The sequence below is a fragment of the Salvelinus fontinalis genome, chromosome 9, assembly GCF_029448725.1.
Source record: "Salvelinus fontinalis isolate EN_2023a chromosome 9, ASM2944872v1, whole genome shotgun sequence".
Classification (NCBI taxonomy): Eukaryota; Metazoa; Chordata; class Actinopteri; order Salmoniformes; family Salmonidae; genus Salvelinus; species Salvelinus fontinalis.
The window spans coordinates 53,503,642-53,624,137 of NC_074673.1; the positions used below are offsets into that span (position 1 = coordinate 53,503,642).

At 42.8% G+C, this 120,496-nt stretch overlaps 3 protein-coding genes across 5 annotated transcripts; 2 read left to right on the forward strand and 1 right to left on the reverse strand.

The window, feature by feature from the left end:
- Positions 1-15,906: 15,906 nt before the first annotated feature.
- slc25a44a (solute carrier family 25 member 44a) lies at positions 15,907-34,564 on the forward strand. The gene is made up of 4 exons (XM_055934900.1): positions 15,907-16,113; positions 29,949-30,642; positions 30,806-30,933; positions 32,261-34,564. The coding sequence occupies exons 2-4, from the start codon at positions 30,006-30,008 to the stop codon at positions 32,450-32,452; spliced, it is 957 nt and encodes a 318-aa protein (XP_055790875.1). The 5' UTR covers positions 15,907-16,113; positions 29,949-30,005; the 3' UTR covers positions 32,453-34,564.
- A 1,096-nt stretch (positions 34,565-35,660) lies between these two features.
- On the reverse strand, positions 35,661-61,323 carry skic8 (SKI8 subunit of superkiller complex). 3 transcript variants are annotated; one of them, XM_055934898.1, is made up of 11 exons: positions 61,207-61,291; positions 60,970-61,016; positions 47,279-47,306; positions 47,025-47,130; positions 46,764-46,936; positions 45,619-45,767; positions 41,308-41,401; positions 40,688-40,781; positions 37,521-37,613; positions 37,090-37,168; positions 35,661-36,162 (listed from the first exon to the last, which is right to left on the reverse strand). In XM_055934898.1, the coding sequence occupies exons 2-11, from the start codon at positions 60,979-60,981 to the stop codon at positions 36,073-36,075; spliced, it is 918 nt and encodes a 305-aa protein (XP_055790873.1). In that variant the 5' UTR covers positions 60,982-61,016; positions 61,207-61,291; the 3' UTR covers positions 35,661-36,072. The 3 variants fall into 3 exon arrangements, with proteins under 3 accessions (XP_055790873.1, XP_055790874.1, XP_055790872.1); XM_055934899.1 differs by having other exon boundaries at positions 61,193-61,247; XM_055934897.1 differs by lacking the exon at positions 60,970-61,016 and having other exon boundaries at positions 61,207-61,323.
- A 9,282-nt stretch (positions 61,324-70,605) lies between these two features.
- On the forward strand, positions 70,606-98,651 carry crabp1a (cellular retinoic acid binding protein 1a). The gene is made up of 4 exons (XM_055934901.1): positions 70,606-70,877; positions 75,780-75,958; positions 95,523-95,636; positions 98,284-98,651. Exons 1-4 carry the CDS (start codon positions 70,808-70,810, stop codon positions 98,332-98,334), a joined length of 414 nt encoding a protein of 137 aa, XP_055790876.1. The 5' UTR covers positions 70,606-70,807; the 3' UTR covers positions 98,335-98,651.
- Positions 98,652-120,496: the final 21,845 nt, after the last annotated feature.

Sequence of the window (120,496 nt, forward strand, 5' to 3'; positions counted from 1 at the left end):
CCAGGGCCGACAGACAAGTTCCTTACTTTTTCCGCCTTCCACTTGCCTCTTCCATTTTTGCGGTAATGCTGCAATTAGTTGGTTGTAATTTTGGGTAGAGCAGACATTTCCATATGCAGGATACTGCAGGATCTAGGACTGCTCGATGTATGGCGTGACATCCACAAGACAGATAAGGAATATACTTTTTACTCATCCAGCCACACTGAATACTCCAGGTTAGACTACTTTTTTATGTACAGTGCAGATAGACACAGGCTTAAGGATTGTAGAATCGGGCAGAGCGACTTATCAGATCATAATGGAGTTTACCTAACTCTACACCTTGATAGCAAACCAAGAAATACTATATGGAGACTTAATACAAGCATGCTGAATGATCCAGCATTCAAGGAATCAATAAATACAGAATTGAACATCTATCTGGAGAATAATGATAACGGGGAAGTATCTCCTGCTACATTGTGGGATGCAGCTAAGGCGGTTATTAGAGGAAAGATCATAGCCACATCATCTCTCAAGAAAAAGATTAAAGCCCAGAAACTGCTGAAATTACAGGAAACCCTAAGAAACTTAGAACAATCTCATAGTCAATACAAAGACCCTCTTATATTACGAGAGATTCAAAAGGTAAAACAGGAAATTGACCAGATTTATAGAGAAGAAGTAGAGAAAAAGCTTAGGTTCCTGAAACAACGATATTATGAAGCAGGCTCAAAGGCAACCAAATTACTAGCATGGAGACTCAGGAAACAACAAGCACAGAATACCATTTTCAAAATAAAAGACCCCAAAGCAAAGAAGATCACATGCAAATTAGATGAAATACAGAATGCATTTGAATCATATTACACAAATCTGTACAAGCAACCAGAGAAGGCAGATGCACAGACAATAGAGCACTTTTTGAACTCACTTGATCTTCCCTCAATTGGGACAGAGCAAAATGATAGACTAACTTTAGAAATATCCACCGAAGAAATTAATAAAGCAAAATCTCAACTAAAAGTAAACAACATTTACATTTTACATTTAAGTCATTTAGCAGACGCTCTTATCCAGAGCGACTTACAAATTGGTGCATTCACCTAATGACATCCAGTGGAACAGCCACTTTACAATAGTGCATCTACATCTTTTAAGGGGGGGGGGGGGGGCAGAAGGATTGCTTTATCCTATCCTAGGTATTCCTTGAAGAGGTGGGGTTTCAGGTGTCTCCGGAAGGTGGTGATTGACTCCGCTGTCCTGGCGTCGTGAGGGAGTTTGTTCCACCATTGGGGTGCCAGAGCAGCGAACAGTTTTGATTGGGCTGAGCGGGAACTGTACTTCCTCAGTGGTAGGGAGGCGAGCAGGCCAGAGGTGGATGAACGCAGTGCCCTTGTTTGGGTGTAGGGCCTGATCAGAGCCTGAAGGTACTGAGGTGCCGTTCCCCTCACAGCTCCGTAGGCAAGCACCATGGTCTTGTAGCGGATGCGAGCTTCAACTGGAAGCCAGTGGAGAGAGCGGAGGAGCGGGGTGACGTGAGAGAACTTGGGAAGGTTGAACACCAGACGGGCTGCGGCGTTCTGGATGAGTTGTAGGGGTTTGATGGCACAGGCAGGGAGCCCAGCCAACAGCGAGTTGCAGTAATCCAGACGGGAGATGACAAGTGCCTGGATTAGGACCTGCGCCGCTTCCTGTGTGAGGCAGGGTCGTACTCTGCGGATGTTGTAGAGCATGAACCTACAGGAACGGGCCACCGCCTTGATGTTAGTTGAGAACGACAGGGTGTTGTCCAGGATCACGCCAAGGTTCTTAGCGCTCTGGGAGGAGGACACAATGGAGTTGTCAACCGTGATGGCGAGATCATGGAACGGGCAGTCCTTCCCCGGGAGGAAGAGCAGCTCCGTCTTGCCGAGGTTCAGCTTGAGGTGGTGATCCGTCATCCACACTGATATGTCTGCCAGACATGCAGAGATGCGATTCGCCACCTGGTCATCAGAAGGGGGAAAGGAGAAGATTAGTTGTGTGTCGTCTGCATAGCAATGATAGGAGAGACCATGTGAGGTTATGACAGAGCCAAGTGACTTGGTGTATAGCGAGAATAGGAGAGGGCCTAGAACAGAGCCCTGGGGGACACCAGTGGTGAGAGCGCGTGGTGAGGAGACAGATTCTCGCCACGCCACCTGGTAGGAGCGACCTGTCAGGTAGGACGCAATCCAAGCGTGGGCCGCGCCGGAGATGCCCAACTCGGAGAGGGTGGAGAGGAGGATCTGATGGTTCACAGTATCGAAGGCAGCCGATAGGTCTAGAAGGATGAGAGCAGAGGAAAGAGAGTTAGCTTTAGCAGTGCGGAGCGCCTCCGTGATACAGAGAAGAGCAGTCTCAGTTGAGTGACTAGTCTTGAAACCTGACTGATTTGGATCAAGAAGGTCATTCTGAGAGAGATAGCAGGAGAGCTGGCCAAGGACGGCACGTTCAAGAGTTTTGGAGAGAAAAGAAAGAAGGGATACTGGTCTGTAGTTGTTGACATCGGAGGGATCGAGTGTAGGTTTTTTCAGAAGGGGTGCAACTCTCGCTCTCTTGAAGACGGAAGGGACGTAGCCAGCGGTCAGGGATGAGTTGATGAGCGAGGTGAGGTAAGGGAGAAGGTCTCCGGAAATGGTCTGGAGAAGAGAGGAGGGGATAGGGTCAAGCGGGCAGGTTGTTGGGCGGCCGGCCGTCACAAGACGCGAGATTTCATCTGGAGAGAGGGGAGAGAAAGAGGTCAAAGCACAGGGTAGGGCAGTGTGAGCAGAACCAGCGGTGTCGTTTGACTTAGCAAACGAGGATCGGATGTCGTCGACCTTCTTTTCAAAATGGTTGACGAAGTCGTCTGCAGAGAGGGAGGAGGGGGGGGGGAGGGGGAGGAGGATTCAGGAGGGAGGAGAAGGTGGCAAAGAGCTTCCTAGGGTTAGAGGCAGATGCTTGGAATTTAGAGTGGTAGAAAGTGGCTTTAGCAGCAGAGACAGAAGAGGAAAATGTAGAGAGGAGGGAGTGAAAGGATGCCAGGTCCGCAGGGAGGCGAGTTTTCCTCCATTTCCGCTCGGCTGCCCGGAGCCCTGTTCTGTGAGCTCGCAATGAGTCGTCGAGCCACGGAGCGGGAGGGGAGGACCGAGCCGGCCTGGAGGATAGGGGACATAGAGAGTCAAAGGATGCAGAAAGGGAGGAGAGGAGGGTTGAGGAGGCAGAATCAGGAGATAGGTTGGAGAAGGTTTGGGCAGAGGGAAGAGATGATAGGATGGAAGAGGAGAGAGTAGCGGGGGAGAGAGAGCGAAGGTTGGGACGGCGCGATACCATCCGAGTAGGGGCAGTGTGGGAAGTGTTGGACGAGAGCGAGAGGGAAAAGGATACAAGGTAGTGGTCGGAGACTTGGAGGGGAGTTGCAATGAGGTTAGTGGAAGAACAGCATCTAGTAAAGATGAGGTCAAGCGTATTGCCTGCCTTGTGAGTAGGGGGGGAAGGTGAGAGGGTGAGGTCAAAAGAGGAGAGGAGTGGAAAGAAGGAGGCAGAGAGGAATGAGTCAAAGGTAGACATGGGGAGGTTAAAGTCACCCAGAACTGTGAGAGGTGAGCCGTCCTCAGGAAAGGAGCTTATCAAGGCATCAAGCTCATTGATGAACTCTCCAAGGGAACCTGGAGGGCGATAAATGATAAGGATGTTAAGCTTGAAAGGGCTGGTAACTGTGACAGCATGGAATTCAAAGGAGGCGATAGACAGATGGGTAAGGGGAGAAAGAGAGAATGACCACTTGGGAGAGATGAGGATCCCGGTGCCACCACCCCGCTGACCAGAAGCTCTCGGGGTGTGCGAGAACACGTGGGCAGACGAAGAGAGAGCAGTAGGAGTAGCAGTGTTATCTGTGGTGAGCCATGTTTCCGTCAGTGCCAAGAAGTCGAGGGACTGGAGGGAGGCATAGGCTGAGATGAGCTCTGCCTTGTTGGCCGCGGATCGGCAGTTCCAGAGGCTACCGGAGACCTGGAACTCCACGTGGGTCGTGCGGGCTGGGACCACCAGGTTAGGGTGGGCGCGGCCACGCGGTGTGAGGCGTTTGTATGGTCTGTGCAGAGAGGAGAGAACAGGGATAGACAGACACATATTTGGCAGGCTACAGAAGAGGCTACGCTAAAGCAAAGGAGATTAGAATGACAAGTGGGCTACACGTCTCGAATGTTCAGAAAGTTAAGCTTACGTAGCAAAAAATCAATAAAATTACAAATCTTATTGACTAAAATGATATAGTACTGCTGGCTGGTGAAGTAGCCTGGCTAGCAGTAGCTGCGTTGTTGAAAGTGAAGCTGGCTAGGTGACCTCGACAGTTTCTCTAAATTTCTCTAAACTACACAATTATCATGGATACAAGGACAGCAAAGACAACTAGCTAACACTACGCTAATCAAGTCGTTCCGTTGTAATGTAAGTTTCTACAGTGCTGCTATTCGGTAGAAGTTGGCTAGCTAGCAGTGTTAGCTAGCAGTGTTGGCTAGGTAGGAGGACAGCAGCGCGGCAGGCGAAACTAGCTGGCTAGCTAACCGATAATTACTCAAAGTTACACAATTATCTTAGATACAAAGCTAGCAAAGAAAACTATGTAGCTAGCTAACACTACACAAAACAAGTCGTTCCGTTGTATTGTAATCGTTTCTACAATGCTCTTCGGTGGCAAGCTGGCTAGCTAGCAGTGATGGCTACGTTGCGTTAATTTCGAACGAAAATAGCTCGCTAGCGAACCTCAATAACGACGCAATTATGTTTGATAAAAGACGGCTATGTAGCTAGCTAAGATCAAACAAATCAAACCGTTGTACTGTAATGAAAATGAAAATCAGACCGTTGTACTATAATGAAATGTAATGAAAAGTTATACTACTATTCGGTAGACGGTGGACGTTTGCTAGCTGCTGGGCAGATAGCAGTGGACAACGAGACGACGAAATACGATAATTACGCAGTTATCTTTGATACACAGACGGCTATGTAGCTAGTTAAGAAGAAATTGCTAAGGTTGGACAAATTAAATCGTTGTACTATAATGAAATGTAATGAAAAGTTATAAAAGTTATACTACCTGCAGAGCGAATGCAAATGCGACCGCTCGCCCCAAACCGGATGTCGGCCAAACAGGCCAAACAAGTCTCCAGGCCCTGATGGCTTCCCTTCAGAATGGTTCAAGACCTTCAGAGAACAACTAACACCTCTACTTAAGGCCTGTTTTAACTGGACTCTGCGGGAGGGGGGTCTCCCACCGTCATGGAGCGAGGCCTGTAATCCCAAAAGAGGGTAAAGATAAGAAGGAATGCAGTTCATATCTAGGTCTATATATTCATATTCATATATGGTCTATATGAACTGCATTCCTTCTTATCTTTACCCTCTTTTGGGATTACATTAGCACAGGCAATAAAACATGATGTCAATAAGACAGGATGATTCTTAACACAGATTATAAACTACATGCATCAATAATAGCCAAAAGAATGGAGAACATAATCCCAGAATTGATTGACGGAGATAAAACTGGTTTCATACAAAATAGGCAGACACAGGACAATATAAGGAGAACACTACATGTCATGGACCACATTACTCAGAATAAGACAAGTGCAATAGTAATCAGTCTAGATGCAGAAAAAGCATTTGATTCAGTGGGATGGGATTACCTATTCCAAGTTATGGAAAGATTTGGTTTCAACAAAGAAGTGATACAGTGCATCAAAACACTGTATTCATGTCCGACCGCTAGAATAAAGATAAATGGACATTTGACACGAACGATAAAATTAAAGCGAGGGGCAAGACAAGGCTGTAATCTTTCACCCACGCTCTTCTCCTTGTACCTCGAACCATTAGCACAGGCAATAAGACAGGACCCAACCTTAGAGGGAATAACAATAAGAGGCAGTGAACATAAGATATGCATGTATGCTGATGACGTTCTGTTATTCCTTAAAGACCCATGCTCAAGTGTACCTAGATTGATGGATGTTTTACCCTGAATATGTTCCAAATGTTTGTATGTGCTTAACGTACACAAGACCCAAGCCCTAGTATATAATTATACCCCACAGGAAGAGCTGAAGAGCAGGTATAACTTCCACTGAACCTCTTCATCCATTAAATATCTTGGAGTATATCAACCAAAAGATACAGCCAAACTTTATTGCACGAATTACGATCACATCAACAAGAAAATATATGATGACCTAGACAGGTGGAATTCACTTCCCTTAGATCTTAGTAGTAGAATTGAAACAATCAAAATGAACATCCTGCCAAGGTTACTGTATTTGTTCCAATCGCTGCCCATAGAAATCCCGCCTAAACAGTTTAGGGAATGGGATAAACGGATATCAAGGTTTATCTGGAACAGTAAGAGACCAAGAATTTGATATACAACATTACAATTACCAAAAAACTGTGGGGGTATGGCCTTCCCAACCTAAAAAGATTATTATGTGTCAGCCCAATTGAGACCTCTGGTGTGTTGGTGCAATTCAGAATACGAATCCAAATGGAAAGACATGGAGACTACTTTGACAGAGATACCCATACAGTCAGTTTTGGGAAATAAGGACATGGTAATAGAAATATACAATAGACAAAATCAGTGGATTAATTTCTCTCTGAAGACATGGTTTAGGGTAGTTGAGTAAAATCATTTAGACAGAGAGGTCAAACTGCTGAGTTGGCCCGCATACGACCCCAGCTTCATCCCTGCAACTCAGGACAGCAGATTTCAACAATGGACACAGAAAGGCATCACATCATTCAGTACAATTATAAGGAATGGGGACCTAGATAACTTCCAGGACCTAAGTAAAAATCATGGCTTGGATAAACAAGATTTTTACAGATACCTACAAGTTCAAAACTATTTATTAAGGGAGATAAAAGTGACTGACCCTCGAGCACCTCCAAAATTAATCCAAGTATTCACTAGCGCATACAACTTGGGGAGTAACAAAAAAACTATTTCAAATCTCTACTTGGGTATTCAATCCTCAAAGAAACATTCTACAAACTATATTAAAAAGAAATGGGAAGAGGAACATAACATTGAAATAACTGATGAAACATGGTTGAACATATTAGAGACTCAACAAAGCTCCACCAACTCAAGGTCATGGAGAGAATTCTGTTGGAAGAATGTTATACGTTTCTTCATAACACCTAAACTGAAATCAAAACAGACTGGCGCACTACACCCTTGTTGGAGAGAATGCGGTCTATTGAGGGCGGACCGCTCTCATATCTTTTGGACTTGCCCCCCAATCGAAACTTACTGGGGAGAAATAATATCTAACATTGGAAAAATAATGGGATTTGACATAGAACAAACATTAATTTCTTTGTACTTGGGTGAAATACCTGATAACTTACACAATAGAGAAAAGTACCTCTTGAAGGTCCTACTGGCAGCCAGTAAAAAGATATCACTAGGAAATGGCTACAAAAAGACTCTCCCACAGTGACACAATGGATAGACACCACATGGAGGGTATGACCTTTGCTTTAAGAACTCAACTAATATGATGATATGATGAAGGTATCATCACTGTAACTGCAAGATCTTTTTTGTTGTTCTTTTATTTGACTTTATTTGTACTTTCTTTGTGTTCCTATAATTAAAGCAAAGTATTATTTTATTTAAGTATGACAATTGGGTTCTATTTCCACCACTGTTTATCATGTTATTATACATTTTTTAAATTTAACTTTTATTTAACTAGGCAAGTCAGTTCAGAACAAATACTTATTTACAATGATGGCCTACCAAAAGGTAAAAGGCCTCCTGCGGGAACGGGGGCTGGAATAAAAAATAAATACTAAATAAATCTAGGACAAAACACACATCACGACAAGAGAGACAACACAACTCTACATCAAGAGAGACATAAGACAACAACACAGCATGGTAGCAACACAACATAACAACAACATGGTAGCAACACAACATGGTAATAGCACAAAACATGGTACAAACATTATTGGGCACAGACAACAGCAGAAAGGGCAAGAAGGTAGAGACAATAATGTATCACACAAAGCAGCCACAACTGTCAGTAAGAGTGTCCATGATTGAGTCTTTGAATGAAGAGATTGAGATAAAACTGTCCAGTTTGAGTGTTTGTTGCAGCTCGTTCCAGTCGCTAGCTGCAGCGAACTGAAAAGATGAGCGACCCAGAGATGTGTGTGCTTTGGGGATCTTTAACAGAATGTGTCAGGCAGAATGGGTGTTGTATGTTAAGGATGAGGGCTGCAGTAGGTATCTCAGATAGGGGGAAGTGAGGCCTAAGAGGATTTTTATAAATAAGCATCAACCAATTGGTCTTGCGACAGGTATACAGAGATGACCAGTCTACAGAGGAGTATAGAGTGCAGTGATGTGTCCTATAAGGAGCATTGGTTGCAAAGCTGATGGTCGAATGGTAAAGAACATCTAGTCACTCGAGAGCACCCTAACCTGCCGATCTATAAATTATGTCTCCGTAATCTATCATGGGTAGGATGGTCATCTGAATCAGGGTTAGTTTGGCAGCTGAGGTGAAAGAGTAGCGATTACGACAGAGGAGACCAAGTCTAGATTTAACTTTAGCCTGCAGCTTTGATATGTGCTGAGAGAAGGACAGTGTACCATCTAACCATACGCCCAAGTACTTGTATGAGGTGACTACCTCAAGCTCTAAACCCTCAGAGGTAGAAATCACACTTGTGGGGAGAGGGGCATTCTTCTTACCAAACCACATGAACTTTGTTTTGGAGGTGTTCAGAACAAGGTTATGGGTAGAGAAAGCTTGTTGGACACTAAGAAAGCTTTGTGGTAGAGCATTTAACACAAAATCTGGGGCGGGGCCAGCTGAGTATAAGACTGTATAATCTGAATCTGTAAATTGAGAAGAGCGTGGGGCCTAGGCTCGAGCCTTGGGGCACTCCAATGGTGACAGGCAGTGGCTGAGACAGCGGATTTTCTGACTTTATACATTGCACTCTTTGAGAGAGGCCAAACCAGAACAAAGACCCCCCCAGAGACACCAATACTCCTTAGCCAGCACACAGAATGGAATGGTCTACCGTATCAAAAGCTTTGGCCAAGTCAATAAAAATAGCAGTACAACATTGCTTAGAATCAAGGGCAGAGGTGACATCAGTTAGGACCTTTAAGGTTGCAGTGACACATCCATAACCTGAGCGGAAACCAGATTGCATACCCGATAGAATACTATAGACATCAAGACAGCCAGTCAGTTGATTATTGACAAGTTTTTCCAACACTTTTGATAAACAGGGCAAAATAGAAATAGGCCTATAACAGTTAGGATCAGCTTGATCTCCCCTTTAAATAAAGTATGAACCGTGGCTGCCGTCCACGCAATGGGAACCTCCCCAGAAAGGAGAGACAGGTTAAAAAGGTCGGAGATAGGCTTGGCGATGATAGGGGCAGCAACCTTAAAGAAGAAAGGGTCTAAACCATCTGACCCAGATGGTTTTTTGGGGTCAAGTTTAAGGAGCTCCTTTAGCACCTTGGACTCAGTGACTGCCCGCAGGGAGAAACTTTGTAGCAGGGCAGGGGAAAAAGAGGGAGAAGCATCGGGGATAGTCGCATTAGAAAGGGTGGGAGATGAGGAAATGACAAATCAGGAAAGGTTGTTTCACTGAGCAGCCATTACGAACACAGGCTGTAAAACAGTGGTCACTAAGATCATTACAGAAAACACCAGACTGATACCTATCAAGATCATTTGTGAGGATAACATCGAGGAGAGTAGCCTTTTCTGGGTGTTTGGAGTCATATATTTTGGGATTGGTAATAATCTGAGAAAGATTTAGGGAGTCCCATTGCTTTAGGACTTGGTTAGGTGGTTTAAGCATGTCCCAGTTTAGGTCACCAAGCAGGACAAATTCAGACTTAGTGTAAGGGGCCAGGAGAGAGCTTAGGGCAGGTAGGGTACAGACTGGTGCTGATGGGGGACGAAAGCACCCAGCAACAGTCAACAAAGAGCTATTTGAAAGTTTAATGCTTTAAACCAGAAAATCACATTTTTGGGGGACAGACTTGGTGGAGACAACCGAGCACTGAAGGTGATCCTTGGTAATGATTGCCACTCCCCCACCTTTGGAAGATCTGTCTTGCTGAAAAAAGTTATAACCAGAAAGGTTAACAACAGTATTCAAAACACTTCCTTAACCACGTCTCAGTAATGACCAACACATCTGGATTGGAGCTGTGAACCAACACTTTCATTTGATCCATTTTAGGTAATGTGTTAATGTGCAGAAAACAGTGATGCAGATATCAGAGCACAAGTCAGAATTATGGCTAGCAACAGTAGATTGGCTAGTATGGCATGGCTGTTAATAAATATTAAATATTAGACAGCCATGCCATTCAGGCATTTAGGATATACCCCACAAACACAAACAATCAGCCTGCCTACAGATTAGAATATGTGGACAACTACAAATACCTAGGTGTCTGGTTAGACTGTAAACTCTCCTTCCAGACTCACATTAAGCATCTCCAATCCAAAATGAAATCTAGAATCGGCTTCCTATTTCGCAACGAAGCATCCTTCACTCGTGCTGCCAAACATACCCTCGTAAAACTGACTATCCTACCGATCCTTGACTTCGGCGATGTCATTTACAAAATAACCTCCAACACTCTACTCAGCAAATTGGATGCAGTCTATCACAGTGCCATCCGTTTTGTCACCAAACCCCATATACTACCCACCACTGCGACCTGTATGCTCTCGTTGGCTGGCCCTCGCTTCATATTCGTCGTCAAACCCACTGGCTCCAGGTCATCTATAAGTCTTTGCTAGGTAAAGCCCCGCCTTATCTCAGCTCAGCTCACTGGTCACCATAGCAGCACCCACCCGTAGCACGCGCTCCAGCAGGTATATTTCACTGGTCACCCCCAAAGCCAATTCCTCCTTTGGCCGCCTTTCCTTCCAGTTCTCTGCTGCCATTGACTGGAACGAACTGCAAAAATCACTGAAGCTGGAGACTCATATCTCCCTCACTAACTTTAAGCATCAGCTGTCAGAGCAGCTTACAGATCATTGCACCTGTACATAGCCCATCTGTAAATAGCCCATCCAACTACCTCATCCCCATATTGATATTATTTTTCTTCTCCTTTCCACCCCAGTATCTCTACTTGCACATTCATCTTCTGCACATCTATCACACCAGGGTTTTTATTGCTAAATTGTAATTATTTTGTCACTATGACCTATTTATTGCCTTGCCTCCCGAATCTTACTACATTTGCATACACTGTATATAGATTTTTTCTGTTGTGTTATTGACTGTACGTTTGTTTATCCCATGTGTAACTCTGTGTTGTTGTTTTTGTCGCACTGCTTTGCTTTATCTTGGCCAGGTCGCAGTTGTAAATGAGAACTTGTTCTCAACTGGCCTACCTGGTTAAATAAAGGTGAAATAAAAAAATAAAAAATGCAAATTTGTGAAAATGCTCAAAAAACGTTTTCAAAGATAGCTTTCAAATTATTTATTGTTAAATGTATCCATAGAGTTAGAGGACTCTTGCCATCGAGGACTTCCATAATTTTAAAGTAGTCAACTGGGTTGGACCGATGCCCCCCAATATTTGGGTTGGAACTGGTTTTAAAGAAGGCTCACGTGATTCCATCCGGGCCATCAGGAGGGATCAGCCAAGGGATTATGCTCGTGAGCAAACACTAGGTGATAGTATGCACCCTTTCAGTTTGTTTGCCAAATTATGGAAGTAGAAGAAAATTGACCAATTCAGAGAGATTGCCTCAATGCCGGTGCCCGTGGTGCCTCATAGACGCCATATGGGACATATATAAAGATGATATCACTATTTATCTCTGTGAGTGTATCACATCCATTCAATGTATACATCATTTGGTGTATGGTTGGAGAACACTAAAAAGTGAGTGTGCAGCATGTCACATGACAATTTGTGACGTACAGACAATGCTTATAACGACTTTTTTATAAATATATATAAACATTTGCATCACAGTCATTGAGAATAACATTATGCATACTTGACAACGCCCACATCTAAAAATCACTATAAAAATGATAACACTATGTTATTTTAAATATGCGTTGTGTGACCTTTCACCTTTTGTCAATTTTCATGCAGGCAGCATTAGCTCATTGCAGCATAAGCGTCATGTCAGCAACATTAGCATCACAGCAGCAACATTAACACTTCCGATTTTCTGCTTTTCCCTTCCAAATAAAGGTCTGCGGTAAAACGCTATGTGTATGATATGAATACATTTAGTGACAATGGGTTTTCCAGTTGGCCATTGCAAAGTTTTGTCAACTTCTTCCCAAAATTGTAAATCCCATTTTTCATTATGCTGCGTAAGGGAATGTGTTGCCATTCAAATTACATGATAATCCAAACATTTATTTTATTTTTACCCCAATTTTTTGGTGTCTTAACTTTCTTATCCTCCCCAACATCCCTACCACCCCCATACAATTTATGTTTCAGATTTGGTGAGATAGCATCGAGAAATAGTTGGAGCATAAATACATAAATGTAAAGAACATAATACCTACAGGTAAAAAAATATATAATGACATATTTTTTTTTAAAGAAAGCATTATTTTGATTGTATGCATTTTGTTAATTTACTGGTGCTATTGTTCAAGGATACAATTTTGAAATGTAAAGTTTAACAAAAGTCTTACTGTATTTTTGTTGTATTGCACAAACAAATTGCACTGTACAGGAAAAACGATTGATTGTGTGTCAAATCAGGTGAGTTTTAACTAAAAGCTTGGGCATAGCAAGTGTTGGAGTTTTACTGTGGTCAAACAGCTTAATATGGAGCTATTGGACACTATACTGTTCAAATATAGCACTGCACTGGCAAAACGATCGATTGTGTCCAGTCTACTCACCAGAGTCTAGTTATTTTACGAGGCAATAATAGGTCACACAATCACAAAAACCTGAACCCACATCGCTAATACTTTCAGTCCAAAAACCCAAGGCCAAGATGGAAACGTTTTGATTAATTGCGACCAGGATGGGTTGAAGAAAAGCGCTGTTAACCTCTGTGATAACCGTCGATAGGCTACAGGCATAATTGGGGTGATATTATAGCAGCATGATCTTACTAGGATACTGCCTCAAAATACATTTTATTTGTCTATCCAAAACGCTTGACCTGATTCATGTTTTGGCACGTTCAGGCTGGCCTTGGGCTGATTTACATGTGTAAAGTCTACAGCCTGCTCATCATCATTAGGATAATATAGGTCATTTTACAGGCATGCCGGTCAGTTAACACCCCATCTATGAACACCTCATGTACTGATCACTTACAGTTGAAGTCAGAAGTTTACATACATCTTAGCTGAATACATTTAAACTCAGTTTTTCACAATTCCTGACATTTAATCCAAGTAAAAATTCCCTGTTTTAGGTCAGTTAGGATCACCACTTTATTTTAAGAATGTGAAATGTCAGAATAATAGTAGAGAGAATTACTTATTTCAGCTTTTATTTCTTTCATCACATTCCTAGTGGGTCAGAAGTTTACATACACTCAATTAGTATTTGGTAGCATTGCCTTTAAATTGTTTAACTTGGGTCAAACGTTTCGGGTAGCCTTCCACAAGCTTCCCACAATAAGTTGGGTGAATTTTGGCCCATTCCTCCTGACAGAGCTGGTGTAACTGAATCAGGTTTGTAAGCCTCCTTGCTCGCACACGCTTTTTCAGTTCTGCCCACAAATATTTTATGGGATTGAGGTCAGGGTTTTGTGATGGCCACTCCAATACTTTGACTTTGTTGTCCTTAAGCCATTTTGCCACAACTTTGGAAGTATGCTTGGGGTCATTGTCCATTTGGAAGAACCATTTGTGACCAAGCTTTAACTTCCTTACTGATGTCTTGAGATGTTGCTTCAATATATCCACATAATTATCCTGCCTCATGATGCTATGTATTTTGTGAAGTGCACCAGTCCCTCCTGCAGCAAAGCAACCCAACAACATGATGCTGCCACCCCCGTGCTTCACGGCTGGGATGGTGTTCTTCGGCTTGCAAGCATCTCCCTTTTTCCTCCAAACATAACGATGGTCATTATGGCCAAACAGTTCTATTTTTGTTTCATCAGACCAGAGGACATTTCTCCAAAAAGTATGATCTTTGTCCCCGTGTGCAGTTACAAACTGGAGTCTGGCTTTTTTATGGTGGTTTGCTTCTTCGTTGTTGAGCGGCCTTTCAGGTTATATCGATATAGAACTCATTTTACTGTGGATATAGATACTTTTGTACCCGTTTCCTCCAGCATCTTCACAGGGTCCTTTGCTGTTGTTCTGGGATTGATATGCACTTTTTGCACTAAAGTGCATTCATCTCTAGGAGACAGAACGCGTCTCCTTCCTGAGCGGTATGACGGCTGCGTGGTCCCATGGTGTTTATACTTGCGTACTATTGTTTGTACAGATGAACGTGGTACCTTCAGGCGTTTGGAAATTGCTCCCAAGGATGAACCAGACTTGTGGAGGTCTACAATGTTTTTTTCTGAGGTCTTGGCTGATTTTCTTTTGATTTTCTCATGATTTCAAGCAAAGAGGCACTGAGTTTGAAGGTAGGCCTTGAAATAAATCCACAGGTACACCTCCAATTGACTCAAATGATGTCAATTAGCCTATCATAAGCTTCTAAAACCATGACATAATTTTCTGGAATTTTCCAAGCTGTTTAAAGGCACAGTCAATTTAGTGTATGTAATCTTCTGACCCATTGGAATTGTGATACAGTGAATTATAAGTGAAATAATCTTTCTGGAAACAATTGTTGGAAAAATTACTTGTGTCATGCACAAAGTAGATGTCCAAACCGACTTGCCAAACCTATAGTTTGTTAACAAGAAATTTGTGGAGTGGTTGAAAAACAAATTTCTTCATTGTAAGTGTATGTAAACTTCCGACTGCAACTGTATCTATTGATTAGATATAGTCCTGAATTAGTCATTCAGCAGAGAGTTAAAGTGACAGTACAAAAGTGAAGTAGTGCGATTTAGACTCAACTTGAGTTCACCGATCTCACAGCCTCAGAGTAGGTGCTGTTACCAAGCCTTGCTGTTCTGGACTTGTTGGACCTCATCCGTTTACTTGACGGAAGAGGCATAAAGAGGCGATTGGCTGTTTTGTATTCTATGGACACACTATCAATCGTTTTGCTTGTTCAGTAATTGATCACCTGTAGGCCTACAGTGCAGTGAATGGAGTACAAAGTGTTGCTCGGCATTTAGACCTCTGTCCCCCATGAAATAACACCACATTTAGATTCTAAAAACCCAAGTGAATAATCCCAACCCCACTTTTACTTCGGCACCTAGAAGAATATGTATTTCATATAAAGTGTACTGTGTTTGTGGCATATATTTGACCTTGGAACATGTTTTAAAACTCACATTTAATGCAAATGTCACTTAAATATGAACAAATATGAATCACTGTTAATATTTTACAGGTTAATGACACTTCTACTGTTACGTCCCTTACAAAAAAAGATTGCAGTTCTGAAAAAGTGCAGTAAATACAGGCGACTGTGGTATGTTGGATGCAGTAATTGCAGAAAAACTATGGCACTGTAACTGCAGTTGTACTGCAAAATTACTAGAATACAAAATAATGTTATTTTGGATGCAGTATTTGCAGCATACTGCAGTTTTACTGCAAAATTACTAGAGTACATTTTTTATTTTGTACGCTGTATTTGCAGCATACTGCAGTTGTAATGCACTCCAATTACACTGTAATGCAGTAATACTGCAATCTTTTTTCATAAGAGAGGGAGGGGACTTTTATTTAGAAAAATGTCGTGACCCGGAAGCACTTTTTTTAGTGTTGCTGACGAGACGCTCGCTCAGGCATCGGTGACCGTACATTTACGAATGGACGGCATGAATTTGATATCAAACCATATTCTAACTAGTCCGAATCCTTTCAACGAATGCTTAATTTTACAAGGCTATTAGAACGTTATACTTATAGTTCAGTTTAGCCGTCTGTAGCTTAGACATGGCGTCTTGAGCTATGTGAAAATGGCTCTATAACACGGTAAGTCACGTTTCCTTGTTTTGTAAGGTCGATGCACCATGTTTAATCCTACGATGACACATAGCTAAGCTTTTTATCAACAGTTCATGCGATAGGTTTAACCAGCGCGCTCATGGTAAATTGTATTATTCAATTGCGTGTGCGCTGTCTGCAGAAAATATTGTCACAATAGCTAGGTTTCCATACAATTGGGGATCGATTTTCATGCGAAAGTAATAAATCCGCAAAAGAAAATATGCGAATGTTCCCACCAGTGGTGATTCCACCAAACTGACTTGTTGCGGATACAAATCAGTGCGTGATGACGTAGTGCGCACATTTACCTTTTCGCTCAAGTTTTAATGTACCGAGAAAACAAAAAACTAAATTAAAATGTTTCCATCGCATTTTCAACTCTAACAAATTCCCACAATGTCGAATTAACAAATTCGGTCTGCATTTATAAAATTACACCTAAACTTGCCGTTTCCACAGCTGTCTTGATTTAAAAAAATAAGTTATGACATTACTCGCATTAAAAACTGGATGGAAACATGGTTATTGAAGCCATTATTTGTATCTAAAACTAACCCATTCCTAGACTCTAACTGCTTAAGTGCCTATTGACGATAGTATCTTATGGTCGAGGGAGTATTGTTAAGGTTTTGACACTCGTTCTGAATGTTAAAATGCATCGCATGTGGTACAGTTTTGGAAATATAAGTAATGTATCTTTCATATCAACGGGGGGGGGGGGGGGGGGGGGGAAGTGAAATTACTACCACCTATATAGGGTTATTGTTCCCACACGGTCATATCTCTATGTTACATTGCATGTTTACAGAAGACCTAAGTGACCGCGTGTACTAATTAGCTATCTAGTATGCTCCGAACACCTGTGTGTAAGCATAACTGGCAGATCTGGCAGGGCTTGCAAACTATCACGGATTGCAAAGGGAAATCCAGCCACGAGCTGCCCATTGACGCAGGCCTACCAGACTAGCTAAAAGCCTTCTATGTGTGCTTCGAGGCAAGCAACATTGAACAATGCATGAGAGCACCAGCTGTTCTGGACGACTTTGTGATCATGCTCTCCGTAGCCGATGTAAGACCTTTAAACAGGTTAACATTCACAGGGCATGCGCTGACCAGCTGCCAAGTGTCTTCACTGACATTTTCAACCTCTCCCTGAACCAATCTGTAATGCCTACATGTTTCAAGCAGACCACCATAGTCCCTGTGCCCAAGAAGGCCAAGGTAACCTGTCTATATGACTATTGCCCCGTGGTACTCACATCTGTAGCCATGAGATGCTTTGAAAGGCTTGTCATGGCTCACATCAACACCATCATCCCAGACACGCTGGGCCCACAATTCACATACCGCCCCAACAGATCCACAGATAACGCCATCTCTATTGCACTTCACACTGCCCTTTCCTACCTGGACAAGAGAAACACCCATGTGATAATGCTGTTCATTGACTACAACTCAGCCTTCAACACCATAGTGCCCGCTATGCTAAGGACACTGGGACCGGACACCTCCCGCTGCAACTGCATCTTGGACTTCCTGACAGTCCACCCCCAGGTGGTGAGGGTAGGCAACAACACATCCGCCAAGCTGATTTTCAACACAGGAGCCCCACAGGGGTGCGTGCTTAGTCGAATCCTGTACTCCCTGTTCACCCACTACTGTGTGGCTGCGCACAACTCCAATACCAAGTTTACCAACGACACGACTGGTAGGCATGATCACCAACATCGATGAGATAGCGAATAGGGAGGAGGTCAGAGACCTGGCAGTGTGTTGCCAGAACAACAACCTCTCCCTCAATGTCAGCAAGACAAAGGAGCTGATTGTGGACTACAGGAAATGGAGGGCCGAGCTCACCCCATCCACATCAACAGGGCTGTAGTGGAGCAGGTCGAGAGATTGTAATTCCTCTGTGTCCACATCCCTAAGGATCTATCATGGTCCACACATACCAACACAGTTATGACGAGTGCACGGCAATGCCACTTCCCCCTCAGGAGGCTGAAAAGATTTGGCATAGGCCCTCAGATCCTCAGAATTCTGAAGCTGCACTATTGAGAGCATCTTGACTGGCTGCATCACCACTTGGTATGGCAACTGCTTGTCATCAACCACCAAAGGCTCTATAGAGGGTAGTGCGTACTGCCCAGTACATCACTAGGGCCCGAGATCCCTGTCATCATCCAGGACCTCTATGCCAACCGGTGTCAGAGGGCACTAAAAAGGCACAAAAAATTGTCAGCCTCCCAAGTCATAGACTGTTTTCCATGCTAGCGCACGGCTGCTACAGATCTACCTCAATTACATCGACTCGGTTCTGGTACTCCGTGTATATAGCCCAGTTATCGTTACTCATTGTGTGTTTATTATTATGTGTTCTATTCAAACGCAAACAATTCACACAATGAAGTTATGAAACAATGAATGTGCACAAATTGGCGAGATAGAGCGCATTCTGGAGAGAGAAGTGCATCTGGGCTCATGCGACGTCTGCATTGGCAATGCAGCATTTACGGTGATACGACCTCCGCAGAAGTCATGCTTCCTGCGCTTCGTGGAACACCACAGAGCTGTTGTCAAGGAAGTCAGTTTGTGTTTTCTACCGTCAACCAATCATGTCAATGCGGAGCTATACAGAGCCCTCCGCATTGTTACAACATTTGGGAGGCGATGCGGTATGGAGCTTGATTTGGTCTCTGCATGCCTCCTGGAGGCTTAGCAGTTGTGTCACACCCTCCATATGGAGCCTCTGACCACATTTTTGGATTAAGCATGAATTGCCTTTTAATCTAGGCGTCCGCAATGGGTTAGTTCACTGAGATGGGCGCAAATATATATGTTAGTGCTCAAATTAAAACAATCTCGGTTGACCAACAGCCTAACGACCAAACAATCTACCAGTCGACTAATTGGGGTCAGCCCTAATAAGTAGTCACTAATCTGTTAGTTACACGTTAATTTTACAAACTAAAATCAAATATTTATCAAGACACATTTCATGCAGTATGCAGGGTTCCCACGGGTCCTTGAAATCCTTGAAAGTTTGTGAATTTGAGAAAAAGGTTTTGAAAATGGACATGGGTCATTGAAAGTGCTTGAATTTATATATTTTGTGCAAGAATATAAATTGAAGTTCTTTTAGTTTATTTTTTAATTTAACGTCAGTAATAGGTTGCGTTCCGCTGTCTGTGCGTCCTTGTTTCACGCGCCACCTGCCTCGAGAGTGCAGCAGCAAGCAAGCAAGCGAGAAAGCTAACGTTAAGCGAACCTTCAGCTATGCCTGGAAAATGTAAATTCCAGGACTCGTGCCTCACTATAGACATTGACAAAGACTGGCTTGTTAAAAATCCGCGGGACATCCATATGGCCCATTACAGAGCCTGCAGCAAGTCAATAAAAGTTCACGCCATGGGCTAAGCAGCTGTGACGAGCCATGCTGCTGGAGCATCACACAGGACCGCACTCTGCAAGTTAAAAGCAGGTAGGTCCTACCCCTGGTAACATGTAGAAAGGAATACAACAATATACTTAGTTAGTTACTAACGTTAATTAGTTAGCTAGATTATTCTGTCTCTTCATGGTTAGGTAAATTAACTTTAACGTTACAGAATTATTCGGTAAAATTAACGTTTGCTATGTTGTTAGCTAACGTTATCTTGATGTCTGTCAGTTCTCCCACAGAATCACACCTATCAATATAGTGCTAGCAAGCAAACGTTAGCTAAGTTGTTAACGTTACGTTAGCCAACTTGCGGCAAGCAGAGCTGGACAGTGAACATTTAAAATAAATGACAGTTTGCTAACGTTAACTGAAAGTTTACATTTAGTCCAAGGACGTTCGCTAGAGTTGTTAGTGACAACGTTTCATGACTAATGCTAGCTAACGCCAGCTAGCTAGTCATTCATCAGACTTGGATACAAATTTTCTTACAGCTCCCACTCTATTGAACTATGTGGAAAAGTCATCTATATCCCACCTAGACAGTCTTCTACAACTATTACCACATTCACCACCACCTCAAGACAGTCCGTCATAACTGGCGTTCCCAAAGAGGACACATTGCGCGCTAAGACATTGTGGTGTCTGAATATGATGGAGTCTCTACTCTTTCCACTCTAGTGAACGCACGGGTGAGTGGCATGGTTTATAAACTGTCACCTGTAACATTAAATTATTTTCAAGAACATGTTATGTTTGTTTTCATATTCTCTGTGACACACACGTTAACACACAGGCTAGAAACAGAAATAAGTGTTTGAAATCAATATATTTTTTTACTCTTAGGTGTGCCGTTCTCAGCGACGTTCCCAGACTGCAATAGCCAAGACCTTCGCATGCAGGCCAACAAAGTCCAGCTATGTGTGCACACATGGCTTGGCTCCTCATTTCAAGCACTTGTCTAAAAAACTGCTGGGGAGGGAGGACTATGTACTTCACTTTGATGAGAGCCTTAACAGAAAAAAAACTGTCAATGCAGTGTGACTTTCACGTCTGTTTTGTCAAAGGTTGCGTCAATCAAATCTGGTATCAGGATAAAATGTGATTCAAAGTCACCGAATATACTTTAAGTATTTTTATTTAACATAAGCTCAGAATGGTAAATGCAATTTTCGTATATACGGGTTCACTGTATCACCACGCAGGGTAAAGCAGAGAACTGACTGAAATAGTACAGACATCTTCTTTTATACTGTGACAGAGGTAGTTCCAACTTTAGAGTTGGCCTGTCACAGTAGCGTGGTTTAAACTTGCTAGCCTATCGGTGGTGCCCAGACACAGCACTCAGGATTCAAATGTCTGGAATGGTGTTTGTGAAGATTGAGCTGATTTGTTGGTTTCTACACATTCCTCAGTTCCTGTCTTCTTGTTATTCAGCATTTTTCCATCTTGTCTCAACCTTGTGGTTTGCACAGTCGACACACTAGATTAACAACAGCTTTTCTGCAGTCACGCTATGTTTTGTGATTATCAAGTCCTTTTTCTATAAGGCATATATTTATGTTAAAAGAGAACAAAACCATCCTTCACAGTTTATGGGATGAGGAAAGTTGTGACGAGATTTTAAGATTCTACATTTATGGGACATGCGACTGTGTTGGACCTTAAAGCGGTATATGAGAAGAGCACCGAAGATCTACCAAAGAAAAACATGGTTCAGATCTCCATGGATGGACCAAATGTAAATTGGTCATTTTACTCAAAGGTTGAGAAGCCCTCACTCTTATTGCTAAGTCCTATAGCCTGAGAAAGGGTGCTGAAGATAAGAGCACAAATAGCTGAAATAGAAACACTACTCAATGAAAAAGTGAATGACCTGAAAAGCAAATGAAGGGGCATAGCAGCAAAAAGCAACTGTTTTAACAGTTTAAGAAAGGGCAAAACACTACTTAATGAGCAAGGGTTAAAAAATAAAATAAAAAGCAAATTAACCAAAAAGGCCAACAACCCCAGAACACAATGTTTGGGGAAATGTTTTATTTACTTTAATCCAATTCATTTATCTAATCTTTTGTTGCAAAATATTTTATTTATGGTCATGTGTTTTTGTTTATCTAGTAATTTGGTCATGGTCATGTTGATGAAAAAAAGTTAGTGTTTTTGCTCTGCGACATGTTTTGTGTTGTGAAGCTGGTGCTAATGAAATAAACGAGGAGTTACTTAGCTCTTCAACTTGTAAAGAAGTCTTTGTCTTTATCGCTCAACTTACACAATATATTGTTTTGCTGTGTTAGAGAAGGCAAGAGACCACGTAGTCTGCCATCACTGTTCACACATTCAAGCCTCTCTCTTTTTAATTGTTGTCTGTGAGCTTCTGTAAAGCCTGCTAGTTCTCATTATAAAAATTAGCATTGTTGTAACAGTAATTAACCTTGATCCATGTCTCAAACTATGCCATGCTGGGTCCTTGAATTTGAGGGAATTGTGCCTGGAAAGTCCTTGAATTTGATGTTTAAGGTGTGGGAACCCTGAGTCTGTTTATAAACTAGATTTGCATAGGTATTTCTCAAATGCAACTGAGTTATATTACTATAATTGAATGAGAGGTTCAACAGACCATGTTTGTCACAACTATGATGGATCCTTTGTCATTTCAGCAAGCCATGACACGATGGGTGACCACGATGGGTCTTTTACAAATAGCAAAGGTCTCAGTATCTTGATGCAGATCTTTAGATGTTGTTCACATGAAATTGTCATATCAAACTTTATCCGCAAGGTTATAATCCATTTTGTTGATCTTGAGCAGTAATTTCTGGTGTGCGCATATTGAAATATAATTTCCGGCGTGCATGCGTGTATTTTCTTTTTCCTCTTGCTACTGCGCGCTTGTAAGTTGGTGTTGTTCAGAAGCGCACTAGCCAATCCACAACAATGTGTCCACTGTAAACACAGAGCTGCTAGCTAGCTGCCAGTCGCTATTCTACCACGCTAGCAAATCTTTTTTTATTTCAAACTACTACGCTACCACCCTGTCTGACTACGCAGAGGAAAGTTGTGAATTTCAGGTGACCCTTACACAGACAAGGATCTTCAACAGATGGAGAATGACTGAGAAAAGAGAAGAGATGGAGGAGGCAGAGGCTCAGGCAGATATTCAACCAGCAGCTGAGGCCCGACTCGGGACATCTGGGAGCTGGTGGGCAATGCCAAGCGATGTCCACTGAAGACAAGTTTCTTCACTGAACGGAGTGGGACCTGCTTATGCCAGCCTTGGAAAAATCTAGAGTTGCCCGCAAGCCCACCGTACTCTGTGTAACCAGTGACAATGACATTTCCAGCACTCATAAACCCAGCAGTTGTAGAAATGTTTTCCCATGTGCCAAAAATACTGTAAGAGAAGACCCTGGCTGGAGGGACCTAATGGCCAGCTGTCAATAAAGTACCAGCAGTTTTTATGTGATAGACTTCCTACCATTACAGTATTCATGGGCTGTGTCAAATATGTCACCAGTCACTCATATGTTCATCGGTTGACCTACCTAATGTTATTCTACTTTTGCACAGTGAGCTGACATGTTTTATTTCACAGATGGAAATGCATAGGAGAAGCTGGCCGCAGAATAAATGGCAGTCGTTTTATGGGCGCCTAACCAATTGTGCTATAATGTGGGTTTTTTCCGCGTTATTTGTAACTTATTTTGTACATAATTTTTCTGCAACCGTATCTTATGGCAAAAGAAATAGCTTCTGGATATCAGGACAGCGATCACTCCCCTCAGATTAGACATTTTTTTCTTCAACAAGCAGAACGCACAGGATGTACTTCAGACACCCGACAAGGCCAACATCCCCGTCATTGGCAAGAGAAAGAGATGCAGATATAGAGGACACAGGGCGGGGTGCCTTGGATCAGCCACAGAGAGTGGGAAATCTGCCTTTACCATCAATATTACTTGCCAATGTACAATCATTGGACAATAAATTAGACCAGGTACGATCACAAATATCCTACCAACGGGACATAAAAAAATGTAATATCACCGAATCGTGGCTGAATGACAACATGGATAATATTCAGCTGGCGGGATATGTGCTGCACCGGCTAGACAGAACAGCACAGCTGTTAGCTAATTTCTATCAGCATGTTAAATGTGAAACCAGAGGGGGGAAAAACTCTAATCACCTTCACACCACACACCGAGAGACATACAAAGCTCTCCCTCGCCCTCCATTTGGCAAATCTGACCATAATTCCATCCTCCTGATTCCTGCTTACAAGCAAAAACTAAAGCAGGAAGCACCAGTGACTCGGTCAATAAAGAAGTCAGATCAGATGACGCAGATGCTAAGCTACAGGACTGTTTTGCTAGCATAGACTGGAATATGTTCTGGGATTCCTCTGATATCATTGAGGAGTACACCACATCAGTCACTGGCTTCATCAATAAGTGCATCGACGACGTCGTCACCACAGTGACTGTACGTACATACCCCAACCAGAAACCATGGATTACAGGCAACATCCGCACTGAGCTAAAGGCTAGAGCTGCCGCTTTCAAGGAGTGGGACTCTAACCTGGACGCTTATAAGAAATCCTGCTACGCATTCAGACAAACAATCTAACAGGCAGAGCGCCAATACAGGACTAAGATTGAAATGTACTACACCGGCTCCGACGCCCGTCGGATGTGGCAGGGCCTGCAAGCTATTACAGACTACAAAGAGAAGCACAGCTGCGAGCTGTCCAGTGACACGAGCCTACCAGACGAGCTAAATCACATCTCTGCTCGCTTCAAGGCAAGTAACACTGACGCATGCATGAGAGCATCGGCTGTTCTGGACGACTGAGGTGGAACGGGTTGTGCATGGGTTTGTCTGCTGTTGACTGGATAGCAGCGATCTCAGTTCTGTGATATCTACAGACTCCGGAGATGCAGTTGTTCCATCGGTTCCAGGTTGGCTTTTGCTTGGAGATAGGTGAGGAGTTGATTGTGGAAATCTCTGCAGCCATGGCCAATCCACTCATTTCTGTGCTGCCACCGGCATCAGCCTGCATAACATATATAAATAGAAAAGTTAAAACACAACTGGATCCACCCTAGCCAGGGTCCCACACTATCTATTCTACACATTAGCCTACCTGATAAAACTACAATGGCGTCACTATACAATGACATTGTATCTATTGCCAGCTCATGTTCAATTTAGGGTTTTCACATGAAATTCTGGTTCCCGGGAACATTGGTGGCATTGGTGAGATTTATACAAAATATGCTTTGCATTCACAAGACCTGTACAGTTTTGAGTGACACAAATATTTATTTTCACAAAGTCTGCTGCCTCAGTTTGTATGATGGCAATTTGCATATACTCCAGAATGTTATGAAGAGTGATCAGATGAATTGCAATTAATTGCAAAGTCCCTCTTTGCCATGCAAATTAACTGAATCCCCCAAAAACATTTCCAATGCGTTTCAGCCCTGCCACAAAAGGACTAGCTGACATGTCAGTGATTCTCTCGTTAACACAGGTGTGAGTGTTGATGAGGACAAGGCTGGAGATCACTCTGTCATGCTGATTGAGTTCAGATAACAGACTGGAAGCTTAAAAAGGAGGGTGGTGCTTGGAATCATTGTTCTTCCTCTGTCAACCATGGTTACCTACAAGGAAACATGTGCCGTCATCATTGCTTTGCACAAAAAGGGCTTTGCACAGGCAAGGATATTGCTGCCAGTAAGATTGCACCTAAATCAACCATTTATCGGATCATCAAGAACTTCAAGGAGAGCGGTTGAATTGTTGTTGTTGTGAAGAAGGCTTCAGGGTGCCCAAGAAAGTCCAGCAAGCACCAGTCTCCTAAAGTTGATTCAGCTGCGGGATCGGGGAACCAGAGCTTGCTCAGGAATGGCAGCAGGCAGGTGTGAGTGCATCTGCACGCACAGTGAAGCAAATACTTTTGGAGGATGGCCTGGTGTTGAGAAGGGCAGCAAAGAAGCCACTTCTCTCAAGAAAAAACATCAGGGACAGACTGATATTCTGAAAAAGGTACTGCTGAGGACTGGGGTAAAGTCATTTTCTCTGATGAATCCCCTTTCCGATTGTTTGGGGCATCTGGAAAAAAGCTTGTCCGGAGAAGACAAGTTGAGCGCTACCATCAGGCCTGTGTTATGCCAACAGTAAAGCATCCTGAGACCATTCATGTGTGGGGTTGGTTCTCAGCCAAGGGAGTGGGCTCACTCCCAATTTTGCCTAAGAACACAGCCAACACGAGAGCAACTTCTCCCAACCATCCAGGAACAGTTTGGTGATGAACAATGCCTTTTCCAGCATGATGGAGCACCTTGCCATAAGGCAAAAGTGATAACTAAGTGGCTCGGGGAACTAAACATCAATATTTTGGGTCCATGGCCAGGAAACTCCCCAGACCTTAATCCCATTGAGAACTTGTGGTCAATCCTCAAGAGGCAGGTGGACAAACAAAACCCCACAAATTCTGACAAACTACGAGCATGAATTATGCAAGAATGGGCTGCCATCAGTCAGGATGTGGCCCAGAAGTTAATTGACAGCATGCCAGGGCAGATTGCAGAGGTCTTGAAAAAGAAGGGTCAACACTGCAAATATTGACTCTTTGCATCAACTTCATGTAATTGTCAATAAAAGCCTTTGACACTTATGAAATGCTTGTAATTATACTTCAGTATTCCATAGTAACATCTGACAAAAATATCTAAAGACAGAAGCAGCAAACTTTGTGGAAATTAATATTTGTGTCATTCTCAAAACTTTTGCCCACGACTGTACATAACCGCTTCACGATGTGATTTGCGAGACGCACATTCTACATGATGTGAGCAAGCTTGGTAGGCTACAACAGACAAAAAGTTCAACGCAACCGCCTGGGTACAATATTGCGTTTCACTCATGCTTTATAGACCTAACTAGACCTAGCGTATCAGGGTACCCAAACATAAGATACAGGATCAGATACAGTGGGGCAAAAAAGTATTTAGTCAGCCACCAATTGTGCAAGTTCTCCTACTTAAAAAGATGAGAGAGGCCTGTAATTTTCATCATAGGTACACTTCAACTATGACAGACAAAATTAGATTTTTTTCTCTCAGAAAATCACATTGTAGGATTTTTTATGAATTTATTTGCAAATTATGGTGGAAAATAAGTATTTGGTCACCTACAAACAAGCAAGATTTCTGGCTCTCACAGACCTGTAACTTCTTCTTTAAGAGGCTCCTCTGTCCTCCACTCGTTACCTGTATTAATGGCACCTGTTTGAACTTGTTATCAGTATAAAAGACACCTGTCCACAACCTCAAACAGTCACACTCCAAACTCCACTATGGCCAAGACCAAAGAGCTGTCAAAAGACACCAGAAACAAAATTGTAGACCTGCACCAGGCTGGGAAGACTGAATCTGCAATATTATTAGGAAATGCAATTATTAGGAAATGGAAGACATACAAGACCACTGATAATTATCCCTCGATCTGGGGCTCCACGCAAGATCTCACCCCGTGGGGTCAAAATGATCACAAGAACGGTGAGCAAAAATCTTAGAACCACACGGGGGGACCTAGTGAATGACCTGCAGAGAGCTGGGACCAAAGTAACAAAGCCTACCATCAGTAACACACTACGCCGCCAGGGACTCAAATCCTGCAGTGCCAGACGTGTCCCCCTGCTTAGCCAGTACATGCCCAGGCCCGTCTGAAGTTTGCTAGAGAGCATTTGGATGATCCAGAAGAAGATTGGGAGAATGTCATATGGTTAGATGAAACCAAAATATAACTTTTTGGTAAAAACTCATCTCGTCGTGTTTGGAGGACAAAGAATGCTGAGTTGCATCCAAAGAACACCATACCTACTGTGAAGCATGGGGGTGGAAACATCATGCTTTGGGGCTGTTTTTCTGCAAAGGGACCAGGACGACTGATCCGTGTAAAGGAAAGAATAAATGGGGCCATGTATCGTGAGATTTTGAGTGAAAATCTCCTTCCATCAGCAAGGGCATTGAAGATGAAATGTGGCTGGGTCTTTCAGCATGACAATGATCCCAAACACACCGCCCGGGCAATGAAGGAGTGGCTTCGTAAGAAGCATTTCAAGGTCCTGGAGTGGCCTAGCCAGTCTCCAGATCTCAACCCCATAGAAAATCTTTGGAGGGAGTTGAAAGTCTGTGTTGCCCAGCAACAGCCCCAAAACATCACTGCTCTAGAGGAGATCTGCATGGAGGAATGGGCCAAAATACCAGCAACAGTGTGTGAAAACCTTGTGAAGACTTACAGAAAACGTTTGACCTCTGTCATTGCCAAAACAAAGGGTATATAACAAAGTATTGAGATAACCTTTTGTTATTGACCAAATACTTATTTTCCACCATAATTTGCAAATAAATTCATTAAAAATCCTACAATGTGATTTTCTGGATTTTTTTCTTCTCATTTTGTCTGTCATAGTTGAAGTGTACCTATGATGACAATTACAGGCCTCTCTCATCTTTTTAAGTGGGAGAACTTGCACAATTGGTGGCTGACTAAATACTTTTTTGCCCCACTGTATGTGAATGAGCTCTAAGCCATTTTACGTTGGCAAACTACATGTTTTGCAGAATGATAACAATAGCGAAGCTCAAAACAACCTGAAAGTAGCTAGTTGTTTACACTATACCGAAACACACACTTGCGAAGCTGGCTAGGTAGCAAGCAAACTTTTATCTAACATAAGCAAAATAACAACAGACTTTAGTGTTCCCCCTTTCATCGGTGATGCTACTTTATTAGCTAGCTAGCATTATAGCATATCATCTCTCAGAAAGTATCGCTTGTGTTCAACAAAATGGATTATAACGTTGAGGATAAAGTTGGGTATGGCACAATTTCATGTGTACTACATCTAAAGATCTGGTTCACGATACTGAGAGCTTTGCCATTTGTAAAAGGACGTATTTGGGTGTTGGAGCCTTTGTTCATGTTTTTTTGGATGGCCTTGAACTCCAGAATGAGGCTCAGAAAGCCTGAGTAAGTTTATCAAAAACAAGTGAAATTGCAAAAACAGCTGTCTGGAACCTTCTATAACATGCCATTTACATTAACAAATAAAGATTAGAGTCCTAAATAGGGAAATTCTCATCTTAATGGAGCAGATGGGGCTTGTTTTTGGAGTACAACATGTGTCCTTTTGCCCAAGAAAATGACCTTGCTCCACAGCATCAGCAATTCCAATCCAGTACTCAGAGTAGCAAACTAGAATTCAAGAACTCTGCCAGAAACCCACAGCTTCCATCACTTTGTACGACTCTCCAAAAGCCTCATGGATGCAAAGAGTCTTCAAATACACAGATTATGCTATTAAGTTTGACTTTGACCATGGGAAACCCATTGATGAGCATACAAGGGTGAATATGCGTGTATCTGATATTCTAGTTTTGCTGCTATGAGGATGATGATAACTGGATTGGAATTGCCGATTCTGTGGATGGTGAAATTCATGCATCCAAGTTATCAAGCAAGATAATTCTCTTGGCCAAACGGAGAGGACATATGCCTGTTTTTGGTGCATAACATCTGCACCATTAAGGAACAAACCACTGCAACTGGTTGCCAATATCAATTTGGATGTAGCGACCTCACTGCAATTGATGCACTGAACAAAGAAAGAATGAAATGAGGAATGAGTAGTCCTCAAGGCAATTCTTTGGTTTTATATGCTTTTTATTTTATGTATGTTCTAACTTAAACACTCAATTTACGTTTATAAATCATCATTTGAAGGTTCAGTCTTAAATTAACATTGAGGGTGTGGGGGACATTCAACAGCACCATCTTGTGATCAGAACCTGGTAATATGCTGTTGTATGATGGTACATAAACTCAACAATTTCAATGACTAATTTCTCTGAACAGGGGAAGATGGCCATCACCAAATTCACTGATAATACATTACATGGTATAAAGAAAGAAACAATGTTCCTAGTCGCAGCTTCATAGTACTCGTCAGACAGAACTGATGCTGTATACTTGCCGTTGGGGTGGGCTTGGTTTGGGGGGGGTCTGTGGTTGGCTTTTGACAATTTATTTGGGTTCCTCAAGTAATCATTGATAATATGAGGTCTGGTTCAAATCCGATGTTGGTTCGATTCTATCAATTGAAATGGCCAATTTTGGTGCAATCAATTAGCTTAATTTCTCAGAGTGTCTTTAAATAAACAAATAATGTTGCAGGAATGCTTATTAAATCTGTTTCTAACAAACTATTTTAAAACAATCTGAGATGGTGCGTGATAATTTTCTTTTTGTGCTTTTTGAGGCAGAACGACCCATGTTGTCTACCTGCCTCAATGTCCTTCTCTTGGTCCATCAGGTGTTGTGGAGGGCGCGTGGTCCATTCAACAAGGAGCTGTGGACACCAGCAGGCAGGATGGAGGAGAAGAAACGCAACATCCGGATCATTGAATGGGAGGACCTGGACAAGAAAAAGTTCTACTCCCTGGGTGTGTTCATGACCATGACCACCAGGGCCACAGTCTACCCGTTCACCCTCATCCGCACCCGGCTGCAGGTGCAGAAGGGCAAGTCCCTCTACAAAGGCACCTTTGACGCCTTCTACAAGATCCTGAAGGCGGAGGGCCCGCGAGGCCTCTACCGAGGCTTTATGGTTAACACCTTCACCTTGATCTCAGGCCAGGCCTACATCACCACCTACGAACTGGTAAGGAAGTACGTGTCCCAATATTCCAGCAATAACACAGTGAAGTCTCTGTGGGCAGGGGGAGCGGCGTCCCTGGTGGCCCAGACCATCACTGTGCCCATAGATATGGTCTCTCAGCAGCTCATGATGCAAGGCCAGGTGGGACACCTGAGCCGCTTCAAGGTCAAACCCAAAATAATGATGGCGACATCCAAGAGCAAAGTGACTTTCGGACAAACCAGGGACATTGTGGTGCAGATATGCGCCGCAGACGGTTTCCGGGGATTTTACCGGGGATACGTGGCATCCCTCCTCACCTACATCCCCAATAGCGCGGTGTGGTGGCCTTTTTATCATTTTTATGCAGGTAGGCGACTCTTACCTGCCATAGCAGGCAGATACTAAGCAAGCAGTACTAGATTTTAGCTAGGTTTTCTATGATATTACATGACATGGGCAATTCTAAAGCTGCTTGAAATGCAACTGAAATGTTTTTGCGCCTTACATTTTCACTATGTTTATGTTTACAGAAAACCTTTCCAAACTAGCCCCCAGTGATTGTCCTCACCTGCTTCTGCAGGCTATCGCTGGGCCAATGGCAGCAGCCACAGCCTCCACCATCACCAATCCCATGGATGTTGTGCGGGCCAGAGTGCAGGTAAAACCACAAGTATATTGCTTTGTCTGTAAACAATCCTTGTTATGGTTTAACTGAATGAAGAGTGACACATTCATAGTCAGTGTTATTGTCTTAGTTAATCCTTTTTGTAATCACTGGTGACATGGTTTGCAAACCATTTCAAGTTTACCATACCAGATCCACTTATTGGATATACAGTGCATTTGGAAAGTATTCAGACCCTTTCTCCACATTTTGTCACTTTACAGCCTTATTCTAAAATATATATATTTTTTATACAATCTACACACAATATCCCATAATGACAAAGCGAAAACAGGTTTATAGAATATTTGGCACATTTATAAAAAATAAAAAACAGATGCCTTATTTACTGAAGTATTCAGACCCTTTGCTATGATAGTTGAAATTGGTGCATCCTGTTTGCATTGATCATCCTTGAGATGTTTCTATAACTTGATTGGACAAATTCAATTGATTGGAAAGGCACACACCTGTCTAGAGATCCTTGATGAAAACCTGCTCCAGAGCGCTCAGAACCTCAGACTGGGGCGAAGGTTCACCTTCCAACAGGACAATGACCCGAAGCACACAGCCAAGACAACGCAGGAGTGCCTTCCGGACAAGTCTCTGTATGTCCTTGAGTGGCCCGGACTTGAACCTGATCGAACATCTCTGGAGAGACCTGAAAATAGCTGTGCAGCGACGCTCCCCATCCAACCTGACAGAGCTTGAAAGGATCTGCAGAGAGGAATGGGAGAAACTCCCCAAATATGTGCCAAGCTTGTAGCGTCATACCCAAGAAGACTCGAGGCTGTAATCACTGCCAAAGGTGTTTCAACTGAGTAAATGGTCTGAATACTTATGTAAATGTGACATTTTCAATTTTTAATACATTTGCAAACATTTCCAAAAGCCAGTTTCTGCTTTGTCATAATGGGGTATTGTGTGTAGATTTGTTTTTTTTATCAATGTAATACATTTTACAATAAGGCTGTAATGTAACAAAATGTGGAAAAAGTCAAGAGGTGTGAATACTTTCTGAATGCACTGTATTTTGGGGGTATATACTGTTCAAAGCACTTATGAGTTCAATTCATTATATTTTACAAAGCAGGTTCAAGGGGTTTTCAGGGGATATTTCAACATTCATAAGAATGATTTGCCTAGCTTAAATACATAGCCAGAAAAATTCCCATGTTCACCAAGAAACAACTGAGTACGCGTTTGTCAAGACTCTAAAGGGACTCCTCATTTGTCTTTCTACCTCGATCCATCTATTTCTCTATGAATTCTAAAGGTATTTTTTGGCGTGATATGAACCTTTCTCACTGTGGCTCCTAAGGTGGAGGGCAGGTCATCGGTCATTGCAACCTTCAAGCAGCTGCTGGCAGAGGAAGGACCTTGGGGGATGACTAAAGGGTTGTCTGCCCGCATCATCTCCTCCACCCCCACGGCCGTGGTCATCGTGGTGGGCTACGAGACCCTCAAGAGACTGAGCCTGCGGCCTGAGCTGGTCAACTCTAGACACTGGTAAATACCAGAGGGACAACCAGGGACAGACCCGGGCTAGACTGGGCCAGGTAGCCAGGGACACTGTCAAACAAAGACAAAACATGGCTACCTGGTCCCCCATATTGCCGATTCGGGTTGCCTTTGAAAAACTGTTGCCTTTTTTATGTTTTAATGTGAGGTTGGTGGATTTTATCATGATGTTTGGGCAGAGGAATTATGATTCATACCTTTTTGTTTTCAGGGAGTACAACTGTAGATATTGGAACTTGTCAATTAGAGGTATGGAGAAAAATGTGTGTTGCAAATGAAAGTGTAATAAGGAGAGTCATTTAATTTACTAATTATAAGGCTTGGTAAATTTGACACTGGGTTAAACTGGTTTTCAAAAAAGACTCACAAATCCTTTGTTGCACTTAAAGAATGGTGTTTGTTAACTTTAAATGGTACATGTTTGTCAGCTTTGTATTGTTCATGTATTCACCCAATGGTTGCGTTTCACTGGCAAAGGTAATGTAGACAACCCTGCTGAGAGCCTGTCGACAGGGCAGGTTATTACATTCAAGTTCTCTTCCTAGGGTGAGAAAGGACCAGGGCTATGTTGAATAAGAGCAGAACTGCTCTATAGTACCCTTTTTCACAGAATATGATTTGTGTAAAGCAAGTTATTCAAAATAGGCTTGGGAAACACTATGGCATGGTAAAATTACTGGTGCCTCAACACATCTCAATTTAAAAACAGAGCTACCTACTCCTGCCCTCAATGCTTGTGGACTGTTGGGAATAGTACACTATATGGGAATAGTACACTATATACAAAAGTATGTGGACACCCTTTCAAATGAGTGGATTTGGCTAGTTCAGCTCCACCAGTTGCATACAATTGAGCACACCGCCATGCAATCTCCATAGACAAACATTGGCAGTAGAATTGCCTTACTGAGGAGTGCCATGTTGAAAGTCATTGAGCTGTCATAAGATGCCCCCTCAAATGTCTACCCTGCTTAACTGTAAGTGCTGTTATTGGGAGGTGGAAACATCTAGGAGCAACAGCTCAGCCGCAAAGTGGTAAGCCATACAAACTCACAGAATGGGACCGCTGAAGTGCGTAGGGTGTAAAAATAATCTGTCCTCGGCTGCAACACACTACCAAGTTCCAAACTGCCTCTGGAAGCGACAAAATAACTCAGTCTGGAGCTTCATGAAATGGACACCCTAAGATCACCATGCGCAATGCCAAGCGTCAGCTGGAGTGATGTAAACGCTTGCCGCCATTGGACTCTGGAGCAGTGGAAACACTTCACCATCTGGCAGTCCGACGGATGAGTCTGGGTTTGGCGGATGCCAGGAGAATGCTACTTGCCTGAATGCATAGTGCCAACTGTAAAGTTTGGTGGAGTCCCCGCAGCAATGTTCCAACATCTAGTGCAAAGCCTTCGCAGAGTGGAGTCCGTTACAGCAGGAAAGGGGGGTACAAACTCCATATGAATGCCCATGATTTTGGAATGAGATGTTCGACAAGCAGGTGTCCACATACTTTTGATCATGGTGAGGCAGCCATTTTAGGAGTCCATTGTCCTGAAACATGCCACAATAAAATGCTCTATGAAGTGTTTCTTGGCTAAAATTAGATTTAGCAATTTAATTAATGGGTTCTAAATGTACTACATACATTTCATGGAGTATATGCTATAGTGAATATGGTTGTGTTATGAATATTTCAACTTTTTTTCTGTAAGTTGTAGACTGAACTGTTGCACTTCATTGATTTTAGTTCATGAAATTAACATTGTTTGTAAGCATTCACGCATTATGAATTTGCCCATCTGCTCATACCTTCCTCAAATATGAGTGGCGATATTTGGCACCATGCTCAGTTGTGAAGTATACCCATGTTAACTGGATAGGGTGTTCTGATTTCTTCAATGAGATAGCAACAATTTCAGGTCACAACTGTGTTTTGGATAAAGTAAATAGATTTAAGTTATTTTAACTTGATGGAAAATGTCAAATACTGTCACAGCACACCCAGCCTTTAAGTTTCTCCTAATGCTTAGCAAAAAATCATAACTCATGAATTTGAATTGCAAGGTCATTGACAGTTTGTACAATAAATTGGACTTCACACTTTCAGGAACAGGCCTACTTGTGTAACAACCCTACAGTGTGCCTGAAGCTGATTTGATCCTCAATGTTAAACCAATTGCCATTAACCCCTAGATTTGTCATCGCTGCCACTCCTAAAAATGTTACATTCTTAAACATTTGTGATGGTAACGTTTGTGTAAAATTAAATGACTAAAATCAGATAGTATGTAGAAAAGATAATGGACATATTGTAAAATAAGATCTTTGAGAACTAAATCAAAATAAAGAGTGTAAGGGAGAATCAAATTACAAACGTCATGGTATGGAGCCCCCATTGACTCAAACATAAAATCAATCAGGTAACATAACACTGCATAAGCTATGACAATGTGTAAAATTGCAGGAAATTAACTTACGTTTTGTCTGCACCCTAAACTTTCAGCCTGCGACCGTGCCAAATTGCCACCTAACACCAATTTTTTTCTTCTAGTAAAAACCTTGTAGTGCCAACGTATATTAGCGTTTCATACTTTGGGGGTTTTCAATGAGGTAAATGCAGATGGGAAGTCCCATGCTTCAGCCTAATAAGTTAAAGCCCACTCTGCTGCATCAGTTGGGGATAAATTGAATCGTCATTCTACAAAAATATAATCTCATGGGGCTGCATGCCCACGGACCCTCCCCAGGTAAAGGAAAAAAAATCCCGGGGGAAACTTTTCTGTGCCACCTTAACATGGGCAGTTGGGCAAAACTCCCCTTAATGTGAACTCATTTTCCTTCTCTACGATGGGCATGGCAAAGTGCAAATGTGTCCATTACGTTGCACAGTTTTCTTAAAACACTATGGAATAGGAATTCATTCTATATGCAGTACTGATTTTTGGGCACAGGATGGAGCACTGGTTTGCAAGACCTTCTTGAGCATGTAATGTAATAGGATAACTAACTGTAGCCTTGGTGCCAGCCTGAGATGGAAGTTCATGCGGATTGAAATGTGTGCTTCCTCACATTTCACAGAAATCCGGTGTACAGTAATTGTTTGTGGAAACATCTGCTGTATTTAGATTTACTGCAAATGTTGAAAAGTTAAATGAATAAATAATGCACCGGCAGGAAAGAATATTAACTCAAATTAGTTGGGAAAATAAAAATACAAAAAATCCTTTATTTTGAGTACAACAAAAGGAGGGCAAGGTACAGTGAAGTGCAAAATAATCAACGACATTGAACCTCCCACAATCATTTTTGATTGCAGTTTAGCTCTGGCTCAGTGGAGCAACCATGGGCAGTTCTGACTGAGCTAGGCCATAGGTGCATCTCAATAGTCTAAATGGACTTCCTCTCCTCACCTTCCATCTCCATGAGAAGGAGCAGGGCTTGTGAATGTGAATTTTCAAATCAGTGCAGATGAGAGGAAGGAGAGCAAGTCAGAATATTGAGCTGCACCATAAGTAGGATGAGCCAGGCAAGATAAGCTGTGGTACTCTTACTAGAGCGCCAGTATTCAGGCTGCCTGGTCTGCAGCTGGGAGAGGTGGTAGGAATGAGAGCTGATACATCACATGGGACAATCATAGATATGGATGGCCCGGTCATCTCCAACAGATACGATCTTAGAACCTGTGCCGTTGTATTTCACACTCCACACCTAGGGGGAAAAAAAGCAGACGGCAAGACTTGAACAACATGCAAGGCAGCAGTTAAGTGTAAAAACAGTGGCAGAATTGGAAAAACACACCATGTCCCTTAAAATACTCTAGGCATTTCAAAACCAGTTCAGAATGCAGGTGTACTACCGCACCATCAAATGTATTTAGACAAGTTTTCAGATCTTACTATTCTGTAAAAAAAAAAAGAAAAAAAAAAGCATCCTTTGAAATGATAATATGATGGGACAACCAAGGGATGTTCTTTCATCAATAATCCATTCGACCTCTGAAAAGCAAGAAGAGCTCCTCTGTCTATTGTGACCAGTCGGAACGAGAGATACTGCTACAAAAGAGAGATGATTTTAATCAGCTGCTTTTGTCCATATCATTCCCTTGACTTCCTAGCAGCTTTCATTCAGACAGAGGCTAAAAATGGAAAGCAGACCAGACACTCAACTGCCTCTGATCTCTCCTCAGAGCAATGTCTGTAAATGTGTAGCTTTCTTCCAGAGATGATTAAGCCTCCCTACAGGCGTCTGCAGTGGAGATCTAACGACAGCTCGGATTATTCAGTCTGCCAACGCTGAGACATAACAGAAAGACAGGAGGGGGCATAGTAGGACAACAGCCACATCAATTCCCATATTATTTTGAGTGGCCAGCCACAATAACACCAAAGGGGGCAAGAGATGAGTGTACTGTATTGTATATGGCTGTTAGACCCAATAATATTATTAATCCCTTCCCTCATTTTCTTTCTTTTGTGATCAGACTGTAGGTGAAAATAATATGGCGGATTAAGGCTTTGAGTCCTGTTCACCTAATCCATAATACGATCGAGCATGCACTTTATGGATTGTAAAACGAGAAGTGCTTTCTAAACAAAATGTTCCATTAGCCGTTGGGAGTTGACTGAATGTTCTCACCTGGTCCTGATGGTCGAAGAATGTGTTGACACACACCCTGGAGCTGGCGTCCCAAACCTTTACACTCTTGTCTGAGGAACTGAGAGGAGCAAAGACAAAAGTAATTTTGTCATCCCAAAGATTCATAACACTTCTTGGCGTCACACCTGTCATTTGTAGTCTGTAGACTCTAGCCCTTAAAATCTGAATGTGCGTGAAAAAAAAAATGGAAAAAAAACTTGTTGGAACATTTTGGAAATAGGACCTCTTCCTTCTCCCATCACTGATTTTACATAACTGGAATGGTGAAAGAAATGCGAGTGACAATCGTTTTATGGTCTTTGAATTAGACTTTGGCACCTGCCATTATTAAATCACATCAAATATGATCTAGGAACTTACTATTAAAAACCAAAACAGTTACTGACTTAAGACAAGCACACACACTTTACCTGGACACAAAATGCGTGTCGTCAGGGGAGAAAGCTACGTTGAGGACCCAGGACGCGTGGCCACTCAGAGTGCCTGCCAACTTGGCATGCTGCCTGTAAAACAACATTTTCCAAGTGTTAATAAAATACATACACTACATGACCAAAAGTATGTGGACATGTGCTCGTCGAACATCTCATTCCAAATCATATGGAGTTGGTCCCCCCTTTGCTGCTATAACAGCCTCCACCCTTCTGGGAAGAATTTACTCTAAATCAGTGGTATTCATTGCGCGGCCCGAATGAGCCCTTAATTTGCGGCTCACGGTAATTTTCCTATTTCCCATTCATAATACATAAATGATACAATTTCAATTCAATTTGTTTAATGCAGGCCTGAATCACTTAATTTAATGAATATATATATTGTACTCTGGACAGCAGATAGATGGCAGTATAGCGCAGCTGTTGAACAGAAAGGCTGAAATAGAACGCAACTGCTCAACTACAGCCACACACATCAGTTTGCTACTAGCTAATTTTGCAGTCTGGTTGACATGGATCGATTTATTGTCAAAAAGAAACTCTATTGACAATAAAATGAGGGAAGAGCCAGAGAACAACATGACAGCTATGAACAAACAACCACCAGGGAGAACCTGGAAAATCAAGAAGATGCCAGCGGGGAAATGTAGCTAGCCCACGTGGCTCCGGTGGCTAAGAGAAGGATATGGTCGAGTCAAGAAAACAAAGTTCCAAGAGAAATGGACAGACAAGTAATTTTTTTGTAACGCACGATGGGACCAGCTCTAGGAAGTGTCTTGGTAGTTGTAAACTTCTTCCATTTAAGAATGATGGACACCACTGTGTTCTTGGGGACCGTCAATGCTGCAGAAATGTTTTGGTACCCTTCCCCAGATCTGTGCTTCGTTCGAAACAATCCTGTCTTGTTTTTGCGCTTCGTTTTTGCTCTGAAATGCACTATCAACTGTGGGACCTTATATAGACAGGTGTGTGCCTTTCCATCAATTGAATTTACCACAGGTGGACTCCAATCAAGTTGTAGAAACATCAAGGGTGATCAATGGAAACTGAATACTTATGTAAATAAGGTATGTTTCTTTATTTGAAATAAATTTGCAAACATGTCTAAAAACCCGTTTTCGCTTCTTCATTATGAGGTATTGTGTGTGGATTGATGAGGGAAAAAATTTATTTGACCTATTTTAGAATAAGGCTGTAACATAAAATGTGGAAAAAGTGAAGGGGTCTGAATACTTTCCGATGCACTGTATAGTGTATACACTGGCACCACCTGTAGCTTTTGGGTGAATTTTGGTGATTATCTGGGTCTAGGGTTAAAAGGGTATATTACAAAACTTTTGAATTTTACCATTAAACTACCGGAATTTGTGACTTTCAACGTTGTGGGAATTTTATCAGGTGACATCTAGTGGCCTTGTTGGGCCCTTCAGATTTCCACCGGTGTCTAATTATCTCATAAAATATGGGCCTCCTGGGTGGCGTAGTGGTCTAGGGCTAGCTGTGCCACCAGAGACTCTGGGTTCGCGCCCAGGCTCTGTCGCAGCCGGCCGCGACCGGGAGGGCCATGGGGCAACGCACAATTGGCCTAGCGTCGTCCGGGTTAGGCCGGTAGGGATATCCGTCTCATCGCGCACTAGCGACTCCTGTGGCGGGCCGGGCGCAGTGCACGCTAACCAGGTCGCCAGGTGCACAGTGTTTCCTCCGACACATTGGTGCGGCTGGCTTCCGTGTTGGATGCGCGCCGTGTTAACTTCTTATGGCTGCAGGGGCAGTATTGAGTAGCTTGGATGAAAGGTGCCCAAAGTAAACGGCCTGCTCCTCAGTCCCAGTTACTAATATATTAATATTATTATTAGTATTGGATAGAAACCACTCTGACGTTTCTAAAACCGTTTGAATTATGTCTGTGAGTATAACAGAACTCATATGGCAGGCAAAAACCTGAGAAAAAATCCAAACAGGAAGTGAAAATTCTGAGGCTGGTCGAGTTTCAACCAAGATCCCATTGAAATCACAGCGAGATATGAATGAGTATTCACTTCCTACGGCTTTGTTTTAAATTTGGCGCCCTGCATTTTCACTGGCTGTTGTCATATCATCCGTTACCGGGATTGCAGCCATAAGAAGTTAAGAAGCAGTGCGGCTTGGTTGAGTTGTGTTTCGGAGGACGCATTGGCTTTTGACCTTCGTCTCTCCCGAGGCCGTACGGGAGTTGTAGCGATGAGACAAGATAGTAACTACTAACAATTGGATACCACGAAATTGGGGAGATAAGGGGGTAAAATTCAACCAAAAAAAAAGTAAATATTTTAAAATAGAATAACAAAGTTATAAATTATCATCAATTTAGCGTATACCATTGGTGTTTAATGAGGGTTTCCACATATTTATAAATTTATTTTACTATGTTTTTGTTGTCAGTGTTTTTGCTCCAAACTGGTGGCAGTTGTGGAAAAAGTTGGAATAGTAAATTGAAAATAATGCCATTGTTGATTATATGCTTTTTTCATTAATTAGGCTATTTTATCTTGAACCATTTCATTAAATTAGGCTATTTTATCTTGAACCATATGGTCTAGCCACTAGAAACTTATAGACAATATAACAAAATAAAGATACTAACTTTTTTATGTATAAATGTACTTGTAAGTCGCTCTGGATAAGAGCGTCTGCTAAATGACTTAAATGTAAATGTAAATGAACAAAAGGTTACCAAAGATTGCCATATTACCGGTAGCTTTGCAACCATATGTGTCAGTTAATACTTTTTTTCAAATAATTACATGTTTTCCAAAAAAGGAGCGTGATAGCAACAGCAACACCCACTGTTGAGGTCTGAAAAGATCTGACAGACTTTGGGGTGATTTTAGGGTGAGCCATCACTGGAAGTCAGCGTGGACCTGTGCGACATAATGTAATTTGACATTTCAATTGGATCTCAAAGAGAACCACCAAGATTTTGAAAGTTGTTTCAAATATATCCCCAATATTCAATTCATGGATACATTGCCTTGAACACAAAGCAATACAGCCATGCATTTTTTACTTGTTTGGAACAGTCTGTAGGATTCTTATTCTACACCACAATAGCCTAAAATGAGAGCAGGCGAGTCAGATGGCCATTAACTCCCCAGTGAACTTACACGTCATAAATCTTGATGTAGCCATCATCTGAGGCTGTGACTAAGAGCTGTGAGTCTGGAGAGAACGTCAGCGATCTGATAGGCATGGCGTGACCTACAGAGAGGGGGAGACAGCATGCTCGATTAAAACACACACAGCTTGTCTTCAGTGCTGACAATTCGTGAGAGCTATACCCCTTCAATATGAAGACGCATGACATTGTCCATTGTTGATTGAGTCACATAGCAGCCAGTGAAATGTTTTACTAACCAGGTTTCCATCCAACCTTTTTATGAGAGTAAAGTACTTAACAAATGTTGACGATCTTTTTGTGCCGGTAAAATTAATTTATGCGAGAAATGACCAAAACACCTTTATGTGCAAATATTGATATAATAACCATAGGCGTAAACTTGTAATCACGCAATGGTATATTATCCCACTACGACCCAGGAAAGCATTAAGTTTAATAGGCTACAGATTAAATAAATTGTAATGAACTTCACTGGGTGTTGAAAGTGCACAGTGATGTGCTTGATGCTGCTTTCCAATAAATAACAAGGGTCTTATTCTGGTGACATGACGACTGGTGCTTGGCTGTGGGAGAAAGTGGTTGAGGGACAGAGGCCAGAGAATGTACCTTCCAGCGTATGGAGTAGTTTCCCAGTGGCAATGTCAAAGATGTTAATGATTCCATCTATAGCTCCACTGGCCAAGTACTTTCCATCTGGACTCTGGAAAAAAGATAGGAAAAAATACAATTCAAGTATTTCTGATAGTTATAAAGCTTGTTTTGAGCAGTTGTATTTGAACGTTTAACTAGATGTTATTGATGTAATCATGGGGGAAATGTGGGATAAAAACTATGCACCACTGCGAGCTGAAGAAGTGAATTCATTAAAAATCGGGAACATTTGATAGTTGCAGCACTGACAATTCTTTAAAGGCTGTGGCTCCGACTTTTCTCAACCTTTCTTCCCGAGCACTAAAGGTCCCGAAGCTTCTGCGCATGTTTCTTTACCTCTACTATACACACATTTGTTGTGTCCTTTCCTTCACATTTCGCACTGTCAATCGTGACTGATAGTTTTACCGGTGAAATAACTATGAAGCATCTCTATACCAACCATTTGATCTCAGTCTCAATATGGATTTAGATCAAGTTATAGTGTCGTTTCGAAGTAGTTGAATGATGTAAAGTGAGCAAAATTCAGAGCAGATGGTGTTAAACTGTAGCTAGCCTACCGGTGTATTCTCATCGACAGGGCTGTAGTAGAGCAGGTAGAGAGAGTCAAGTTCCTTGATGTCCACATGACCCAAACACACGGCCCGGTATGGCAACTCCTCGGCATCCGACCGCAAGGTGCTTCAGATGGTAGTGCGTACGGCCCAGCACATCACCGGGGCCAAGCTTCCTGCAATCCAACACCTCTATACCAGGCAGTGTCAGAGGCCCTAAAAATTGTCAGACTCCAGTCACCCTAGTCAGACTGTTCTCTCTGCTACCGCACGGCAAGCAGTATCAGGCACCAAGTCTAGGTCCAAAAGGCTCCTTAACAGTTTCTAACACCAAGCCATAAGACTGCTGAACAGCTAATCAAATGGCTACATTAACTATTTGCATTGACCCCCCCCCTTTTATGCTGCTAGTCACCTTACCTCTACCTACATGTACATATTACCTCAATTACCGCGAAAAATGTGGGATCTCTTTTACTGTAACATACTACGCTATTATATTCAGTTCTGTTATGTAGAATATTATGATCTTGCAGACATTGATTCAGCTTTGATCTAACTTTATTAAACAAGCACCATTTGCCAGAGTAGCCTGTTCCCTACTACTTAAAGTAGAGCATAAACACGCGCAGAACATGATCCGCACATGTGCATAAGCTTCGGGCCCTTCAGGGCTCTGAAAAAAAGGTCAGAGAAAAGTAAGATCAGCAGCAACTCAGTTCTTTAAAATGTTAGGTTACTTGTGTAACCCTGGTTTTATGGGATAAGCAAGGTGGGTCACAAGCTTGAAGTATCCAATTACAGTGTCAGAGACACAGGTAAAGTGGCGAATGAAGTGAGTCCCTCTCCTTCATAAAGGGAGCCACTCGCCCGCCAACTGGTTATTCTCGAGCGTGCCTCTTCCTTGCGCTCTTGCAAGCAGAGAAAAGCAGTGACAGCTCACTTGTATTCTCATAGAACCGGGGTTACTCAAGTAACCCAAACATTAGGAACACCTGCTCTTTCCATGACAGACTGACTTGTTAGTGAGAGAGACACCTTTCCACAGAGGGGCCATATTAGTGTGTAGCAAACTGTTCGGACGCTACAGAGAGAAGTTGGCAGATCTGCTGTAATGTCCCAAGATGATTTTTTTTGGGGGGGGGGGGTCATAGAGCAAAACGGAGAACACCATCGTGTTCGTGAGAGTCATCTTTCCATAGAGGGGTCATAATAGTTTGGACGCTACAGACGTTTTCACGATTAAACCGATTTTCGTGACGTCTCATTCTCTGACAAACACCACTCTAGCTCTGCCACCTTTCACTGTTGATGCGTCGGAACCGTGGGAAGCGGTTGATAATTATTTTATGTTCTGGGCATTTTTTTCCAGTCCCACAAATTGCCCCCAGCAAAAAAACACCTATGCCAAGCCCTCATTCTGTCACTCAGAAACTTACTGCAGTGTCTGCCTGCCAGCTGTAAATCTTTGCCAGTGGGTGTGCGTAGGCTACCTGCCCCTCCCTTCTGAAGCATAGCTTACTATAGCCTACTGACAATGTGAATGTTAAGTGTAATTCAGAAGAGATGTTTAAAGAAGAATGGATTGACTTTTTCAATACTAGTTAAGGATACTAAAGTCATCACGTTTCACATTGGATTTATTAACTTCAAAAAAAGGTAAGATGTGTTTTTAATTCTAGAGCTGCTCTGCAAACAAACTTGTTAGATAGCTAGCTAACATTTTCACTGGTTCAACGTTAAACCAACTGGGAAGTTCAAAGACATTCAAAGTTCCATAGAAGCTGCTCCTCTGTGGGTATAATTCAGTGGGCCTAACTCAGATAATACATGTCATAAGAAGATACCCAGAGCTTCAAGGCACGCTTCCTCCATCCTCTCTCTAAAAATGGCCATTGATTATCGCACCCGACACTGACTGTCAAAGCTGACGTGCATACCTATATAATGTAGGTGCATGACGTAATGACACCACGTAAAATTTTGCGCTACACTTGCAACACAGCATTCCTAACCCACAATGCCTGCTGTGTGGATCAGTCAACAAGCAGTCAGCAAGTCCAGCAGTGATTTGAAAGAGTAAGAACATTTCAGCGAGACAACTCAAAGGCGAAATCCATTAACGCCAAGATAATGGGATTCATTGCCCTTTACAATCAACTGTTCTCTGTCGTGGGTGATGTTGGCATTCGCCGACTGGTCGAGCACCGGTACACACTACCAAGTGCGCTATTTTTCAGATGTTGCCCTACCAGAGTTACACAGTAATAGCGTCACTGCTATTAGCTTCACGACTGACATTTGGACCAGCGATATCAGCCCCATGAGCATGCTGAGTCTGACAGCACAGTGGGTCGTTGAGGATTGCATGCTCATGATTGTGCTGGTTGTCATACCGCTTCTGCCATTTCAATGGCATTTGAGAACATGTTTGAAACATGAACACACTCCTAGCTCTATTCAAACAACTGACTGGAGAAATAAGCTCATCAACTGCGCCTGCAGCAGACGTGATACCCTCGGTCATGGCATTGAAACGCCTGCTCGACAAAACTACCAACACAGGCTGTGAACAAGCGATTCGGTGGTATTCACTCTTTACTGTGTCGCCACCATGCTATGTACAAGGACCGCTACTTCGATGCAGACAAAAACAAGGTTTATGTGGAATGTTACATACACAGCTGGACAAGATGGAAACGGACACACTGACAGTGGGCACCGAGGAAGAGAGGCCTCGGACAGAGCTGAAACTTCACTGCTTGACATGTATGATGAAATCCTGGTTGATAACGAAACGACAAGTAGGTGAAATAAATGGCTTTTGATTATGTTTTACTGGTAATGGCAACATAAGTAAATGCCAACAAAATAACTTTTTGGTCAGTATGGTGTGTGTGTGTGTGTGTGTGTGTACTATTTAACTGTATGAGAATGCTTAAAAGGCCTCTAAAATTTTTAATATGTCGGTATCGTTTTTTTGGCAAGGAAAATATTGAATATCGGTATTGGCCAAAAATGTCATATTGGTGCATCACTACAAACGACAGGAGCTAATGTCCTACATACATCAGCATTACCCTCACGGTTTGCCTGAGAACGGTTCAGTAGGAAGACAGGAATCTAGTCGTTCTGAGGAGAGCTTTTAGTGAACACAGTCATTTCCTCAAAGTTGCGAGAATGACCAGTTGGCGGGAGAGTGGCTCTCTTTATGTAAGAGAGGGGCTCACCTCATTTGCCACACGCCCTGTCCAACAGATGCTGTGTGATTGGATACTTCAAGCTTGTGACCCGCCCTAAGGCGTATCCCCATAAGTGACACACCGAAACAAGTATTAGAAATATAACTGCGTTCCCAGAGATGTTCTATACTCAAGTCAACATCACTAATAACGACCAGCCTGTGTTGGGTGTAGTGCATTTACAGAGATGCACATTAAGTCATTTTCACAAATTGCTCTCCCAGAGTGCAAATGGAGAGCCCTTATGCTAATTGTATGTGTGTATGGTGTTAATATTTTAAAAAGGCCCAGTGCTGTCAAAATAGATGTTCCTGTTTTATGTTGTTAAACTAGCGAACACTGTAAAAGTGTGAAGAATGTGTGTGTGTGTGGGGGTCCGAAAACATGTATTTTGAATGAACACTTGTTCCACTGTAATAATCAGTAAAATGTCCCACAATAAACATCATTCAATCTTGATTGTATCTTACGTAGGCTATACTCAGTATGAATTTCCCTCTGGTGTCCAAAGAGTACTCCTTCTTGCCGCTTTCAACCCCAAAGATGTTGACCTTTCCAAGATGGCTTCCTGTGGCAATATATTTGGAGTCTGGGGAGAAGGCTACTGTCCATGCATCAACTGGAATGAGACAAAATACCCTTCATTACATTACTGAATACAGAAAACCACAGACAGAAAACATAAGGGTGACATTGAAGCCCACAGAAGTAAAAGCCAGGACACTTCTGCGCTACTTTGTTTCTCAGCTGTTCTATTGGAACGATGAGGTTAACAGAATAAAGGTGTAACCCTGGGTAAAAATACTTTAAGGTACTTTTTGGGGGTATCTGTACTGTATTATTTATATTTTGGAAAACTTTTACTTCACTACATTCCTTAAGAAAATAATGTAGTTTTTACTCCATACATTTTCTCTGACACCCAAAAGTACTCGTTACATTTTAAATGCTTAGCAGGACAGAAAAATTGTCCAATTCACACACTTAAAAAGAGACCATCCCTGGTTATCCCTACTGCCTGATCTGGTGAACTCACTAAACACACATTTTATTTGGGAAAGGGGATACATAGTCAGTTGTACAACTGAATGCGTTCAACTGAAATGTGTCTACCGCATTTAACCCAACCCCTCAATCAGAGAGAGGAGCGGAGGGCTGCAACCACTGGTGAACAGACACAGGGTTAGTCAGCTCAGCAGGCTTTATAACCAATTTATTAGTTCTAACTCCTATGGCTCTGGCCTGAACTACAATTAGTCAACAACTAAAACAAATCATACACAACTGCAGAGGGGAATATGTCTTGTGTCAATAGCTTTGGCTGCAAGTTTGTCGGTCGTGGTCACTCAGTTGAGCCATGTGAGCCTTGTACAGGGTGGCAGCTTGACAAAACCTGACCCTATGAACCACATTTGAGCATAGTACTTCAACTTCAATGTTGAAGATCATGGTTGGGGTCAATCCCAAATCATGAAAAAATAACTGAATGGGCTTTTTCAATTCATGGAGTTTACATTAATTTCCTGAATGAAAATCGCATTGTCCCCAGCCTTTGCTGCTACACATGCCCTCGCCAGACATAATGTGGCTGAAAAGCCACCAGACAATGTCCTACCTGGGCCCGCATCCATGGACTTGATCTGCTTGCCGAACTCAAGGTCCCAGAGGCGTATGTGGGCATCCAGCGAGCTGGAGGCTGCTATGGCTCCGTTGGGACTGACGTCCACTGAGACTATACCCAGCTGGTGGCCCTCCAGGGTCCACTGCAGCTCCAGCTTTTCGTCTGACCTGAGTGGCAAGAGAGAGAACAGAGCAGTCAACTTAGTGTAGACCGACCGTACTGGCTCAATTCAATTCAAAATATGCAGTGTATTACCATTTCCAGACTTTCACCATGTCGTCCAGAGAGCCAGTGACTATTGTCTCCAATCCATCCCGCTCACTTCTACCCCACGCAGCAGTCCAGATGGCATCGTCGTGGGCTGTGGGCAAACACACATATTAGACACACCAAAAATGGAATTACAAGGTGTCAAATGACATTCCATTTAAAGGAAAATAGTCATTTCAATATGTAATGAGTCTGTAACAGGGGGGTTAATATTGAGGATGAGTAAAGACAAAACTCACCATGTTCTTGCTTGAACAGAATACTGTACTGGAAAGAAAATAAATTGTTATTGAATCACGCACAGGTAGCTTTCACAACTCATTATGTGATTACCTTACATGGCTTCCCCCTACCTGAAACAGAATCTGGGTTTACAGGAGACATTGAATATGGCGATTCCATTCACCAGCTTAAAAATACACTCAGTACTTAAAAAATAATGGAGTTTCGCTAAGCAACTATTGTCCTTACTTCCAGTATGTTCTTCAAAAACAAGGTCTAAATCCACCGCCAATAAAATCACTCATTACTGCCAATACTGATCCAGCTGCAGCAAAGGTCCGATTTTATCCAGAGAGGAAGAGGCAAAGCCAAAATAAGCCCAATGCGTTTCTATAGCCTTCACGCTTTTGGGACAACAACTCATTGTCAGGGCGGAGACATGAGCATCAACACATATATACATGCAGGCATATGCAGTACCAGTCAGAAGTTGACACCTACTCATTCCAGGGTTTTTCTTTATTTTTACTATTTTCTTCATCGTAAAATAATAGTGAAGACATCAAAACTATGAAACAACTCATATGGAATCACGTAGTAACCAAAAAAAGAATAAGTGTTGAATCAAAATACATTTTATATTTGAGATTCTTCAAAGTAGCCACCCTTAACAGCTTTGCGCACACTTGGCATTCTCTCAACCAGCTTCATGAGGTCGTCACCTGGAATGCATTTCAATTAACAGGTGTGCCTTGTACCGTGTCTTTTTAAATTATTTTAAAAATGTAACCTTTATTTAACTAGGCAAGTCAGTTAAGAACAAATTCTTAATTACAATGACGGCCTACCGGGGAACAGTGGGTTAACTGCCTTGTTCAGGGGCAGAACGACAGATTTTTACCTTGTCAGCTCGGGAATTCGATCAAGCAACCTTTCGGTTACTGGCGTAATGCTCTAACCACTGTGTTTGACTGTTATTTTGGAAAAAAATTACATACCACATTCAATTATTACGCAATTAAATTAATCATATAACAGTTAATTAAGTAGTAATCTGGGGCACCACGGGAAAAGCTATTTAACAAGTAACAAGTCCTGACTAAACAAGATATTTCTCTCTTACGTCAGTCAATTAATTAATTCTTATTTATCTTCAGTCTCATTCGGAATGTTGCGAAACTCTTGGATATCTGCATGAACCCTAGCATAAATGATGAATCTACGATATACAAATGGGTTAATTATTGATTTACTAACTAACTACACATAATTACATAAACACAAACAGAATAGCTTGCACATTGATTACTACACAATGCAATGAAAAGTCCCTAGTGGACAAAACTGATATGACAGCTTGTTACACAAAATGCCGGATTCAAAACAGAGGGAAAGGGAGAGACAGGAATTCCATCAACGTACATACAGCTGATAACTATGCTCATGGAAATGCGAATACTTTGCTAATGAACGGCCGCTCTTTCGAAATAATTGCAATGTACATATTTACGTGTGTATGTCTTTGCTGTCTCTCCGTTTAAAACGCTCGATCCATCTACGGGGAGTAATTCGACAGAAAGTCGAGAACGGATCTTCCAGAGGAAGTTTTCGTTAGAATGGATCTTTGAACGTACCACCCGGTGGTTCTCGGTCAAGTTTACCAGACTAAAGTACTTAAACAGCTGCAGACTGAATGTTCCTGTGTAGTCATCTTCTTCTTAGTTTCTAACCATTTCAACGTGCAGCCACTCTCCACGTTTTTCTGGTCTCATAGTCTGACCATTTATGACAACCGGTTCAACACAGTCCGCCTGCTTGATCTCTAGTCTTGTAGTTTTCTTAACCATCTGTACCGTATTCAGCTGGCGCTGCACGTAACTGGTCTATAGAGTTCTTTAGCGGGTCCTTCTAAACACTTGGGGGAAAAGGCCGTTCCATTATGTTTGGCATAATGTTTGTGCTCACATGGGCGTGGTTACGGAATGGATAAACTTTACATGAAAACCATTTTCTCATTTAGAAGGCCAAGATCACATTCCACCTCACAAATAGTTTAATATTTAATCCTACAAGTTCCACAACATTTGGATGTAAACCTGATAACTGGGAAATATATACACAGAGATACATTTATGTTGTTATACCGTCCTTAATGAGATCCCAAAACAACAACTGAGCTGACAATTGTTCTTTATGTACCCACGGACCCTTCCAAATGTTTGGATTACAGAAATATATTTTGATGTTACCATACTGCAACTCTCGCTCTGTTGTAACAAAGGGATTTTTAACTTCCATTTCTGCAGAGTGGGAGAGAGTGTTTTCAGTATTTACAACAGTCATGAAACGGCCAACTTCACCCCTCTGCGGGAGAGAGAGGGCGCTGTGCTGACAAACTGCCTGGGAGCTCCTCAGTGGTGAAACTCCTCCTCCTTCAATCAGTGGTGAACCAGGTGGAACAAATCTTCCAGGCAAGTCTGGGCGTGCCAGCACCTGGTTCTGCTGTTGTCTTTAGACCGCAGTGAAAGGAGCATTTATAAAACCACAAGACCAAGGAAACTTCATCTTTGTGATCAAGGTGACTGTGCAAGTCCAAGCCCTCCACAAAACTGTGAAAGACAGCCGGTAAGCGCCATATTGGCCATGTTTTGATAGACTGACTTAAGCAGTGCACTGCTAATGATACTCTGGAAAACACAGACTTAACTCTTAACTTTGATAGGACTTTTGCAGTGGTATTTATAACTTCAAATGTTGTTTGTGGGGTATAAAGTAAGAAGAGCCAAATTCATTGTTGATAGAACTTGTTTGAAATGGTTAAAAGTAATTTAAACTTTGTAGAAATCTTAGTAAACCAAGTTCTTAATTCAGTAACAAATGCATAGTCTGGAAAATATTTGGCTAAAAGATGTAGGATTTGTCTGCTTAACTGCTGATTAGAAAATAAGTGTGGTTTTTTGCTACTAGAGGTATTTTGAATGTGTTTGGCTAAAATGCAAATTTGGATAAAAGTGTACTGATTCTGCTCATTTGATTAAAAATGGTGGGTTTCTATTTTGGGGAAACATTTGCTTAACAGTGGAAACCTTGTATTTGATAATGGCAGAAATGTGTTTCTGAGGTGGATGTGGATAATTTTGTGTATTTAATTAGGCTGTCAACTCAAATAATCACTTGTATTTGTCATCTCTTTTTTGAGGTTTTTCACCTGTTTACTGCCAACCAAAGAATGGTAAATAAAAGACAAACAACTGATTCTATGGCTGTTTATTGAGTGAAATCCAGTTAAAATCTTCACGTGGAGGGATTGTCCTTTTCAAGTGGGGAATTGCACAAGAAAGAGGTCAAAACTTGGCAGTGAAAAACCGTGGCTCAAGACTGGAAAAGGACCAGAAAAGTGACCACACGTGTCCAGAGAAATGAGGAAAGACTGTTCCCGCCTGCTGCTGTGATTGAAATGGCTGATTCATTACTGGTGGAGCAGCTAAAGACCGCAAGGACATCAGCGAAGCGTCAGTTTTCCCGTCTGGCCAATAATGTGCTACGGATGCATACAATGATGTCAGAAGAGGAGCTCAGAGACAATTTTAGGAAGCTCACTGCAGAAGCTGGCAAAGTCCTGGAAGCCAACGATGATGTAGAGGGGCAATGTATTGAAGAAAGCTCTGATGCAGAGGAGTTGAGCGAGCAGCAGAAGTCTGACTTGGTCAAAACAGCCAATGACTGTGAGAAAAAACTGCAAGAGCTAAAGGACCTCATACAAAAGACATTGTGGGTCAATTTCGGGGAATATGAACTGACACAAGCAATTACAACAGCAGAGTCGCAAGCAGAAAACGTGGGAGCTGTGGACCCAAGTAAAAACCCAGATGCATATCTCTTCATGATCGGACAACTAGAGAAACTTGTGAAGGCTGCGAAAGAGGTGCATAAACATTGGAAGTGCTGGGCCCCCCCTGCAGAGCAACAACATTTCCAGAGTCGTATCAAAGACCTTGAAACTATCCTGCCAAATCTCACAATAAGACAAGCAGACTTTACAGGGGCACACGTTAGAGGAGAAACCAGCAGATTGAGTACTACTTCAAACAGTTCTGTGGCCACACCAGCAATTAAATTAAAGCCTGCTTCCCTCCCAAAGTTTTCTGGCATCCGCCGAGAGTTTCACCGGTGGAAAAAAGACTGGGAAGCGCTCCAGATGCAGGGAGAACCTACTGGATCCAGAGAGGTTAAAAAGTTCCAACTTCTCGACAGTGTGGATGAGAAGACCATACGAGACCTTCACCTGACAACTTACACAACTGCTGAGGAGGTTTTCCGGGTCTTGGAGAACCGCTTTGGAAATAAGACAACTATAGCCCTTGAGATAGTAGAAGAGCTCCAAAGACTCCAAGCAGTTAAAGGTAACCAGCCCAGGAGGATTGTTGAGCTCATCCAATCAGTAGAAAAAGCCCTGGTCGATCTGAACGAGCTTGGCAAGACCGGTGCTATAAAGAACCCTCTTGTAACAAAGACAATAGAGAGTAAACTTCCTGATGGCCTGAAGAAGGAATGGCTTCTTCATGTAGCTGGCAAAGGTGATGAAGCTGAAGAAGACAAGCGATTTGACTACCTCCACAAGTTTCTTCAAGGTCAAGAAGCCATCTATGAGAAGCTGGACCAACTGAGAGAGGAGGAACCAAAACCGAAATCTGAACCTCGGCAAGCTCGAACCAGAACCTCCACCCAACTAAGCAACCAGGCTCAAGGATGTGTGGTCTGCGGAGACGGCAAGCATAAGAAAAGGCTATATTTCTGCCAAAAGTTTCGCACGCTTAAGCTGTCAGAGAAAATAGATGCTGTCAGGAAGCTGGGAGCCTGCAAAAGATGCCTGGAGATTCACAAGGAAGGTGACTATTGTAAATCAGAGTTTCTGTGCAGGAGGCCAGACTGCATAGAACAGCGTGCTGCAGAACACCACTATTACCTCTGCCCTAGAGCTGGTACATCCAAAGGGAATGTCGTCCAGAGGTCCAATAACAGCAAAGTGGGAGGTGACACAAGAGAGCGCTATACCCAAGCCCAAGAAGAGTTCATTAAAAGTCTCTCACCTGAACTTGCAGAGAAGTGTTGCGATGCCTTTTGCAACACTATAGCCAGAACCTCTCTGGTGTCCAACCAACCTAGTCTTCTAGCAGAGAATGGAATAGTGGAGTGGCCAGTCATCATGATGCTCTTAGAGGTCACGGCCAATGCAGGACAAAAAGTTGGGACTTTGATCGACCTGGCATCGGATACAAACTATATAACTCATGATGCAGCTGAGAGTTTGAACCTTAGAAGTGAAGCCATAACCCTTGTTGTCCATGGTGTGGGAGGAATGAAAGTTCAAGTCACCACAAAACGGTACCTCCTAAAGATCCGGGTCCGCACAGAGCAAGGCAATGTCAGATCCCACCAACTCCTCTGCTATGGTTTGGACAGCATTGCAGAGATTCACAAACATGTGACAGCCAAAAGACTCCAAAAATTCTTTCCAGATGTCCCCCAAAATGAACTTGTTAGACCAAGACAGATACAGCTTTTGATAAGCCATAAGGAAGGGCGACTGGTCCCACAGAAAATACGCACCGTTGGGGACCTTGTACTATGGGATGGGCCATTGGGAAAGACAATTGCAGGGACACACCCTGGTCTGTTTGAAGAGGCTACAGTTACAGCACACCAGTCCAGAGCGCACTTCGCCAGATCCATGAGAACAGCAGCATTGATGTATGAAGAACATATCTGCGCCAAACCTACCATCAAGTCTTCTTATTCTGCTATTTCCACTCGGGATTTTATTGAGTGGTGGAGATGGGATAGCATTGGCGCCCCTTGCACCCCAAAATGTGGAGGATGTCGCTGCGGCAGTTGTCAACTTGGTGGCAAAGAAATGACTCTGGCCGAAGAAAGGGAGCTGGAAGTTGTTAAGGGTGGCCTGACTTATGTTGGTGCTGATGACCACAGTGATAGTCCACACTGGCATGCAAGGTATCCATGGCTCATTGACCCATCTACATTGCCAAACAACATAAAAGCAGTGGAGGCAACCTTTCTCAGAACAGAGAGACAGCTCGCCAAAGAACCGCAGTGGAAAAAAGCCTATGGTGCTCAAGTCCACGAAATGGTTGACCGCCGGGCTGCAAGAAAGCTGACCAAAGAGGATCTAACCAACTGGAATGGACCTGTCTGGTATAGTAGTCATCTTATCGCACCCAACCCCCTCCCTGTTACAACTCCGGTAAGACTTGTCTGGAACAGCAGTCAGAAGTACAAAGGCCAAAGTCTGAATGACCTTCTGATGAAAGGCCCTGACGTTCTCAATCCGATTCGAGCTGTCCTCCTCAAGTTCCGCCAAGGCTCCTACGCCGCTTTAGGAGACGTCAGAAAAATGTACAATTCTGTGTGGCTCAAGGAGAGGGAAGTCCATCTACACCGGTTCTTGTGGCGGGATTCAGAGGGCGATGAGGTGGAACAATACGCCATAACCAGAGTGAATATCGGGGACAAGCCAGCAGGGTGCATAGCACAACTGGCCATGAGGGAGACGGCTAACCTGCCTCAATTCAGCCACCTCACAGATGAATGCCAAGTATTACATGAGCACAGCTACGTCGATAACATCTTGACATCCCACAACTGCCGTGAAAAACTCGAAGTCATCACAAAGAATGTGGAGCTGATTCTAAAAGCAGGAGGGTTTGCACTGAAGCCTTGGGTCTTCTCAGGCCAAAATAAAGGAGAAAGAGAAAAGGCATCACCAAATATTGTTGTCCTGCCAAATCAGCTTAAGGAGGAAGACAACAAGGCGCTCGGTCTCGGCTACATTGTGGATGAAGACATGTTGCATTTCATGGTGAGGGTCAACTTCTCCAGGCGGAAGAAAAAGATGAGACTTGGGCAAGACTTACTACTAGAAGAAGTACGAGCACAGACACCAGACCCGCTGACAAGACGTGAACTGCTGAGTCAAGTTGCTGGTTTGTACGACCCAGTTGGCCTGACAACGCCATCAAAGCAAAGAGGGGCTATCTTGGTCCGAAGGGCATTCCAAGAGGCAAAATCAAAGTACAGCATGGTCAAGGACACATGGGACCTTCCCCTGTCGGATGAGCTCCGCAAAGATGCAATTGGAATTTTTGAGGAGTACGTCCAGCTAAGCAAAGTAATGTTCCCAAGAGCTCTTACTCCACCAAAGGCAACAACTGAACCAGTCGCTGTCACTTTTTCAGATGGCAGTGAAAGCTCCTATGGTGCTGTCCTCTACCTGCGGTGGAACTGCAACAAACAATTAACAATTCGACTAGTGGAGTCAAAAGCAAAGCTGACACCACTAGACCAGAAGGGGGATGCAGTCAAAGCAGAACTTTGCGGTGCAGTCTTTGCAAGCCGCCTGAAAAAGTACTTTGAACAGCATACCCAGATCCAGATAAAAAGGTGGTACCATTTGTTAGACAGTCAGACTGTTCTTGGAGCTATCCAGCGAGAAAGCTATGGATTTCAGACTTTCTTCGCTAATAGAATTGGAGAGATCCAAGAGAGCACACGGCTACAGGACTGGTGGTGGATCCCTGGACCACTCAACATAGCCGACATTATCACTCGAGGAGCTGGGCCAAAGGAACTTGATGCCCATTCAGAGTGGCAGCAAGGGCCAGAGTTTCTATATCTTCCAGAGAGCGAGTGGCCAATTATGTCGTCAAAAGATGTGTCTGTGACAGCTCGAGAGAGCATTAACAATATGCAAAAGAAGTCATTTGTGGCAGCACTCACCAGAGCCCAAGCGAGAAGAAGTCTTCCAAGTCTGGTGGGACGATTTCCTGCTGGTGCAGCTGTCCTAAACTTGGTGGATGAGAGGCGCTTTAGTAGCCTAAAGTGTCTAGTCAAGACTGTTGCTTTGATCTGGAGAGCCGCCAAAAAGTTTAGATCTGCAACAAAATCCATTGAGACCCCAAAGTGGGAGGCGATTCCCACAAAAGGAGTTATCACCGCCACAGAACGTCAAGAGGCAATAAGAGACATCTATCTTGCTGCTCAAGAGGGGGTGACGTTCCCAACTACCACTACGGACCGCTTGGTTGTGTACAGAGAGCCAGAATCTGGGTTACTAGTCTGCGGTGGGAGAATCCATGGCTTCAGGGAGGATGGCGCTGCAGTTCCCCTTCTGCCTTTCAATGCATGGGTCTCTACTTTATTGGCACGGGAGGCGCACGATGAAGGTCATGAAGGTGTGGCTGCAACCCTGCTGAAAATGAGGAGGAAAGCCTGGGTCATCCAAGGAAGAAAAATTTCCCAAAAAGTAGTGGATAACTGCCTTTTCTGCAAAAAGTCAAGAGCAAGAAGGTGCGAACAGGTAATGGCTGACTTACCTGCTGAAAGAGCCACACCTGCAGCTCCGTTCGAGTTCACTACAGTCGACCTCTTCGGACCGTACCTTGTCAAAGATGACATCAAGAAACGGGTCTCAATGAAAGTGTGGGGTGTCGTCTTCAGCTGTATGGCCAGCAGGGCAATTCATGCAGACCTGGTCAACACAATGTCGACAGAGAGCTTCTTGATGGCTTACCAACGCTTTACTGCAATTAGAGGGCACCCAAGAAAGATCTGGTCCGACCCGGGGACAAACTTCATTGGCGCCAAACCTGTCCTAAGAGAGCTTTACCAGTTCCTGGATGCTCAGAATAGAACTTCAATAGAAGAGATGTCGGCTCAAAAAGGTAACAAATGGGAGTGGACAATTCACCCTGCTGACTCACCTCACCGCGATGGGGCTGCTGAAGCCGCTGTTTGCATTCTCAAGAAGGCACTGCAGAGCCTGGGCAACAACACAGGCCTTAGCTACAGCGAGCTTCAGACAACACTACAACTTGCTGCAAACCTTGCCAACGAATGCCCAATAGATGCCAGGGTGCAGAGCCATGAAGAAAGCGTGCAGTATGTGTCACCCAACACACTTCTCCTGGGCTGGGCCTCTCCAAGCGGTGAGATCAGAACATTTGACTTTGCGAACTACCCTTACAAGAGACTCAGAGAGATGCAGAACCAGGTCAGCAAATTCTGGAGGTCTTGGAGCCAGCTTGCCGGCCCAAACTTATTTCTGAGAAGTAAATGGCACACTTCATATCGCAACGTTGATGTCGGAGATAATGTCTGGTTGTGTGACCAAAATGCAGTGAGGGGCCAATTCAAGCTAGGACGGGTGATGAGCGTTAATCCAGATGCTAAGAGCATTGTTCGAGACGTGAACGTCAAAGTGGTCCAAAGCTCCTGCCTTCCTGTCACAAAACCCGCACTAAACCGGCCATCGGCCAAAGTCCTGAAAGAAGCTACGCAAACCACAGTCCTGCACAGAGATGTTCGACGCCTGGTTGTCTTGCTACCAGTTGAGGATCAAACTCGGAGCTGACCGGCAGTATGTAGGTGCTGATTTGCAATCTTTCCATCGGTTACCGTGGAAAGATTGAGTGGGAGGTGTGCTGACAAACTGCCTGGGAGCTCCTCAGTGGTGAAACTCCTCCTCCTTCAATCAGTGGTGAACCAGGTGGAACAAATCTTCCAGGCAAGTCTGGGCGTGCCAGCACCTGGTTCTGCTGTTGTCTTTAGACCGCAGTGAAAGGAGCATTTATAAAACCACAAGACCAAGGAAACTTCATCTTTGTGATCAAGGTGACTGTGCAAGTCCAAGCCCTCCACAAAACTGTGAAAGACAGCCGGTAAGCGCCATATTGGCCATGTTTTGATAGACTGACTTAAGCAGTGCACTGCTAATGATACTCTGGAAAACACAGACTTAACTCTTAACTTTGATAGGACTTTTGCAGTGGTATTTATAACTTCAAATGTTGTTTGTGGGGTATAAAGTAAGAAGAGCCAAATTCATTGTTGATAGAACTTGTTTGAAATGGTTAAAAGTAATTTAAACTTTGTAGAAATCTTAGTAAACCAAGTTCTTAATTCAGTAACAAATGCATAGTCTGGAAAATATTTGGCTAAAAGATGTAGGATTTGTCTGCTTAACTGCTGATTAGAAAATAAGTGTGGTTTTTTGCTACTAGAGGTATTTTGAATGTGTTTGGCTAAAATGCAAATTTGGATAAAAGTGTACTGATTCTGCTCATTTGATTAAAAATGGTGGGTTTCTATTTTGGGGAAACATTTGCTTAACAGTGGAAACCTTGTATTTGATAATGGCAGAAATGTGTTTCTGAGGTGGATGTGGATAATTTTGTGTATTTAATTAGGCTGTCAACTCAAATAATCACTTGTATTTGTCATCTCTTTTTTGAGGTTTTTCACCTGTTTACTGCCAACCAAAGAATGGTAAATAAAAGACAAACTGATTCTATGGCTGTTTATTGAGTGAAATCCAGTTAAAATCTTCACGTGGAGGGATTGTCCTTTTCAAGTGGGGAATTGCACAAGAAAGAGGTCAACTTGACAGGCGCTGTAGAGCGGACCTACTGTAACCCGAATCTTCAGATCTTCACTGGAGTCATGACACTTGTTAAAAGTTATTGTGGAATTTCTTTCCTTCTTAATGCGTTTGAGCCAATCAGTTGTGTTGTGACAAGGTAGTGGTAGTATACAGAAGATAGCCCTATTTGGTAAAATACCAAGTCCATATTATGGCAAGAATAGCTCAAATAAGCAAAGAGCAAAGAGAAACAGTACATCACTACTACATGAAGGTCAGACAATACGGAAAATTAAGAACTTCGAAACTTTCTGAGTAGGCAACATTTCTGGGACCTTTTATTTCTGCTCATGAAACCAACATTTCACATGTTGCGTTCATATTTTTGTTCAGTGTAGCTTCTTCCGGTTTGATGCAGTCCAAGACAGGCACTACATAATCATATTTTATGGTGAATAACCTAGCTATGGCAGCTATTAGTCTACTAGAGAGTAAGTCGGCTTGTTTGGTTGCCATTTCTCCCTCCCTGGTCCCCATGTCACGCGCTCACAGTAGGGCCAATCCCCGTCTGCTAGAGCTGCACCTCTCTCCCTCTCAGGCTTTAACAGCGCTGGTTAATAAAAAGTAGCTTAAAATTACTTTTCTGCTGCTTCCCTTACTTGGATCGGATTAGACCATGTCTAGCTCTGACCAGGTCAATATGTAACGAGACTAGTTGTATTTGGGTCTGCTCGGAACGGGTCTCTATATTTAAAAAAATATATACAGTATATCACATATGTGAGTACACCCCTCACATTTGTAAATATTGGAGTACATCTTTTCATGTGACAACACTGAAGAAATGACACTTTGCTACAATGTAAAGTAGTGAGTGTACAGCTTGTATAACAGTGTAAATTTGCTGTCCCCTCAAAATAACTCACACAGCCATTAATGTCAAAACCGCTGGCAACAAAAGTGAGTACACCCCTAAGTGAAAATGTCCAAATTGGGCCCAAAGTGTCAATATTTTGTGTGGCTACCATCATTTTCCAGCACTGCCTTAACCCTCTTGGGCATGGAGTTCACCAGAGCTTCACAGGTTGCCACTGGAGTCCTCTTCCACTCCTCCATGACGACATCACGGAGCTGGTGGATGTTAGAGACCTTGCACTCCTCCACCTTCCGTTTGAGGATGCCCCACAGATGCTCAATAGGGTTTAGGTCTGGAGACATGCTTGGCCAGTCCATCACCTTTACCCTCAGCTTCTTTAGCAAGGCAGTGGTGGTCTTGGAGGTAGGGAGGGGGGGGAATCATGCTCTGCTTCAGTATGTCACAGTACATGTTGGCATTCATGGTTCCCTCAATGAACTGTAGCTCCCCAGTGCCGGCAGCACTCATGCAGCCCCAGACCATGACACTCCCACCACCATGCTTGACTGTAGGCAAGACATACTTGTCTTTGTACTCCTCACACGCTTGAAACCATCTGAACCAAATAAGTTTATCTTGGTCTCATCAGACCACAGGACATGGTTCCAGTAATCCATGTCCTTAGTCTGCTTGTGTTCAGCAAACTGTTTGCGGGCTTTCTTGTGCATCATCTTTAGAAGAGGCTTCCTTCTGGGATGACAGCCATGCAGACCAATTTGATGCAGTGTACGACGTATGGTCTGAGCACTGACAGGCTGACCCCCCACCCCTTCAACCTCTGCAGCAATGCTGGCAGCACTCATACTTCTATTTCCCAAAGACAACCTCTGGATATGACGCCGAGCACGTGCACTCAACTTCTTTGGTCGACCATGGCGAGGCCTGTTCTGAGTGGAACCTGTCCAGTTAAACCGCTGTATGGTCTTGGTCACCGTGCTGCAGCTCAGTTTCAGGGTCTTGGCAATCTTCTTATAGCCCAGGCCATCTTTATGTAGAGCAACAATTATTTTTTTCAGATCCTCAGAGAGTTCTTTTCCATGAGGTGCCATGTTGAACTTCCAGTGACCAGTCAGTATGAGGGAGTGTGAGAGCGATGACACCAAATTTAACACACCTGCTCCCCATTCACACCTGAGACCTTGTAACACTAACGAGTCACATGACACCGGGGAGGGAAAAGCTGTACACTCACTACTTTACATTATAGCAAAGTGTAATTTCTTCAGTGTTGTCACATGAAAAGTGATACTCAAATATTTACAAAAATGTGAGGGGTGTACTCACTTTTGTGATATACTGTATATTTAGGCATATCAGGTTTGAGTGGGAATGCCCCAGGTTCATTTCAGAACGGATCCAAAACTCTTATCCTCAGCATCTTTCAGGCGGAGATAACATTCCAATTAGTCAATGGGTATCGTTGGAATGCAAGCCGCATATCCTGAGTGCCTGCTGTTGTAGAATTTGAAACTGATCACCACACAGCCCCAATACCCCGACAGTCATACAGGAAGGATACTGGCCTTGTCACTGCATCTATCCCAGAATTGTGCAGCTACCTGGACAGCTAACCTCCATTAAATGGTATTATGGCAGCCATATTGGATTTTGGACACCATATTGGATTTAAGGCTAAATCCATGGTGGTCCTAAAGAGAATCTGTGGTGGCCCTTGACCCAATTACAAGAGTATGGGCCAAAGATACAAAATCGTTCAAGGAACCTTGGACACAAATTCAGATGTCAGAGCCCACTGTGGCTAGATTATACTAGCCACAACAATAAAAACATGTAACTGTATGCATCTTTGTCAGATAGGATGATACAGCACTGAATGAAAGCAAATTTGACTTGGAAAGTTGTCTATTACATTAGCTACCAAAAAGTAAAGCTTACATTCTTCATAAATATTCAATGACTTTTGCACAACCATCCATTTCATAAATGGACGACATTAGGGATGTGAAAAAACATTGATGTGTTTTGTTCTACCTCGGGTAAGGGGTATCTCACTAGCCTATTTTGACATTATTAAACTTGGAAATGCTGGTGAATGGCTGCTTCATGTGCTTAAAATGAAAACCACCATATTCAAAGTCTTCTGTAAATTCAGATTTTGGTTCACCCCCAGAGACTTACTGAGAGAATGAATGAACCTGACTGAATGTCTGAAACAGACACATTCATGTTGATTTCAGCACGCCTGTATGTTTTTTACTCGCAAGATTAGCCAAGCAGCTAACTGTTAGCTAGCTACCTAAAACAACAGAACATTACAGACCTAGGAAGTAACGTTAGCTAACTTAGCAACCTACTAACCTTGTCTTTGGCTAACGTTAGCTAATTATTTCACTTACTTGAGTGCTCATGGCTGTTCGTTAAATCTTGCAAGTAGTTTTACGTCCTGAAAGTCAAATAATTCACATAACGTTAGCTAAGTAAAGTTAGCTAGCTAAATAGCTAGTTCTCTATCTGGCAAAGCTAGCTAACGTTATAGCTACTCCAGAAATGCAGAAAAAAATATAATAAATTAGAACACCTGGATATTGCTGAAAGATGCATATTAATTAGTGATGTTACGTTTGATACTGTACCTCCAAGGCAAGCGTCGAAATCACGAAGCAACCAACTTCGAAGCGCTGTTCTTCTTCTTCGGTGGGGTTTATCGGCGGTTGGTATCCAACGTTATGGTGCATTACCGCCACGTACTGTACTGGAGTGTGGGCCAGAGTCAGGTAGAAACTAAATCTTACCTGCCAGCCCCGATGCTCTTAAAAAATTAAAATAAATATTTGAGACAATATCTAATGACGTTCTACTCAATATACTCTTTAAACTAATTTGCTGTGTCCCCCTTTTTTAAACCACGTGGCAAAATGCGATATCCCACTACCACTACCACTACCACTACTCCTCCTTCTTCTTTAGGGGGTAGTGAAATATCTTTGGAGGTAAATTAGTGACAAGTATACAAGCACATAAAGTATGATTTGAACCAATTATGTACCAAAGATATCTTAAATCGTTATATATATACACACACACACTACTGCTCAAAAGTTTGGGGTCACTTAGAAATGTCCTTGTTTTTGAAAGAAAAGCATTTTTTTTGTCCATTTTTAAAATAACATCAAATTGATCAGAAATACAGTGTAGACATTGTTAATGTTGTAATTGACTATTGTAGATGGGAACGGCAGATTTTTTTTTAATGGAATATCTACATAGGTGTACAGAGGCCCATTATCAGCAACCATCACTCCTGTGTTCCAATGGCACGTTGTGTTAGCTAATCCAAGTTTATCGTTTTAAAAGGCTAATTGATCATTTGAAAATCCTTTTGCAATTATGTCAGCATAGCTGAAAACTGTTGTCCTGATTAAAGAAGCAATAAAACTGGCCTTCTTTAGACTAGTTGAGTATCTGAAGCATCAGCATTTGTGGGTTCGATTACAGGCTCAAAATGGCCAGAAACAAATAACTTTCTTCTGAAACTCGTCAGTCTATTCTTGTTCTGAGAAATGAAGGCTATTCAATGGGAAAAATTGCCAAGAAACTGAAGATCTGGTGCAACGCTGCAACGCTACTCCCTTCACAGAACAGCACAAACTGTCTCTAACCAGAATAGAAAGAGGAGTGGGAGGCCCCGGTGCACAACTGAGCAAGAGGACAAGTACATTAGTGTCTAGTTTGAGAGACAGACGCCTCACAAGTCCTGAACTGGCAGCTTCATTAAATAGTACCCGCAAAACACGAGTTTCAACGTCAACAGTGAAGAGGCAACTCCGGGATGCTGGCCTTCTAGGGAGAGTTGCAAAGAAAAATACATATATCAGACTGGCCAATAAAAGATTAAGATTGGCAAAAGAGCACAGACACTAGACAGAGATATGGCTTCTTCTTGCCCGTGTTTCTTGGCCCCTTCTTCTTATTGGTGTCCTTTAGTAGTGGTTTCTTTGCAGCAATTCGACCATGAAGGCCTAATTCACTCAGTCTCCTCTTAATAGTTGATGTTGACATGTGTCTGTTACTTGAACTCTGTAGCATTTATTTGGGCAGCAATTTCTGAGGCTGGTAATTGGGTTGCATTAAGAAGGAAATAAATTCCACTATTTAACTTTGAACAAGGCATTCCAGGTGACGAACTCATAAAGATAGTTGAGAGAATGCCAAGAGTGTGCAAAGCTGTCGTCAAGGCAAAGGGTGGCTACTTAGAAGAATCTCAAATATAAAAATAATTGTTTAACACTTTTTTTGGTTACTACATGATTCTATGTGTTATTTCATAGTTTGGATGTCTTCACTATTATTCTACAATGTAGAAAATAGTAAAAATAAATAAAAACCCTTGAATGCGTAGGTGTGTCCAAACTTTTGACTGCCAGTATTTAGCTTACATTAGGGTGAAGTAGCCTAGGCTTTCTAATCTAGTTAGATTTTATAGTAATTATCAACGAATATTAAACCATGTTATCTTGAATGGTGTAATTTAATAATATGCACGGGTGTGATAGATGTGTGAATTTATCACAATGCTAGCCTACTCATTAGAAAAAAACAGCAGCTCTAATGCAATATTAACTTCACAGTGAAACACCGCTATTCTGGCTATTAATCATTCTTAAACAGTCAGTAAAATAGCTTATTTAGCTATCTCAAATCGTAGCCTATAAGATCTCATGCATGCAAGTTTACCTGTCATATCCACAATGATGGAGCAGCAGACCAAGTAATATGCAAGAGGAGGACCCTATAGCGTAGGATAATTATTCTGCTGTGTCAACTTCATTTATTAAGAGGTGACGTTACAGAGATCGATTCTGTAACATATTATTCGTGTTACATATTTACATTTTGGGATAGTTGTTCACTGAATTACTAGCACTACAGCGGCTACAAACGTCTCACGCTCAGTAGAATGTGAATGCACTATCACGTGACGCTGCCTTCGAATACCGTCCCAAATGGCAGTAACCTACTGGAAAAGTCCTACCTACGCAGGTACTTTGGAGGCAGGTAGGCAGGAGCCTTTGGATTGGTTAAATAATAACAGTATGCTACACCAACATATTAGTTTCCATTCATACAAAGTGTCAAAACAATTGCCAGCATTTTGCGGGAACTCGTGATGCCCGGAGCCAAAGTGTGCTGCTCAGACCACTGCGTTACAGCAGTTCACAATGCATGTGCAAACTGTGAGAATTCTTGACGGTATGAGGTCGGTTGGTTTGCAAAGCCTTCCCCAAATCATAGCCCCTTAGGTATGGTATTGCATTGTATAGCCTACAAACACAGCTTCCAGCTGCCCCCTGGCGGTGATAATAGGTTTTAAGTATTTATTCAAATCCTCCTGCTCCAGGATTATTTTCCCCCTGCGACAAAATGGGTCATATTAAGATCCGAGATCTGTAGGTTTGCCTCCGAAAAGACATCATAAAATAAAAACCCACACCAATTTAGTATAGGGTGGAAAAAGAATATGGAGCAAAACAAATAGCGGAAACACAAAACCTCAGGCTTCTTTCACACTAAAGAGGTTGAGCTGGTAATCGCGCCTCAGTGTACGTGAGGTGTAGCGCTCCCAACAGCTCTTTTCCAATTTAAGTAGCTCTTAAATTAAAAACCATCTGGGCCAGCACAGGTGAAACACATACTGAGACTAACGAGATCACTCACCAGCACAAAGCAGCACGCTCTGCATGCACTCTGCTCATGGCGGCTCTGAGTGTGTGAGTTTCCAATAGCAACGGCTCCGCTTGGCCAACTCTGCTCATTGCTCTGAACATTATTACTGTATGTGAAATAATCTCTCCTGTCTTAAATTTGACGAGGTTGAAGCACCTCTGACACCATTTCATGATCTTAGTCAGATATGACTGTATTGCTCAGCAGAGCATGAGCAAAGGGTTCAGCTTCAAAATGTTAGTGATACCGAGCCCTACCTGTACCCTAGTTATTGATGAAAAAACAGGCCCTACCCGGTCCTAACACAATCTATAATGTCGGGGCTCGGATCGGGCAGCAGAGCTCTAGCTGAAACTGTCACACTAGAGAAAGCATCCGAGCAAGCAAAACAGCTCCCCTCTCTCTTACTATATGTAGCCCATGTAACTGATGCTGTCAGGCCAAAAAGAGTTTGACATTCCATACTCGTTTTGGCCAGACAGTATCAGATACATGGGCTACACATACACTACATGACCAAAAGTATGTGGTCACCTGCTTTTCGAACATCTCATTCCAAAATTATGGGCATTAATATGGAGTTGGTCCCCCCTTTGCTGCTATAACAGCCTCCACTCTTCTGGGAAGTTGGAACATTGCTGCGGGGACTTGCGTCCATTCAGCCACAAGAGCACTGGTCGGGCACTGATGTTTGGCGATTAGGCCTGGCTCGTAGTTTGCATTCCAATTCATCCCAGTCAAGTTCTTCCACACCAAATCTCGACAAACCAATATTCTGTATGGACCTCGCTTTATGCACGGGAGCATTGTCATGCTGAAACAGGAAAAGGTCTTCCCCAAACTGTTGCCACAAAGTTGGAAGTACAGAATTGTCTAGAATGTCATTGTATGCTGTAGCGTTAAGATTTCCCTTCACTGGAACTAGCACAAACCATGAAAAACAGCCCCAGACCATTATTCCTCCTCCACCAAACTTTACAGTTGGCACTATGCATTGGGGCAGGTAGCATTCTCCTGGCATCTGCCAAACTCAGATTCGCCCAGATTAGCCAGATGGTGAAGCATGATTCATCATTCGAGAGAACGCGTTTCCACTGCTCCAGAGTCCAATGGCAGTAAGCTTTACACCACTCCAGCCAATGCTTGGCATTGCGCATGTTGATCTTAGGCTTGTGTGCAGCTGCCCAACCATTTCATGAAGCTCCCAACGAACAGTTCTTGTGCTGATGTTGCTTCCAGAGGCAGTTTGGAACTCGGTAGTGAGTGTTGCAACCGAAGACAGGAGATTTTTACGCACTTCAGCACTCTGTGGTCCAGTTCTGTGAGCGTGGATGGCCTACCACTTTGAGGCTGAGCCGTTGTTGCTTCAAGACATTTCCATTTCATAATAATAGCACTTACAGTTGACCAGGACAAACATTGGACGAACTGACTTGTTGTAAAGGTGGCATCCTATGACAGTGCCAATGTGGAAAGTCACTGTGTTCTTCTGTAAGTCTATGTACTACCAATGTTTGACTATGGAGATTGCATGGCTGTGTGCTTGATTTTATACACCTGTCAGAAACGGGTGTGGCTGAAATAGCCGTACCCACTAAATTGAAGGGGTGTCCACATACTTTTGTATATATAGTGTACACATCCTGTGCCTCTGCTTCGATGAGTAATATCAGCAGTTCCTGTCTTTTTACTAAAGAAATGCACGACAGAGCATGGGGAGGCCTCAAGCGGAAAAAGTATATCTTTTTTTTAATGATTACTATTTTTTATTATGCCCTGCTCATGATGCCCCATGATGATGTGAGGCCTGAGGCAATTGCCTCTTCTGCCCAATGGTAAGTCCAACACTGGTCCTTTTAATGCCACTTTGGTTATAACCATGTATGTCTCTATGTATCCCTGTTAAAACCTGTTTGGGATAGGGGACAGCATTTTCACTTTCGGATGAAAAGCGTGCCTTGAGTGAACTTCCTGCTACTCAGGACCAGAAGCTAATATATGCATATTATTGGTATATTTGGATAGAAAACACTCTGAAGTTTCTAAAACTGTTTGAATGATGTCTGTGAGTATAACAGAACACATATGGCAGGTGAAAACCTGAGAAAAGTCCAACCAGGAAGTGGGAAATCTGAGGTTTGTACTTTTTCAACTCATTGCCTTTCTAATATACAGTGTCTATGGGGTCATATACTTCCACTAGATGTCAAGAGTCTTTAGAACCTTGTTTCAGGCTTCTACTGTGAAGGGGGAGAGAATGAGAGCTGTTTCAACCAGATGTCTGGCAGAATGCCATGAGCTGGTCACGCGCGTGGCCGTGAGAGCGACCTGCGTTCCATTGCATTTCTAAAGAGAAAAGAATTCTCCGGTTGAAACATTATTGAAGATTTATGTTAAAAACATCCTGAAGATTGATTCTATACATCGTTTGACATGTTTCTACGAACTGTTATATCATTTTTTGGACTTTTTGTCTGAACTTCGCCTGGACTTGCCCGCGCCTCGTGAGTTTGGATTTGTGAACTACGCTAACAAAACGGAGGTATTTGGACATAAATGATGGACTTTATCGAACAAAACAAACATTTATTGTGGAACTGGGATTACTGGGAGTGCATTCTGATGAAGATCATCAAAGGTAAGTGAATATTTATAACCCTATTTCTGACTTCTGTTGACTCCACAACATGGCGGGTACCTGTATGGCTTGTTTTTGTGTCTAAGTGCCGTACTCAGATTATTGCATGGTGTGCTTTTTCGGATAAAGCTTTTTTGAAATCTGACACAGCGGTTGCATTAAGGAGAAGAATATCTTTAATTCTGTGCATAACACTTGTATCTTTTATCAAAGTTTATGATGAGTATTTCTGTAAATTGATGTGGCTCTCTGAAAATTCGCCGGATGTTTTCGAGGCACAACATTACTGACCATAACACGCCAATGTAAACTGAGATTTTTGGATATAAATATGAACTTTATCGAACAAAACATAAATGTATTGTGTAACATGAAGTCCTATGAGTGCCATCTGATGAAGATCATCAAAGGTTAGTGATTCATTTTATCTCTATTGCTGCTTTTTGTGACTCCTCTCTTTGGCTGGAAAATGGCTGTATGTTTTTTGTGACTAGGCTCTGACCTAACATAATCATATGGTGTGCTTTCGCTGTAAACGCCTTTTTGAAATCAGACACGATGAGTAGATTAACAAGAAGTTAAGCTTTAATTTGGGGTATTGCACTTATGAAAGTAAAATATTTCGGAAAAATATTTTTGAATTTCGCGCTCTGCCTTTTCAGCGGATGTTGTCGAGCCGTTTAAAGTTTAAGGGGGGTTGGTTAATTGTTTCTGCAACACATGCTCACAACAGTGCACATGGGCACATCATACCATCTCCACAAAGTCTTTTACTTCATAAATACAATTGTTTGTGTGTGTGTGTGTGTGTGTGTGTGTGTGTGTGTGTGTGTGTGTGTGTGTGTGTGTGTGTGTGTGTGTGTGTGTGTGTGTGTGTGTGTGTGTGTGTGTGTGTGTGTGTGTGTGTGTGTGTGTGTGTGTGTGTGTGTTTGTGTGTGTGTGTGCTTGTGAATGTACTTTATGTTCAGAAGGCTCTTGAGCTGAATCGAATGCAGTTGTTAGTGGAAGGAAGTGCGTCATTGTTCCTCTGTGCTCCTAATAAGTGTTTACTTCCAGACCAGCGTTTCTTTCAATCAAGTACACTTCAGACTTATTTATGTTTTTTTACAGGGAACATTTTGCTCATCAAAAGCAATGAAGTGCATTCATTCTGCCCATTTCTGCCACAGGTCTTCGCTTCCAGAGCTTGTTTCACCTCATTACTGATCTCAGTGCTGCGGTTTGCCTCACTGGGAGGCACATCCACATGACTCATTATAGTCGACTTGGGAAATTATTGTTAATAATGAGTTGATGTCTTGCATTAACTGCAACATGTTAAAAGGGAATTACTCACGTCAGAGTTTTTTTTGTTTTAATGCAGCTGATGTTAATGGGTTTGCATTGATTTGAGAAAGACACAGTTTTTAAAACCCTTTACATGTTTGCTGTACTTAGCTTTTCCTGTTCCTCTATTGTGGGTAAAGATGTGATTTTTCTTACCAAGTTTTTATTTACTTTGACCTTCTTACAATATGGTTTTCTTTACTTTTCCCTCAACCAACATATCGGCTATGTTACAACAATGTATTCGATGTTCAGTTTGTATTCTCCAGAAATTGTTAGTGTCATTGCTGTGATCCATCATCAAGTACACTTTAGACATGGGTCCTTACAGCAAACATTCACTTAAAAATATATAAGTTGCAATACTCAATCAGCTTTGCCCGGCGCAAAGTACATGACAAAATATGTACTTTTCACCAAAACATCTGAAATGGTTCAAAATGTCCTAAAATCTTTGTTTTACTGCAATATATCTACTAGTACTAATCCAAACTCACAATGGGGTAGGCCTATGCATGTCTTTTTTTTAGGGTGGAGAAAGATATGGGGTGCTTGTCTTTTGTTGAGTCTGAAACTTTTCATTTTCTCTTTCACTTAACTATCTATTTATATATTCCCTTCTTCTCTAATCTCCCAGGCAGGTAGGCCTGATTTCTCTGGCATGAATTCTTTGACAGGGCCGAGTGCTTTGGAGCCGTGATAATGCTCATCTGGTGTCTGCCTGCCATGTCTGGCTTAAGGGACCCGTACTGTGAGGATCAGAACCCTCTGATCTCTCCCCTTCCATTTTCATATCACAACCCCAAGCTTTATTCACCTACACTTCTTTTTGGTAGATTTTCATAACAATTAACCACTGATGTTAGTCCAACTAGAGCAAGCGCTCCCTTCCTTCTCCATGTCCTCCGGGGGTGATTATGTAATGATGAAATGATAGGGGAGTTTCTACCTCTTCTGCTTAAGCTGTTAAAAAAAAAAACGTTTTAGCCTGATTATTGGATTTAGAGTTTGGAGGCAAACTGTGTCAAGGTGAAGGAAATTAAATTTTTAATCCCCCAAAAAACGATTCATCCAAAAGTGGTGCATTTTCAAAACTTTCCAGCTGAGCTGTTTCACTTGAGTTATTTCACAGAAGCCTTGACGGGCAATGGAAATAAATTATTTAAATTGTAATTATTGTTTACAATTTTGCATTATTTAAAAAACTGTCCCGTAAAGTTGCTTCTTATTGTATCGTTCAATGATGGTAAACAGATAAAATCAATCAATATGTTAAAAAGTAGAAAGGGGAATCACCTTGTTTATTGTTCATAATCAACTCAACTGGTGCTGGCAGTTTGAAAATAGCCATTAGTGTGCTTTGTTTGTATGTATGAGACTCACTGAGTATGGTGGGCTAATGGGGTACTTTTGTTGCGCGCGCACACACACACATACGTGCACTCACTCCATACCTTTCTGCTCATGACAATTTCAAAATATCAAAGACTTAAACAAGTGAAGTTCAAGTTAAAATATTTTATTGAATGAAGCCCTCAGAATTTTATTTTTTCTTCATTTCAGTAGATGCTCTTATACAGAGAAACTTACAGTAGTGAGTGCATACATTTTTGCACTGGTCCCCCATGGGAATTGAATCCACAACCCTGGCATTGCAAGTGCCATGCTCTACCAACTGAGCCACACGGGTTCCCTTAGTGTGCCACAAAAGGTAAAGGTTTCACTATTGAGAGCGATATGAGCAGTCATGTAAGGGGACCGATTTGCGATATAAAGTATACAATAAGTTAGGATGCAATGAATAAAGGATTTCCATTTCCAACCATATGGTAGTGGATTAACCATATCTGAAGATTTTGCCATACGCATGTAAGATTGGGCCATGAATAAAAACTATTCCCATCACAATACACAATCCCTAACTGGAAGTATCAGACATGACTTTAAAATGTTAATTCCATCAGAAAATGTAATTGATTACCATACCAAAAATATGAATAATTTACATTAATTTAAAAAAAAATCACACATGCTTACACAGGTTATCATCACGGTTCTGAATTCCAGTCTGGGTTAGGGAAGGAAAAATTTGGTGTGTTCTGTCTAGTCTCAGAACAGATTGTGTCAAATGTCTTACGTTAATAATAGGACAGGGCTTTTAGGGGGAGGGACCTATAGTTATTCAGATTAAAGACACTTGCTATAACTACTGACAGAGACAAGGTCAAAACTGACACTAGAGAGAGAGAGTCAGAGAGTGAGACTACAATTGAGATAGAGGCAGTAAAAGGCAGACAGTAAGAAAAAGGTGTGTTTGAAGAATAGAGACACTTGCTTAATCTCGTGGCAAAGAGGAAGTTGAAGCTGCTACAGAAAGGGAGATACAGAAAGGAGAGAGAGGAAGATTGAGAGAGGCAGAGGTTGTGAGTGGACAAGAGAGTGCAAAGCAGAGGAAAAGGAGGAGAGTGAGAGAGAGAGGGTATAGGAAGCACAGAGCGTGGAGCAGGTTCTTTGCAGGCACAGCCTTACTGTCAGCCCCAGCAGAAATGCCCAACTTTGCCGGTACCTGGAAAATGAAGAGCAGTGAGAATTTTGACGAACTTCTCAAAGCCCTCGGTAAGCCCCTTCTTGACGTTTCGTCTCGCTCATCCCTCTCTTTTGTATCCCTTTCTTTTTTCAATAGCCTGCACAGTGCAACCCTGCGTGAGCTTTAACCATCATGTGCATTAAAAAATATATTTGTATTTTCCTTGGGCATTGCTTCACTTCCAACAATATGCTATTGTCTTATCTCATCTAAATGAGGAGGGAGGGAGAGCATACAAGCAAGCTGTAGCGGGAAAGCCTTCAGCTACAGGAGATGTCAATGATATAGACATGGTATTGTTATAGCCGGGGTCCGGCTGCATGTGCATGGGAACAACATTACTCATGTATTAACGTTTAAGTAGGGCATGCGTTAGCAGTGTCAGTGGAGGTCTTCATGGAATTCTCTCCTCTTCTGCCTTTTGTCTTTTCTTCTCTCACTTGCTTTTTTCCCCTTTCTGATCATTGTGATGGTTTAGAATTGGACCAGTTTATCTGGGTCACTCATTTGTGTGGCTGGATCTTTCTGTGTCTGGACTGTAAGTACCATGCTGCTCAAGCAATGAGACCACACTGGTTACATTTTGGTTTTGGGTGAGAATATTCCCTATGGGGCTGTTTGGGTTTGTTTGTTGCTCAGAGGATGGCTTTGAGTTGTGAGCACCATTAAACAGTTTAACAGTTAGTAATCCGACGGGTGCGTGTCATCAAATTGGCCCAGGGGGCCTGTTAAACAGTTAACAGAAACATGTTAGAGTTCTATATTTCCAGGTACAAATTCAGTTCAAACCAGAAAAAGTAACATTACAATTCAATCTATAACTTGAAAACTGCCCAATCCTTTTCCATTCATGAATTGTAAATCAATTACCTGAATTGAAAGAAAATTGACCCCCTTGTTCTGGACCTGTTTGAGTCCCTCAGCTTAACTAAGTTTGTTTAATATGCAAGCTGCAGTTTACTGACCTTGCTTAGCCTCCACCAAACAGATCCTGTGAACCACTCTGAGCTTTGATTACATTTTCCTTGTGAGATGTCTGCCAACCCAACACAGCACAGTTCAGCTATGACCCAATGGGGACCATTCTTCGTGGCTATGATTGTATGGTTCAGAGAGATTGCATGCATTCCGTCTGTTCTGCGTTTCGTTCAGTCGTGCGCACAATCTCTTAAGGATCGGACCCTTTTTAAAAAATTTCACCAAAAATGGCATGCCCAAATCTAACTGCCTGTAGCTCAGGACCTGAAGCAAGGATATGCATATTCTTGATACCATTTGAAAGGAAACACTTTGAAGTTTGTGGAAATGTGAAGTTAATGTAGGAGAGTATAACTCATTAGATCTGGTAAAATATAGTACAAAGAAAAAACATGCCTTTTCTTTTTTTTGTTCCATCATCTTTGAAATGCAAGAGAGAGGCCATTATATCACTTAGGAGTCTAGGCGCAATTTACATTTTGGCCACTAGATGGCAGCAGTGTATGTGCAATGTTTTAGACTGATCCAAAGAAACATTGCATTAGTGTTCAAAATGTTGTATCAGTAGGTCAAATAGGAGGGCCTGTTGTCCGGACCTCTGGCAGTCTCTATGGGGGTGCCACAGGGTTCAATTCTCCGGCCGACTCTCTTCTCTGTAAACATCAATGATGTCGCACTCGCTGCTGGTGATTCTTTGATCCACCTCTACGCAGACGACACCATTCTGTATACCTCTGGTCCTTTGTTGGACACTGTGTTAACTAACCTCCAGATGAGCTTCAATGCCATACAACTCTCCTTCCGTGGCCTCCAACTGCTCTTAAATGCTAAATGCAAGTAAAACTAAATGCATGCTCTTCAACCGATCGCTGCCCGCACCTGCCCGCCCGTCTAGCATCACTACTCTGGACGGTTCTGACTTAGAATATGTGGACAACTACAAATACCTAGGTGTCTGGTTAGACTGTAAACTCTCCTTCCAGACTCACATTAAGCATCTCCAATCCAAAATCTAAATCTAGAATCGGCTTTCTATTTCGCAACAAAGCATGCTTCACTCATGCTGCCAAACATACCCTCGTAAAACTGACCATCCTACCGATCCTCGACTTCGGCGATGTCACTTACAAAATAGCCTCCAACACTCTACTCAACAAATTGGATGCAGTCTATCACAGTGCCATCCGTTTTGTCACCAAAGCCCCATATACTACCCACCACTGCGACCTGTATGCTCTCGTTGGCTGGCCCTCGCTTCATACTCGTCGCCAAACCCACTGGCTCCAAGTCATCTACAAGTCTCTGCTAGGTAAAGCCCCACCTTATCTCAGCTCACTGGTCACCATAGCAGCACCCACCCGTAGCACGCGCTCCAGCAGGTATATCTCACTGGTCACCCCCAAAGCCAATTCTTCCTTTGGCCGCCTCTCCTTCCAGTTCTCTGCTGCCAACGACTGTAACGAACTGCAAAAATATCTAAAGCTGGAGACTCTTACCTCCCTCACTATCTTTAAGCACCAACTGTCAGAGCAGCTCACAGATCACTGCACCTGTACATAGCTCATCTGTAAATAGCCCATCCAATCTACCTCATCCTCATACTGTATTTATTTATCTTGCTCCTTTGCACCCCAGTATCTCAACTTGCACATTCATCCTCTGCACATCCTACCATTCCAGTGTTTAATTGCTATATTGTAATTACTTTGCCACCATGGCCTATTTATTGCCTTACCTCTCTTATCCTACCTCATTTGCACATGCTGTATATATATTTTCCTACTGTATTATTGATTGTATGTTTGTTTATTCCATGTGTAACTCTGTGTTGTTGTATGTGTCGAACTGCTTTGATTTATCTTGGCCAGGTCGCAGTTGCAAATGAGAACTTGTTCTCAACTAGCCTACCTGGTTAAATAAAGGTGAAATACAATAAAAAAAGTCTGCCCAAATGTGCCGAATTGGTAAACTGATACATTTTCAAGTACATAACTATAGAGAACATACAAAAATGACATGGTAATAAAATGTTTAAGTTTACACACTTCCAGGAATGTCATAGATGGATAATTTGCTTCCCTACAGAAAATACACTAACCTTCACACATCTAGATGGGGGGGGGGGGGGGGGGGGGGGGCAGACACAGCAGGGGTTCAAACTGTAGAACCCAGTTCCTACGTAAAAATGGATTTCATCAAACAAAACTATGCTACATTTTATCTCTGGGACCCTCAGGATGACAAATCAGAGCAAGATTACTGAATGTAAGTACATTATCTACCTTCAGAGGTGAATGCATCAAACCAGTTGCCGTGATAAAAATTTTTTGTTGTTGTGCACTCTCCTCAAACAATAGAATTGTATTTTTTCACTGTAAATTTCACTTTGCTCTTGTAAATTGGACAGTACAGTTAGATTAACAATAATTGAAGCTTTCTGTCCATATAAGACATGTCTATGTCCTGGGAAATGTTCTTGTTACTTACAACGCCATGCTAATCATTAGCGCACGTTAGCTCAACCATCCGGCGGGGGGGGACACCAATCCCGTAGAGGTTAACCACAACTGCCCCTGCAGATCATTAGTGTCCTCTTGAATAAGTGCCTGGTTAACTGAGAGCCGTGCATCAGCCTAATGTGGATTCCGAAGCAGCTCTGCCTGTGTCTATCAATGTCCCAATAGTCATCTGTTAACTCGGAGGGGGGCGGGGGGGGTGCACGGTGGACCATGATACCGGTTTCTTCAGCACGGCAGCACGGAACATGCAGTGCTGTGTGCAGCTTAGTGCTATGACGTGATGTCAGCGTACATACGCAATACCCTGGTCCATGGCTCGTTACGTGGTCTTGCTTGTTGCATTCACAAGTTGGTTAAGGTTAAGACTACTGTTACACCAGTTGCTAAGTGCTGAAACCTATTGGGCAAAGACGTCAATTCAATGTCTAGTTTTGAATTCACGTGAATTCAATGTGAAAAAAATATTTAAAAATGCCACTATGTCATTGGATTTAGGTTCAAAATTACATTGATACATTTTTGGCAAATCCAATCAGTTTTCCACGTTGATTTAATGTCATCACATTGAATTTTTGTTGTTGAAATGATGTAGAAACATGTTGATTCAACCAGTTGATTCAACAGTGGGAAGTATCTAAAGCCCTTGATGATCAATGCATGTTTGACGGAAGCCGTAGGGTGAATGTCTGGGAGTGAGTCCTCCTCCTTGAAAAGCCCACAATTCAACCGTCAGTCTGTATCATCTGTGGCCATTTTGCCTGCAAGATAAATGGACAGTGGTAGGGAGAGACCAGCAAGACCTGGTAGTGCGGATTCAGACAGTTGGAAGGACGTAGGGGTGGCCAGACAGACTTGCAGAGTGGCACAGGGCATGCCAAAGCACTCCCCTCATGCCAGGACTTTGCCATGCGTCTTAGTCACTGCTTTACACAGCCAGACACCAGATTCTCTGAAACCCAATTCAGATCTGGCCCTGTCACACAACAAGTGTTGTTTTTTCCCCTCGGGGCAATCAGACCAAATACTTAATCTCTTGCGCAGGCCGGAGTGCTAACAATTCCTCCGGTTTTTCCTCAAGTTTTCAGATTTGTTACCACAGAGCACTTACCAGAAGAACAATGCTCTACTATTATGGTTTACCACTTTTAATTGGTGTTTGTTGAAGAAAAACTATTCCTCATTCAGTTGGCCTATCATGTTTTTTAAAGTAAGAAAATATACATGATTAAGTAGCCAAGAGAAGAGAACGTCCATAAAGAGTGAGAGAGAGATAGGGCAGGGTGGGGTGGTGAGAGAGGGGTCAGGTCGAGGACTGTTTTGGGGTAAATCTGGTCCAGACGGATCTAGGCGGTGGGGGGTGTCTGTCTGTCTGAATCAGGCCTAACTCCCTCCTCCTACCCTTCTCCCTCCCTGGTCTCTGCTGTGCCCATCCAGGCGTGAATGCCATGCTGAGGAAGGTGGCTGGGGCGGCTGCCTCCAAGCCTCACGTGGAGATCCGTCAGGACGGGGAGCAGTTCTACATCAAGACATCCACCACCGTCCGCACCACCGAGATCAACTTCCACATCGGCCAGGAGTTCGACGAGGAGACGGTGGATGGCAGGAAATGCAAGGTAATGTGGAAAGTGTATCCTCCATTGTGCAGTACAGGTACATGTTGCCTCTTAATAAGTGTAATGCACACTGATTTAAAAACAACTATATGACATGGAGTCAATCATAAAGAAGTATTCAACAGATTTTATGTAAATTAAACATAATTTGCCCATATTTATTTTTCTACTTGTTAGATAAACACTGTTATTAGGGCAACTTCTCGTTCAGTCCAACTGCATCCTTGACTACATCTAACACACTAAATATGAAAATATTGCCAGATTACGGCAATCTAATACATTGTGCTAATTGTGGGATTGAAACTCTGTTCACTGGAATCTTGCCTGCAGATTTCCTATATATTAAAACATTTATTTCCGAATACAGTTATACAAAAGTATACAGAACACCTGCTCTTTCCATGACATAGACTGACCAGGTGGATCCAGGTGAAAGCTATGATCCTTTATTGATGTCACTTGTTACATCTACTTCAGTGTACAGTCGTGGCCAAAAGTTTTGAGAATGACACAAATATGAATTTTCACAGTTTGCTGCTTCAGTGTCTTTAGATATTTTTGTCAGATGTTACTATGGACTGCTGAAGTATAACTACGAGGATTTCATAAGCGCCAAAGGCGTTCATTGACAATTACATGAAGTTGATGCAAAGAGTCAATATTTGCAGTGTTGACCTTTCTTTTTCAAGACCTCTGTAGTCCGCCCTGGCATGCTGTCAATTAACTTCTGTGCCACATCCTGACTGATGGCAGCCCATTCTTGCATAATCAATGCTTGGAGTTCGTCAGAATTTGTGGGTTTTTGTTTGTCCACCTGCCTCTTGAGGATTGACCACAAGTTCTTAATGGGATTAAGGTCTGGGGAGTTTCCTGGCCATGGATCCAAAATATCGGTGTTATGTTCCCCGAGCCACTTAGTTATCACTTTTGCCTTATGGCAAAGTGCTCCATCATGCTGGAAAAGGCAATGTTCGTCACCAAACTGTTCCTGGATGGCTGGGAGAAGTTGCTCTCGGAGGATGTGTTGGTACCATTCTTTATTCATGGCTATGTTCTTAGGCAAAATTGTGAGTGAGCCCACTCCCTTGGCTGAGAAGCAACCCCACACATGAATGGTCTCAGGATGCTTTATTGTTGGCATGACACAGGACTGATGGTAACAACAATTGAACCGCTCTCCTTGAAGTTCTTGAAGATCCAATAAATGGTTGATTTAGGTGCAATCTTACTGGCAGCAATATCCTTGCCTGTGAAGCCCTTTTTGTGCAAAGCAATGATGACGGCACGTGTTTCCTTGCAGGTAACCATGATTGACAGAGGAAGAACAATGATTCCAAGCACCACCCTCCTTTTGAAGCTTCCAGTCTGTTATTCGAACTCAATCAGCATGACAGAGTGATCTCCAGCCTTGTCCTCGTCAACACTCACACCTGTGTCAACGAGAGACACACTGACATGTCAGCTGGTCCTTTTGTGGCAGGGCTGAAATGCAGTGGAAATGTTTTTGGGGGGATTCAGTTCATTTGCATGGCAAAGAAGGACTTTGCAATTAATTGCAATTCATCTGATCACTCTTCATAACATTTTGGAGTATATGCAAATTGCCATCATACAAACTGAGGCAGCAGACTTTGTGAAGATTAATATTTGTGTCATTCTCAAAACTTTTGGCCACAACTGTAGATGAAGGGGAGGAGACAGGTTAAAGGAGAATTTTTAAGCCTTGTGTGTGTGCCATTCAAATCAAATCAAATTTTATTTGTCACATACACATGGTTAGCAGATGTTAATGTGAGTGTAGCGAAATGCTTGTGCTTCTAGTTCCGACCGTGCAGTAATATGTAACAAGTAATTTAACCTAACAATTTCACAACAACTACCTTATACACACACGTGTAAAGGAATGAATAAGACTATGTACATAAAAATATATGAATGAGCGATGGCCGAACAGCATAGGCAAGATGCAGTAGATGGTATAGAGTACAGTATGTACATATGAGATGAGTAATGTGGGGTATGTAAACATTATATAAAGTGGCATTGTTTAAAGTGGCTAGTGATACATTTATTACATACATTTTTCATTATTAAAGTGGCTAGAGATGAGTCAGCATGATGGCAGCAGCCCCTCAATGTTAGTGATGGCTGTTTAACAGTCCGATGGCCTTGAGATTGAAAAACACCTTCTATCTCTCGGCCCCCGCTTTGATGCACCTGTACTGACCTGGCCTTCTGGATGATAGCGGGGTGAACAGGCAGCGGCTCGGGTGGTTGTTGTCTTTGATGATCTTTTTGGCCTTCCTGTGACATCGGGTGGTGTAGGTGTCCTGGAGGGCAGGTAGTTTTCCCCCGGTGATGCGTTGTGCAGACCTCACTACCCTCTGGAAAGCCTTACAGTTGTGGGCGGAGCAGTTGCCGTACCAGGCGGTGATACAGCCCGACAGGATGCTCTCGATTGTGCATCTGTAAAGGTTTGTGAGTGTTTTTGGTGACAAGACAAATTTCTTCAGCCTCCTGAGGTTGAAGAGGCGCTACTGCACCTTCTTCACCACGCTGTCTGTGTGGGTGGACCATTTCAGTTTGTCCGTGTTGTGTACGCCGAGGAACTTAATACTTTCCACCTTCTCCACTACTGTCCCATCAATGTGGATAGGGGGCTGCTCCCTCTGCTGTTTCCTGAAGTCCACAATCCACCATCTCCTTTTATTTTGTTGACATTGAGTGTGAGGTTATTTTCCTGACACAACACTCCGAGGGCCCTCACCTCCTCCCTGTAGGCCGTCTCGTCATTGTTGGTAATCAAGCCTACCACTGTAGTGTCGTCTGCAAACTTGATGATTGAGTTGGATGAGTGCATGGCCACGCAGTCATGGGTGAACAACAGGGAGTACAGGAGAAGGCTGAGAATGCACCCTTGTGGGGCCCGTGTTGAGGATCAGCGGGGTGGAAATGTTGTTACCTACCCTCACCACCTGGGGGCGGCCCGTCAGGAAGTCCAGGACCCAGTTGCACAGGGCGGGGTCGAGTCCCAGGGTCTCGAGCTTAATGACGAGTTTGGAGCTGTAGTCGATGAACAGCATTCTTACATAGGTATTCCTCTTGTCCAGATGGGTTTGGGCAGTGTGCAGTGTTTTTGCGATTGCGTCGTCTGTGGACCTAGTCATTTAGCTCAGTTACCTTCGCTTTCTTGGGAACAGGAACAATGGTGGCCCTCTTAAAGCATGTGGGATAAGATATAGACTGGGATAAGACAGACTGGGATAAGGATAAGACAGACTGGGATAAGAATTGATTGAATATGTCCGTAAACACACCAGCCAGCTGGTCTGCGCATGCTCTGAGGACACGGCTGGGGATTTGGTCTGGGCCGGCAGCCTTGCGTGGGTGAATGGGCGAGACAAAATATCTAAGTGCCTTTGAACAGGGTATGTATTGTATGGTATGGTGCCAGGCGCACCGGTTTGTGTCAAGAACAGTTTGACAGTTTGAACAGTGACAAACAACAGTTTCCTGTGTGTATTGTCGTGAAATTATTGTAAACAAAAGGAGAGTTATTTACATTTCTTCAAAACAAGTGAACTTTATTATTTAATTACTGCAGTAATGGAGCTGGTCAGTAACCACCCCTGGAGGTGATCACTGAGAACTCAACAAGCTGGTTTGAGCCACAGCATTTTATAGCAAAGTCCATCTTCCTGGATGTTCATGACAAACAACAGATGTATGGAATGGGTCACAAGGTTACTAATAATTCACAGCAAACAGTATCTGCAGTAAATACTGTCCTCATTGTGTAGAGACCAGGGTCTGGCCCTCCAACTCCATACTGGAGCCATCTCCCCCTGGTAAAGTACTATAACAATCTTGCAATTTTGCTTTCACAGTATAAAGAATGGTCCATCACCCAAAGGTCATCCAGCCAACTTGACACAACTGTGGGAAGCATTGGAGTCAACATGGCCAGCATCCATGCCGCAATGAATTGAGGCTGTTCTGAGGGGGAAAAGGGTGCAACTCAATATTAGGAAGGTGTTGCTAACGTTTGGTATACTCACTGTATGTGTATGGGTTACCACCACCCATAGGTTTAATCAGAATGCACTCATTAGCTCACCGCTCAATCTAAAAATAAAAAATAAACACAAGCTCAAAGCACAATTAACAGACTTGGGAGAGGAGTGGTGATTGTGTTGGGGATTACCAAATTAGTGTGGTGGGTAGGTAGGGGGGGAGAGGGAGATTCTGTACATTTGGAAATTGGGAAATTTGGCTTTCAGTGATGGGATGGATTTGGGTTGGCAAAATATGGGGGTTGAGCATTGGGTAGGGTGGCAGAGCTACAGAGGAGACTGGGAAAAGTGTGCTCTGGGGTTCCCTGAGTATCCCGATCGTTGTAAAGAGCGGACCAAGGCACAGCGTTATTGAAGTTCCACATCTTTATTACGGTGAAACTTTAAACAAAAACAATAAACCAATACCGAAACGTGAAAGTAGTGGTGCACATGCACAAACACAAAACAATATCCCACAAACACAGGTGGGAAAAATGGCTACCTAAATATGATCCCCAATTAGAGCTGCCTCTAATTGGGAACCATACAAAACACCAACATGGAAATATTGAGCTAGAACGCCCCCTAGTCACACCCTGACCTACTACACCATAGATAACCAAGGGCTCTCTATGGTCAGGGCGTGACAGTACCCCCCCAAAGGTGCGGACTCCGGACGCAAAACCTGAAACCAAATGGGGGGGTTAGGGGGGTTGACTAGTGTCGGTGGCGGCTCCGGTGCGGGTCGTAGCCCCTCCCCAGACCCGACCATGGCGCCGGGCTGAACGCCGTGCCTGGACTGGGCACTGGCGCAGAGGAGGGCTCCGGCCTAGGAGCTGGGTTGGACGCCGCGCCCGGACTGGGCACCGGCGCAGAGGAAGGATCCTGCCCTGGAGCGGGACTAGACGCCGTGCCTGGACTGGGCATTGGCGCAGAGGAAGGCTCCGGCTTTGGAGCTGGACTGGACGCCGTGCCTGGACTGGGCACCGGCGCAGAGGAAGGATCCTGCCCTGGAGCGGGACTAGACGCCGTGCCTGGACTGGGCATTGGCGCAGAGGAAGGCTCCGGCCTAGGAGCGGGACTGGGGAGGCGCTGGTGCACAGTCCAGGCACAGCGTCCAGCTCCAGGGCCGGAGCCCTCTGCGCCGGGAAAGATGAACGGAGAAAAGTATAGAGAGATCCTTGATGAAAACCTGCTCCAGAGTGCTCAGGACCTCAGACTGGGGCAAAGGTTCACCTTCCAACAGGACAATCATCCAAAGCACACAGCCAAGACAAAGTAGGAGTGACTTTGGGACAGGTCTCTGAATGTCCTTGAGTGGCACAGCCAAAGCCCGGACTTGAACCCCTTCGAACATCTCTGGACAGACCTAAAAATAGCTGTGCAGCGACGCTCCCCATCCAACCAGCCGACAGAGCTTGAGAGGATCTGCAGAGAAGAAATGGTAGAAACTCCCCAAATACAGGTGTGCCAAGCTTGTAGCATCATACCCAAGAAGACTTGAGGCTGTAATCGCTGCCAAAGGTGCTTCAACACAGTACTGAGTAAAGAGTCTGAATACTTATTGTATGTAAATGAGATAGTTTTTTATTTTTAATACATTTTGCAAAAAAATCTAAAAACCTGTTTTTGCCTTGTTATTATGGGGTATTGTGTGTAGATTGATGGGGGAAATTTGAATCAATTTTAGAATAAGGCTGTAACGTAACAAAATGTGAAAAAAGGGGTCTGAATACTTTCTGAATGCACTGTATGGATGTGGTATATAAAAAAAGATCAGATTCTATGTGTTTTTTTAGCTGTTTATCACATTAGGGAAAATCAGATTGGTACCAGATATGGAAATAATCTGCAATTTATAATTTTGCGTCACCTTGATATTTTAAGTAGAAATTGTTGTCCAATATTGTTATATTAAATAAAGTGCCCTTTAATATAGACCATATAGACAATTCAATAAATTAGATGTTTTATATGAATAAACACCTAAATTGCTAGTGCCAAATATCTGCATTTTTACATGTCCCTCATGACTTTTAGGAAGATTTTAACCCTTAACCCCAACATTTCTTCAAGTTTTCACCATCATTATAAAGGCCCAGTTACGCAATTTCTGAAGATTATCATGTATTTCATGTGATTCATTCATGTGATCCCTCATTTTACGCTAAACCCTGGTATGTGAACTGAACTCTCATTTTAATATGGTTAAACTATTCCTTTTTAAATTATTTTTGCAAAAGAAACATTGAACATATAATACTCAAATCATAGTGTAAAAGCAGGTGAGCTGGTCCTACTCTTTTTGGCCATTTGCTGGTGTTTTGTGGTGGGAAACTGAGCACAACACGTGTTATGTATTGACGTCAACCCTGTTACCTATAGATAGATAGGCTAAAAATGTTTAACAATGAAAATACATTTGTGAAGCTTGCATTCAATTGCCCCTCCCTCCCTCAACCCTGTTCCTTTAAATGGCACTTTGACACTTACTATAGACATTTCGTTTACCCTTTGAAATGGAAAAACATGCTTTTTATGACAGAATGTTAAAATGAGGTGAAATGAAGTTGTTTTAGACCAAGTTACACTACCGAAAATATACTCTATTCAAGGAACGACCCAGATCTGAATTGGACTGCATGTGTAAACGCATCCTAATAAGCTCACCCTCAAGTACACAAAACAGACTTTTCTACTTAATTTTAATCACATTAATTGTCCTATTGAATAACACTGCCATGATAAATTCTGAATGAAATAAATGTTTATTTTAATATGAACATTTAAAAAATGTAAATGCCGAAAACCCCCAGAACAATAATAAGCCATATGCTATTGTTTGAACCAAGTCACATCAGTTAACCTCTTGCATTTAGGGGCATGTGAAGAACATGGATCTTCAATTCTTGAGTTAGTCATTTTAAATGTGATTAAGTTAGGTCAAAGTACTTACCGGCAATCGCGTGTTATAGCAACATTGATCTTGAATCATATATTTTGGTATGTTAGATCTAAGACTGCTTACGTCACCAGTTTCAGAACAGGCCATGGATGATTTTACAAAGAGCTGGTAACAGTCGCCAAAGCATACATCTCTAGGACACCAACATATTCCTCTTAAAATAAAATAAAAGAATAACAGTCGAATCCCCCACAAAATCCCCCAAAAATGTCTAGACAAATGGTATTCTGGTGGCAAGATAATTGCAAATGGAAAGAGAAAAAACATGCATTATTGCGCAGAGAGCTTTTATGTCAATAAAATTGCTGCTCATAACTGTAAGGGGGAAAAAAATCTTACTGGGGAAAATAAATCTTACTTTTGTGGAAAAACATAAAATAGAAATGCCAACATTGTATCGTCATGATACGAATGCATCTTACTCAATTTCTAGACTGACTGAACCAGGAATCTGTAACTCATTGGTTTGAGCATCAGATTATGGCACTGGGTTTTTATTTAACCTTTATTTAACTAGGCAAGTCAATTAAGAATAATTTCTTATTCATTTTCAATGACAGCCTAGGAACAGTGGGTTAACTGCCTTGCTCAGGGGCAGAACGAAAGATTGTTACCTTTTCAGCTCAGAGATTTGATCTTGCAACCTTTTGGTTACTAGTCCAACGCTCTAACCACTAGGCTACCTGCCGGATTCCATAGCCTGTGCAGGATATTTTACAGTTCAGTGTTGGATCATAAGAGACAGAAAGAAACCCATACATCTCTTTGGCTGCCATCTCTAGGCCATCTTGTACCTCCAGATCCCCATCGGTTATGTGTAGAGTCTATGGGAATGGCTCGTGTCTGTCAGGTAGCATATGATCGATCCCTCCATTCCTTTTGATTTAAAGTATTTTCTGGCTGTTCGTGAGGTTTGAGGATCACTTTTAAAAAAGGCTCTTCTCCCGTCCTCGATACAAGTATTCCCCAGGTATATTTCCTTGGTCGGCTTACACTTAGCTTCATAGTAGGCACAGTCCCCAATTAGACACCGTACTGGCTGGGCTTGTGGCAGGGTCCCGAGCCCTGGGCCTGGCCCAGGTTGGGGGGTTTAAAGGGATTACACTAATCTACCCAAGGCAAACAGGCGAGGGATATTTCACACTGGCACAAGGTTAAAAGCGCTCTCTAATCGGGGGATTGGAGGGGATCAGGAGAGCCCTTCTCACTTACAGGGGCATCTCATTTCTGCTGGCAGGGAGAAAGTGATAAGGAACATTCAGCGCTGAGAGAGTCACCCCACAGGGAAGGGGGCTGGATCAAAGTTTTAGTCAGGAGTCACAGTGACCCCCCCCAAAAAAAGTGATAATGTGACAGAGAAACCTGGCTGACGTTGACGAGCAAATTTCACCAACGCAAAGCTCTTCAACGTCAAAGTGGCCATTGATGCTGTAGAAAGTTGAAAAGCTACACCTGTGTATATGTGCATACCACGTTTAACTCAATCTGCTTGTCAGCGACCACGCTTATTTTTTATACCGAACCTTGGTGCAACCATTATGGTCTCTCCTGTAGACCGACACCAAGAGGAGAACGCTACACTTCACGACAAACAGACAACTTTGACAAATCAAGTCTTTTGGCCTGGCTGGTTGCTATAGAGACAGACTTTTAGAATTACTCACCTGCCACAGGGTACACTACGTGCAGGGGGTTCAGGGAGATCGATTAAGATGCCGTGCAAAGACTGCAGTCGTAGTTCCTTCCCGTCGTTTGAGAAGACAGTCCATTAAGACGACAAAAAGGTGATTCTTATTGACATACAGTGCCTTCAGAAAGTATTCATACCCCTTGACTAGTTCTACATTTTGTTGTGCTACAGCCTGAATTCAAAATGGATTACACATTTTTTTTCACCCAACTACACACACTACTCCATAATGACAAAGTGAAAACAAATTTGTTTAAAGTGAAATGCAGAAATATCTCATTTCCCTGTGTATTCAGACCCCTAAGTCAATACTTTGTAGAAGCACCTTTGGCAGCGATTACAGCTGTGAGTCTTTCTGGGTAAGTATCGAAGAGCTTTCCACACCTGGATTGTGCGACATTTGCCCATTATTGTTAAACACATTTTTCAAGCTCTATCAAATTGGTTGATCATTGCTAGACAACCATTTTCAGGTCTTACCATAGATTTTCAAGTAGATTTAAGTCAAAACTGTATCTTGGCCACTCAGGAACAATCACTGTCTTCTTGGTAAGCAACTCCAGTGTAGATTTGGCCTTGTGTTTTAAGTTATTGTCCTGCTGAAAGGTGAATCAATCTCCCAGTGTCTGGTGGAAAGCAGACCAAATCAGGTTTTCATCTCGGATTTTGGGTGTGCTTAGCTCCATTCCGTTTCTTTTCTATCCTGAAAAACTCCCCAGTCCTTAACGATTACAAGTATACCAATAACATAATGCAGCAACCACTATTCTTGAAAATATGGCGAGTGATACTCAGTAATATGTTTTATTGGCTTTGCCCCAAACATAACACTTTGTATTCAGGACAAATATTTTATTGCTTTGCCACCTTTTTTTTGCAGTATTACTTTAGCGCCTTATTGGATGCATGTTTTGGAATATTGTTATTCTGTACAGGCTTCCTTCTTTTCACTCTGTAATGTAGGTTAGTATTGTGGAGTAACAACAATGTTGTTGATCCATCCTTAGTTTTCTCCTATCACAGACATTAAACTCTGTAACTGTTTTAAAGTCTCCAATGGCCTCAGGGTGAAATCCCTGAGCGGTTTCCTTCCTCTCCGGCAACTGAGTTAGAAATGATGCCTGTATCTTTCAGATCTTAAACATGCAAGTAGGACCTAAAAATAAAAGTTAAATTCACTACAGAAACATCAAGCACTTGGTGGACATGTATAACATCTGATACACCATCCAAAGCTTAATTAATAACTTCACCATGCTCACATTGATATTCAATGTTTGCTTTTCATATTTTTTTTACCCATCTACCAATAGGTGACCTTCTTTGCAAGGCATTGGAAAACCTCTCTAGTCTTTGTGGTTGAATCTGTGATTGAAATTCACTATGTGTAGGGTATAGAGATTTGGTTGTCATTACAAAAATCATGTTAAACACTATTTACGGTACACCGAGTGAGTACATGTAACTTTTCATGTGAGATGTTATGCAAGTTTTTCCTCCTGAACTGATTTAGGCATGCCATAACAAAGGGGTTGAATACTTATTAACACAAGACATTTTAGCTTTTCATTTTGATTTAATTTGTAATTATTATTATTTTTAAATATATATACACACTACCATTCAAAGGTTTGGGGTCACTTAGAGATGTCCTCGTTTTTGAAAGAAAATCATTTTTTTGTCCATTAAAATAACATCAAATTGATCAGAAATACAGTGTAGACATTGTTAATGTTGTAATTGACTATTGTAGCTGGAAACGGCTGATTTTTTATGGATAATCTACATAGGCGTACAGAGGCCCATTATCAGCAACCATCACTCCTGTGTTCCAATGGCACGTGGTGTTAGCTAATCCAAGTTTATCATTTTAAAATGCTAATTGATCATTAGAAAACCCTTTTGCAATTATGTTAGCACAGCTGAAAACTGTTGTTCTGATTAAAGAAGCAATTAAACTGGCCTCCTTTTGACTAGTTGAGTATCTGGAGCATCAGCATTTGTGGGTATGATTACATGCTCAAAATGGCCATAAACAAAGCACTTTCTTCTGAAACTCGTCAGTCTATTTGTGTTCTGAGAAATGAAGGCTATTCCATGCGAGAAATTTCCAAGAAACTGAAGATCTCATACAGCGCTGTGTACTACTCCCTTCACAGAACAGCGCAAACTGTTTCTAACCAGAATAGAAAGAGGAGTGAGAGGCCACGGTGCACAACTGAGCAAGAGGACAAGTACATTAGAGTGTCTAGTTTGAGAAACTATTTTCTACTATGTAAAAAACAGTAAAAATAAAGAAAAACTCTTGAATGAGTAGGTGTTCAAAAGTTGACCGGTAGTGTATATCTACAGTGGGCTCCAAAATTACTGGCACCCCTGACTGGCAATGGACAAACAATACTTAAAAAAATAAACTATATAACTATAGATAAACTCAAAATACTAACATGTGAGAAATACTGTTCTTTATTAATGTTTCAAATGGAACCCACCAAAATAATTTATTGATTTAATTATAAATCAATGTCCTCCAAATCAAGGTTTCACAATTAATGGCAGCCTTAAAGATTATTGTAAATAACATCTACCAAATTTAAACCAATAATGAAATTCCATTTATTTAAGTTTATGTAAGTCTTAAGGAACTATATTGAGCCATTACATCACTTCCTGTTTCACTAGGGTATAAAAATTAGGTAACACGCATGCACTATCCCTTTGTCATCCAACACCATGAAGAAAACAAAAGAACTGGCAGTTCAAAAGAGACAGATGGTCGTAGACCTTCATAAAATCTGGTAACGGGTACAAGAAGTTCCACAAACGATTGAATATACCACTGAGCACTGTCAGGGAAATTATTAAAACATTCAAAAGATATGGAACAGTTGAAAACCACATGGGTAGAGGACACAAATGCATTTTGCCCTTCAGGATAGGGAGGAGTATGGTGAGAGAAGCAACAAAATCACCAAGAATCACTGTGAAAGAATTGCAGGCCTTGGTGGCGTCTTGGGGTCAACAGGTTTAAAAAAGCACCATCAGACGCCACCTCCACATCCACAGGCTCTTTGGAAGGGTTGCCAGAAGTGCCAAACGTCATTTAAATTATGACTGGAAGAAGTTGCTCTGGTCAGATGAGACCAAAATGTAACGTTTTGGTCAGATACAGCATCGGCATGTTTGGCATCGAAACAGAGATGCATACAAGGAGAGGCACCTCATACCCACGGTGAAATATGGTGGTGGGTCAGTGATGTTTTGAGGCTGTTTTAATTCCAGAGGTCCAGGGGCACTGGTTAAGATTCAAGTCATAATGAATTCCACCAAGTATCAGGCAATTTTGGCTGACAATCTGGTTGCCTCTGCCAGAAGGCTGGGACTTGGCCGTGGGGGGACTTTCCAACAAGACAATAACCCAAAACATACCTCAAGATCCACACAGAAATGGTTCTGTGACAACAAAATCAATGTTCTGCCATGGCCATCTCAGTCGCCGGACCTCCATCCAATCGAAAACCTGTGGGCTGAGTGGAAGAGGGCAGTTGATAAGAGCAAACCTAAGAATGTGAAGGATCTTGAAAGGATCTGCATAGAGGAATGGTCCAAAATCCCTCCAAATATGTTCCTTAACCTTGTCAAACATTACATGCTGTTATCCTTGCCAGGGGTGGTTGATGAGGAGTGAGGAGTGCCAATAATTATGAAACCTTGATTTTGGTGAAATGTATTTTGTAATAAATAATTGTATGATTTTGGTTGGTTCCATTGAAACATTAATAAAGTATAGTATTTCTCACATTTTGGTATTTTGAGCATATTGTTTATATTTTTTTAAGTATTGTGCCAGTAATTTGGAGCCCACTGTCTATATATATATATTTCTACTTTGACATTTTGGGGTATTGGTGTTTAGGCCAGTGACAAAATATATCAATTTAATCTATTTTAAATTCAGTCTGTAAAACAATAAAATGTGGAAAAAGTCAAGGGGTGTGAATACTTTCTGAAGGCACTGTATAAGGAGATTCGAAGTGAGTTAGTTCAGTGAGGCAACATGCCTTCAGTTTAGAGTTAAGTGAGATGGCTTCCTGGGTCTTGGCTATTGGAGCTTATTAGGCTGTTGCGGTGACAGCCACGCTCCCTGCTGTCCTTTGACAGACAATGTGTCATCCACAGTCAGCCAAGTGCTTGGAACACGCCTGCAGCGAGGCACAGCGAGGCACAGGGAGACCACAGCTCCACAGCTAGCCGTGGAAAGTCTCATGAAAGAATGCTTTTGGCTGAATTTTGCTCAAACACTGTGTCATGTTGACAACTCACTGGATCAATGTGATAAACTAAAAACCAGTGACGTACCAATGAATAATAGATAGCTTTCAGGACTGTGCATTGTCATAAAATCACAAAATGTAATGTTTTATGAAGATGCACCCTGCATCTATACCTTGCAAGCAAATGAAAAACTGTAATAGCCTACAAGAATATCTTGGGTGGGGTGGAGTTCATGGGAAGGGCTTTAATTTAGGATGCCGCTAAGTAAAGCACAAGAAATCCCAATTCACCCTTAAAACATAGATGATTATTCAGAGCAGGAAATAGGATTTTCCCCACTTAAAATTAGACTCCCTCTTTGTCTGCTGAGAGGCCATGGTAACAGAACGGCTCTTATCCGAAGCCAAAGCCAGCAGATGTTCCAGTCAACTAGCTTGTTAAATGATACAGAAGAGGCATGACGGGGTAAACCAAATGCCTGGAGGAGGGATGGGGAGAAAGAGACCAGAAGAAAGAGAGAGGGAGGGAGAGAGGTAGAGGGAAAGAGAGAGCAAATCCATCCGAGTCGGTGCCAGAGACGGATGATAGTGGAAAATGGGGCCGTAGCAAATCGCCTCTGGGTTTATTAGAAAGGAGAGGAGAGAGCTTGGAAAAAAGCGCAGTGCACAGCGGAGCTCCACTGTTCAGCTGTAGCTTGTCTGTCTACGGGCCCGGCAGGCACTCTGATCGCTTCCCCCAACCTTTGATATGGTGATTAACATTTGGGTCTCACAGACTAGGAACTGCAGCATAATCTACTGCGGACAACATCAAACAGCGTGGAGAACGGCTATGTGCACACTATCGAGCTTTGTTCAAAAGATGTCCTTTTAATTACATCGAAAAATAGGTATAGTCACCAGTAATGAGAAGGAATAGATTACTTCGTAAATCTTCATAATTGATTGGAAAAGAGTTGCAGTATTTGTAGTTAGATCATTTGGGGAAAATGTTTTACTCAGTTGTGACTAAATGTGTTGAGACCAAATATCGTACACATTTTGGAGTTAATGTAGTATTAAGCTCCTTTTTGATCATTTGGAAAATATTCTCTGACTGTATTGTGGAATGTGGATGACTAAATTAGCATTGCGTAGTGACTTCATCTTCTGGTCAGTTACCGGAGTGACAGGCTAGCATCTGGCTCCAGAAGTTTGCATGTTATGCTTAAGTCAGTTGCGTTGTTGGGGACGCAGGTTTGAATCTCGAGTCTGCGGTGGTGGAGATGGACAGTGGTGCTCTATTACTCAGGTCTCTCAGTCGGCTCTGAGATTGCTGCCAAGATAGAGGAGGTGGTCAAAGGTAACATTATCAAAACAAACTTCACAAGAAACCCTTTAGCCAAGAACCACAGATCTGGCTCATTTGCATCGATAGTCAGCCAAGACCTTAGGCGTTGGTCCCTGGATTTTATGAATTGATAATCCTTTAATATTTGAATCAATTACCCAAGGGAAAATGTGTCTTAAAACCATTATTAAATCAAACTAACTGAGAAAAAACTTGACCTTTTTGGTGCTAAGAGGCTTATAGAATGTGTTTTTTCTGCCTATAAAAAAGGCCTTCATAGATGAGATAAATAAATAAATAAGTCTCAAGGATTTGGAGACAGGTCCTGAAGTTTGTATTTCATTTAAAAGAGACTTAAATAAATATAATTTAATGGAGGTTGTTCCTTTTGCACCCCCGGGCAAGATTAGGGGGGTTCAAGGAGAGGAAAGGGGTGTTGCATCAAACCGATTGAAGTAGCTTGTGTCCAATATACATAATGACTAATGGATCCCATTGAGACCAAGGCCCTCTTTTGAAAGGGAGCCCTGCATAAACAAAATGTACAACATTCAAACATAATCAATCAATCAAATGTATTTACAAAGGCCTTTTTACATTAGCAGTTGTCACAAAATGCTTATACAGAAACCCAGCCTAAAACCCCAAAGAGCAAGCAACGCAGATGTAGAAGCACAGTGGCTAGGAAAAACTCCCTAAAAAGGAAGAAGCCTAGAGAGGAATCAGGCTTTGGGGGGGGTGCCAGTCCTCTTCTGGCTGTGTCGGGTGGAGATTAGAAGGGTACATGGCCATTAAGGCCAGATCGTTCTTCAAGATATTCAAATGTTCATAGATGATCAGAATTTCATAATCGAGCATACAGAGGTCGAGAAAGCGGGTACAAGAGAGAGAGAGGGAGAGGGAAGAGGGAGTCTAAACAGCAGGTCTGGGACATGGTAGCACGTCACGTGAACAGGTCAGGGCTCCATAGCTACAGGCAGAACAGAAGCACGACCAGGTGGACTGGAGTCGTCAGGCCAGCTATTCCTGAAGCGTGGTCATAGGGCTCAGGTCCTCCGGGAGAGGAGAGAGAGAAGAGGGAGAGAATAACTAAGATCACACAGGACACCTGACAGGAGAATTTAACTAGATAGACTGACCATAGCCCCCCGGTACATAGACTATTACAACATAGACACTGGGGACAGAGACGGCCGTCTCCCCTCTCCACTGGGATTCTCTGCCTCTGACCCTATTACAGGGGCTGAGTCACTGGCTTGCTCGCGCTCACCAATGCCGTCCCTAGGAGGGGTGTATCACGTTATGCCAGGATTGTTTTGCTATACAAGTAGGCTGAGTCACTGGAGTGATCTTCCTGTCCGGTGTTGTGCCCCTCGGGCTTGTGCGGTGGGGAGATATTCATTGGCTATACTCAGCCTTGTCTCAGTGTAGTAAGTTAGTGGTCTGTCGATCTCCCTTTGGTGGCCCTGTCCAGCCAGGCAGGATATAGCCACTTATCAGTAAGAGGCACATGACAGCCCGCTTGGAGTTTGCCTGAAGGCACCTAAAGACTCTCAGACCATGAGAAACAAGATTCTCTGGTCTGATAAAACCAATATTGAACTCTTTGGCCTGAATGCCAAGCATGACATCTGGAGGAAACCTGGCACCATCCCTACTGTGAAGCATGGTGGTTGCAGTTTCATTTTATGGGGATGTTTTTCAGCGGCAGGGACTGGGAGACTAGTCAGGATCTAGGGAAAGATGAACGGAGCAAAATACAGAGAGATCCTTGATGAAAACCTGCTCCAGAGCGCTCAGGACCTCAGACTGGGGTGAAGGTTCACCTTCCAATAGGACAACGAACCTTAGCACACAGCCAAGACAAAGCAGGAGTGGCTTCTGGACAAGTCTCTGAATATCCTTGAGTGGCACAGCCAGTGCCCGGACTTGAACCTGATTGAACATCTCTGGAGAGACCTGAAAATAGCTGTGCAGCAACACTCCCCATACAACCTGACAGAGCTTGAGAGGATCTGCAGAGAAAAATGTTAGAAAATCCCCAAATACAGGTGTGCAAGAATACTCAAGAATACTCGAGGCTGTAAATCGCTACCAAAGGTGCTTCAACAAAGTAGTGAGTAAAGGGTCTGAATACTTATGTAAATGTAATATTTACGTTATTGTTTTTAAATAAATTAGCAAAACTTTCTAAAAAACAGTTTCTGCTTTGTCATTATGAACCCGATCGAACATCAGATTGATGAGGGAAAAAAACATTTCATCCATTTTAGAAAAAGGCTGTAACGTAACAAAATGGAAGAAGTGAAGGGGTCTGAATGCTTTCCGAATCCACTGAGTGTACAAAACATTAGGAACACCTGCTCTTTCCATGGCATAGACTGACCAGGTGAAAGCTATGATCCCCTATAGATGTCCCTTGTTAAATCCACTTCAATCAGTGTAGGTGAAGGGGAGGAGACCGTTAAAGAAGAAACCTTGAGACATAGATTGGGGTATGGTAGTAAGTGCCAGGCGCACCGGTCTGAGTGTGTCAAGAACTGCAACGTTGCTGGGTTTTTCACGCTCAACAGTTTCTTGTGTGTATAAAGAATGGTCCACCACCCAAAGGACATCCCGCCAACTTGATACAACTGTGGGAAGCATTGGAGTCAACATGGGCCAGCATCCCTGTGGAACACTTTCGATACCTTGTAGAGTCCATGCCCCGACGAATTGAGGCTGTTCTGATGCCAAAAGGGGGTGCAACTCAATATTAGGAAGGTGTTCCTAATGTTTTTTACACTCAGTGTGTGTATGTTTATACACTGAACAAAAATATAAAACGCAACATGTAAAGTGTTTGTCCAATGTTTCATGAGACAATGCCACAGATGTCTCAAGTTTTAAGGGAGCGTGCAATTGGCCTGCCGAGTGTAGGAATGCCCACCAGAGCTGTTGCCAGAGAATTAAATGTTAATTTCTCTACCATAAGCCAATTTAACCGTATGTCCAACTGGCCTCACAACACGTGTAACCACACCAGCCCAGGTTCTCCACATCCGGCTTCTTCACCAGTGGGATCTGAGACCAGCCTGAGACCAGCCACCCAGACAGCTGATGAATCTGTGGGTTTGCACAACCAAAGAATTTCTGCACAAACTGTCAGAAACAGTCTCAGGGAAGCTCATCTGCGTGCTCGTCGTCCTCACCAGGATATTGACCTGACTGCAATTCGGCGTCCTAACTGACTCCAGTCAAATACTCACCTTCGATTGCCGCTGGCACGCTGGAGAAGTGTACTCTTCACGGACAAATCCTGGTTTTTATCGATGGCATTTTGAATGCACAGAGAGATACGGTGACCAAATTCTGAGGCCCATTCTCGTGTCATTCATCTGCCACCATCACCTCATGTTTCAGCATGATAGTGCACGTCCCCATGTTGCAAGGATCTGTACACAATGCCTCGAAGCTGATGGCCCAGTTCTTCCATGGCCTGCATACTCACCAGACATGTCACCCATTGAGCATGTTTGGGATGCTCTGGATTGACATGTACGACAGCGTATTCCATTTCCCGCCAATATCCAGCAACTTGGGCCATTGAAGAGGAGTTTGACAACATTCCACAGGCCACAATCAACAGCCTGATCAACTCTATGCGAAGGAGATGTGTCGCGCTGCATGAGGCAAATGGTGATCACACCAGATCTTGACTGGTTTCCTGATCCACGACCCTACCATTTATTAAAAAGGTATCTGTAACCAACACATGCATTCCTATACTCCCAGTCATGCCATAGATTAGGGCCTATAATGAATTAATTTAAATTGACTGATTTCCATATATGACCTGTAACTCAGTAACATCTTTGAAATTGTTGCATGTTGCGTTTATATTTTTGTTCTGTGAAGATAAGCCAAATATCAAAGGTGGAACATACATATACAGTCTGTCACAAACACAGGCTTCAGGGAAGCAGTGGTTCCTTGCCTCCGCGACCACCACTTCCCTAACTATGGAGCTCCCCCATAACAGCCACCACTGGAGGATGAGGAGAGAGCCTCTGCGAGCATGTGGTCCGGAGGCTGCTCCATGAGATGGCAGGCTCACTAACCCAGGACCAGATTCAGAGGATCTTGCACTGGGTACTGAGATGGAGTGAGAAGGACAGGGGGAGTGGCGGAGGACTTCGTCGGAAGGCTCCGGGTGAAGTCAGGGGGCTCAAAGCTGTAAAACAGTTAGAGAGCCGCAGCTCTGGGCCAGAGGACAGCGGGAGGATACTTGGATTCCACTTTGCCTCCAATGGTGTAGAGCAAGACGCAGTAGCTCTCCGGTTCCCGTCAGTGGGATGTGTTAATATAGGAACGTGGTCCAAGGTAGTATTCTCAGTAGCTACTGCAGAGGAGCCCAATCTCGTATAGCAACCAGCACGATCACCTCAGTCATTTAGAATTGTTGCATCAAAAACAGCATGCAGTCTTGAAGTTTCCATAGCGAGAGCGAGACGTTCTTTTAGGACCCCGTTCTCCTCTAGTAGCTCAATGATCTGGTCTGTTGAGGCAACGAGTTGTTTACACTTTCCACAAGTGTACAAGTCAGTAAATTATTACTCTTTCACTATGATGATCATATCACAGATCTCACATTTTATGGCTTCACTGTCCTTCTCTGGATCTGACTCCAAATCAGAGCAGTCCGACATGCTTGTACTCGGGTCAGAAACAGCAGTCCCGGCTTCTAGAGCCAACCGCGACATGAGACAAGCTTCGTTGCTGCCAGCCAAGTAGCCTAGCTAGTCGGAGCTAGCCAGGGCTTGCCTACTAACGTTAGCGCCATGAGACAGTAAAATCCAGCCCAAAAGAACAGCACTAACACCATGGCCCCACAATAAACACTTAAAACAGAAGTTTAAACTGGTATAAAATGTACAAGTGTCTTAAAAATGTTAAACGTGTAAGTATTTTTAAAAAAAAAGTATAAAACACAGAAGCTCTGTATCGCCGCTCCATACTGTCTGCTTCCTACGAACACCAATAATGACAATACATTGTAGTCATACACCTTATAGTCTTCTACTGTTTTTGTTCTAATTTTAAGCATTTACTCGAGGGCATCCTATGTGGAAAATATTGCTGTGTGTAAAAAGGAAAAATGACCAGTTGTGTTGCGGAGGCATCTGCCAATTATGTTTTATATTATAAAACCATGAATGTACTGTAGTCCACTGACTAGTCCCCCTATATCTTCCTATGGCCTCACAGAGTCTAGCAATCTGGGAGACGGAGAACAAGATGGTGTGTAAGCAGACGCTGGTGGATGGAGATGGGCCCAAGACATACTGGACAAGAGAACTGCGAGGAGACGAGCTGATACTGGTGAGGACTACAATAGTAGTCATAGTGGTAGTCAATACCACTAATAGTAGTAGTAGTAATCGTTGTATCGCTAGCCAAAAACCTGAACTTGGGCGGTAACCTCGACACCCAGAACCAAATCACCTGCTCACAGTCTGTCAAGAGACTACTTGAGTGATTTAACAAACTCCCATTTTGACATGGATCAATGCGCATAGAATATAAATTAATTATTGGTAAATCTTTCCTTGAAATTGTTATGAACTGTTATATTTCCTTAGAAATGTCATAGCACCTTCTAGATGGATACAGCATTATTCAACTATGTTGTGCGCTATTTCTTTATTGTACCATTTCAGGTCACACTTTATTTGGATAGTCTGGAATTATAATCAACAAACTATCCGTTGATAAGCAACTGCTTGCTAAGGTTACAGTTTAATTTAGAATAAGGGTTAAAGTTAGGGTAAGGGTTTAGGTTAGGGTTAGAGCCAGGGTTAGTAGATAGTAGTTAGTTCATTGGAATATTACTCAGTCTGTAGAGCATCTACAGATGGACTATCCAAATAAAGTGTTACCCAGTTTCATAATACACCATCACTGCATCTATAAGATGCTATGAATATGTTTCCAACCCTAATTTTCTGCAGTCCAGCCCAACTCCTCAGTCACAGACCTCATAACTAGTGATATAGTATGAGGGGGGAAGGTCTAAAAGCAGCATGTACATTTACTGCACATTAAAGATGGGATATAAAAGCACCTACTGTGCCCTATGAAATACTTTGTTAATAGAATCCCATAAGCAGCCACCCTGGAGATGCATCCATTTCCCAATGCCACATGAAGGAAATTAGATTATATGAGGACATCTTCTGAAGTGAGGAGCTTTACGTCATCTTTCAGAGAGATGTGCAAGGATTACAGGAAAACAAGAGGGTTATATAACAGAGTATTGCCAATACCATTATACTCCTGTTGCATGAAGCCAGTGAATACGGGTTTGAGTCATGGTTTAGTCTATAGCCACAAAAGTAAAATAGAACGGCAAGAGTTCAGGATTAGTCCAATGCACCATTATGAGCCAATAGAATACAGTTAACTGCAAACCAAGTGGAAAATGGTTGTTCAGAAACGCTACTAATGACAAAGTAGATCTTCCTTTTATAAAATGCAATACATCTTCTTACATACTTGCTCTTCCTTGTCAATGAGTCACCATACCGGTGTATGAGCATTGCTCATAAAACTGACGATCAGGAAAGAGTGTATGTATGGATTTTCTTCAAGTGGGTTAGTGATAAAACCTGAGTGCAGCCGTGTGTTGGGTGCACAGAGCCGGGCTCCAGTGACATTGGATGCCTGACCTCCAGCTGGTGGGGGTGCCTTGCAGCACTAATGGATCCCATTGATATAGTTGAAGAATGACAGCAGCGGAACTATTCGGATGGCTGCTGGTGACACAGTCACTGCTCTTCTTACTTCAGTTCCCATCACAGGAGGTTGGTGGCACCTTAATTGGGGCGGACGGACTTGTGGTAATGGCCGGAGCAGAATGATATCAAATACATCAAACACGTGGCTTCCATGTGTTTGATGACATTCCATTCCAGGCATTATTATGAACCGTCCTACCCTCAGCAGCCTCCACTGGTCCCCATAGACTATTGCACATGATATGACGCAACCTCATAATGGCTTGATAGAGAACAGGGGTCTTGTCTTGTAACTACGGGAGGGATGTTCTGTCGTTTCATACAGTATGCTATAATCACGCTCCTCTAATCCCGACATCTGATTTTTGAATCCCAAATGAACCAGGCTTTTTTTGTGTAGGTAGTTTTGAACTTTCAAGTTCTAAGGATTTAGAATGTTTTGATGGGTTCAAGGAAGTCCAACTTTTCAAATTCTTAAATGCTTTTAAAAGTTTAGCCTCTTAGTCAAGCAACAGAGCAGCCACCATTAATGCAGCAAATTAAACCCCAATGTGAAGAAGTTGATACTTGTGAGCATTAAATTACACCAAGATGATACTGATATACTCTAAAAAATTCACCCTGGAATCTGAGTTCGACATGAGGAAAAGAGTTGTTATCCATCATCAAACTTACACCCAGACGGTGTCTTTTGAATGATGGGTCAGACGGTGAGACTAAAATATATGCAGGAATTTCACGAAAAAGCCAAAACAAACAGTCTGGCCTCGATTCGAGGCTCAACCATTCACTTTATGGAAGCACACAGACTCAGAAGCTGAAATTCAAAGTGATAGTTTGATTGTCTTTGGCAGTTCTCGCTGTAACTGGGGCGCATTTCCATAAAATATGCACGCTCCATTTAATTGATTATGATTAAAATCAGTGTTTAAGGCTATGTCTCACAATTAGCACAGCTTTCCCACTTCACTTCAAAAGATTAAAAATGGGACAGAATAAAGCTGGTTACAAGGAACCCTCTGTATGTTAGCATTTTGAGGACATGGAAGATATTTACTTTGTTTTATTACCGTGGGCACTCATCTACCCATCCAAATAGGTGTTTAATGTAGTGGAAATAAAACCAATGCTCAATTATGCTATAGTTTAACCTTTGTTGACTTATTCTCTTAACGGTATAATGTGAGCTTGAATTGAGAGTATGGGAATCTGTGTTTGTTTGTTTTCCCTAGATGTTCGGCGCTGACGACGTGGTGTGCACACGGATTTACTTACGGGAATGAAGCTTCTCCAAGGCCAACCTGGACAAGGCAGAAAATAAAACCAGTCAGATATGTTGCAACACTCCTTAACCCCCCCCATTTCCCCGCCATGCTGAAAAATCAATATATAGTATATCCTACGTAATCCAGCAGCATCTGCTGCATAGTCTACATAAAACAACATTTGCGTAATATGGTAATTTGTGGTGTGGTAATGTGTGTTACAGTTCTGCTATAACTGCGATTCTCAATGTTTGATCCATATCTACAACCACTACCTTCTTTGTTGAGTTTGTCAATATTGCAAACAGGAATAAAAATGGGATAAAAAAAATTGAGTGAGTGTTCAAACTGATATTTGACCGTATCCAAATAGAGTTACTCAAGCCTTTCCTAGGATTAACAGTGAACATAAAAGGTAACTTTAGGCTTACTCCTGCGTTATCTTGGCTGTGTGCTTAGGGTCATTGTCCTGTTGGAAGGTGAACCTTCGCCCCAGTCTGAGGTCCTGAGCGCTCTGGAGCAGGTTTTCATCAAGGATCTCTCTGTACTTTGCTCTGTTCATCTTTCCCTTGATTCTGACTAGTCTCCCAGTCCCTGTCTCTCTGCTGCTGAAAAACATCCCCATAGCATGATGCTGCCGCCACGCTTCACTGTAGGCATGGTGCCAGGGTTCCTCCAGATGTGACGCTTGGCATTCAGTCCAAAGAGTTCAATCTTGTTTCTCATGGTTAGAGAGTCCTTTAGGTGCCTTTTTGCCAAACTCCAAGCGGGCTGTCATGTGCTTTTTACTGAGGAGTGGCTTCCGTCTGGCCCCTCTACCATAAAGACCTTGTTGGTGGAGTGCTCCAGAGATGGGAAAACCTTCCAGAAGGACAACCATCTCCACATAGGAACTCTGGAGCTCTGTCAGAGTGACCATTGGGTTCTTGGTCACCTCCCTGACCAAGTCCCTTCTTCCCCGATTGCTCAGTTTGCCGGTCGGCCAGCTCTAGGAAGAGTCTTGGTGGTTCTAAACTTCTTCCATTTAAGAATGAAGGCCACTGTGTTCTTGGGGACCTTCAATGCTGCAGAAATGTTTTGGTACCTTTCCCCAGATATGTGCCTAGACACAATCCTGTCTTGGAGCTCTACGGACAATTCCTTCGACCTCGTGGCTTGTTTTTTTCTCTAACGTGCACTGTCAACTGTGGGACCTTACATAGACAGCTGTGTGCCTTTCCAAATCATGTCCAATCAATTGAATTTACCACAGGTGGACTCCAATCAAGTTGTAGAAACATCTCAAGGATGATCAATGGAAACAGGATGCACCTGAGCTCAATTTCGAGTCACATAGCAAAAGGTCTGAATACTTATGTAAATCAGGTATTTGTTTTAATACATTTGCAAACATTTCTAAAAACCAGTTTTCGCTTTGTCATTATGGGGTATTGTGTGTAGATTGATGAGGGGAAAAAACGTAACAAAATGTAGAAAAAAGGAAGGGGTCTGAATACTTTCTGAATGCACTGTACATGCCCTTATTTCGGTCATCAGTCAAAAAGAGTTTTGTCCTGAAATCTGCTCCTGAATTCATCCCAGTCATCAGCAACAGAGCATTATTTTTTTTTGCCTTATGTGGTAGGTTTTGTGAGTTTTCACACTCTTATGTAGGTGTCATAACAAGCCATAAAATACCTACCGTGGAAGGTTTTGTGGGTTTTTACACTCTTATTTTAGGTGTCATAACCAGCCATAAAATAACATTAATATATGTCACAACAGGTCTAAATATAGGCTATGACAAGTTATGTCAGCTATTATGACATGGTTATGTCAAGTAAAGTGTTACCCAAAAACCACTCTGGAGAAAGTCTACCAACACTACTAAGAGGCTGTGACACAGAAAACGTTTGACATATAGGACAAAAACTGCCCTGGTGAAAGTGCAACAACTCCATATATACTGGGGTTACATCGATTAAATTAGACCAATATTTATGCAGGCACAGTAGGCCCATTTCATATGCTTTCGTTTGGCTACCTCAGAAAAACGCCTTAAAATCCAAACTCAATGCCCCCGCGCTTCATATTCCATCCGATAATACCGCAGCCATTCGTCAATCGCGCTGCACCATCTTCCAGACAATCCTGCAAAACGACCGTCTTCTCGCGTCTGATACTCCAGGCAATGAGATTAAAGGCAGAATGGAGAGACGAGATAAGACCATACAGACTAAACCGAAGACAGTAAATGTGTTTAAAAAAGGCTGTCGAATGGCAGTGGCGAATTTGCATGAGTGTAGTGTTCATGGTAAGAGAACAATATATCACTGGAGAACAATGAGAAATCTTTATGGTCTGTGTAGTGTATTGGTCTGAACAGTGGAAAACCTATTCAAGTGAACAGAAAGTGCTCTTTTGTGATGACTTGTGGCTCTGAAGTCAAGAAGAACCAGTTATGCAAAAACATATATATATATATATATATATGTCTCCAGGTTAGATCATTGCAGGGATGTCAAACATGGCCCGCGGGCCAATTTAATATGGCCCGCTAAGGTTGTCTAAGTATAACGCCATCGGTTGTGTAGACCCAGCTACTCAACCCCAGATGAACAGAACAGATAATCACAGCAAACCTGAAAATTACATGCTGCTTATCTTTTCCATTCATTTTGGATTGAGCTATATAGCTGGATCTACAGATGGCCCGGGACACCACATTTGAGGTCTAAAAACACCTGACAACTCTGGGATGGTTATATCCCTTTAAAATATCTACGCCTTTAATCCGTGCCTGAGTTCAACTCAGCTCAGACTGAGGAGTGCAATGAGAAAAAAAATTGAAGATAGGAGCTAATTGAAAATGGGATCAAAGCTAAGCAGCATCAGATGTGAGACGCACTGCAGGAGGATTCCTTGGGGCTGTGTGTGGGACAGCAACACTATCACTGGATTAAGACAGATCGTGGGAGGACTCTGGGGAGATAACCCACTCTCACACAGCGAGACTGAGCTCATTTGAACGCCAGAACGTTTGGTAGATGGATGATAAGTGTGGTTGAACCCACTCCAAACATTTTTACAGCCCTAAAACCACAATATTCTTCAGGCCAAAATACTGAACAAATTAGAAGAAAAATCCCTGGACTAACTGAACTGTTGATGTGGTGATAATGTGTGAGTGATGATTGTAATACCTCACAAGGAGCAGTAACCTGTGTTGTAATGCTGTGATTACTTTAGTAACAATATTGAACATACCGCATCTTTTGGGCACACTTGTGACATGTTGACGTTAGCAACATCACAACACTAGTGTTGACAGGTGGTTTTTACCAAAGCTAGTACACAGGCCTTGTTTTGGGTTATCGTCACCATTGCAAGGGGAAACATATTGCCATGGACCTAACCAGCAGAAGCCTTGGCACCAACGAAAGCCGTATCCACTTTCTATGGCAAGAAAATGGCACCACATCAAAAACAAAAAGCAAATCGGTCTGTCTTTCACGGCTGCCGGGGATTTTCAACACTCCACTCTGAGAGCCGTAACACAGCAGCAAGGCGGCGGTTCCCTTTATTCAACACAGAGGCTGCCAGGACGACAATGTAACGCCCCTGCTTTTTGACCTGGTATCCCTTGAAAGAATGACTTTCCCCCTTAGTGAATCACAATGCACGGGGAAGCCGGTTCGGGGAGAAGCCGGGTCCGGGGTACAAGCCGCTGCGATGTTAATTTCATGACGAGCTGCAGCTCAAATGATCATCCAAACAGCTGAATAAAGTCATTGTTGTTTTGCTTCTGTCTGTCCCTCTGTCACCAACAGTAGAGAGGGACAGCTCTTCCCAAAAAGCTCTTCCTTACCACCGCCCAACCCAATTAAGTCCTACACAGGGTTTTGAAGGGGAGGGGGCCCTGTTGAAAGTGGCCCATTGGTTTTGTGAACTGAGACAATTAGTACCTAATTGGAGTATACATTATCAGAATGACGTCAGATGCTGAGAGATGACAGAGAATAGAAAAATAACAAACTACTAAATGTTTGCACCGGTTTCTTTTTTCAGAGGGGGATAAAAGAAAAAACTTTATTAATACTTCACTGTAGATTTTTATTGTTCGCTGAACCTTTATTTAATATTGACATTTTTGTTGTTTTACAACCTCTTGAAAATAAGGTGCAAACGTTGCACTTGTGGTAATGCTTAGTTGATCTGTCCAAAATCAGGATTAGACCAATAAAACACTACATGGCCAAAAGTATATGGACACCCCTTCAGATTAGTAGATCTGGATATTTCAGCCATACCCGTTGCTGACAGGTGTATAAAATTGAGCACACAGCCATGCAATCTCCATAACCAAACATTGGCAGTAGAATGGCCCGTACTGAAGAGCTCAGTGACTTTCAATGTGGCACCGTCACAGAATGCCACCTTTCCAACAAGTCAGTTCGTCAAATTTCTGCTCTGCTAAAGCTGCCCCGGTCAACTAAGTGCTGTTATTGTGAAGTGGAAAGGTCTGGGAGCAACAGCGGCTCAGCCGCCAAATTGTACGCCACACAAGCTCACAGAACGGGACTGCCAAGTGCTGAAGCGTGTAGCGCGTAAAAACCGACTGTTGTCAGTTGCAACACTCACTACCGAGTTCCATACTACCTCTGGAAGCAAGGTCAGCACAAGAACTGTTCGTCTGGAGCTTCATGAAACGGGTTCCATGGCCAAGAAGCCACCCAGAAGCCTAAGATGTGCAATGCCAAGCATCGGCTGGAGTGGTGTAAAGCTCGCCACCATTGAACTCTGTAGCAGTGGAAACGCGTTCTCTGGAGTGATGAATCACACTTCACCAATCCAACGGACAAATCTGGGTTTGGCGGATGCCAAGAGAACGCTACCTGCCCAAATGCATAGTGCCAACTGTAAAGTTTGGTGGAGGAGGAATTATGGTCTGGGGCTGTTTGTCATGGGTCGAGCTAGTCCCTGTGTTCCAGTGAAGGGAAATCTTAACTCTACAGCATACAATGACATTCTAGACGATTCTGTGCTTCCAACTTTGTGCCAACAGTTTGGGAAAGGCCCTTTCTTGTTTCAGCATGACAATGCCTACATGCACAAAGAGAGGTCCATACAGAAATGGTTTGTCGATATCGGAGTTGAAGAACTTGACTGGACTGCAGATAGCTCTGAGCTCAACCCAATCGAACACCTTTGGGGTGAATTGGAACGCCGACTGCGAGCCACACATATACAGTACCAGTCAAAAGTTTGAACACACCTACTCATTCAAGGGTTTTTCTATATTTTTATGATTTTCTTAATTATAGAATAATAGTGAAGACATCAAAACTATGAAGTAACACATATGGAATCATGTAGTAACCAAAGAAAAGTGTTAAATTCAAGGCACACTTGAATTTAGATTTCAAAGCAGCATTTGTTTTTCAACAGGACAATGACCCAAAATACAGCTCCAGGCTGTATAATGGCTATTTGACCAAGAAGGAGAGTGATGGAGTGCTGCATCAGATGACCTGGCCTCCACAATCAACCGCTCTCAACCCAATTGAGATGGTTTGGCATTAGTCGGACTGCAGAGTGAAGGAAAAGCAGCCAACAAGTGGGAACCCCTTCAAGACTGTTGGAAAAGCTGTCATCAAGGCAAAGAAAATGTGGCTACTTTGAAGAATCTCAAATATAAAATATATTTTAACACTTTTTTTGGTTACTACATGATTCCATATGTGTTATTTCATAGTTTTGATGTCTTCACTATTATTCTCCAATGTAGAAAATAGTCAAAATAAAGGAAAACCCTTGAATACGTAGGTGTGTCCAAACTTTTGACTGGTACTGTACATATTCGGAAAGTATTCAGACCGCTTGACTTTTTCCACATTTTGTTACGTTACAGCCTCATTCTAAAATTGATGAAATAGTTTTTTTCCCATCAATCTACACACAATACCCCATAATGACAAAGCGAAAACGGGAAATATTTGTAAATGTATAAAATAAAAAATGGAAATACCTTATTTACTTAAGATGTTTCTACAATTTGATTGGAGTCCACCTGTGGTGAATTCAATTGATTGGACATGATTTGGAAAGGCACACACGTCTATATAAGGTCCCACAGTCATGAGGTCGAAGGAGTTGTCCGTAGAGTTGGATTGTGTCGAGGCACAGATCTGGGGACGGGCAACAAAAAATGTCTGCAGCATTGAAAGTCTCCAAGAACACAGTGGCCTCCATCAATTTTAAATGGAAGAAGTTTGGAACCACCAAGACTTTTCCTAGAGCTGGCTGCCCGGCCAAACTGAGCAATCTGGGGAGAAGGACTTTGGTCAGGGAGGTGACCAAGATGGTCACTGACAGAGCTCTAGAGTTTCTCTGTGGATATGGGAGAATCTTCCAGAAGGAAAACCATCTCTGCAGCACTACACCAAATCAGGATTTTAGGGTTGGCCTCGCCAGACGGAAGCCACTCCTCAGTAAAAGGCACATGACAGCCCGCTCGGAGTTTGCCAAAAGGGCACCTAAAGGACTCTCAGACCATGAGAAACAAGATTGAATACTTTGGCCTGAATGGTAAGTGTCACATCTGGAGGAAATCTGGCACCATGCCTATGGTGAAGCATGGTGGTGGCAGCATCATGCTGTGGGGATGTTTTTCAGTGGCAGGGACTGGGAGACTAGTCAGCATTGAGGGAAAGAATAATGGAGTACAGAGAGATCATTGATTAAAACCTGCTCCAGAGCACTCAGGACCTCAGACTGGGGCGAAGGTTCACCTTCCAACAGGACAACGACCCTAAGCACAAAGCCAAGACAACGCAAGCTTGGCCACCCCAAATACAGGTGTGCCAAGCTTGTAGTGTCATACCCAAGAAAACTTGAGGCTGTAATCGCTGCCAAAGGTGCTTCAACAAAGTACTGAGTAAAAGGTATGAATACTTCTGTGAATGTGATTTCAGTTTTGTATTCTTTATAAATTTGGAAACATTTCTCGAAACCTGTTTTGGCTTTGCCATTATGGGGTATTGTGTGCAGATTGACGAGGATAACTTTTTTTTAAATCCATTTTAGAATAAGGCTGAACTAGAACTAAAATGTGGAGGGGTCCGAACATTTTCCGAATGCACTATATACTGTAGTTGCGCAAGAAATAATTGGTAAATACATTTCTCCAAGCAAAGGAGCCATGATGCTAAACTGGGTGAATAAAAACCAGCTTTACTTTCCAAGCCTGAAAAGACATGCTTTGGTCTTCTTCATTGTTAGTTTTTAAAGGTGTCAAAAGCTTAAAAGATTCTCATGTTATCATAAGCAGATGGAACTATTAAAATAGTAAGACTGACAAAGGATGAAAAAGGTCAAGTTCAGCCAAGTGTGGGAGTGCTGTCACATCAAATTACCCAGAGTGCTTTGTGACTCAGATGTCCCCAATGACTTTCATCCTGTGATATATTTAGTCACGCTTAACTCCAAATAAATGGTTTTCTCAAAGGGCATTCACACATATTCAGAGCTCTGACAGATACTTGCAGTGCAACACAAGTGTCCAAGGATTTATTCCACACAATTGGAATCCAGTAGTAGAACATTTCCAAACAAAACACTGCATTTGATGAAAGTGAAGACATTTTCAAGATTTAGTATGTTTTCTAGGAATCTGTGTGCAAGTTCACACTTGGTTCACGTTAATGGCTGTGACGACAGAGTTGAAGACAGAAGGCTCACAAGAGGATGAGGCCGCAAACAAGTACTGGTATCCAAGTGAGAAAAAATTGCTGGATAAGATGTGTTTAAAAGGGATGAAACATGGAATGCTGAATGTCCTCATTTGAACCTCCAATGTGAAGTAACTGACTATGAATGGAGGTTTTCAATAAAGGTTTGAGGCATGTCAGAGATTGGTTGTATTCAGTAGTGCACAACGCAGAAAAAAAATTACAAGTACTGCTACTAGCACAGGGATAGGTTATAATTACAACAACAAATCAAATCAATAAAAGTAACAAGTAATTAAAGAGCAGCAGTAAAAAAACAATAGCGAGACTATATACAGGGGGGTACCGGTATAGAGTCAATGTGCGGGGGCACCGGTTAGTTGAGGTAATATGTACATGTAGGTTGAGTTATTAAAGTGACTATGCATAGATGAAAACAGAGAGTAGCAGCGGTGTGAAAGAGGGTGGGTGGGGGGGCAATGCAAATAGTCTGGGTAGCCATTTGATTAGGTGTTCAAGAGACTTATGGCTTGGGGGTAGATGCTGTTTAGAAGCCTCTTGGACCAAGACTTTGTCGTGCCCTCTTCACAACTGTCTTGGTGTGCTTGGACCATGTTAGCGCAACCTCGTCGTTGAGAATTTGGGGCCTGCTCGGTCCCCTCTTTCCTGTACTCCACAATCATCTCCTTTGTCTTGATCACGTTGAGGGACAGATTGTTGTCCTGGCACCACACGGCCAGGTCTCTGACCTCCTCCCTATAGGCTGTCTCATCGTTGTCGGTGATCAGGCCTACCATTGTTGTGTCATCGGCAAACTTAACCCTTGTGTAGTCTTAACATTCTGGATACTCCCCTTGTCCAAAGGGTAAAAAATGACCCGCCTTCACTAAACCTCTAAAATAAAGCAGTTTAATTGAATTTTAAACCCCAAATCTATTTTGAATGAAGAAACAACCTGTCATTCATCACAAACTTTGTGAATACCTGTGTTTTCCCTCTTCACAATGCGGAAAGACTGCATTTAATCAGTGGACACCACTCATTTTTACAACACACCTGTCATAATTGTTTTCTTTACTAAAGTAGATGTTTATTATCATTATTATTATTGCTAAAGGTACTGCATAGGTGTAAACATACATTTTTTAGCAAGATATAGCACTTGTATAGCCTAAGAAAGTAGCAGAAATGTGCAGAAAGTAGTTGATGCAATTTATTGAAGGGAAACATAGTGATATATTCTTATATAGTGAACATATACTGTACAATGAGGAATTCAACTACAAAATACTAGTCTTCTCCCATTTTTTTAACCATTGCCCCAACCCAAGGTGTAAAAACAACAACAATAAGAATAAAATAAGATAATTGATTCAAAACAAAAACATAAATCTATCTACTCTAATTAGCACATGTAGGACAATATGCAAGTGTGTGTGCATGGACTTTGCAGACGTACAGTTGGAGTCAAAAGTTTACATACACTTAGGTTGGAGTCACTAAAACTTGTTTTCCAACCACTACACAAATTTCTTGTTAACAAACTATAGTTTTTGGCAAGTGGGTTAGGACATCTACTTTGTGCATGATACAATACATTTTTCCAACAATTGTTTACAGACAGATTATTTCACTTATAATTCACTGTATCACAATTTACAGTTGACTGTGCCTTTTAACAGCTTGGAAAATTCCAGAAAATTATGTCATGGCTTTAGAAGCTTCTGATAGGCTAATTGACATCATTTGAGTCAATTGGAGGTGTACCTGTGGATGTATTGCAAGGCCTACCTTCAAACTCAGTGCCTCTTTGCTTGACATCATTGGAAAATCAAAAGAAATCAGCTAAGAAAAAAATTGTAGACCTCTACAAATCTGGTTCATCCTTGGGAACAATTTCCAAATGCCTGAAGGTGCCACGTTCATCTGTACAAACAATAGTATGCAAGTATAAACACCATGGGACCATGCAGCCATCATACCGCTCAGGAAGGAGACGCGTTCTGTCTCCTAGAGCTGAACGTAATTTGGTGCAAAAAGTGCAAATCAATCCCAGAACAACAGCAAAGGACTTTGTGAAGATGATGGAGGAAACAGGTACAAACGTATCTATATCCACAGTAAAACGAGTCCTATATCGACATAACCTGAGAGGCCGCTCAGCAAGGAAGAAGCCACTTCTCCAAAACCGCCATAAAAAAGCCAGACTATGGTTTGCAACTGCACATGGGTCCAAAGATCGTACTTTAAATATCCTCTGGTCTGATGAAACAAAAATAGAACTGTTTGGCCATAATGACCATCGTTACGTTTGGAGGAAAAAGGGGGACGCTTGTAAGCTGAAGAACACCATCCCAACCGTGAAGAGCGGGGCAGCATCATATTAGGGGGGTGCTTTGCTGCAGGAGGGACTGGTGCACTTCACAATATAGATGGCATCAGGAGGCAGGAAAATTATGTGGATATACTGAAGCAACATCAAAACATCAGTCAGGAAGTTAAAGCTTGGTCGCAAATGGGTCTTCCAAATGGACAATGACCCCAAGCATACTTCCAAAGTTGTGGCAAAATGGCTTAAGGACAATAAAGTCAATTTATTGGAGTGGCCATCACAAAGCCCTGACCTCAATCCCATAGATTTGTGGGCAGAAAAAGTGTGTGCGAGCAAGGAGGCCTACAAACCTGACTCAGTTACACCATCTCTGTGGCCAAAATTCACCCAACTTATTGTGGGAAGCTTGTGGAAGGCTACCCGAAACATATGACCCAAGTTAAACAATTTAAAGGCAATGCTACCAAATACTAATTGAGTGAATGTAAACTTCTGACCCACTGGGAATGTGATGAAAGAAATAAAAGCTGAAATAAAAAATTCTCTCTACTATTACTCTGACATTTCACATTCTTAATTAAAATAAAGTGGTGATCCGGACTGACCTACGACAGGGAAATTTTACTTGGATTAAATGTCAGGAATTGAGAGAAACGGAGTTTAAATGTATTTGGCTAAGGTGTATGTAAACTTCCGACTTCAACTGTATTTATCACATGTGCAGCACATAGTATTTGTTTTACAGGCCTTCTTTTGGGGGCAGAATTTGCATCGCCTCCTCTTGCCTGCTCCAGCTGCAGCCTCAGGTGGATCAGGACAAGATTCAGCCCCCCGAACAGCTTTCACAAGCGCTGCAGAGGCTGCTGTGCGGGGGAGGCGCTCCCTTCTTTGAAGTTGTGGAGTTACAAGTGCTTTTTCCAGCTGCTCCAGGACCACCCTCCTCTTGTTCCGCTTATCAGGCATCCAGGTAGGGTTGATCTTGTACCATGAGGACACATCAATGATGTTATGGAAGATGACCAGGGGCCAGCAAGCAGTCATCCTCCTGCATCTGTAAATTCCAATCACCTTGTCCAGGTTGTCCACGCCTCCTTTGTTGTGGTTGTTGTCCCGGATGATGGCTGGCTTCCTGTCCTCACGATGACTGATCTCAGCCGTTTTGTGCAGTGTGCTCAGGAAGACAACATTCTTGTTCCTCTTTGGGAGGTAAGAAACTAGAGTGTTGGTGGGGTGAAGGCAAACTTTGATGAGAAGGCCTTTCTCCCCCTTGTTGCGAGGAGTGCAGGGGGGAGCTCAGGCTTGTTCTTTTTAACTGTGCCAACCATGGTGATCTTCCTCTTCAGGAGCTGCTGGCTGAGTTCAATCAGTAGCACACAATCTTAATTTCTCATTGTATGCGTGTGTGTGTCTGTCTTTCTGTTTTTTGTGGTGTGTAAATGATTTTATAACTGTCGCATCAAAAATGACCCAAAGACAATCTTTGTACCCTGGTGGTGTACAGCTTTCATGGAAATATGAACAAAGGCGATGTTTCACTTTTTCTAATGTTGGGGTCACTAGGAAAAGTAATCAAATGTCAAGCTGAAAAAATATAATTTAGGGGGGGTTTTCTGCTGTTAAACATAGTGGTGGGTAATTTTTTACCCTTAAGACAACACAAGGGTTAATGATGGTGTTGCAGTCGTGCCTGGCCATGCAGTCATGAGTGAACAGGGAGTACATGAGGGGACTGAGCACGCACCCCTGAGTGGCCCTTGTGTTGAGGATCAGAGTGGCGGATGTGTAGTTACCTACCCTTACAACTTAGGGGAGGCCCGTCAGGAAGTCCAGGATCGAGTTGCAGAGGGAGGTGTTTAGTCCCAGGGTCATTATCTTATTGATGAGCTTTGAGGGAACTATGGTGTTGAACGCTGAGCTGTAGTCAATGAATAGCATTCTCACATAGGCGTTCCTTTTGTCCAGGTGGGAAAGGGCAGTGTGGAGTGCAATATAGATTGCATCATCTGTGGATCTGTTGGGGCAGTATGCAAATTGGAATGGGTCTAGGGTTTCTGGAATAATGGTGCTGATGTGAGCCATGACCAGCCATTCAAAGCACTTCATGGCTACAGACGTAAGTGCTACAGGTTGCTAGTCATTTAGGCAGGTTACATTAGTGTTCTTGGGCACAGGCACTATGGTGGTCTGCTTAAAACATGTTGGTATTACAGACTCAGTCAGGGAGAGGTTGAAAATGTCAGTGAAGACACTTGCCAGTTGGTCAGCGCATTCTCGTAGTACACGTCCTGGTAATCCGTCTGGCCCTGCGGCCTTGTGAATGTTGACCTGTTTAAAAGGTCTTGCTCACATCGGCTGCGGAGAGTGTGATCACACAGTATTCTGGAACAGCTGGTGCTCTCATGCATGTTTCAGTGTTATTTGCCTCGAAGCAAGCATAGAAGCAGTTAGCTCGTCTGGTAGGCTCGTGTCACTGGGCAGCTCTCGGCTGTGCTTCCCTTTGTAGTCTGTAATGGTTTGCAAGCCCTGCCACATCCGATGAGCGTCAGAGCCGGTGTAGTACGATTCGATCTTAGTCCTGCTTTGCCTGTTTGATGGTTCGTCTGAAGGTGTAGCGGGATTTCTTATAAGCTTCTGGGTTATAGTCCCGCTCCTTGAAAGCGGCAGCTCTAGCCTTTAGCTCAGTGCGGACGTTGCCTGTAATCCATGGCTTCTGGTTGGGGTATGTACGTACGGTCACTGTGGGGACGGCGTCATCGATGCTCTTATTAATGAAGCCAATGACTGATGTGGTGTACTCCTCAATTTCATTGGACGAATCCCAGAACATGTTCCAGTCTGTGATAGCGAAACAGTCCTGTAGTTTAGCATCTGCTTCATCTGACCACTTTTTTATTGATCTAGTCACTGGTGCTTCCTGCTTTAATTTTTTGCTTGTAAACAGGAATCAAGAGGATAGAATTATGATCAGATTTGCCAAATGGAGGGCGAGCTTTGTATGCGTCTCTGTGTGGAGTAAAGGTGGTCCAGAGTTTTTTTCCCTCTGATTGCACATTTAACACGAGGCAGTCCTCCATTCAATTGTAGCCTTTACACCCCATCTACGCTGTGACCGATTCAGTTTTGTTACGGATAAAAAGCATTTGTTTTCTTTTAGAATGCACACATACATTGAAAATTGGTGTGCGAAAACTTTGGTAGAGTGCTTGAGAGTGACTGTACTACAGAAGGCTGCAGTGGTTATGCAAAATTGCCAGACTGCTCCTGACTAACCCCATTGCTGTGGAGGAGCCGGGAGGTAGGGGGCCTCAACACAGCATGGAAAGCCCTCATTATAGTTCAGATCTGGAGTATCCCCCGGGTAGAGTGTGCAGAGAATACCCATACTGCAGTTGTGAAAAGAAGAACATTGTTGCAACAAAGCAAAAATAATGAATGAGGATGGGACTTGCTGTTCCAAGGTGAATTTTTTGAGGTACAAGGAGCACTTTGTCTTGGCTGCGTAGTGCACTGGACAGAGAATGAATGAGAGGACAACCACCCCATGCTCCAGAAGAGAAAAGACTCTGTCCCATGACATACTGGAATAGTAAACAGCATTCGTCAATGTTTGCCAATCAGTGAGTTAATTGGTAGCTTTGACAGTGAGGAGCCTCTTGTTTCAGAGACAATACCTAATCTGTAGTTCCAACAGCAGCCTGCTCTGAGAGTCAAACTTTGTATACCCCGGGCCCCCATTAGGGGCCATTCAAACACTGTTGGAAGTTGGGAAGCATGCATTCTGAGGCATAATCATGCAGAAGGACTTTGGGGGAAAGTACAACCCCCTCTCCTGCGTTCCCTTTTAACAGAACTCATTACCTCTGCCGGTGGGAGAAGAGGGATTCTGTGGGCATGTGTCAGTCCGGCTCCTCGTCAGGGCCCCCGCGCTACAAGTGCTAACTGGGTCAGGGGGGAACAGAGAGGGGTGGGGGACTGGGTTTATCTCTCACCTGTCCGGCCTCATCGGATCTGTGCCAGTCATGGTGCACCACCCAGGGCTCGCTGGCCAGCCAGACTGAGCTCAGTCCCAGTGAAGTCCCCTCAGCCCCAGCAACCCCATCAGATTATGTACACAGCTGCACTGAAAACAAGTGTGTGACTAATATGGCATGTCCCAATAACCTTGAGTGGATTTTTCTTTGTGTCTCATTTGATCTCCATGACCACTGGTCTGTGAGAGCAATTTAATGGAACCGATCCAGTATTTGCATCCATCATTGGTCAGGAAAGTGACAGGATGAGGAAAGGAACTTATTCGGTGTCTTCGGACACAACCAGGTGCTCATGTAAAAGGATATGTCCAACCACTTTTTGTACACGCCAAGCTTGGTAACTGTTTACGTAATGAGCCAAATGTCCTAAATCAATCTTGGCAAGACAACTGACTTTTTTTGTCTGAAAGTGGGGGTGAAAAAAAAAAAATTCCTGCAATTCTTCTGTTTTATCACAGAGGGAATCCATATTTATGAACAGAACAACTACTTTCATAGGTTTAACCACAATAAATTAAGCTGAACAAAAAATATAAACGCAACATGTAAAGTGTTGGTCTTATGTTTCATGCCGTAAAATAAAAAACATATGCACAAAAAGCTTATTTCTCAAAAATGTTTAGCACAAATGTGTTTACATCCCTGTTAGTGAGCATTTCTCCGTTGCCAAGATAATCCACTTGACAGGTGTGGCATACCTAGAAGCTGATTAAACAGCATGATCACTACACAGGTGCACCTTGTGCTGGGGACAATAAAAGGCCACTGATGTCTCAAGTTGAGGGAGCGTGCAATTGGCATGCTGACTGCAGCAATATCCACTAGAGCTGTCGCCAGAGAATTTAATGTTAATTTCTCTACCATAAACCGCCTCCAACGTCATTTTAAAGACAGAATTTGTCTCAGAAGCATAGGCTACATATTTGATGCAACGAAGGTAGAAATGGCTTATTTGGGCGATATTATCAAATCAAATGTATTTATATAGCCCTTCTTACATCAGCTGATATATCAAAGTGCTGTACAGAAACTCAGCCTAAAACCCCAAACAGCAAGCAATGCAGGTGTAGAAGCACTTACCAAGCAAAGCAGAGCTGTTTTAACGAGGTACAATTACCGTGCTTTTTCAATTTGTGCATAGGCGCACAGACACAGCTAGGCTACATTGTAACTGCGAAGTGGCCACGGTGTGCTCGCATATGGGGCTCAGCCAGGACTCTTAATTTTGTAACTGAATAAAAACATTTTAACAATGTGATTTAACCGATTGATGTTGAGAAAATAGACGGCAAAAATGCAGAATGGTGTTAAATGCCTGTAAACAGCTTGGGGATCCTTTTTTTATTACAGATTTAATCATGTAATATTAGCTACCGCACATGCAGGTTCACGCAAAGGTGCAACCTTACGTAGGCTGATGAAAGGCTACTCAGAGTCAGTGGGAAAATCTCAATTGCATCCTCCTTGCGTACTCTCCTTCTCAAAATCCATTGGATGATGAAAATGGATGAAAATCCCCTCTGACCTTCTCCACCAATGGGTTTTGAGAAGGAGGCGAGGAGAGAGGACGCAAGCAATTGAGATTCTCCCAGAGGCTGCTATACATCGAAGACTAACCAGTCATACCTGTGCCCATCATCGGACATGCAACAACGATACAAACGTGGAGGGAAGAAAAACTTTCCACTGGGCAAAACCATTCATCTTGAGGCGACAGGGGGAGGTGGTGCAAAATGCAATCTGTTAATTTTTATATAATATATCAAATTCACATATCCATTTTAATATAGACTAGCTCAAAATATTACTAATCATTGAAAATGACAAAGTACCCAATGGATGTTGACACCTCTCAGGTAAAACACATGTTAGCACCTCTATTTTGAAAGTGGGGATGCAGCTGGTCCTTTAATGCAATTGCTCAGGCGCCTATGCACATTGGAATACACAGATATAGTGCAGATATACTTACATTCACAAACATTCCCAGTATATATTTCGTAACATTTTTGTTGGTGACTGAGACCAACTACCACCACAATCTACTTTGGTTGACCACTTTACATTACTGGTATATTCTGATTATTTTCTATGGGCAATGCTGCTCATCAACAATTATAATGTACACTGGTATATAACTTAAGTTAAATGGTGAAACATCGCCATCTGCTGGAAAATAAGAACATTGCATGCGTGTACATTTCTTTGCGTTTGGTACAAGACACACATCCTATCCTACAACATCCCCCAGTGGCTAAACAGTACTAAGATAACACTATAATAAATAGCTCACCAAATCTCCACACATAAGACTGTGGTCAGCAATAGACTCAGATTGCATCGGCTGATGTAAAAAGGGCTTTATAAATAAATGTGATTGATTGATATGTGGAAACTCCTTCAAGACTGTTGGAAATGCATTCCTCATGAAGCTGGTTGAGAATGCCAAGAGTGTGCAAAGCTGTCATCAAGGCAAAGGGTGGCTACTTCAAAGAATGTAATATATTTCGAATTATTTAACACTTTTTGGGGTACTACATGATTCCATATGTGTTATTTCATATTTTATGTCTTCACTACTATTTAACAATGTAGAAAATTGTAAAAAATAAAGGAAAACCCTTGAAAGAGCATTTGTGTCCAAACTTTTGACTGATACTGTGTGTGTGTGTATATGTGTGTGTGTGTGTGTGTGTGTGTGTATATGTATACATACATACACACACACAGCAGAAATCTATCCAGGGTGAGAGACCTTGCGAAGAAATTAGACTTCGTTCAAGTCTTCTTGCTGCCTAGGGACTGCAAGAATGAACTGAGGGCGTACCCACAAAGCGTCTCAGAGTAGAACATATTTCACAAACTGTCCTAACCAGTTAACCAGTAGGCGTCTTGATAATAAAAAAGGGCAGCAAGTCAGTGGAGTTGTTGAAATAATGTTTTGATATTCCTATATGATCAATGCATAAATAATCTAGACCTACATGCAACAGTATCTTGCACTTTTGAAAATGATTTCTCATGAGCCCTATTTCACATAATATACCTAACCCCACAGTCTAATAAATAAGCCGTTTAAAAAAAAGTATTATTTAAATAACCTACATGTTATTTCAAGTCATCTATTTGGAGCACAATATCACATTGTTTAAAATATGCCTAAATTGGGCATGCATGCCTATACATTGGGCAATTGAAGGCATCTAGGGCCTGTTAACTTTGATTTAGTTCAATGAAAATGATAGCGCTTTCAATCATTTTATACAACATTATCAGCAAGTGACTTGACAACTTTGCCAAAGCGATTTAGAGTAGTTAAACGGGAGTGATGAGTGTGTTGATATAACGGTACGCATGCCAACATACACTGCTCAAAAAAATAAAGGGAACACTTAAACAACACAATGTAACTCCAAGTCAATCACACTTCTGTGAAATCATACTGTCCACTTAGGAAGCAACACTGATTGACAATAAATTTCACATGCTGTTGTGCAAATGGAATAGACAAAAGGTGGAAATTATAGGCAATTTGCAAGACACCCCCCAAAACAGGAGTGATTCTGCAGGTGGTGACCACAGACCACTTCTCAGTTCCTATGCTTCCTGGCTGATGTTTTGGTCACTTTTGAATGCTGGCGGTGCTCTCACTCTAGTGGTAGCATGAGACGGAGTCTACAACCCACACAAGTGGCTCAGGTAGTGCAGTTCATCCAGGATAGCACATCAATGCGAACTGTGGCAAAAAGGTTTGCTGTGTCTGTCAGCGTAGTGTCCAGAGCATGCAGGCGCTACCAGGAGACAGGCCAGTACATCAGGAGACGTGGAGGAGGCCGCAGGAGTGCAACAACCCAGCAGCAGGACCGCTACCTCCGCCTTTGTGCAAGGAGGTGCACTACCAGAGCCCTGCAAAATGACCTCCAGCAGGCCACAAATGTGCATGGGTCAGCATATGGTCTCACAAGGGGTCTGAGGATCTCATCTCGGTACCTAATGGCAGTCAGGCTACCTCTGGCGAGCACATGGAGGGCTGTGCGGCCCCACAAAGAAATGCCACCCCACACCATGACTGACCCATCGCCAAACCGGTCATGCTGGAGGATGTTGCAGGCAGCAGAATGTTCTCCACGGCGTCTCCAGACTCTGTCACGTCTGTCACATGTGCTCATGTGCTCAGTGTGAACCTGCTTTCATCTGTGAAGAGCACAGGGCGCCAGTGGCGAATTTGCCAATCTTGGTGTTCTCTGGCAAATGCGAAACGTCCTGCACGGTGTTGGGCTGTAAGCACAACCCCCACCTGTGGACGTCGGGCCCTCATACCACCCTCATGGAGTCTGTTTCTGACCGTTTGAGCAGACACATGCACATTTGTGGCCTGCTGGAGGTCATTTTGCAGGGCTCTGGCAGTGCACCTCCTTGCACAAAGGCGGAGGTAGCGGTCCTGCTGCTGGGTTGTTGCCCTCCTACGGCCTCCTCCACGTCTCCTGATGTACTGGCCTGTCTCCTGGTAGCGCCTGCATGCTCTGGACACTACGCTGACAGACACAGCAAACCTTTTTGCCACAGTTCGCATTGATGTGCCATCCTGGATGAACTGCACTACCTGAGCCACTTGTGTGGGTTGTAGACTCCGTCTCATGCTACCACTAGAGTGAGAGCACCACCAGCATTCAAAAGTGACCAAAACATCAGCCAGGAAGCATAGGAACTGAGAAGTGATCTGTGGTCACCACCTGCAGAATCACTCCTGTTTTGGGGGGTGTCTTGCTAATTGCCTATAATTTCCACCTTTTGTCTATTCCATTTGCACAACAGCATGTGAAATGTATTGTCAATCAGTGTTGCTTCCTAAGTGGACAGTTTGATTTCACAGAAGTGTGATTGACTTGGAGTTACATTGTGTTGTTTAAGTGTTCCCTTTATTTTTTTGAGCAGTGTATTAGCCAAGAATTAAGAGTAGGCAAAGTGATCATGTCAGGTGAAAATTATATAGTTGTTCCGCACATGCTTTGAGTACACATCCTCGTAATAAGTCTCGCCCCACGGCTTTGTGAACGTTGACCTGTTTAAAAGGTCTTGCTCACATACAGTCATTCGGAACAACTGGTGCTCTCATGCATGCTTCAGTGTTGCTTGCATCAAAGCGGGCATAAAAGGCAATTAGCTCGTCTGGTATGCTTGCATCACTAGGCAGCTCACGGCTGGGTTTCCCTTTGTAGTCTGTAATAGTTTTCAAGCCCTGCCACATCCGACGAGCGTCAGAGCTGGTGTAGTAGGATTCAATCTTAGTCCTGTATTGACGCATTGCCTGTTTGATGGTTCGTCTGAGAGCATAGCGGGATTTCTAATAAGCGTCCAGATTAGTGTCCCGCGCCTTGAAAGAGGCAGCTCTAGCCTTTAGCTCAATGCGGATATTGCCTGTAATACATGGCTTCTGGTTGGGAAATGTACGTACGGTCACTGTGGGGACGATGTCATCAATGCACTTATTGATAAAGCCGGTGACTGAGGTTGTATACTCCTCAATGCCATTGGACGAATCCCAGAACATATTCCAGTCTGTGGTAGCGAAACAGTCCTGCAGCGTAGCATCCGTGTCATCTGACCACTTCTGTATTGAGCGAGTCACTGGTAGTTCATGATTTAGTTTTTGAATGTAAGCAGGAATCAGGAGGATAGAATTATGGTCATATTTGCCAAATGGAGGGCGAGGAAAAGCGTTGTATGCATCTCTGTGTGTGGAGTAAAGGTGGTCTAGAGTCCCCCCCCCCCTCCGGTTGCACATGTGACATGATGGTAGAAATTAGTTAAAACGGATTTAAGTTTGCCTGTATTCAAGTCCGCGGCCACTAGGAGCATCGCTTCTGAGAATTTTCTTGTTTGCTTATGGCCTTATACAGCTCGTCGAGTGCGGTCTTCGTGCCAGCATCGGTTTGTGGTGGTAAATAGATGGCTACGAAAAATATAAATGAGAACTCTTATCATGAGATATTCTACCTCAGGTGAGAAATACCTCAATTCTTCTTCAGTATTAGACATTGCGCACCAGAAGTTGACAAATAGACCCCCCCCCCAATCCCCACCCCATCCTGCCGAAACACGGAGAAGCCAGCCAGCTCTATATTATCAGGGTCGTCGTTCAGTTTAGTCTCGGTGAAACAAACTATTACAGTTTTAAATGTCCCATTGGTAGTATCGTCTACCTCTAGCTTGTTTTCCAATGATTGCACGTTGGCCAATAATACAGAGGGTAGTGGTGGTTTACTTACTCGTCTGCGAATTCTTCCTTTCCTGTGGCGGTCCTCATGAGAGCCAGTTTCATCATAGAGCCTGATGTTAGTTCTTGAAATGTTCCAGATTGACTGTCATTTCTCTTTCCTTATTTGAGTGGTTCTTACCACAATATGGATGTGGTCTTTTACCAGATAGGGCTATCTTCTGTATACCACCCCTACCTTGTCACAACACAACTGATTGGCTCAAACGCATAAAGAAGGAAAGGAATTCCACAAATTAAGGCACACCTGTTAATTGAAATACATTCCATGTGACTACCTCATGAAGCTAGTTGAGAGAATGCCAAGTGTGCAAAGCTGTCATCAAGGCAAAGGGTGGCTACTTTGAAGAATCTAAAATATATTTTGATTTGCAAATTTTTTTGGGGGTTACTATAGGATTCCATGTGTTATTTCATAGTTTTGATGTCTTCACTATTATTCTACAATGAAGAAAATAGTAAAAATAAAGAAAAACCCTTGAATGAGTAGGGTGTCCAAACCTTTGACTAGTAGTGTATATATATTTTTACCATCGTCACATTTACCGCGATTGTCTGAAGTGTGCTATAGTTCATAGTTGCCGATGCCTAGTCACGATTGTTTTTCTGACATTATTTGCAACGTCATTGAGCGTCATCACCATCTTTCCTTTGCGGTAGCTCAAAACGGTCGTGATTACAAGCGGAGAAACTTCTATGAATTGATTTTACTCCTGGCTCAGTTTGTCTGAGCAGTGTCTTAAAGGCCCAGTGCAGTCAATTTATTTTTATATAAACTCAGCAAAAAAAGAAACGTCCTTTCACTTTTAACTGAGTTTATTTTCAGCAAACTTAACATGTATAAATATTTGTATGAACATAACAAGATTCGACGAACAGACAAAGTTCCACAGACATGTGACTAACAGAACTGGAATAATGTATCCCTGAACAAAGGGGGGGGTCAAAATCAAAAAGTAAGTCAGTATTTGGTAAGTCCACCAGCTGCATTAAGTACTGCAGTGCATCTCCTCATGGACTGCACCAGATTTGCCAGTACCTGCTGTGAGATGTTACCCCACTCTTCCACCAAGGCATCTGCAAGTTCCCGGACATTTCTGGGGGGGAACAGCCCTAGCCCTCACCCTCCGATCCAACAGGTCCTAGACATGCTCAATGGGATTGAGATCTGCGCTCTTTGCTGGCCATGGCAGAACAATGACATTCCTGTCTTGCAGGAAATCACACACAGAACAAGCTGTATGGCTGGTGGCATTGTCATGCTGGAGGGTCATGTCATGATGAGCCTGCAGGAAGAGTACCACATGAGGGAGGAGGATGTCTTCTATGTAACGCACAGCGTTGAGATTGCAGGCAATGACAACAAGCTCAGTCCGATGATGCTGTGACACACCGCCCCAGACCGTCCACCTCGATCCCGTTCCAGAGTACAAGCCTCGGTGTAACGCTCATTCCTTCGACGATAAACACGAATCCGACCATAACCCCTGGTGAGACAAAATCGCGACTCATCAGTGAAGAGCACTTTTTGCCAGACCTGTCTGGTCCAGCAACGGTAGGTTTGTGCCCATAGGCGACGTAGTTGCCGGTGATGTCTGGTGAGGACCTGCCTTTACAACAGGCCTACAAGCGCTTAGTTCAGCCTCTCTCAGCCTATTGCAAACATTCAGCACTAAATGGAGGGATTGTGCGTTCCTGGAGTAACTCGGGCAGTTGTTGCCATCCTGTACCTGTCCCGCAGGTGTGATGTTCGCATGTACCGATCCTGTGCAGGTGTCGTTACATGTGATCTGCCACTGCAAGGACGATCAGCTGTCTGTCCTGTCTCCCT

Coding starts and splice junctions, on each gene's coding strand:
- slc25a44a (XM_055934900.1), top strand. CDS start 30,006: ATGGAGGAGAAGAAACGCAACATCCGGATCATTGAATGGGAGGACCTG. Junction 30,643..30,805: donor TTTTTATCATTTTTATGCAG/GTAGGCGACTCT, acceptor TTATGTTTACAG/AAAACCTTTCCAAACTAGCC. Junction 30,934..32,260: donor TTGTGCGGGCCAGAGTGCAG/GTAAAACCACAA, acceptor GTGGCTCCTAAG/GTGGAGGGCAGGTCATCGGT.
- skic8 (XM_055934897.1), bottom strand. CDS start 61,308: ATGCACCATAACGTTGGATACCAACCGCCGATAAACCCCACCGAAGAA. Junction 45,768..46,763: donor GTCCATGGATGCGGGCCCAG/GTAGGACATTGT, acceptor GTCTCATTCCAG/TTGATGCATGGACAGTAGCC. Junction 37,614..40,687: donor TACATCAAGATTTATGACGT/GTAAGTTCACTG, acceptor GTTGTTTTACAG/GCAGCATGCCAAGTTGGCAG.
- crabp1a (XM_055934901.1), top strand. CDS start 70,808: ATGCCCAACTTTGCCGGTACCTGGAAAATGAAGAGCAGTGAGAATTTT. Junction 70,878..75,779: donor CGAACTTCTCAAAGCCCTCG/GTAAGCCCCTTC, acceptor GTGCCCATCCAG/GCGTGAATGCCATGCTGAGG. Junction 95,637..98,283: donor GAGGAGACGAGCTGATACTG/GTGAGGACTACA, acceptor TGTTTTCCCTAG/ATGTTCGGCGCTGACGACGT.